At 39.2% G+C, this 143,124-nt stretch overlaps 3 protein-coding genes across 8 annotated transcripts; 2 read left to right on the top strand and 1 right to left on the bottom strand.

Annotated features, from left to right (window-relative positions):
* Positions 1-13,189: 13,189 nt before the first annotated feature.
* Positions 13,190-50,898, top strand: CCDC80 (coiled-coil domain containing 80). The gene is made up of 8 exons (XM_041771732.1): positions 13,190-14,044; positions 14,494-16,289; positions 24,335-24,491; positions 37,223-37,359; positions 39,832-39,980; positions 46,659-46,762; positions 49,281-49,361; positions 50,395-50,898. The coding sequence occupies exons 2-8, from the start codon at positions 14,505-14,507 to the stop codon at positions 50,739-50,741; spliced, it is 2,760 nt and encodes a 919-aa protein (XP_041627666.1). The 5' UTR covers positions 13,190-14,044; positions 14,494-14,504; the 3' UTR covers positions 50,742-50,898.
* Positions 50,899-52,294: 1,396 nt separating this feature from the next.
* SLC35A5 (solute carrier family 35 member A5) lies at positions 52,295-82,039 on the bottom strand. Of its 6 annotated transcripts, XR_005990332.1 has the most exons (9): positions 81,901-82,039; positions 80,719-80,927; positions 76,447-76,545; positions 75,036-75,169; positions 72,328-72,395; positions 64,415-65,195; positions 62,661-62,962; positions 55,467-55,573; positions 52,295-53,483 (listed from the first exon to the last, which is right to left on the bottom strand). XR_005990332.1 is itself a non-coding variant. In XM_041771758.1 (7 exons), exons 2-7 carry the CDS (start codon positions 80,912-80,914, stop codon positions 62,894-62,896), a joined length of 1,344 nt encoding a protein of 447 aa, XP_041627692.1. In that variant the 5' UTR covers positions 80,915-80,927; positions 81,901-82,039; the 3' UTR covers positions 61,503-62,893. The 6 variants fall into 6 exon arrangements, 4 of the variants coding, with proteins under 4 accessions (XP_041627692.1, XP_041627678.1, XP_041627697.1 ...); XR_005990333.1 differs by having other exon boundaries at positions 52,295-55,573; XM_041771758.1 differs by lacking the exons at positions 52,295-53,483; positions 55,467-55,573 and having other exon boundaries at positions 61,503-62,962; positions 75,036-75,166.
* Positions 82,040-82,558: 519 nt separating this feature from the next.
* On the top strand, positions 82,559-109,770 carry ATG3 (autophagy related 3). The gene is made up of 12 exons (XM_041771784.1): positions 82,559-82,690; positions 86,429-86,470; positions 90,345-90,394; positions 93,311-93,381; positions 94,678-94,785; positions 98,562-98,611; positions 100,851-100,932; positions 104,747-104,781; positions 105,024-105,179; positions 105,969-106,096; positions 107,640-107,708; positions 109,535-109,770. Exons 1-12 carry the CDS (start codon positions 82,619-82,621, stop codon positions 109,614-109,616), a joined length of 945 nt encoding a protein of 314 aa, XP_041627718.1. The 5' UTR covers positions 82,559-82,618; the 3' UTR covers positions 109,617-109,770.
* The last annotated feature ends 33,354 nt before the right edge of the window (positions 109,771-143,124 follow it).

Below are 143,124 nucleotides of genomic sequence, written 5' to 3' on the forward strand. Positions count from 1 at the left end.
GCAAGTAAAAGAGGAGCTGGACACGGTTCTGCTTGCCCCTGCTGGGGGAAGGTAGGACAACTGGGCACTGCCAGCTACAATTCCTGGTAGAAAGTACTAAAAAGTGTTTTGAGAGAGGAAGGGGGGAAATAGATATTTGGAGGCAGCAGAGACAGGCTTGATTGAGAAGCTCAAGAAGACTTTATGGAGCAGGTGTATTGAACTGGCCTTGACAGGGAGCATTTGGACTTGAAGTCAGAAAACCGAATAAGCAAAAGCACAGGAGTGAGAGACAAGGGGAAACAAACAGTTGTGGTGCATTTTGGCAGTGATTGAAGGAAGTGTTAATGGTAGTAGTTGGCAACTAAGAGTTTTGACAAGTAGTTTGAGATCAGGTCATAAAGGACCCTGAATGCCAAGCTATGGAGTATGACCTGTGTTTTTGACAGCTACAAGCCATGGAAGGAATTTGAGTAAGACAGTAAGATGACTGGAGCTGTGAGTCAAGAAGAGTAATCATCCTGTATCAGTGTGTCAAAAGGAGTGTTATGACTTTCAATATAATTTTGCTGAAGCCCCTGGAGAGGGACATTTTGAAGTCTTATGTTTTGTCTTCTTGAAATCCAGGGTCTTGAAGACATCAGAATCAGAGTGGTCTAGGGAACTTGAAATATTCTTGTACCTGTCTCTACTGAGACGCATAGAAAATAAACTACTTTCTCCAAATAATATGGAACTCATAATGTAGGTGTGAGCTCCATATTATTTGCGGTTGCAAATAATTTGTGGTTGCAAAAAAATTTGTGCTTTGCAACCACATCTCTCATTTGCCTTAGCATGGGTCATGTTACCTCATCTCATAGAAATAGACAAGAGAGACACCAGGAGGTAAAAACAATCGCTCTAAAAACTAAGCTGCTATGACTCACCATTCTAAAAGGTACACACCAGACCCTGTTTCACACACACTCAGGGCTGTGACTTTAGCACTCAGTAATGGCTGATCAGAGCAGCTTAATGAAATATCCTTGCTTCTGGAATTCCCATGGGCTGCAGCACAGAACAAGCTGACCCTGACCCCCTCCCTCCACACCCAAGAGCCTCTCAGAGCCAAAACAGCTGTGGGAGATGAGTGGCAGCTAGTCAGCCAATCAACAAACAGCTGATGGATGACATGTTCCATATGTGACTCTACAGAGGAGGGAGCCAAGTTGCCCTACCCAGCTGGGTTCAGAACCTCTCGACTGAAAGAGAATAACAGATGTTCATTTAAAAAGTCCAACTACAAACCCTAAACATGATTTTACTGCACAAATACATGCCAGTGAATATTTGGAGAATAAGAACATTTTTTTTTTTTTGCCAGCCCTCACAGGGCGTTTGGAAGACAGACACGGAGAAAGGTCTACATATTTCTAATCTTTATCACATTTCCATGATGAACTCCAGAGAGTGTGAGACACTGTCTTGGTATGTCCTACAGAGCTCTCAAGGCTTGCACTGGGTTTGTTTAGAGCTGGGGCAAACATGGGACTGGCCTTCTTATTCCCAAGGCAAGGAGAATAATTAAGTAGGAGCAAGATAGGTAGCTGAAGGCTTTGTACCATTACTTCATATATAAGTTTTCACATTAAATTAGCACATTTGGCATGAGTTTACCAACATAGAGGAAAACGACACTAAGCCATTGACATAAGCTTTTAAAGAATTCAAAGTCTAAGATTTAAAATTCCCTTAATCCAAATAAGCAACTGGCAACTAGGGTCGGGCTTCGTGATGTACAGATTATGTAATGAAGAGAGGCAGCCAGAGGTTAAGCCCTTTTCCCAATGATGAGCAAGGAAGTGGAAATTTCCTACCATTGAGAAGATCACCTGAAGGCCTGTTCTTCAAAAGCTTCACCTTGCTGCCTTGGCCCGAAGACCAAAGTGTTTATGGCCAGTGTGTGAAGTTGAGCTCTGTAAAGGACAAAGAAGATGCCAGAAATGTCTTGAAAGGTTGTTTGGGCTGGTCTTTGGACTCTAGTCTATTTGTGGCTCTGTCTTGTCGAAACTGCCTCCAACGTCTTTCTAGCTCAATTACAAGAAGGTCTGAGCTTCCACCTCCATATCAGGATTTCCTGACCTCTCAGATCTTTCTTTGATCTCAGATCTTTCTTTCATTACTCTATAAGGAGGAAAGGAGAAAATTGGTTTAAATGAACTAGAGGTTCTGGGTATCCAGGCCAACCTTTCCTGGTACTTCACTTGGGGATAGAGTTAAATTTACTTTAAGAAACCAGGTGATACCTGTGAGGATTGTGAGAGTAGAAATGGACTCCAATAGGCACTCAGATTGTTGTGCTGGATCCCAAAACACTAGAGGTAGGTCAAGAGACCAAGGTAGGATTCATGGAGCAGAGGTCACAGGCAGAGCTGGGATAGACCTAGCATGGGAGTAAAGCCCTAGTCTCAGAATGCTGAATCACCTAAAAATACACCCATAGTCACCTACAATTGCACTCAGTGACTGAGATCCCAGGGCATGCTTCCTGTCTTGTGTAAACTGTTTTTGGTACAATTGATTAGTGGAATTATTTTAGATTTCTAAAGGAGCTTCTGACACAATGGGCATAGACTTTTTCCTTTTAAGTTGACAACATATGTCTGCTATTTCTACTGTGGACTTGTATAGGGCGGGAAAGTTCAAATAATTTCTTAAAAATTATTAATACAATGCCTCTCATTATATAGGTGTATTTCCAAATTGCTTTAAGGAGCTTCCTTGGAAAATACAAGAAGTCCTTACTGTTTAACAAAAATGTAACCCTGAGAGAAGACCACTGAAATCAATCCATCTCAACAAGTACTAAATGAAATAGCCAATAGTTCAAAGCTTGTTTGCAACTTTATCTTGAAGTTTGAGAGAAAAATATACAGTTTATTTTAGGTGTAGCATATTGAGTTGTAATTGCAAATGTGTGCCCTATTCTTAGGATGATGAAGGAATGACTCAGCCCTTGCTTTGGGGCAGAGTAAAATTTTCCCAACCAAACTGCATAATGTGACTTGGTATCCATCACTTCACAGTGGACTTTTATAGCATAGTCCCAATGAGGATCACATTTTTAAGCTTATTCAATGGCTTTTCAATGGCTCTTCACTGGTCTTTCTGAAAGACCCATTTCCAAATAATTTTCATGTGAAGTACCAATCATTTTTTTTATCCTTGTTGATTTTGTTTTCTGCCAGTTTTCTGAGTGTGACTTTAGCAGTTCTTCACTATTTCTTGTTAGATAAAGATGCCAATTGATGGGGACCGTTGTGACATGGAGAACAACACTTGGGAACTAACTTTGTAAGTAGATAGTCCACTACTTTTGCATTATTATGACACTAGCTTCTTCTCTACCTTGTGTCTTTAGATAACAATTATGATGACAGGTATTTCATTAATTTTTATTTTCCTCTGGGACGCCTTGGTGGCTCAGTGGTTGAGCGTCTGCCTTCGGCCCAGGGTGTGATCCTGGAGTCTCGGGATTGAGTCCCATATCGGGCTCCCTGCATGGAGCCTGCTTCTCCCTCAGCCTGTGTCTCTGCCTCCTTCTCTCTCTGTGTCTCTCATGAATAAATAAATAAAAATCTTTAAAAAAATAAATTTTTTTTCTCAAAAGCAAGCCAAGGAAATGACTTCAATTCATACACAGTAATCATAGTAACCATAGACTCCCAGAATCTTCAAGGCAAAATATTCACCTGGGGTAGCCACTCTTCCAAATGTATAAATTCTCTGCAAAGGAACCCCTATTTTAACACTTTGTTCAACAAGGAGCTTACTACCTCCCCAGGCATCTCTTTCCATGTTTGAACAGCTCTGGTATTGATACCATTTTCCTTATAGTAAGCTGAAATCTTATCTAGTATTTGGGCGTATGTAGTACAGCTGTCAGGATGCTGGAAAAACACAGTGGGGAAAAGTGAGGGAAAAAATTAACTGAGTTATTTTTGCCATGGAGACAAATTAAGTTTGAGTAATTGGGTGAACATTTAACTGGCTCTCCTGCAGTTGAAAACACAGAAAAGCAATTGTTCTTTTAAGCAACTGTCAGACTGTCATGCTCTGAATATCCACAGAATAAATAGCTTGGAATTTCTAAGTACTTCAATAAACTGGGTGTATATTAAACATTTAAACAATAAAATATTTATTTAAAAAAACTCTTAAAAATAACCTCTGGATTTAAAATCTTTTTTTTTTTTTGCTATATGTCCATCTATATTCACTTACTGAATCAGAAATCTTGATAATTTAGACATACTAGCTCACCATGAACAGGTGTACATGTGTCATGTCTAATGCCCATCTATTTTGAGACACTTACATTTAAAATAATTTAAAGTTATAATATTTTTAAAATCAAATAAATTATTTTATTTCCAAAAATAAAATTAAAGGCATAATTTTCCTTTTTTTAAAAAAATATTTTATTTCTTTATTCATGAGAGACACACAGAGAGAGGCAGAGACATGGGCAGAAGGAGGAGCAGGCTCTCTGTGAGGATTCTGATGCAGGAATCAATCCCAGGACCCCAGGACCATGACTCGAGCCAAAGGCAGATGCTCAACCAGGTGCCCTAAAGGCATCATTTTCTTTCCTGCCTTTTTTCTTTTCTTAAATTATAGACAGGTTAATTTAGGTGCAACATGGTAAAAAAAAATTATTTCCATCTTATTCCAAGTTTACAGTCAGGAAATTTTTTTAAAAGATTTTATTTATTTATTCATAAGAGACACACAGAGAGAGAAAGGCAGAGACATAGGCAGAGAGAGAAGCAGGCTCCATGCAGGGAACCCAATGTGGGACTCGATCCTGGAACCCCAGGATCACACCCTGAGCCAAAAGCAGATGCTTAACCGGTGAGTCACCCAGGTGTCCCAGGAAAACTTTTTTATGATTAAGTTATTAAAACCCCTAGTTAATGGAATCACTGCTCGATTTCCAATGCAATTGCACTGCTTTTTAATTGAAGACAGAGTCTCTAGGGCTCCGCTTTCCCTTCATTCATGAGGATGTTTACAATTCAGTGTACCTTTTAAGATATGACTGGGGAGTTTCACAGGTCCCTGAATTTTGTGCAGCTCACATTCAAACCATCCAGTGATATTCTTCTGAAGACCGTGGCCCTGAAGGTCATGCATTCCTCTTGCTTCTCTAGGGCACCTTCACACTCATCTGTTGGTTAAAGTTCAAAATCTTTGCAGGAGGAAATCCCAGGGTCCCAAGCTCCACTCAGGCATTATACTGCCAGTCTATAATCACGACTGCTTTCAGCTTGATCTGACTTTACACCATCAGGTTTCCGTGGTTACTGCTAGATTCAGTGCCTATTGACAGTGGCGATGGTTGCACAACAATGTGAATGCATTTAATGGTGCTCAACTGAACACTTAAAAATCATTAAATTGAAAAAAATCATTAAAATGGTAAATGTTATGTTATCTATATTTTACCACAATGACCAAACAACAAAAAGATTGAGAACTTCTGGGGCAAATCAACCCAGAAATTTGCCTTTCTTCAAGATACTTCATTTGTGTGAACCAACAAATTTCTTGTTGTTTACAGCAGTTAGCTATGGATTTCTGGTTATTTGAACCATGAAGCACTCTGATAAAATCATTGTTAGAGAAAGATTAACCCTATTATTTATATTAAAAATAACCATTCACATTTTAATAGATGAAGGAACTGAGAGGTTCAGGGAGGTTGACAGCTTGCCCAAGTCACACAATTAGTGAGCAGGGAACCTTGGATTCCAATCTAAGGCTTGTTTGGCTGTAAATTTTGTACAGCCTTCTCTTAGGCAAAACAAATCTATGAATATATGAAATCCCCAACCGTGGGAACTGGGAACTATTCCCCAACCAGGAACAGGAATTTCTTTTTTTTCAATCTAAGTTGTTTCTTTTGTTTTTGATGCAGTTACTTACCAACATTTATTTGCACTGACTGAATTTCCTGATAGTTAATGCCACACTTCTGTCAAAATCCACCATTGAAAATTATTTGTAAAGGGACCACATATTTTTTTTCCATATTTAACTTTTAAATAAAAGTAACATTTAAAGCTTTAGAATGTTACCTGTTAACCTATTCAGAATGAATTTTGCTTTGAACTTTTTAAACTCACTTTGAAGACCGCATTGTATTTGATCTTTATTCTGGAATTTTTGCAACAGACTTTGGTTAAAAATATTTAAGTTATAACAATATAGTTTTTTTTAAAGATTTTATTTATTTATTCATGAGACACACACACAGAGAGAGAGAGAGAGAGAGAGAGAGAGAGAGAGAGAGGAGAGAGGCAGAGACACAGGCAGAGGGAGAAGCAGGCTCCATGCAGGGAGCCTGATGTGGGTCTCCAGGATCAGGCTCTGGGCTGAAGGCAGTGCTAAACCGCTGAGCCACCTGGCCTGCCCTAACAATATAGGTTTTAAACAGAAATTCCTGAGATGTGGTTACAAACTAATATGACTTTTTAGAAAACAGTGGAATCCAAATTCATATCACTGACTTCAGAGCAAACATCTTGGGAAACTGTACATAGTAATATTTCAATTGTTCATTCACAGAAACACATAAGAAGTACTTATGCTATGTCAGACACTCAGAGAGTTTTTGAAATTCCTTTTTTTGTATTTCTTCTAAAGCCAGTTAATGACCCATGCAAATTCCTTTTTTTGTATTTCTTCTAAAGCCAGTTAATGACCAAGCCAGCTTGTTTATTTATTTATTTATTTATTTATTTATTTATTTATTTATTTGATGTTATTTATTTACATGAGAGAGTGAATGCACAGAAGGAGATGGAGAGGGAAAAGCAGATTCCCTGCTGAGGAGAGAATCTGACATGCGGCTTGATTCCAGGACCACGAGATCATGACCTGAGCTGAAGGCAGATGCTTAACTGACTGAGCCACCCAGGTGCCCAGAAAACTTACTGCTTCATAATCATCTATTATGTTGACCCCAACCAGAAATATACAATGTGATCATCTATTTTGTCCAATAGACATGGCTTCTAGAGACTTCAGACTATGACTAAAACTCAACGCCAACTTCAGAGGTTGAAGAATTAACAAAGTGGAAAATATGATAAAGATTCCTTTACATGTAGCGGACAACTGCTCTGGTAAGGCTTGCACTTGGTAATATCTAATCACCCAATCTGAAACAGTACTTTTCTTCCTTCATTTGCTATTACTTTTCCCTACAGTGTTTTTCTCTTCAGTGCTTATCTCTCCCTAATAGAATGTGAGTTGCCTGAGAGTAGAGACTTGTCTGTTGCTGTATTCCTAATCCTGGAATAATGCCCAACACATAAAAGGTGCCGCATCAATAGTTTTTGAATGAATGAATGAATGAATGAATGAAGAAAAATGAAGATGTATATTACTTCACATAAATGTTTTGCTTTAATTTCACAATTCCATAATTCAATGCAAGAATAAGGTCTCATTTTGATGATGTACAGTGCCACGTGTTGTGTCACTACTATTATTATTCAATAAATAGGGACAGAGGGATTCTTTGGTTCATTAGCAGTGTAGATTCTCTTCTTCTGTTCTTTCTTACTTTAAGGTGATAAGTCATAGTTGGGTTGCCTTCTGGAATAGTGCTGTCTCTCTTTTTAACTGTATTAGAGAGGACAGACTTACCATTTTTGTACCATAACTATATGCAGGGTGCTAAGAAGAGTGCAAAATAAGTGTAGGGTTACTCCATGTTTTCAGAAGCTTAAAGCTGTGCTTGGAAGAACAAGAGCCCATATTTGAAGCACAAAACAATTAGAAGAGTGATGTTGTCCTACAGGATATCTTCGCAGAGAAAGGAGAATGATTTGTGTTAGGGCTTCTCAGAAAACTGTGTGGAGAAGAGAATACTGGGCCTGGACATTGAGAAATGAGCTGAATGTGGACACGTGCGTTTAGGACCTGTTGAGAAAGGTCAGAAGCAACATGTGATTCAAGCTGTGGGGCACCGGAAAACAGCACGTGCTCTCACCCTCCTCTCACCGCATCAGCTGGTTCTCTTCCATGTCCTCGGCTCCTCATCTTTTAAATATTGTGTGTCAGGCCACAGGACTCTTCCTCTCCACGTGTACTCACTCCTTGAATGACTTCTTCCAGCCTCATGCTTTAAGCAGCCTCCCAAATTTACAATTCCAGCCCCAGTCCTCCTTGACGTCCAGACTCACATACCAATTGCCAGCTGGACCTCTGTACCAGAGTGTCTAATAGGATTTTCAAACGTAACATTTGATTGTTTCTTCCCCAAACTACTCCCATAAGTCTGTCTTAAAAATACATACCGAAGAGGATGACTTTTCTGTACCCATACTCCTGCAGCAGCCTAATTTAAGTGACCACACTTGCTCTAGTGTGCTTAAGCGTCACTTGCTCTAGTACAATGTCTCCCTAACTGGTCTCCCTGCTGCCATTCTCTATTCACGGTGTAGCACCCATAGTAATCACTTCAAATTATGTATCAGTTCTGGCCACATCCTTGCTTAAAATCCTTGAAACACTGCTCTTCTGCAACACACTTGGGTAACAGAGTTTGCCTCAGTGACTGTGTACCTGCTATTCCCTCTGCTTAGAATGTTCTTCTGCTCCCCCAATACTTGGATGTCTAGCTCCAGTAGCTTCACTTACAGCCATTATCCTTGACCCCTACATAAAATGGCCCACCCTCCCTTCAGCAGTTTTTAATCCCTTCTCTTTAAAAAAACCCTTCCAAAAAAAAAAAAAAAAAAAACCCTTCCAACCACTTATCTGAGTATAGGTATATGTATATATTTTTGTATTCTTATTTCCTGTTTCCTACCACTGGAATAGAGTTTCCATGAGGTCAGGGAGTGTTTGTTCATTGCTATATCCCTTGTGACCAGAGCAATGCCTGGCACTGAATAAATATCTGTTGAATGAATAAATTGCCGTCCTGTTGGTTATCCCCTCCTTATGTAAGGTGGTATCCTGAGTGGTGTGATCAAAATCCAGAGTGCAGGCTCAATACAGAGAAACAGCAAGTGAAAGATGGGGCAACCCTAGAAGAGCAAGTGCAGCAGACAGAACCAAGATGGGGACCAGGAAAATGAAGATGGAAGGACTGTCAGGTAATCCAGTGCCACCCAGTTTATCTCTGGACTCTTGCAGACTCTAGTGGACTCTAGAGCCTATGAAACATACCAAGCAAGATTTTTCAGTGCCACATAGTAACCCCTCTTTCTGGGGAAAGCCTGATCCAGGAATCTAAGGAGCAAACTCTCCAACAGGAATGGACTCTATGCATATTGGCTGCAGCCATAGTCAGCACTGAACTTTTTTTACAAGAAAGTTGTCAGTACTGCTGTGGAAATATAATTGATAATTGTTTATCTTCTCCAATGGGCTGTGAACTTCTAAGGGGAAGAGACTTCCTAGTTCTGTACCGTTCCTGATACAAAGTTTGCACTATTGGCAAACATTCCAGAGAATGGCTGAAAGAAGGGGGAACAAATGGTTCAGTGATCTCTTCTTGGCTATACCCACAGGTGTGAAGAACAGCATACTTAGAGTTTACCTCTTTAAACTAGACTGATAGAAATCTTTTTTTTTTTTTTAAGATTTTATTTATTTATTCATGAGAGAGAGAGGCAGAGTGGGAAGCAGGCTCCAGGCAGGGAGCCCGATGTGGGACTCGATCCTGGGACTCCAGGATCACGCCCTGGGCCAAAGGCAGGCACTAAACCACTGAGCCACCCAGGGATCCCTGATAGAAATCTTTTGCATGCATTGAATGGCCAATAGTTAAGACTTTGAACATGGTACTATCTATCCCTTCCCAACACAGAACTAATGCTCCGAGCAGCAAACTGATATGCCCACAAATTTACATCTATTGCACAGACAGAATGCCAACCTATGTAGATCTAAACTTCAAATTATTGACCTTAAAGATTTACAATAAGGTATTAGGTTATTCACATAATTTCTTAATCTCTGCTAGGGCAAGATCTTTCAATTTGTTCTAAGTTAGGAGTTCAAAATTCTCTTCATTAAATAACTTTCCTCTTGGAATAAAAGGGGGCCCTTTATGGCTCCCTCAACAAGCTCTAAAGTAAAATAAATGAATAAAAAAGAATATTAATGGCTATTTCCCAATAGCTTTGGCCATTATCCTTTCAAGTATTCCTTACTTTTATTTATTTTTAAAAATAGACCTATTTATCAACTGTGGATTGAACACATGACCCTGTTGACTTTCCAGAAACAACCTCAGATTGTTTTTTCTTGGGGATTAGCCTTTCTCAGAGCCTCTCTGGGTTGGCAGTTCCCTGAATTAACACATTGCTGGCTTTCTCCTGGACCCTGTTGTTTATTTCTTTCATTATCTTACCCTGTGAATACTGAGAAAGAGGAGAATTCTTTTTCATTCTGAGGGACATACATGTGGTCTTCATTCTTAAGAAGGAACGTTTGATTAAGGTCTGCAAATGAAAAGGAAAAGCACAAAGCAGTATCTTCAATGTGCAATTTGATGTCTCTGCCACAAAGGTGTGATGAAATGGCTCTGTTATTTTCCAGAGTCTTCATCCCAGGGTGCTGAGCCTTAGGCCAGTGTGTGACTGACCAGTTAGCACACCTCCTTCTGGATGCGTCTTTACATTTATTCCAATCATCAAATAATTACTCCTACCTTCATGTCGCTAAAGCCATTCTGTTTCACACACTCATTTCCTTTCCTTCCTCCAAATTACTGTGTAACCGGTGTCAGGCAGTTTCAACACAGTGAAATTCCCAAACTAGCATTTCTCAAATCTACTTTCAAATTTGATTCCTTTTACCTTTGTCTGACTCAACAGCCATCTCTTTGAAATCTCTTTTCTCAGCTAATGGGTTAATGTTTCTTTTTTAGGTTGAAGAAAAAAATGGAAAGATCTAAGTGGGAGGTTTTTTTTTTTTTTTTTTTTAATACAGAGTTCTTAAAAGTCTTGGACTAGAGCTTGAGAATCTTTAGAAACCACATATCATGATAGGATTCTCCAGAAAGGAGTGGATGCTAACCTGCTTCCTAATTACTTTTATTAAGTATGTGCTCCCTGGACTTCTGAGGTCTCAGGGAAGACTTTAGGTATTGAGGTGGAAAAATCCTGAACAGGCAGAGAAACCCCACATTGCCAGTCTGCCTGTGAGGGGGATGGGGACCTCTGGGGAGACGTGGAAGTGGTCTAGTCAGTCCCCTCCCACCTGTGTGTTTAGCGCGCCATCTAGTGAAGCTCGCAGAAGGGGAGAAAGCCTGAGGGCCGCAGGAAGACACACTCAGCTCAAGGTTGGGCTGTCTTCCCCTCTGGGTCAAATCCTTTGGCAGAACTGGCTGTGTTTCAACTCTGCTGGTGCACAGGTGATGAATGTTGTACGCATCGTTAGAAAGTTGGTGAAAGTCATGGGATACTTAAGAAGAAGGATAAAAGATATTAAGGACTTATTAAGAAAGGCAAAAAGTACTGCTATACAGTCATCCCAGAAAGTAGCACTCGAAAATTATAAGTACTCTGGCTAAGCAAACAAATAATACTTCTGTATGAATATGAGAAACACAAAAAAGGAATTGAAGGAAGAGAAAAAAAGAGAAGGCATGGGGAGAGAGGCATAATGCTTTCTAGGGTTCAAATTTCAGAGCTACCATTTGCCATTTGTGTGATGGTAGGCAATTTACTTAAACTTACTAAGCTTCACTACATTCATCTGTAAGGTGGGCATCATCCCACCTATCTTGTAGGGATGCTGTGAGGGATAGATAAAGGAAGGTATGAAAGCACCAAGCCCAGAGACCCAGGTGAAAATGCTCCACAAATGGTAGTGCTACTAATGGGGAAAAGACAGAAGGAAAAGAGAAGAAAAGAGGTCTCAGCAAAGGATAGTGTGGAACACAGTATGATCTGAGAGAGGAAATAACATCTGGGACTGTCCAACTTTGCAGAAGGCATTGATTTGGTCAGCTTAACAGGTGAGTCCCATGAAAGGGGATGTCTTCTCTGACTCCAGGGGACAGAAGGCCTCCGTCTGAGGTCCACCTTTGTTACTGCTCACAAGGGTCAGAAAGGGCTCCACAGGAGAGCCCTTCTTGTCACATCTCGTCTCGGTCTTCCAGCTGTGAGCCGAGAAGACTACGCTCAACCCCCCACAGGTCTTTAGCTCAGTGCTGGGAGCTTATGTGAAGGAAAGGTGAATGTGACCAGTCAGAGATGGGGCCGATCAAGGGGTAGCAATTAGGAATCAGTATTTAGCCGGTAAGGGTAGCCACTTACATGGCCTAGCTTGAAGGAGCCTTCTGAGAATCCTGGGTCGCCACTGTCTGTGGCAGTTAATACCAACTGAATGATGCTCTTTCAGAGACTGGAAGAGGTATCTGTGTGCCCTGAGAATACTGAGATCATCACCAGATGAGAGATCAGATCTCTCATCACCAAAAGCTGAATGCCCTTGGCAGAGCCAGGAGGTGGATACACAGAGCTGCCTCAGTCTCTCCTTTGGAACCCGATATGGTGACTTCAAAGGATGGCTTAAAATCCTCCAGACTCCTGAAACCTCTGGAGAGCACAATCAATCCTGTGCTACAGTCCCACAGCAGCCCCCCTCCCCAGTCCCGTCCTCCGAGGAAGCTCCTAGCCTAGCATCTCTAGCCAGAGCCCAGAACTGGAGATCATAATGCCCTTCCCTTGATGTAATGCCAACCACAAGCTCAGGGGAACAGCAGCCATTGCCTGCCATTTCTAACCTTTTCCCAGCTTCCTTCCATTCCAAGGAGAAAACGAGGAACAAGAACTCAGTAATATGATCCCCAATTAACATAAAATAAAAACAACCCAGTCATGTTTTCCATGGGCTTTTCCAACCTCAAACTAAACACATAAAAGGAGGAGAAAGAGATAAAAATATACACATGGAACTATAAATATATACGCTGTCCGCGGATGTACAGCCAAGCACCCTGACCCAAATGAGTATCTGTCTCTAGGAAAACCGAGCAGCCAGATGCAGAAATCTGAGAATTTTCCCTTTCCAAAGTGCAGTGTGATTCCAGACAGGAAGGGAAAGTATCCTGATTCCTTGGCACGGAAGGGGTTAAGTCCTCAGCCATCCTATCCTAAAGTGATTTATGATGATGTGTAGCGTTTCAAAACTTTCCCCCACCCCAAAGCACAGCCCTCTCCTTCCCCACCGAGTCCACTCTCAACGTGCTGAAGTGGGAAGGAGGTGGTGTTTTGCTGATCTGTTAAATTCTTAGCGAAGTTTCCTTGATTTCCAGCGGCTGCTGTTGTTGGGAGTTTGGTTTGGATCAAAACTGAGGTTGTCCTGGCATTTCTGGGACCGAGTCCAGGCAAGAGGAAGAAGAAAAAGAAGGAGAAGGAAAAGAAGAGGAAAGAAAGAAAGAAAGAAAGAAAAAAAAAAAGGTGGAGAGACGTAAAGGAGGGGACAAGCGCAGGAAAAGAAAAAAAAGTCCTTTTTCAACATCACATTCCTGTGTTTTCCCTCAGCCTGGAAAACATATTAATCCCAGTGCTTTCACGCTCGGAAACAAAGGGACTCAGCCAGACTGTGGGGGAAAGGGTGATAAGAAGGATCCTGGAACTCTAAAGAGAGAAAGAGCAAGATTGAGGAGTAGCTGGGACTCCACTCTCAGGGGCGCCCTGTGTCGCCGGCACAGGGGACTGGCACACACAGCCACTCGGGACGAGCAGAAACTACAGACAAATGGAGATGCAAAGCCTCACAAGGACAGCTCCTTTCCCCTCATCCTACTTGTCCAGAAGGTGAAAAGGCAGCCAGGGGAGAGAGGAAAGCAGCTCGGCCCGGGTCAGGACAGGCTGTGGGCCGGTGGCGCCTTTGGGAGCCGGAGCTGCCCGCACCCCCCTTTGTGCTGCTGAGCCGGCTGCGGAGAAGGAGGCTGGGGAGGAAGAGGACCTCATGTAGGAGACTGTCCTGGGACCACGCCTGGGATTGCCTTTTAAACCCTCCGCATTCCATCTCCATGAGCCACAACGTAAGTGTGTAATCCTTTCTGTCCTTGGTGTGCTTGCTTGCTTCTCTGTCGCTCATCCGAAGGCGCGAACTAGGAGTGTTGTCATATATGGTTCGTGTGCCCAGTGTGCCTCTGCCCTGGAGCATCCGAGCGCCGCGGAGCAGGGCAGCGCTGCCCCGACCCCGGCCCTGCCCGCGGGCCTTCCTGCTTCCTGCAACTGTCCCTGCTGAGCGCTGACAGATTACCTGGGTTTGAAAGCAACAGGATGCCACCCTTCTTGCCAGCGCCTGACCTCCCTGCCTCTCCTCTCACCGCCCCTTCCCCCCACCCCCCACCCCTTGGCCAAGACAGAGAAAGAGAAAATGCCCAGTTCTGTTTGCAATTAAATGATTTTTTCTTTTTCTTCTCTCTCTCTCTTCTCTCCATTCTCCCTCTTCCTCTCCGCCCTCCGACCCTGCTGCCTTTCAAAGCGGACTGCACAATGACATGGACAACGGCACTCAGCTTTGCCATGCTGGTGGCGGTGTGGCTGGTGTGCGGCTCCGAACCCCACCTCCCTGCCGCGAAGAGGGGGAGCCACGGGGGGCGGAGAGCACCCCTGGTGTCCCCAGCCCCCAGAAGGCCGGCGCGGCTTCTGAGGCACGCGGGGAGGTCCCGGGGGATCGGGAGAGGCGCCCTGGAGGAGCCGAGCCTCCCGCCTCCCCTAAGGAGGACGGGTGTGCCGGTGCCCAGGGCGGCGCCCCCCGCGCCCCCCGCGCCCCCCGCGCCCCCCGCGAGGCCTAAGCAGAGACCAGGGGCCCCCAGGTCCCCCCGGGACATGATCCGAGACGAGGGGACCTCGGCTCGCTCGAGGCCCTCGCGATGGCCCGCGGGGTCCGGCTCGCCCAACGTCCTGGCCAGCTTCGCGGGCAAGAGCCGGGTGTGGGTCATCTCGGCCCCTCACGCCTCCGAGGGCTACTACCGGCTCATGATGAGCCTGCTGAAGGACGACGTGTACTGCGAGCTGGCGGAGAGGCACATCCAGCAGATCGTGCTGTTCCACCGCGCGGGCGACGAGGCGGGCAAGGTGCGCAGGATCGGCAGCGACGGCCGCGTGCGGGAGCAGCGCCTGGAGCCGGGCCTCGTGCCCAGGCTGATGAGCTTCCTGCAGCTGGAGCACGGCAAGTTCGGCATGGTGCTGCTGCGCAAGACGCTGCAGGTGGAGGAGCGCTACCCGTACCCCGTCCGGCTGGAGGCCCTGTACGAGCTCATCGACCAGGGCCCCGTCCGCAGGCTGGAGAAGATCCGGCAGAAGGGCTTCGTGCAGAAATGCAAGGCCTCCGGGGTCGAGGGCCAGGTGCTGCAGGAGGACGGGAGCGACGGCGGCGGCGGCGGCGAGCAGGGCCGCGGCAGGCCCAGCGCGCCCAGAAGGGCGGCCACCGCGCCCCCCGCCCCCGCCCCGGCCCCGACCCCGACCCCCGCCCCCGCCCCCAGGGCCGCCCCCCCGCCCCCCGCCGCAGCCCCCGGCCGCCCGGCGAGCCCCACGGCCCCGCCCGCCACGCAGAGGCCCGCGACCCCCAGGGCGCCCCCGGCCTCCGCCGCCCCCCACGGCCTCTCCCCGCAGCCGCGCAGGGAGAGGCCGCAGGGCGCCCGCAGGCCCGGCAAGGCGGGCGGCTTGGAGAGCCCGGCCGCGCCCCCCCCCACGGCGCCCGGGCAGGGGCAGGGGCAGGGCCAGGGCCAGGGGCAGGGGCAGGGGCAGGGCCAGGGGCAGGGCCAGGCCGCGCGCGCCCGGGACAACCGCACCGACCGGCGGGAGCACGGCCCCCGGGGCCCCGAGGGCGGGCCCGCGCACCCCAAGCCCGCCAAGGGCAAGGCCGCCCCGAACAAAGGCCAGGACAGAACCGGGAGCAACGAGTTCGAGAGTAAGTATGACCCGGGCAGGCCCGGCGCCTCTCCGCGGGACCCCGAGCTGCGGGGGGGCGACGGCCCCGCTCCCAAGGCCAAGGCGAGGGAGGCCAAACAGCACGAGAAGCTCGAGAAGCTCGAGAAGCCCGAGAAGGAGAAGAGGAAGAAGCTGAAAAGCCAGAAGGCAGACAAGCTGCTCAAGGCCAAGAAGGATAAGGCCGAGAAAAAGAGCCGGCAGGAGAAGGAGAAGAGCAAGAAGAAAAAGGCAGGTAAAACGGAGCAGGAGGGCTACCTGACGCCCACGGCGCAGCACGTGGCTCAGAGTCCCGGGAAGTCGGTGACCCGCCTGCTGGGGTCCTTTGAAGGCAAACGGAGGCTGCTCGTAAGTAATCTTCTCCCCAGCTTTGTTCTGTGGGCTGCGCAGGGCAGGGTCGTAGGGGTGCTTTATTTATTTATTTATTTATTTATTTATTTATTTTTAAATTTTTTTTCTAAAGTCATGTTGCTGGATGGCAGACTGTGGCTGAACCTGTGCCATGTCAGGGAGATCAGGAGGCTTGTCTTGAAAGGGCTGCCAGGCCAGAAGCTCCTCTTGGTTTGGTGCTCTGTGGCCCCAAGGTTGCAGACTCAGTGGCCACGGGCCCTTAGACCTAAGCGTAAGGAAGCACCTCTGCTGGGGTTCTTCCAAACCCGTCCTTACCCGTCTCCCATCCTGAGCTCTCTCTTCCGATGGAGAGTTCTTTTTTTCCTTTATTTTATTATATTTATTTATTTATGCATGAGAGATAGAGAGAGAGAGGGAGAGAGGCAGAGACACAGGCAGAGGGAGAAGCAGGCTCCGTGCAGGGAGCCCCACGTGGGACTCGATCCGGGGTCTCCAGGATCAGGCCCTGGGCTGAAGGCGGTGCTAAACCGCTGAGCCACCCGGGCTGCCCCCCAACCGGGAGTTCTGAGTATAGCTCCCTTTTACCAAATTCAAAGAATAAAAGAAGAACAAAGGAGTTCCTAAAAGGGCAAGCGTTGACTATGGTCACAACTTGGGAAAAGGATTTATCTTCGTGAGCTTAGGAACTAGAAGCATGCGCATGGGGAACTGGTCAAGTTTTTTTCCTTTTTCTCCTGGTTAGGTCTATATGAGAGTGGAAGCCTCAAAGAGGAAAGTAAGGCAGCTTGGGTGGAGAGTGGGCATGTATGACTGGGAGCCGGGAAGGGCCCTTGTCTGTGTGACCCTCCCAGATACTTTAAAACCAGCCGGTTGAAGTCTTCTCCCCTCCAAGACTGCCTCTCCCATCACTGTCCAAGTAAGAGGCCAAAAAGACAGAATGGGGAACTGGGTTAATTGTTCCAATCTCCAGTACGCTAGAGACAGAGGTCAGTTTGTCCTGTGTCTCTGTCCACTGAGTGTGTGCGTGTGTGTGTGCGTGCGTGTGCACGTGCGTGCTTGCATGCAGGTGAAAGGAGATAAGCAAGTCGTGCTTTCACTTTGCCTTTCAGTGTTCCTGAAGCCACTGATACTGAGCAAGCCATAGGTCCATCTCAAGAGCTCTCTCTCTTTGGGTCATTACTTGCCTCCATCCAAAGAATGATAAAAGAATCTAGTCAAGCCCTGGGAAGCCTTTGGAAAGAAATCAATCCCATCCTAAATGTAAGGGCAGTTCTCATCAGCCACGTGAGAGTGGCTCCTTCTCCTCTCCATGTCTCCTTGTCCCCTCTTTTAGTGCCCTTCCGAGATCTTTACCCCTTCTTAATGCTGTCATTTTACTTACTCCACGCTGTCAAGGGGGAGAAGGTGCAGTACAATCATTGCAGAGAAAAGGATCAGTAAATTAATGTCACGCAGTGTGGGGTCAGGAACGATTTTTTTCCGATCCGTGGGCGGGAAGGAGACATCTCATGCCACTGAGGACAGCATTTGTCCTACTAAAGGCACAAGGTGACCGCAGCCTGCATTATCCCCATCCAAAGAAATAGGCACTCTTCTCTCAAGGCATCTCTCAAAGGGGCTTTTACTTTTTCCAGTCTGGTCTAAATTTGGATTAATGATCTGAGCAGAAAGGCGCTGGTGTCCATTGATCGTTAGTGGTCTCAAAAAATTTAAATTTGCATTTGAAATGTTACTCAGAGCAGAATCCCTGGTGGTGTTTATCATGGGTGGGGTACGTCCCAAAATTCTCTTAACAGGTCCACGATGATGTACCTATGTATTAGAACAAAACTCAAGTTTTCATTGATTACACAGGTTTGGGTGTGTGTCTGCTGTTACGTTATTTTTTTTTTGTATATTTTACCCATTTTTAAACAGAGCTTTAAAGTATATAACGTAACTAGCAGAGGATAGGCTGTATGCTAGAGCAGTTTAACAGCTACTTGGTTATTTTCAGAGTACATAAATTTAAATGAGACTATTTTAGTCAGAGCCAAAGGAATCATTCATTTCAGAGGAACATTCTATCCGGTACTTAAATGTTTGTTACAGAACCCCAGGGAGCCAACTGCTCTCTTTGTGGTGTGGGCAAACCTTACTAGTGTGCTCCTCCTGAGGACCTAGGACTTTGTCCAGGAGGCTAAAGCACATCACCCAAGCCTGGCCATTCAGGCAACGGGGCAGGTGAAGTGTTCCTCTGGGCAGCTTTTAAGCAGGGGGAAAATAATCATGGGTAAAATATCAGGATTGTAATTGTGCACCCATCTGGCAAATACTTCCATTGCCCCGGGTTTGTGAGTCAAAAGAAAGAGGTTTTCATACTCTATCCCCGATATTAGTCATGCCTTTCTTTTCTCCCCTTTTGCTCTACTCCCTTAGTCAGGGATTTGAAAGCCCAGCTGGGTATTTTCTGCTTTAAGCAGTAACCCTGATCATAAATTTCTAGCAAATGAAATTCAAGCGACAGCCTCTGCTGATGTCATGTGAGGCAAAACAGAACCCAGCTGGGATTGCTCATTGCCATGAGCAAAGAGTGTTGCTCTTTGGGGCTGGCAAGAGAACCGGGTTTGTTATGAGGAAGAAAGTACCAATAGGAGGCAGTTCAGTCTTACCATCCCACATGTGCCCAGCTGATGATCATATCAGAAATGTGTTTTCTGGAAAGCTTATATCTAAAATGCGAATGGATTAGAAAAGACAAGATGAAATTAAAAAAAAAAATGATACGATCTCAAAAGACGGAGAGAAAAGAAATCTATTTCACCAGGCAGAGAAGAGACTTGGGTTTCTGGGTGAAAATGCTGGTTGGTGCCATGTATCTTTTTTCCACTCATTTTCCCCGTGAAACATGCTGATGTTATTCAGGAAGTTTGGTGATTCAATTAATATTCACTAAGGCTTAGCACTCTCCGAGCCGTAAAAATACCCTGACAACATGTACCTCCAACTGGCTTCGGCCTACTCCGTGTGCTCAAACCGAAATGAGGTTAGATGCCAAGAAATCATGCAGGACTTTTAGCTCATCTTCCCAGTTTTTCAGTAACCTGATGCCCAAACTACAATATATCATACACCCCTACTAGGGCTTTACATTTATTTATATCATTCTTTGGATGTGAAAATATCATGTAGCTGCTCCATACCCCCTTTTTAGAGAAACAATGGCCACAGTGGTGAACAGCATCGAGGGGCCTTTCAAGGAGCTGCAGGTAGAACCAGGTGTTCTATTCTGAGGCCAGAGGTCAGTCCTTCAAACCCTCTGCCTCTCAGTCTATAAATCAGAAAAGGGCACATCCCGCGAGGTGCTTTGCCGAAGCTGTGAGGTTTAACTGTCACAACAACCCTATGAGGAAGGACTTATTAACTCCACTGTACAATCAAGAAAAAAAGCTTTGAGAGTTTGAGAAGTTTCCCAAGGTGTGCAGCTAATACCTGGCAAAGTCAGAATTAGAACTCAGGTCTGTTTAATTTTAAATTTCATACTCCAGCCACTCTCCTCATTCTGCCTTCCTATGGGTGTGAGCCTCCATGGTCATATGCCATAAAGTGGAGAGGAAACTGAGATACTATCCTGTTAGTTAATCAATGCAAATGTTTTAGAATTCACTTTTAACCTTAAATTACTCAGATAAATGGTAAGGTCTATCAATTGTCAACATTTTGTGCTAAGCAACAGTGTAGAGGCTCTGTCCTTAATATACCCAGCTGTTTCTCTTCACCTGAGCTCTCTGGCTTGCCTGGGGGTCAGTCGAGAATGACAGAATGAATCCCAGTTAACCTGACCCCTCAGACTGGTTGGTGCCAGTTCGAGCACACGGTACGGATATAGAAGAGGCATTTATCACTAAAACAGTGGACTATGTGGAGTAGAGCTGAAAAGCCATCAGCTTGTGCCCTGAGATGTACCCACTTGTCATGAGCAAGAGGCCTCATAATGCAGAATTACAGACTCCATTTCAACTTTAAGCACACTGGAGACTGAATCTCCTGTAATTCACTTGGGTTCATACATTTAAACTTACCTCAGAAATTTGGGTACTGGGAGAATAATCGACTTATTTGGTTTAATTTTAGAAAGGGTATTAAGCTCTGCTTTACTAAGGCGTATACTAGCTTGAATGATACTTTCAGAGTCCTGTAAAGATCTGGTGCTTTGAGCCTAACACAGTGCTTAGAATAAGCTGAGACCTAAAATACCTTCCCTCTCACATCTTCCCATTCTGGTTTGCTCCTTTCACTTATGCAGACTGGCTTCATTATATTCTGAAGCTCCTTGTGCCAATGCACCAGTTGGAACAGAAACATAAAAAAGAACCACAACGCAGTTCTGAATTCATGATACATGCCCTGATTTATCACCACCAAACTGGAAAGAGGCCAAGTGTCAGACAATAATGTTTAGTGAGAAGTGCGAGGATGCCCTTTTTACGAAGAGGGGACTGGACACGGTTACCATGTCAAACACCATTTGAAAGACTGCCAGACTCAACAATGAATGGGACGGAGGTGTCAGTACACAAGGAAAGAGTGGCTGAAATATGTTCCCTTGGTCAGCCTCTTCTACTGTCCCTGAGGCAAGCTAGAGAGTAGACTAAATGCAAAAGAGGGGTGGGTCCTTTAGCAGCTGGTTTGCAGGCGGCATCTGGCATCTAGACATTTCTAAGCAGGGGACCACCCCTCCTCTCCTCTGTCTGGAGTGATCTATGGAACCTGAGGAACAGAGGCCAGCATTTGAACAGCAATTGAAAGGAGCAAGTGGCCATTGTGGGCTAGGAAAGATGTGAAGGAGGATGCTGCATTTGAAGACTGCCTGTGTGCCATTAAGGTGGAGGGGAGGGGAGAGCATCCTGGGTGGAAAGATGTGAAGGAGGATGCTGCATTTGAAGACTGCCTGTGTGCCATTAAGGTGGAGGGGAGGGGAGAGCATCCTGGGTGGAAAGATGTGAAGGAGGATGCTGCATTTGAAGACTGCCTGTGTGCCATTAAGGTGGAGGGGAGGGGAGAGCATCCTGGGTGGAAGAGGTAGGCGCCAAGGCAGAGGAAGGAATGAGAGTCAGCTCCTCAGAGGCAACACACACCTAGGGTGCTTGTGTGCACACAGCCTATATATATTTCTCTTTCTTTCTTTCTTTCTTTCTTTCTTTCTTTCTTTCTTTCTTTCTTTCTTTCTTTCTTCTCTTTCTTCTCTTCTCTTTCTTCTCTTTCTTCTCTTTCTTCTTGATTCTCACTACTATTATCAGGGAAGTTGTTTCACCCTAAAGATGCAAAGGCCAAGCTTCATAAGGCTAAGTGGCCTGGTGGAGGCTAAAGGTAGCCAGCGTTGAACAAGGAACAAGTGCAGACCCTCCCACCCTACAGTCACCCTTTCTTTGTGCCACTCTGCCCAGATTCCTTTCATTTCATAACTGAGACCAATCTGGCCATGGAGTGAAGAGGTCACGTAAGGGAGGAAACAGGAGGAAAGGTTAGCAAGAGGGAGCCTGGGGCCAGGTTGTGGAGGGAGGAAATGAGTCATGCAAAATAAATGTCACCTCATGGGTAGGTTAAGGCATCCCTCAGCACAGGTCCTGAGGTGAAAATAAACATCAGGGCTATTTATTTATTTATTTATTTATTTATTTATTTATTCCCACTGGGTACCCAGTGGCCTCAGGCTACTGTGTTCAGAGGTTCTAAGAGAAGCTGCCAGGCCGGGTCGGGGGAAGGTCCTGTATTATTCTATGCTGTCTGAAATTCCCAGTTGTGCACAAGAGGGAGAAGCAGACCAGAGGGAGCTTTGAGGACTCTTGTAATCCTGTCCTATCATGATCTGGCCACGGGCTGTAAAGGTCCATGGCAAAGTATGACAAGAATGAAATGGAATCTATGTATGGCTTTGAAGTTACAAAGGCAGGTGATTATCAGTCATCTAGCACGTGGGCAGCTGTGCCCTACAGACTCCTCTAAATATATTCTAAATACAGGTATATCCTTCGCTTAGAGAATCGAGTCCAAAATCATTACTAGTAAATCTTACCTTTGTTTCTATTTTGTGTTTTCACTTAAACATTCATTTATTTCAAAATAGCGTGTTTGTGAGCAAAGAAAGGCCAGAAGGAAAAACCTAAAACCAACGGAAAAGAAAGTTCTAAGATATGGGCCACCATCAAAACCTGGAAAAATATGTTCAAATGTCATAAAACCAATTAAACTGACAAAGAAAGCAAAAATACCATCACCGTATCTTTTTATAGCCACTTCAAATCTCTCTTAAGGCTAAGTATGAATCAGTGAATAAATTTAACGAAATATTATTTTTCCTCTTGGGAAATTACATTTCTAAAATAAGCATGTTCTACCCACCTTGGTCCTCTGAACTGGCATGTAAACACAAACTCAAAAATAAACAAAATCATGGCTACTTAAATAAATAACAACCTGAGGGGAAAAAATAACTTCATCCCAGAAGAATCTTTGTTAACGTTCCATTCAAAAGTTATTGAACGCATGATTTCCACGAGGGGTAGTATTTTGTCAAGCACACGGAATTTTTAAAAGAGAAAGCCTGCAGGCAACAATAAACACATCTCTGACAGAGAAGGATAAATAGCAGTGTCAAGCTGGGGGCAGATTTACTAACCATTTTGATAAAGTCTTTGGAAGAGGTTAACAACATGGCACCTCCACCCCCACCCCCCGAAAAATGCCAAGCTAATAGCCATAAACTTCAGAAATATTTTGTAAGGTTTGATGGGTAAGTAGAAAAGTGGCTGATAAATTTGAATGTGGTCAGGTTTGAGAAAGTGTATAGAGGCTGGTCTCGAAGCCAAGTGATGAGTTAGCAGACAGTGAATCGACAGTGTTCATGTAGACAACAGCCTAGTGAACTCTTTGGAGTCAGAGAGCTCAACAAAGCTCTGGTCATCATCTCTGGTCATCATCAGAATGAAATTTCACGTCCTTCCATCTCCAGGGCGAAGAGCACCATGCCCGCTCACTCGTGGCGTGTGGTACATAGTTATGGTTTCTGCCCATGAAAAACCTGGTAAAATTGGAGAAGGCTCATTAAAAGTCTACAAAAATAATCAAGGAAGTAGAAAAGCTTTTATATCCAGTTAGATGGAAACATTGAGACATTCTTAGGGCATTCAACAGGAGCCATAAAAATGGAGGGTATCCTCCTTTTATCCAAAATTACAAAATATGCTTTCCCAGATGGCTCTGGTGACTGCAGCATCTCTTTCTTTTGCTCTGTCTTTCCTCTTTTTTCCCCGAGAAGTCAGGGGTTCAAAGTGAGCATGAAAGACACACAGGGGCTAGTTGATAAATGCCAGGTCTGAATTATATATAGAAGGCTGAACTGAAAGAGTAAAATCCATCCTGTTGGGGGTCTCCAGCATCACAGAGGTCTGCCACAAGCTCTGTACAGGCCCAGTGTGACAAAACATAGGCCATAAAGCCATCCCCAAAATTTTCTGCAAGGTTGCCTAGAAAACACTCTTAAGTCGTTGAATGTTCCATAGTGCCCTAGGCCTGGCTAGGAAGCTCTGTCAACCCTGTGGGACATGAAACAAAAGAGTAGTAACCATTGAATTCACAAATGTCTGAGCATCCAGTTAGGGTAATAAAGACCAAAGGAAGGTAGGGGGGTTAGCACTTATGGAACAATGATTACATGTCAAGTACTCTGTAATGTTCACAACAGCTTTGCAAAATAAGTATTCCTGTGCCAAGTTCACAAATGAAAAACTAGGATGGCTGAAGACTAGCAATAAAGATAACTAGTGGGAATAGATAACTCTAAGGTATCTGGAGCCATTTAAAAAAAAAAAAAAAGAAGGGGACCTTTCCACATGGCCTGTCTTGGCCCTCATTATGCTAACTGCCCAGGAGAGCACCTTGGTTTAGTTGACTTTAGTGTCAGTCACTACCCAGCCCTCTATTCCAAATCATCCCTTTGGATTTTGCCTCTGCGGGCAACTATCATTGTGAACTAATGTTTGCTTGCCTCCACCCACCTCTAGCTGATCACGGCCCTGAAGGCTGAGAACAACATGTATGTGCAGCAGAGAGATGAGTATCTGGAAAGTTTCTGCAAGATGGCCACCAGGAAAATCTCCGTGATCACCATCTTCGGCCCTTTCAACAACAGCACCATGAAAATCGACCACTTCCAGCTAGGTTCTCTTAAATATTTTAATTGCATTATTGTTTTTCTCCTATTTAAGGTAGGGCAAGCTTTATGGGAGAGGTCAGCGGGGAATTAAGAGGAAAATTCAGATATTCAGAGGGTTCTTTCCTTGTGGTAACAAAGGTCAGTTTACCTCCTATTTATGTAACTATTCTGGATGGTTTTGGTGTAAGATTTTTGGCACTTTAAAATGAAAAAACACGCAAGCCTTCTATGATCTGAAAGTCAATAAGGTGGAGAAAAACCAGAGAAGCAATACAGTTGGTGGGAGAGCCGGTAGGGTATGTAGACAGTTTCTTCTGGATGCGGAATCTTCTGGCGTGTGAATAATACCATCTGATCTTCCTGCTGCCTTCATGCTGCAGGTGACTCACTCACAGATGGGGACCTGCCAGACCCTTGGAAGCACTTGACTCTGGCAAGCCTGGGGAGGGCTGAGAAAGGCTATTTAGCTAAATGAAAAGTCACTGAAAATATGGACTGTCCTGCACCCAAGTCTTTTGGAGAGCCAAAGAATTTGGCTCAATGTAGAGTTTTCACAATTTTTCATATTAATGGTGCGTGTGAGGCTCATGAGGCGTACAGCTCAGCACTGGGCAGCTAACTCCTTGCAGTTCTCATGGGAATGTTGCAAGACTTACTGTGAGTAGTTTGATCGCAGAGTCAGAAGCCCCAGATCTGACCCACCCAATTTCTTTTACAATCATTACATCTCTGGGGCTTTATGTTTAAAAACAAACAAACAAACAAACAAAAAAACCCCCAAAAAACACAACTTTTTCCCTTCATGCATTCTCTACTTTTTAAACTTTTTATTTTAACTACAACGAAAGTCCTTCATACTTTACCAGTTGCATATCCTGCATATTTTTCATAAAGTACATCTCCTCTGAAAGAATATAAAACATATTTTCCCTATTAGTTAACATTTAACTTCAATATATATGACACATTATCTCACAGATTTTTCTGTCATGTGATCTTGATGTAATAGAATGCGTAGCAGTCATAATTATGCCATGACAATGCCAGTTTGATTTGAATATTGTCTGGCTTCTAAATCATATTTAAAAATTTTTTTTATATATATTTTAAAAATTGTACCTAAGGGGCGTCTGGGTGGCTCAGATGGCTAAGCATCTGACTCTTGGTCTCAGCTCTGGTCTTATTCTCAGGGACATGAGTTCAGGCCTCATGTTGGGCTCCACACTGGGCATGGAGCCTACTTAAAAAAACTGTGGGGGCAGCCCCGGTGGCGCAGCGGTTTAGCACCGCCTGCAGCCCAGGGCATGATCCTGGAGTCCCGGGATCGAGTCCCACATCAGGCTCCCGGCATGGGCCTGCTTCTCCCTCCTCCTGTGCCTCTGCCTCTCTCTCTCTCTCTCTTTCTCTGCATCTCTATGAATAAATAAATAAATAAAATCTTAAAAAAAATAAAAAAAATTGTGGTTAAAACACATGATCCAACCTTTTCTTTCTTCCTTCCTTCCTTCCTTCCTTCCTTCCTTCCTTCCTTCCTTCTTTCTTTCTTTCTTTCTTTCTTTCTTCTTTCTTTCTTTTTTTTTTTTTAAGAGGGAGAGAGACAGGGAGAGATAGGGAGGGGCAGAGGGAGAGGGAGAGAGAGAGAGAGAGAGAGAGAGAGAGAGAGAGAAAAGCCTAAGTATGCTCCATGCCCAGTACAGAGCCTGACACGGGGCTGGATCTCACAGCCTGGAGATCATGACCTGAGCTGAAATCAAGAGCTGGATGCCCAACCAACTGAGCCACCGAGGTGCCCTGAGCCTGACCTTCTTAACTGATTTTTAAGTGTACGATACAGTACTGGTAATGATAGGCACAATATTGAACAGCAGGTCTCTAGGTACATTACTACTCCGGGTCAGATTCAGATATGAAGTTTCAGTTATGCATTCTCTATTTTTATTAGCTCCCTTTCCCCTGAGTTAGCTCCAAAGGAAAATAAATACCATTCTTTCCAATGCCCCATCATAAAACACTGCAAATCAGTGATTGGTTTGTGGACATTAATCCCTGTGCTGCATGTATGTTTGGGAGGCGAAGCAACAACAACAATGAAGCCCTTAACCATGACAACAATAATCATGCAAACAGAAGACACAAAAGAAGTTCTAAAGTCAAACAGACTTTAGAAACAAACAGTTCAAATCCACAGTCTCCACTTACTTGTTGTGTGACTTTGGGCAAGTTGCTTCCTAAGCCTCAGCCTAGAAGATAATTACATATATTTCATGGGCTACGGTAGGGATTTCATAAGATAACACCTATGAATATCTGTCATATAAAAAATACTATTGTGTGGTCATCATCATCATCATCACCATTTTTTCTGGCAGGCTTCCGGGGATCAGTGAGCTATCACAGGGACTAGAACACCTATAGTTAAAAAGTACTTGCAGTTGCTTTCTGCTAATTACAGAATGTTAACGGGGAACCCCCACAACTGCCCTTCCAGGTGACAAGGTACATTACTACTCCGGGTCATAAAACCAAAGCCCAAAAAAGACTAATACTACAAAGACACGTATTTAGTGTTTAACTGAGACTCAACCATTTGCTTCTGGATTTTCAAATAACAGCAAGAGCCAGTGAGCTTAATTGCAATCCAGATGACTAGAGAGGAAGTAGGTTTCCAATCCAGTGCAGAAACTGGTGCTGGCTGGCGATGAAAGGCCTCTTCCGCCAGGCGTTCCCGGTGTCAAATGTGTTGCCCACCAACCCTTACGCAAAGAATCCTCATTCCTTATTTCAGAGAAGTTTGGAAAAATCATTATATGTTCTACTTCAGCCTCTATGTGGTCCCAACTGTTATAAGCATCTGGTGCTGCCTTGGCAAATTTTTAGCATTAAACCTGCTGTTTTTTAGACATCTGGATTGAATATGAGCTGTAGAGGCACTGAGGGGATTTTTCCTGCCCTATTGGAAGTCAGGTATTGTGCGTTGGGTGTTTGCCTCTCCCTGGATGGCAGCTCGGACATGATCTGAGGGGACTTCTATTTTGTTCCTCATTTAATTCCTGGAAGGCCTTTCTTTCCTTGTGTTATGTCCCAGCTTACCCTCCTTATGGGAAAGGCCGTAGTACTTTCAGCCAAGACTGGGAGCCAGCCATGGGAAAACAGGAATTGGCGTGCAGTGCGGACTCAGTGAACCAAACTCTAGCCTTGACCGATTTTCAGCTGGAAATCTATCAGATGGCCTTACTTTCGTTAAAAATAAATCAAGCACTCTCTACTCTTCCAGACTTTTACTGGGCCTTAAAAACAGAAACCCACATCCAACTACACTGTGGGCTGTACTCACCAGCTGGTCCGTCCTGCTCAATGTATTTGAACTATAGTTGATGGGCTTACGAATACCAGGAAATTTACCTTAAGATTTCGGTCATTAGCTTAATGAAAGTCACTCATGCCTGAGCAAATTGCAACCCAGAATAAGCCCATCTGGTTTTGCCATCCAAGATACGATTATATGTGTGAATTTAGAAAGACACAGCACATAACAGCATTCCCGATTGTTAGTGGTATTTAAAATATCAATTGGATAGAAAAAAAATGGTGTGTAGGTAAAGAAGATGGATTATAGACAAAGTGTGCCAGGTAGGACAAAGTAGTTGGCTAAGGGCACTTTACTGCAAAATCAAAAGAGAAATGAGGGGAAAGCATTGTGAGCATGTTTCTCTCTTAGCAAAACAGAGGGATAAAAAATATTGGACACAGATAGTCAATCATCAGCTTTTAAGGGCTAGAATATACAGGACATTTTTATGGGGCAAACGGAAGTCCTTTGATAGCTTCCTTTAAAGGAAGAAGAGTTTGAGAGTAATTGATGAAAAAAGGAGGTGGAAAGTTGATGGGGATGTGGCTAGACTGTAACAACAGGAGAGAAAGTGATTCCATAGTCATATGAATAAGGAATTCATGAGTAAATTTCTAAAATACCTTTTATAGGTGAGAACGATAGACTCCATTTCACCTTAATATTCTCTTTCTGTCTTTGATCTTGTTGAAGAGAATTGTTCTTTATGGACAAGCCTCACTGGCTCCATAACAATGCAGAAATGTCACTTTCCCTCAGGAGCACTGGAAAATTTGACCCTTTGCCCCAGCTCCTCCTTTTATCAGTGGTGACAATGTCTGGCAGCTGCCTTCTCTGGACTCTGAGCCCTTGTGCTGGGAGGGGAGGCTGGGTGAGTGATCAGATTTCCAGACACTTGCTGGGTGTCCCTCTCTGTTTATTCAGTCTCTGATTATCAATCACTGTGGCCCTGGAGGCTGGGGAGCCTGCCCCCAACTTGTTCAGTCATCCCATTTCACTGCCCTCCTGCCTATCAAGAGTATCAGTGTCAAGATCAACCTCTGATGATCGAGGAATGTGGAAAGCACCTAATAAGTCAACCATACAAAACAAGTGCTTGAAGAATGTGGTGGAGGGAGATAGGCTCTTCCAGTTGAGTGCAGTCATTAGAGAAGATATAAGTGTCAGAAAATTTTGAAAAGTGGGTTGATTTATTGGAGGGGCCTTGAAAATGGAGAATTTTTTTGATAGTGATGACTCTATCAAAGTACTTTTTGTTTTTATTTTATTTCTTAAAGAGATGATGCATTTTTTTTGTATCCCAAAGTCAAAACTGCATAGAGAGGTACAAATAGACAAGCATTACGCCCATTCCTGACCCCTATGCCCTATTAATCTCTGCCCCATAGGTAGTTTATGATTCCTTATTGATAAACTTAGTGCTTCTTTATGCAAATATAAATACATATAAGCAGCTATATCCCCCCTTTTAGTACAAAATATAGTATTTATAATACTATGAACTTTGCTTTTTTTTTTTTTTACCTAAAAAACATTTCCTGAAGACCTTTCCTTATGAACGTATAGGAATTGTCAGATTCTACAACAGTTTATTTAAGCAGTCCTCTTGTTAATGGACACTCAGATTGTTTTCTATATTTTATAATAAGCAATTTCACAGTTATTTACTGGGCCAAATGAAAAATGTATTTAGTTTTGTTAGATATCACCAGATTTCTCTCCACACAAGTTGTATCATACTGCCATCCCACCAGCAGTGTCTAAGAGTGTTTCCCCAAACCTCTCCAGCAGAGTGTATAACCAAACTTGTGAATGTTTTTAGCCAATGCGATATTTGAAAAATGATATCTTAGTGCAGTATGTTGTTGGGCTGTATTTTTCTTTTTATGAGTATGATTGAACATCTTTTTACATGTTTAGGAGAAATTTATATTTTATTTTTAGTGTCCTTTGCCTATTTTTCTACTGGCTTGCTCTTTAAAAAAAAAAAAAAAAGATTATTTACTTGAAAGAGCATGAGTAGGAGGGGCGGAGGGAGAGAAAGAATCTCAAGCCGACTCCATGTCTAGTGAGGAACTCGATGCAGATCTCGATCTCACAACCTGAGATCATGACCTGAGCCAAACCAAGAGTTGGATGCTTAACCAACTGTGCCACCCAGGCACCCCAGGATTGTTCTTTTTAATCCCAATTTATAGGTACTCTTTATAAATTAGAATGAAAGTTCAGATTCTGGCCCTCTTCCCCATTCCAAGTTACTGAGCCACTTTGGGGATAAGGTCCAGGAATTTATATTTTTAAAACGTTGCTCAAGTGGTTCTGATTTGCAGCTAGGTTAAGTGTAGAACAGAGGGAAAAAGAGGTTGGCACCAGATTTTAGAGGATTTCAAATACCAGGCCAGAGAATTCAAACTTTATTTGGTAAATCATGTAAAGTCACTAAAGATTTCTAAATATATTTTTCAAATACATTTTTAAAAAATTTTAAGTTTTGGTAGAGTGAGTCTGTGGGACAGACAAGAACCTGGCAGGAGACTTTGTTCATAGATGAGTCAAGTTGCTCTTTCTAAGATCAAGTGAAAGCAGCTACTTTGTGATCAGGAATGGCCAGGCTAGTCCCATCTAGAGATTTAATCCAGACACTCATCTCACAAAGGGCTGGTAGGCAGGCAACCAACCCACTCAAATAGTAAAAGAGGAGCAGGGGAATCAACTACGAAGTCATTTAAATTGATCTGTTTCCAATCAAAAGAAAGTAAATCCCATCATTGGAGGTCAGGGTTATCCTAATTGAGATTAGTCTACTACAGACGCCTCAGCAATCCCAGAAATATTCTTCAGATCAAAGCAATTCAGCTTCTCCTGGAGTCTTTGCTTTCAGATTTATCCACAGCTTTGACCTGTGCTGAATTCTTGAATAGGATAGTTCTATTTTAAATACCATATAAACACATTTTATCTGTGTTGTATGTGACCCCCGGACAGGGTTTATTAAGTTATGGTGGTAAATGGGCATCACAGTGAATGACACCCAAAATACCATAATGCCACAGGAAAATAGAATATATTGCTCATGGGCCCCAGACAGGAAATGGCAGCATGCCTCCCGGGGCCACAAGAGGCCAAGGTTGGGTCAGAAAGCAGAAGGAAGAGCAGAGGGGAGAGCCTAGGTCGCTGCCTTTACTGGGGTTTCCAAGAAAAAGACAAGAGGGGACAGGATGAACAGTTTCTGATTGGCTAGTTTGAGTGATTTCAGCAGGCTTTGGGTTATAGGGGTGGACTCTAGTTGCTTGGTACCTGACCTGAGGATAATTAAAGCAGAGGAATACTGTTTCCTGGGGTGCATGCGCCAGATTGAGGAGGTAGGGCATTCAGTTGAATGGCTTACATCTCAGAGAACTACTATCGGCTGGACCTTTTGCTGTCTCTAAGAATTGAGTAGTCTTGGGAAGAGCAGTCTCTCTCCAGTCAGAAAGGGTTTTTAAGATCTCAAAAGATCATAATATATAGAAAATAAAAAAATATGATTGATACAATTATAAGACTTCATAAGTGAAAACCCAAATTGAGAAAATAAATCTATATGATGAGTTTTTTCAAATTACACTTAGACTGGCTGTGTTGTTGTAGGCTCATCAGATAAAGAAAGTGTAAGGGTTTGATGATGATTCTTTATAGAAACCCAGAATTTCTCATCTTATTTACTCTATCCTTCACTACTATCTTTTTATTTTTATTTTTATTTATTTATTTTTTTTGTACATAACATCTTTCTTAGGGGAGAGATTTATGATTACCAAATCTGTCCCTAGTGTTTATGTGTGCCAGGCTACAGGGATTTAGAAGATGATCAGACACCTGTCCCTATTGATGAATTGCTCATATCTGGTGGGAAGATAGATGTGTAAACAACTGGTGGAAATGTAGGCGATAAGCATTATTGCAGAAGTGTGTGTGTAAAAGTGTTGTGAGTGCCCAGATGAGATAAAGACAGGTTGACAGGTAGTTAGTTCCCATATGGACAAGGGTAGGGGTAGCATTCCAGAAAGAGAAAGCATATTTCTAGAAACTGAAAATAGAGGCTGGAGCACAATATCTGGAAGAGTTAAGGGATCAGCTAACTAAGATGGACTGAGTCCAGGACAGAAATGGCCTTGGTTGCTCTGCCCAGGATTTGGATTTTATGCTGTCCTTGTTCTCTGTTCTTAGACAGCATAACAGTCACCTAGAAAACCTGCTAAAACGCAGATTCCTGGGATGCCTGGGTGACACAGTTTGTTAAGCTTCCGACTCTCATTTTCAACTGGAGTTGTGTGCTCAGCGTCATGATCTCAGGTTTGTGAGACTGAGCCCTGAGTCAGGATCTTTGCTCAGTGTGGAATCTGCTTGACATTTTCCTTCTCCTGCTGCACCTCCTGCTCATTCTCTCTCTCTCTTTCCCTAAAATAAGTAAATAAATCTTTAAAAGAAATGTAGATTCCTGGGCCTCACCACTAGCAACTCTGACCTGGTCTGGATCCAAGGATTGTGATTTTAGCAAGTGTCCTAGGTGATTTTCATGAAGGTAGACAGCGGATTGTGCTTTGAAAAATCGCTAGAGGAGGTAAGAAACTCCTGAAGCAGTGGGAGACATGGTTCAGGGACACTGATGGAATGCCTAAAAGTCAGGTAGGACAGGGTGGGAGGGGTAAATATACCATGGATATCACAGAGAAGAAGCCATCATTGATGGAAGCTTCCAACATAATGCCTGGCACATAGTTGATGATTACTAAGTTGTGGCTGAAGCTGAATTTTTCTGCAGTGTCATTGCTGTCTGTAGTCAGACATGGAAGAACAGATACACGCACGAACCTACTATTACCTGAAATTGGCCACTGGCTTTTGGAATTGAGGTCCTTCAAGGTTGGAACCCCTGGCTAATGCCCCCACTTGCAGAACAGGTCCTTGCCAGTATGTAACAGAGTTCACACCCCCTTCTGTCCCTCCTCAGTCATTTTAGGTCAGGGACAAGCTGTGTGGAATAGCCAAATCCCACCAGATGGGTCTGGATCTGTGAATCTGTTTGCTGTATCAAGACCATGTGGACTGTTTATAGGATGTGTCCAAAAGAATGTTTGCTCCTAAGCCTTACGAATGAGGAGTAGAGCTTTGGCAAAACTTGGATAAATGTAACAAGAACCTGCCAGATTTATGCTGCATTTCCAGACTGAGGAGAACCTCGTGTTCACCCGGTCCTATCTCAGCCCTGACTGAGACAGAATGCAGAGCATAACAGAAACCTGGAACAGGGGTAGGCAGCCGGAGGTGGGAGTTGATCTAGCACATACCTCACTCGGAATTGGACCAGAGGGGAACTGCTGTCTTGCAGTAGAGTTGTGCCCATCCTAGAGCCACCGTTGATCAGTGCTTCCATTGTTTTTGTAGGGCAGATTCTCTTCCTCGACACAAATGTTCATTTGGGATGTAAATATCCTATAATCTGGGGGTGTAAAATGTTTTATTTTTAATGCCAGGGCAAAATGTTTCAGAAAATATTTCAGTTGAAAGGTGAAACCAGACCATGAAATTGGTTTCTTGACATACCCCGTTAGAACAAAGTTTGGCTTAAATCTTGGTCCTAGGTCCTCTCTGTCCTTGAATGGGTCATATTTTGGTAAGCTAGAGAGAACACTGGAGAAGAGCGAGGTCATATTAAATCTGAGGCTTAACCCTCACTCTGTTACCAGCTAGTAATGTTTTTTTTTTTTTTTTTTTTTTTTTTTTTTTTTTTTTTTTTTTTTTTTTTTTTTTTTTTTTTTTTTTTTTTTTTTTAAGCTGAGTATTTTTTTTTTTTTATTGGTGTTTAATTTACCAACATACAGAAAAACACCCAGTGCTCATCCCGTCAAGTGTCCACCTCAGTGCCCGTCACCCATTCCCCTCCAACACCCGCCCTCCTCCCCTTCCACCACCCCTAGTTCGTTTCCCAGAGTTAGGAGTCTTTATGTTCTGTCTCCCTTCCTGATATTTCCCAACATTTCTTTTCCCTTCCTTTATATTCCCTTTCACTATTATTCATATTCCCCAAATGAATGAGAACATACACTGTTTGTCCTTCTCCGATTGACTTATTTCACTCAGCATAATACCCTCCAGTTCCATCCACGTTGAAGCAAATGGTGGGTATTTGTCGTTTCTAATTGCTGAGTAATATTCCATTGTATACATAAACCACATCTTCTTTATCCATTCATCTTTCGATGGACACCGAGGCTCCTTCCACAGTTTGGCTATTGTGGCCATTGCTGATAGAAACATCGGGGTGCAGGTGTCCTCAAAGAGTTAAAAATAGACCTGCCCTACGACCCAGCAATTGCACTGTTGGGGATTTACCCCAAAGAACCAGCTAGTAATGTGAACTTGAGCAAGTTGCTTCCTTCGTGGGCTCTATGATAGGTTTATCCTTTGGGAAAAAGACTCTAGACCCTGAGATTTGCATGCGTGACGTTAATTGGGAAGTATTCTCAGGAACAATGCTTGTGAGAGGTAGGGATACGAGAGAACAGAGAGGGAATTTTAATTGTAATGCAAGCGACCCTTCAGCGTGGCTCACTAGGAGGCAAGGCGGGGTGGGGGGGCATCTTTTAGATCTACGGCCTCCCTACCTCATCAACCATTGAATGTGGGCTGTCCCCTAGTAAAAGTGTGACTTGGGGGAAAGGCAGCTCTTTTCTAGGGAGAGTGATTTTCAGAGAGGGAGTCAGCTGCTAACCGGCACAGTGACCTTGCTTCTGAAGGTAGAATCTGGACGGCGCGCCACAGTGTCTGCTTCAGTTCCTGTTTCATATGTTTCCTTTATTATTGTTTCTCAATAGCATGACTGGGTTGTGCCAGATAATGTCTGTATCACTTCTCTTGCCCTAATAAGGCTTTGTAATGAAGACTTGCACACTTCAGTGGCATATAATTATTAAACGGTCAGTCACGGGTCTGTAGGGTTCGGCTCATCTGGACTAGGCTTGGTGAGTCTTGGTAAGGCTGGTCCATGTATTTGCTGTCAGCTACTGGTTGGCTGGGTGGTCCTGCTGATCTTAGTTGGGCTTGAACACTTTAGGGGTCAACTGGTGTTGGCTGATCTGGAGTAGCCCTGTCCAGGCTGAGGCCAGGGTTACTTGGTGTAAGTTTTCCTTCAGAAGGCTGGTATGGATGTTTTTCTCATGGCCAAAGTAGAGGCAGGAGCAATCCCAAATGCACAGGCCCAATTCTAGCCTCTGTCTATGTCACTCATGCCAACATCAGCTAGCATTGGCCAAAGCAAGTTGTGGAGATGGGCTCAGAATCAAGAGGCAGGACAGTTTACCTCATTCACCTTGACAAGGAGCTGCAGTTACTGAGCAAAGGGTATAGGTATAGAGAGGGGTGATGAATTGGGGCCATCTTTGAAATCTACTACAATCTCCAGCTTCCTTCCATCTCAGCCATTCAGTGGTTTTTGTAACTTTCTCTGTTAGGTAGATATAATGGTCTCATTTTGATTCTAATTAGAAACTTCAACTCTATCCAAGTTACTGATCTTTGAATCCAGGGCCCAGCATAGACTAAGCACTGGCAACAAAATATTTGTTGAATGAACAAAAGTAAAAATGACTGTATGTTAGGGATTAAAAATAGTAATCCCTAGGGTCAAGATAAAATCTGGTTTGTAAAGTGTTAGGATATTTAGCTGCTATAAATATTTTAAATTAATTTTTAATGATTTACATTATTATTATTATTATTAATTGTAAAGTATGTTCCTTGTTAAATTTTAAATATGTGTGGAATAAACAGTGAAAATTTCCACCTCACTTTTTCCTTTCCCTAGAGGCAGCCGTTGTTACCAGTTCTATGTCCTTCTGGACATTTTCCAATGTCTCTTCCTAGGCAGATGTGTTTTCTTTTGTTTGATATCGTTTTAACCAAGAATAACGCCTACTATCCATTTTCTTCAGCAACTTGCTCTTTTTTGCTCAATGAGACATATTAAACAAAAACCAACATGAATCTGAAAATTCTTTTAAATTACTTTGTAATTAATTAATGGCAGCAAAAATATAAAAAATGGCAATAAAAATAGGTCATATTTTATATGAACTTCATATGGATGAAGCATATCATTTTTCATTTTGCAGACAGTGCTTGGTCCTCACATAACTATCTATCAGCTCCCATGCCTTTGAATCGCCTCCACAAAGAGCTGTCACAGTTTGGGGGAGGAATACAGATTCTTTCTCCTCGAGTTCTGATCTCCTTTGGGGGAAATCAAGTTCCTTGTTTGTATACTTTCAGTGATCCTAATCAAATAAACCAAAGGAATAGTTAAATTGTAATCATCCTCTTTTTATGAATAAAAGGAAAATGGTCTATGATGCTCAAGCTCTGTAACCTCCGTATCTACAAAACTGTGAAACTGTGGTTGTTTCTACTGTGGTATTACTCACTGAATAGCAATGTTGATAGTAAGTGATAGACTCTTTTCACTAATAAATCTACTATCAATTATTTGCTGATATTAATTTTTTTACATTTGTTATACAGGGGATTATTTCGCAGAGGAAAATTTTAGTAAGGTTGAGGGAAACACTGTGACCTGTCAGGAAAGAAAGTAGCATTTTCATCTCAGAAATGTTAAAAGTATTTCCAGGGACATAGAGTTGCCATGTTCATACTTCCCATCAACCTGGGGACATCTTCAAGAACATTTCAAATTGTAATAATTTATTCTTAGGTCATGGTTTTAAAAAATACATAATAGTTAAAAACCTCTGTCCGTTTAGTAACATTTGGCTTGAAATTGTATTCACTTACAAAATTTGTATTATGAAGAGCCCTACATTTTTGGAGCTAAAGCGAACCTGTGGCCAGGTTTGAACATAGGTTTATTTTTCTCTATAGCAATGACATAGTTCACTCAGTCCCAAAGTGATTCTAAAATAAAAGTGAAGAAGAGATACAGATTTTAGACTCAACTAAATAAATAACTAGAACTAAGATAAATTTAAAAACTCCTTATTGAGGTGGGGTGATGACTCATCCCCAGGGTAAAATTGGCAGTCTTCTTCCAGGGATGACTCAGCTGCCTTCACTCTCACTTTGCTCCTTCTGATTCACTACCACCAGGGTAGGCAGAGATGGGGCTTGATCATCTGTAAAAGACGGACTTTCAAAATTAACTTATTCATTTATTTCTATATTTACTTATTCACTTGTAAAACTTTTGTTTAAACAGAATGTTGGTTAATGTGTGCATTTAATGAAAGCTCTTCTAATTCACTCAGGATGGAGACCCAGAGCCTTCACTCATTCACTTCCCACTTATTTCTGTCTTGTCACACTCATATTTATTCACATTTCATTTGCCTTAAGATAATGAAAAACCCATGCGAGTGGTGGATGATGAGGATTTGGTAGACCAGCATCTCATTGGTGAGCTGAGGAAAGAGTATGGAATGACCTACAATGACTTCTTCATGGTGCTCACAGATGTGGACCTGAGAGTCAAGGTACAAGTTTTCTGTTTGAGATGATACATTTCTACTCCTTAGAATAGCAACTCTGGGGATTTTTTTTTTTTTTTTTTTTTTTTTTTTTTTTTTTTTTTATGAAGAAGCATCTAGAAGACCATGTCTAGTGCCCAGGGCAGCCAGTCCTGGTGCTAGGGAGGGAAGATGCCTGCTGCTCGTGGGTTGGGAGCTCAGGTTCACCTGCTCCACCATCACTAGCGCTTTGTTCTGACTTAGTTAATAATTCCGCTCATGAACGACAGGCACGGAGAGCTGCAGACTGCTGTACCGCAGACTCCAGGCTTCCCAACTTCTGACTCAGAGGCTTTGTGAGGCCCTGCCTATGGTTCCCCCACCAACATCGGCTTCCGCGTACTGGGGGCTGCTCTTGAAAGGCTGCTTTAGCATTCCCTCCCAGGCTGGGCCCTTAGGGACCCAGCAGGCTCCTTCCCACCCTGTTCTGCTGGATGAAAGAGAACTTCGCCTTAGCCCAGGAGCCAAGGAATTGCTCCTATGATCCTCTTTAGAAAAGGAAAGAAAGGTCTTAGAGCAGAGGAGGCCTCAGACATGCTGGTGGAGGTGCGTTCGAACAGGCTTATTGCGGCCTGGAACCTCCTTAGGCTTCAGCAGAGTGAAAGAGAGCAAGAGAAAACAGGAGCTTTCTCAGGAGGAAGGAACCCAGAGGAAGAGCCGACTGTCAATGAACTGATTAAATATATGAATAAACACAAATTACTTTATACGTGGGAAGGCTTTGGAATGGGTCCGATATTCCATGTTGCCCCACAGAATGTGTACCTAGAAATGAAGTCTATGGAAAGAGCTGGGTTGGATGATCTCCTGTGGCCCAACTGTTTGACTCAGACTAAATTCAGTGCCATGCAGTCATCAGACATCAGACACCGGTTGAATAGCTATGATGTACCAGGCCCAAGGGATAAAAGGTGAAGAGTATTTGGCTTCTTCCTTCAGGAAAGCCAGATTTAACATAGACCTACTCTTTTGGAAGGCCCTGGAAGTTTATCTCCTGATCCAACATGGACAAGACAGTAGGGTTTTCTACCTACTTTCCTCCCATGCTTAGGGAAAGAAGTTCTGAACCATAAAAAACTGTGCCGTGTAGTAACACTAATAATAATTATCATAATAATAACAAAATATCTAATTTTATGAAGTGCTTTCCTCATGCTAGGCACTCACCTCAACCCTTTACAATCCATGACTCAAACCTTTGAGATAAATAACAAGTATTATCTATATTTCACAGAAGAACAAAGAGAGTCCCAAGTTCACCCAGTTAGCATTGCACTCCATACCCATACAGGTGGGCTCCAGATTGGATGTCTTAACTCTTCTGGTACACACTAGCATATCATGCTTACCCAGAAATCGTCAGGGAAAAGGTCACCTGGGCTAACAGAACAGCTGATCCAACCTGCAGTATTCTTCTGGATCTGAAGAGAGGTCCTTTTATTAACTCCTTCCTTACTTGTGTTGCCTCACCTCTAATGTGAGGGGCTGGATTAGATGGGCCTGAAGGTCTCTACCAGCTTTCACATTCTGGTTTACTGAACTCCCACTGGGTGCATAGCTCCAAGCCACGTCCAGACTTCTCTCTAGTTTACGCTGCCTGTGCTCAGCCGGCTGTCAAACCCATCTTAGGTTGCTGTTGTAAGACCAGACGGCTATGACCCAGGAAACTGAATTGGATTATCTTTAAGTTAGATTCCAACTTTTTTCTGAGACTACATATAGAAACATGACCTAATTTTAAGTGACGCTTGCTCAATAAAACAGACTCCATGAATTACAAAGAGTTTACGTAGATTCCTGATGACCACAGGACAGTTCCCCTTCTGGTGGAAAAAAATTTTTTTTTTAAGATTTTATTTATTCATGAGAGACACAAAGAGAGAGGCAGAGAGACATAGGCAAAGGGAGAAACAGGCTTCCTTTAGGGAGCGCAATGCGGCACTCGATCCCAGGACCCTGGGATCGTGACCTGAGCCAAACACAGATGCTCAACCACTGAGCCAACCAGGCACCCCTTCTGGTGGAAAATTACCCTTATTGTTGAGGTCAGATACTTTCACAGCTTATTCCATTTCTGTGTTGGTTATAGCATTTCTTACCTTCTCCCCAGTTGTGTAGTGAAAAGAAACAGTTTAGTCCCAGAGAGAGGGAAGCGAACCTAAGATAGTGTGATGAGGAAGGCACAGACCCTTTCCAATAAAAAAAAATATGCAGTTAAGAAATGCTCATAAAAGGTTAGGGACAGTTGTTTCATGGATTCTAAACCTCAAAAACTCAGCAGAGATACTTTTGCAGATGAGAATTTATAAATCAATGAACCCTCCAGGTTCTTATTTCCTCCCTGTTCTCCTGAATTCTCCTGGGTCCTCTTAGCCTCTGAACAGAGGGAAGAAATACCCTAATGCATTATATACATACTTTCTATTCTTTCTTAAACAGCAATACTATGAGGTACCTATCTCGATGAAGTCTGTGTTTGATTTGATCGATACATTCCAGTCCCGAATCAAAGACATGGAAAAGCAGAAGAAGGAAGGCATTGTATGCAAGGAAGACAAGAAGCAGTCATTGGAGAACTTCTTATCCAGGTACCCCACCCTTGGAGTCCCCGAGGAGGCAGGTGGGAATGTGTTGTGGGTAAGCTAAAGAAGAGGCCAAGAAAACACAAAGTAGATCTGTGTGCAGACCTTCCCTGATGTAAGGTCTGTCTGCTTCATAGCCCTCTGGCCACTGGGCTTAGTCTTTTCCTGTTGAAAGGATTTGGTCACAAGTTTGGGGTCATCTCCAAGCTTGAATGTTGATTTGGTGGCTTTGGATAGATATTTTCTCTCTTTTCTGCTCCTTTTGGGCCCAGAATAAAGAATTCTGACCTGTGAGGGTTCATTTATTCCGTAGGTGAATTTAGAGGGCTTTGTATACAGCATTTTTTTAAAAAAATTTTATTTATTTATGATAGTCACACAGGGAGAGAGAGAGAGGCAGAGACACAGGCAGAGGGAGAAGCAGGCTCCATGCACCGGAAGCCCGATGAGGGATTCGATCCCAGGTCTCCAGGATCGCGCCCTGGGCCAAAGGCAGGTGCCAAACCGCTGCGCTACCCAGGGATCCCTGTATACAGCATTTTTATTTTACATATTTATTTATTAGGCCCCTCTGGTTCCAAGCAGGATTTGGAACACTCTGCGTGATTTTCTGCTTCCTTCTAACTCTGCAGAAGACAACAAAAAGCCCTCTGGGACTTCAAAAGGATAAATCCTCTTGACCCAGCTCCCTGATTCCCTGGGGAATAGGGTTTATTGAAAACTGTTGTAGGAAAACTTCAGTAAATGCACAGAGAAGATTGTTTTTTAAAAAAATTGCTCCATGTTATCCCTTCTCTGTCCCTTCCCCGATGTTGGATGAAAATTGTACAGGGCCTTTGGGGCCCTGAGAGGTGCAAAGCTGCAGAAGTTCCACCCACAACAAATAAATACGGAGAGATCTCAGCATAACATCTCCCCTTCTCACCCCTGACACTAGCAGTACTGTGTGGCCAAGAGGCTTCAGAAACAGAGCAAGCATTTACTTGGGGCTCATTAACTTGGAGGCTGTTAACTTCCTTACTTGTGTCTATAAAGCATCGTCTCCATATGTGAGTTGGAGAATCAAGAAATTCTATGCGTAGTAAGTAGATAGATCATTTGAATTCCTCTAGATTCAGGATGCTTGGGTCTCTTAAAAGAGAACCTCATGATGTGTATGTAACAGGTATAGGACTTGTTCATCCAAGTTTTGGGTCTGCAATTTACTAGCTATGTTGATTTCTCTATGTTTCTCAATTAACCTGCCTTAAAAATCTCACCCATAAGTGAGAATCTCCCTGCATTAGCAAGTAGCGCTGACCCCATCCCAGGGTTGCTGAGATCACTTTTTTTTTTTTTTTTTTGAGAGAGAGAGTGCACACGAGGGCAGGGCAGGGGGCTTGGAGGTGGGAGTGGGCAGAAGGAAAGGGAGAGAGAGAATCTTAAGCAGCTCCATGCCCAGCACAGAGCCAAATAGGGGGCTCCATCTCATGACCCTGAGATCACGATCTGAGCCAAAATCAAGAGTCAGACACCTAGCTGAGCCATCCTGGTACCCCAAGGGATCATTTTTTTGCATGCTCACCTTTAAGCCAAGCACCTCATTTTCCTTCCAGAGTTTAATCTTTACAACAACCTAGGATCTGAAAACTGTAACTACTGTTGTGTTGTAAATGGGACAGGCGAGGCTAATGGAGATCAAGTAACTAACTTTCTGTTATCACTGAACTAGTGTCAACTGTAAGACTCAGTGGCCCCAGGAAAATCTGGGTCCCAAAGTCTGCATTCTTATCTAATACTCCTTTTGAAAATATAATGTGAATTATTTTTAGTCTTGGGCCCAGAAGGCCACAATTTGAAGCAAAGGGAGATATCCCTAAAACCACAGGATTTCAGAGCTGAAAGGAACCTGAGGTTCTTCCTTCATTCAGATTTTCAGTGCAGCAGAAGCATCTGGAATGGAGATGGAAGGGACATGCCTTTATAAAGACTTGAGTCTCAACTCAGCCTTCAGACCACTCTCTTGGCTGAGAAAGGGCTCTAACACACCACTGGGCCAGTGGCTCTTTGTCTAATCTTGGGGGCACTGAAAAATCAACTTCTGATCTAAGCTCAATGACTTAGAAGATTGATGATAAAACTTGTTGCCCTTGAGGTATTTTTCATCCTTTTCCTTTCTTCTCCGGCTCTCCCTCGCCCTCCTCCTTCCCTTTCTTCTCTCCCTTCCTCCCTCCCTTCCTTTCCTTCCTTGTTTCTTTTTTACTTACTTACCTTCCCCTCCTTCCTCCCTCTCTCCCTTCCTTTTGGCAGATAAGATTCTTTAGAAGTTCACTTTTTTAAAAAAAAAAATTTATTTGAGAGAAAGAGTGTGAAATAGAAAGAGAGAGCGAGCATCAAGTAGGGGGGAGGAGGGGATCCCTGGGTGGCTCAGCAGTTTAGCACCTGCCTTCGGCCCAGGGTGTGATCCTGAAGTCCCTGGATCCAGTCCCACATCAGGCTCCCTGCATAGAGCCTGCTTCTCCTTCTGCCTGTATCTCTGCCTCTCTCTCTCTCATGAATAAATAAATAAAATCTTAAAAAAAAAAAAAATAGGGGGGAGGAGAGCAGTGGGAGAGGGAGAAGCAGACTCCCTGCTGAGCAGGGAGCACCAGGTTGCGACCTGAGCCAGAGGTAGACACTTAAGGGACTGAGCCGCTCCTAGCAGTTCACTTTTGATTTTCACAATTAGTGTTAAATATATATCCAAGTTATAGATTTAAGACAATAGCTCTCTCTTAAATTTTTAAGGTTGGCTTTTAAATTTTATTATTCTATTTATAACCTAACACATTTAAGCTATCACTTTTAAGGGGCTTTGAATAAGGTTTGATCTTGCTTACAAACTCAATAATTGAACAATCTTATTATTTCAAACATCTATTTTACGTTTAATATATATTTTTGAATTGTTCAAAAAAATGAACAAAACCTTGCTGAGTTATTAAATGATCCATTGATCTCATAAATACAGTGAATCTGAAGTTTTCTCAGATGTCGCAATAACTGCACTCGACTTAAAACCACACATGTAAGCCAATTACTCAATTATACATTCTAATTTAAAGTTCCAAAAAAAAAACAAAAAACAAAAATAATAAAGTTCCAAGGTTGCCTTTTTATTAAGCTAAATTTTCTTAAGTTTCACAAGAACATAAATGATACATCTATCTATATCTATATCTATATCATGAAGACCAGGATCCTTCTTAGAAATACTATTATCATTATGATTCTTTGAAAACTTTTTCTTCTTAGTTCTAAATCTTCCAGGACTAAAGCATATCTGCAGAACCAATCTCGTAAACTCAGGCTGCCCATCCTTGACAGCAGACAGTTAACCACCCAGTTCATTGTTATTTATAGCCAAGGATTTCAGCCCTGAGACCTGCAGCTACAGACATTCTAAGAGATTTTTCTTACCATCCCCAGGCAGGCTTCTTACAGTTACCATGTCATGGGTTTCAAAACTTGACAGAGAAGGCTTGACATTACCTCAATGTTAATCACACACAAAGCTCGCAGGGCTCATTCTGGTTGATTATTGATCCTAATGGCATATCTTTGATTTTTAAGACCTGTATGCACATTTTTCATTTAAAGTCTTTTGTACTGGATAGGGCACTATGATACGTAAGTGTGTTTTCCTTCTGACGTCAGAGCCTTATGGGCTTTAATATTCAGTACTATTTCAGGAACAGGTATTTGTTGTGGATGCTCAGAATGGACATAATTATAATTTGGATGTCCTATAGCTCTGTATGATTTATCGTCACAACTCTTGGAATCACTTTGCTAGTAATTATCATTGACCTTAAAAGTTAAAGTGGAATCCCGTATTACCTAAAGGCATGAGTAAGACAACCCTGAGTTTGACTCCTGATTTCTCCACTTATTAGCTGTGTGACCTTGGGCTGATTATTTAACTTCTCCGGGTTTTAGTTTTCTCATTTGCAAAATGCAGATAATAAGTATAACTATTCTTAAGATTGGTGAAAGGTAAATTCAATACTAAAGGTAATGATGGTGCACAGCCTGGTACAAAGTAAGTAAGCAATGAATGCTGGCTATTAGTAGTACTGGGACCAGTCATTCAGCTCCTAGTTCGAGAACTTTGTCATGAAAGGAGAAGTAGGAGGAGATTTAGTAAACACATCAGGATTGAAACCCAGGCAAAGAGAACTGAAAACAAAATTTTTTTTTTTAAATAGCAGTTCTGTAAATAAATAAGTATCCAAATGGAAATTTTCCTTCAAATTTGCTGAGTTGTTGGTGAGTCTATACAGCCTGGTTTCAGCTGACCAGACTCTGAAGCCAGTCTGGTCTGTAGTGACACTCATCTGGTTCAGGCTATAATTACGTTCCTCTGAGACAGAAGCCCCAAAGAGTGGGCAAATGCACACTAATCTGGGAATGCCAGCTGAGAGAAGCAAACACACACACAGCTCATAGAATTTTTATTTACTGATAAGTTAAAGTAACAGGAGAACACGGTCTGAAATAAGGATCTGGGCCGCATTGACATGTCTTGTTACATCCTATGGAAGTGATTTCCTTCAGTGTCATGAGCTGGAGCCTTATACTTTAATGTGAAGGTCCATGGGAGAAAGAATCATTACTTAGGGGAAACGACTTTCGCCTGGTTGTGTCTGCGACGGGGAGTCTCAGATCCTGTCCCTGTCCAATCAGGACAGCGTTCAGTGGTGCACACAGGTAAACAAGTCAAAATATACCTCACCCGAAATAGCTCCTTCGAGGATACCCTACGGCTCTGTGTGAGGCCAGGAAGGCTGGCCTGGTTTGGATGCTGGCTGGGGGGCCAGTGCTGGGCTGGCATGCCTCCTAAGGAAGCAGGGAGGGCACAGGAGACCGTGTTTGTGATCCAACAGCAGTCACTGTTCCCTTTCCCAGGAGATCTCAGACGGTCTCAGACACTGCTCTCCCCTCCTCCATGCCAAATACATTCATCTCCCTATCCTCAGTGGAGATTTTAGTTTTTCTTTCCCTTTGAAGAGAGACAAGCAGAGGAAGCAAATGTAATGTCACAGCAAGCAGTGCTTGGTGAGCCTTGCTACAGGCATCCATTCAGGGGTTATATTTCATCAGACTATCATTTACTCTCATTCACCCAAACCACTATTCCCTCAAGAGGCCATTTTCTTTGGGCTTGAAAACTCTCGTGTTCACTGTGAGGGAGGAACAGGGAGAGAAGTTACGAATAAAATCAACTGGCTTCCAGCTTAGTGAGTGTAGTAACACTCCACAGTTGTCTGCAGAACGCAGAAAGCAAAACCCCACCTCTATCGAACGTGGAATTGGAGAAAACTCTATACCGTTAGCCCTTGGATGCATACCCTCTCTCCTTCATATGTCCCGAGGGACCCTGACTGTGTCAGCCACGCCACAGGATCTCTGAGGGTGATAGACCAGGGAAACCATTGACCTGGGAGTCAGGGAAACCTGTTGTTTTGGTACCACCTCTTAGATTTACTAGTTAGGCCAATTACCTCTCTTCTCTAAGCCCCCCTTTGCCATCTGTAAAATGAAGACAAAAGGCTGCACCTTCATTGACCTCTAATGTTGTCAGTGTAGACAAACTCAGCTATGAAATGATACATGAATGTAAGGATTGAGTCACTTACCATATGGCATTATGATAGACAAATGTCCAATGTCTATTAATAGACAAAGTTCTAGATCTAGAAGCCCACCGAACAAGCCACCATCTATATCCATGCTATCCCATGGACGACTTACACTGATGGGTGTATTTTAATTCTTAGTGTTATTATCTCTTTAAAGTAGATGCTCTTTTTGGTTCTAGAGATAAGGAAAAATTGAGAGTTGGATGAATTTAGTGACATGCTCAAGGAGCCCAAGAAGTTAGCAGTGACAAACACGAACTCAGGTTACAAGACAAAAGCTCTTTCTACTCCCCTACAGTGCTGGAGCAGAAACAATTTTACCATATATGCTAAATTCCTGGGCTCTGGGTGTAGTCCCATCCCACTTCACAAGAAGACTCTATAATGTTGGTTTTTCCTAATGACAGTAGGCTACATTTTAGAACTTCCATTTGCCTCTGGAAGAACCACTGGCTCTGGAGAAAAATATCCAGGGCTTTGTTTTTCCAAGAATCCTCCTTGACCCTTTGAACCACTTCCCCATTTTCCTTCTTCATATCACTGTCACTCTGTCACTGTCACCCACTTAAAATTTCACCTGTTTTCTTTTTCTACTCTGTTTCCTGTCCATACATTCAATTCTCAATCCTCTCCATGCCCTAGCAAAGTCTACTAGCACTTGAGTTTTCTTCAGTTACCTTCCTCTTTCCTATTTCTATGGCTACAATAGACCTTGCCATTTTGGCCAGTCTTCATTGCATCTGAGAGCTTCGTGTCTCCCCAAGTGACTTCATCAGGCGTGGTGGCCAGACTCATGCCTGATGTTTCATGCAAATGCCACAGTAGGCAGACCGTGAAGTTATAACAGAAAAGCTCAAGAAATGTGGAAATGCAATTTAATGGTTTTGAGGAGTTATGAGGTATTTCTAAGGGCCAGTGTTTTTTAGTCTGGGCACAGGAACACCCGACAGCCAAAGTTACTGTGCCTTCTTACACTAAGCCTCTATTGTTTGAAGCAGTAATCACGGCCTCCTGCTCGTTCCAGGTTCCGATGGAGGAGGCGGTTGCTGGTGATCTCTGCCCCTAATGATGAAGACTGGGCCTATTCACAGCAGCTCTCAGCCCTCAGTGGCCAGGCCTGCAATTTTGGTGAGTGGGAAGCCTCGTCATCACTGTTTTCCCATACCGCTCTCTTCCTGGTCAACTCTAAAATGGAACATAGAAGCTTAGATCATCCAAATATTCCTCAGTCCAGACTGGAGATTCCCAGACACTTACTCAGTTGTATTGAGTATAAAGTTGCTTTTAGACTGGAGCCTTAGTGAACTGGAGGGTTTTTTTGTTTTTCTTTTTTTTGTGTTTTTTTCTCAATATTCCCCCCTCTTGGGTTCTTCACCGAAATGTTTGAAAATACCTACTGCTTTACTTTCAGTGATCTGTATTATATGCCTTATTGTTTGTTTGCTTTTTTAAAAATTTGTCTCAACACCATAAAACTCGGGTATCATCATTTACTTAGGTAATACTTAGGTCCAAACACTAGGTACTTCTCAGTAGATTAAATGTCATTGGTAAAACAGGAATGGCTTTGAGAATTAATATATTAATGGAAGCACGCTATACTATATTGCCACTCCCTTAAAAAGGATTTTGATCATTGGGCTCCAAATACAGCAAGACCTGTTAAACAGAATCTTATTTTTAGGACAAATAGGTCAAAGAGAAACATAGTTTATTATTTATTTTCTTGTAGTGAACGGCTCAGTGTTTTGAAGACTAATATTTTCTTTACCTAAATTATTAGTGGCCTTAAGTATCACTTTGAAGATTATTTATTTATTTGGGAGAGAGAGCATATGAGAGAGAAAGAGAGAGAGAGAGAGCACGAGCGCATGAGCAGAGCGAGAAGCAGACTCACCCCTGAGCAGGAAGCTGATCCCGGATTATGACCCCAGCTGAAGACAGACACTCAACCAACTGAGCTACCCAGGTTCTCAAATAAGTATGGACACACAAAAAGGAAAACGCATAGTACATAGGACTTACTACTAAATTCAATGGTGAACCAAGGAGGTAAGGGCAATTTCAAAAGTGGAATTCCATTCCCAACTGGAATACAGAGGAGTCAGCATTATTTTGATACTTCTGTTAGGAAGAAGAATCATTTATGAGATAAAACTGTGCTTGATTGATAAAAAGATGAGGTTATAAGTTTTGTAAAGTATTAACAGAGCCTGGGTCCTTACTATGACCCAATATCTGTAAATTTTAAATACATTTCAGTTTGAAGATGTGAAATAGTAACTCCAAAGCAGGCAGAAAACAAGCTCATAAAAGTAAGAACAACTAGAAAATTCATGAATTTTTTATTAAAGTTAATAAAAGTTAATCATTTAAGACTGTATATCAACATATAAGATTTTTTGTATCTTTAAGTATATTTTAAATTATTTATAGCCATCAGTGTTGCTAGGAAAGGCAGAAATTCTTAGAGCAGTTAATGGGCCTTCACAATAAGAATGTAAATAAAATCATGGCTTGTTAATTTTCCACAGACACCTTTGGAACAGTTATTAAGTGGTGTTTCATTTCATCTCTGCACACAGAGCACAAATCACATTAGTGCAAGCAAATCCTTTTGTAATATACAGGAAATGTAAACAAGTCATATTTTCCAGGAATGATTAAATTCATGATCTTTCCTCTTGAAAACATGACTCAACAACATGTAGAACAGAATGCTTCACTTCTCTGGGAAAAAAGCAAAGACCACAAACTTTTTCTTTTCTTTCTTTCTTTTTTTTTTTTTTGAATAGCCTTTTGCTTGGATTTTAGCTCCTCCTTAAGACAGCCCCTGCCATGGCAACTTTCAGTTCTCCTCCGAACAATAAGCACCATCAATATTCGTATTATTGGTCCCAAGTTATGACCCTGACTAGGTTGGCATTTTGTCTAATGCCATGAGGTCTTGATATGATGAACTGACAGCTCCTTCATCCTCCCAATTTTTTTCTCCGGAATCCCTTCATGTGCAATTCATCCTCAAAAGAATTCCAACAAGCTACCAAGGCATGACCTTCTCTCCTTTCCTGAAACTTTAGCTGAGGGTGGGAAGCACACAGTGCTTGCTTAAGTGCTTCTCCTTTGAATCCTCTGAATAAGTGGTAAGAACCTGCTCTTTAAGCTGACAAACTTTTGTGCAAGAAAGCCAGAACTATTCCTTTAGCCATCACAGTAGATGGGTTCTGCTGTCTTTTCTCTGAGAGACAGTTGAATTATCTGTGTAAGCTGTTATAACCTCAGGCATGACTCTTTTTCAGCACACTAATCAGCTCAGATCATTCCAGATATTTTAATGTTCCTATGGCTTCAATTTTGTTTTGTTTTCTTTAATAGAACCACAGTTTAAGAGCAAATTCTTCTATTTCCATCTTCAAACAAAAGAAAATTCACATCTGACCCTGTTGTTAATTCTAAATCTGCAAATGGTCTTTTTCAAGGTTTTAAAAGTATTTAATTACTCTTTTTTATGGAAAGAAATGGATTATTTTACCTAACCAGGTTATGTTCTATAATCTTTTTAATGTAGTGATTTCTAACTGTCAGATGTCGGCCTCTGGAGGTAAAAGAGGACTTACTGATTCTATGGCTTCCTTTTTTCTTTCAGGTCTGCGCCACATAACCATTCTGAAGCTTTTAGGGGTTGGAGAGGAAGTTGGGGGAGTGTTAGAACTGTTCCCAATTAATGGTAAAGTGCTATTATTTTAAAATAGTATGAACTACTGGTTAAGTTCAATTAAATTATATTAAACTGCATGCAAGCAGTGGGTGTTACCTGTAAGATGAACACAGTTCACTCAGTCCACCCCCCCTTGTGTGTGTGCGTGTGTGTGTGTGTAAACAAGCAGGAAATAAAGTACAATCACTAATATTGTTTGTAATATAAAATCATTCATAAGTGACAGTAAAAATACCTATTTCCTTAAGTAGAATAATGCTTTTTGTCTGCATAGGACTTTATAATTTACATAGATAATTTTTATCTATACCATTTCATTTAATTCCCAGAATAATTTTATGAAGCACATGGGTCATATCTTACTGATTCCCTTTCAATACATGAGGATAAATGCTGAAAGGCTCAGAGAAGCTGAAAGAAAATGAGTAGTGACTCAAGTTTTCAGAAAGCAAACAGTCCTTCCTTCCAAGATCGAGATGTTCACAAGAGATAATGTGCATAAACTCGCTGGCACAGAAAGTGTCAGCACCTTCCCCCTTCCTCTTCTTCTTTTTGCTGACCATAGTAGTTTAAATACATTTATCCACATCTTCATGATTGGTATTTCACCCCTTGACAGTGAAATAAGCTTTTTGTTATAATAAAAAGTATCAAAAGGAAAGCCATATTTGCAAAGAAGTAGCTAAGCTAATTGGAACTAAACTTAGAAATATAAACAATATAATCTTTGTTTGTGACAAACTTGAAACAAGTTGATCTTGCCAGAACTGAATTAAAGGACTGGTTTTATATTTCATAACATTCCCTATAGAAGAGACATCCTGTCACCTAACGTTTGACGCTAATAATGTTGCAGAACATGTGGGACATTTAATTTGTAGTGGAAAAACTCAGCAACCTTCTTTAATTGGATTTTGAACCAAAGGGAACAGACTCATGGGTCCTCCTCTCTCTATTCTCAGAGTGACTTGTTCTCATTTTGATGGTTGCTTGAGGGCTGACTCTTCAATCCACTAACAACAACTTTACTAACCCTTTCTAGGGAGTTCTGTTGTGGAGCGAGAAGACATACCAGCCCATTTGGTGAAAGATATCCGGAACTATTTTCAAGTGAGCCCAGAGTACTTCTCCATGCTTCTAGTTGGAAAAGATGGAAATGTCAAATCCTGGTATCCTTCCCCAATGTGGTCCATGGTGATTGTGTATGACTTAATTGATTCGATGCAACTCCGGAGACAGGAAATGGCCATTCAGCAATCACTGGGGATGCGCTGCCCAGAAGACGAGTACGCAGGCTACGGTTACCATAGCTACCACCAAGGATACCAGGATGGTTACCAGGATGACTACCGTCATCATGAGAGTTACCACCATGGATACCCTTACTGAACAGAAATACGTAACCTTAGCCCCAGCCAATTTCTCCTGCAGCTGTTAAAGCCACAAGTGGCCGGCTACGTAAAGAAGTTTTTCCACACTGTCTACATTCCTTGCCTTTTTCTTTCCGTGTTCTTCCAAAATTAAATAAATAGCAAACTTTTGCCTACTCGTGAGTTGTTATTGAAGCCTAAGTCATAAAGGTATTTAAAAGAATTGTTCATTTCTCTTATTGGAGGGGATCTGGTGCAGAATGGATATTTTCTTCTTACATGATAGACATTATTTGGAATACAAAATTCTATGTAAAAATATTAATACCTCTCATTTAGTTTTTAAAAGTATTCATTGGTAAGTAAAACCATGATTGTTAAAGAAAATTAAAGATCACAGCACAGATGTTTTCAGGAAATGTCTGAACACATGTAACAGAGGAAACAGCTTCTTAACACTTTTGGAAATGTCAACCTAAAAATGAGTGAGATGCCTCTGCTTTATATTGTGAGTTTCTTTCATAAAGCTTGATACCATGGGAGTCTAATGATATTGGCCACCAAAGCCAGGAAAAGCACCAAACCCAGCTTTGCTATCATAGCCATTTCCTGCCCTGTTTCTCTTATCTTATTGTCTTTTCAGAGATAGATCAGGAGGCCAGGAAGAGGAAGACCTAAGTCTGGCACTGCAGCCAGAGGTGATACTTCCAAGAGTTTTAGCAGGTGCCATGGAATTCCTGCCATGGAAAACCTTAACCCCCTCACACTTGACCCCTCTATACTTACTTGTTCATGGACCTGTTACCATACTGGCATCTTATATAAGAAAATTACAAAGAAGGAGATTACATCCAAGGGTTCTTTTTGTTTTCCGAGGTAAGTGTTACTAAGTTATAAGGGATAGAAGTGTAGCTAGAGGGCAAAATACAATCTTTATCTTTGTAAAAGAGCATTTATTTTTTAGATATGGCAATTCAAACTAAATATGCTCCCTCCTTCCCTTTCTCTTTCCCTTCCTTCTTTCCTACTTTTCTTTTTTTCAACAAATAAATACCAAGTAATGTTACCAACTAATATCTGTGAACTTGTCCTGAGGTAGTTAGTCTGATTCCCAGGCATGTAGCATCCTAACGGTGCCAGCCTCTATCTATAATGAGGATGTTTATTTTTTTGTCCTTCTTATTGATAACTAATTCTCCAAATCATCTTGGTATTGGTTATTAACTCTAAGGAGCACAGATATGAATAACTGCGTTTAAGCCACCTTTGAATATTAGCTATTAATTTATCTGTGCCTATTTGCACAATCCATCTTATATTATCTGGACTTTGTTATACATAATTATATGGTAAAAGTGGAATTTGTAGCTCAATAAACTTGAGAAATCACTTGTTTTTCCCTTTATTCTCCATGAAGACCATTCATTCTTCCTGATTAGGGAGCTGAAGTCCATATAGTTCAAGTGACTTTATTTTTTTTTTAAAGATTTATTTATTTATTTATTTATTTATTTATTTATTTATTTATTTATCTATTTATTTATGATAGAAATAGAGAGAGGCAGAGACACAGGCAGAGGAACAAGCAGGCTCCATGCCGGAAGCCTGACACGGGACTTGATCCTGGGACTCCAGGATCGCACCCTAGGCCAAAGGCAGGCGCTAAACCGCTGAGCCACCCAGGGATCCCCAGTTTAAGTGACTTTAAAACTTAGTTCTCCTATGTAAATTATGCTTCCACGCCCTTCCCCTCCCATGGTGAATGAAGAGCTTTCTTCCTCTTTCTTTTTAGAACAGTCTACACCAGCTGCTCAAACTGTGCAGGTAGGAGGACCAGGATGATGTACTTGCTCTTAAATATTTGCCAAGGTGATGCATAGCTTAAAATTGCCAATAAAAAATGGATTTATTTACCATTGCTTCTGAAATTATATAGGGGCAATTTTTAAGTACGAGGTCTAAATAGTCTCAATTTCAGGAAATACAATAATGAAGGAGTTTCATCTCCCAAGGAAACCAATTGGATAATCATAGACAATTTACTTACAGAATAATATTAGCAAAGTTCTAGTTTCGGCAACCAAAGACAGACAATACTTTTTCATAATCTGAGATTACTTTTCACTGGCACTGAAATAGCAATGTGTCTGAACTCTCTTTCCTTTCATGGCCAAGAAGCCATGAATCATCATTTGGGTGCTGTAGAATAAGCCACAGCTCAGCAAAGGGACTGAGACACATGCAGAGGAAAACACTGTTGGGAAATGTCCTTGATTTCTATAATCTGGAAAAGCACAAAGTACATTTCAGTAAATGGGAGGATAAGAGAGTTAGATCACCTGAATCTCTGTCTTCTGGGAGTACAGATCAGATCATTTGAAATCTGTTTTTTTTTTTTTTTTTTTTTTAATGAAAGTGTTTCCTTCCAAACAGCAGCAACAAAGAAGATAAAGTTTTTGAGAATTATTATGGAATTAAAATATTTAGATTAAAAAGTACCCAGTAGAGTGAGGAGAAATCTGGAAGACTCTCCAGGAGGAGGACAAAGTTGCTGATTGTCACAATTCACTTTCGTGAATTTCCAGGAATTGTTTTTCACTGCAGAAATCGCAGGGCTCTGAGGTGAATATTCGGCAGAGAGATCCTTCCCCAGATACAGAGGCAGGCAGTCCACACACGTGGAATCGGTAGAATCCAGCTGGTCTCATTTTCTGGAGTATAGTTAACATTGAAGTTCACATACCTTCTCAACTTGTAGAACCTTGGTGATAAAAAAAACAACTCAAGACCAGGGTGAATGATGGCTTTATGGCCCCTAATTGATGATCTCAGTATTCAATAACATAAGGAAATTCCAGAAAAAGAAAAACCTCTTGAAAAGAATCTCTGTTTTTCTGCCACTACTAACTCCCCTTTCCCTGTAGGATTGTTTTCCTTTCCTCCATTCTCCTTGGCTGCTCTGTACAATGGTTTGGGGTGTGCAGATAGTGGGGTGTGGTTGATGAGTACTCTTAACTTCATGACAAAATAAAGCACAGTTAAATGCTAACTATTTCTTTTCAGTTCTCTCATAGTTGGTGCAAATCTCCCAATGCCAAACTTTTCTTAGTTTTGGACATGTTATTAAGAAACAAGTTTAGGGCAGTGAGAGGCAAAGGGCCAGCTGTCACAGAAGTCAAGAATGTCATAAAATGGCCACCAGACTTGGGAAAATGGTTGGTCCTCACTCTGCCACAGACTGATCTGTGTGACCTGAAGCAAGTCACTTTACTTTTGGGACTCAGTTCCTGATCTACAAAATGAGAGAGTAGTAATAGATATCTAAGTTATCATCTAACTCCATGGTGTTTATGAATCTTTCTTGGCCTTTAGGAGCAGGATCCTAAACTCAGAGGTTTCCTATGGCAGAGCTAATGTTAAATTCTTAGAGAACCCAAACTTCATAGTTCAAATTCCACTTTTAGATGTTTATGGGAATAGGGCAATATATTGAGTAACCTCTTTCCAGCATGGTGCATTGGGGCAGCTGGACCCAACAGGTTCATCACCTCTAAACACAGGAAACCTCATCATCTCCATACAGCCAGAATGGAACTTCCAAGGACATTCAAGCTGTCAAGGACTGAGCATCCTGAACATTGATGGAGTCCCTCCAACAAGGCATATGCTTGTTCTCTGACACAATTTCCTAATGTGGCGACCACATGCATTACCTCTCTGATATCTCGAAGTTGAACAAACTGGGCTATCCTTGAACAGACTGCAGAGACCTTAAATATTAGCACTTTCCTTCTAGAAAGCAAAAGAGTGACCTTCACTCCTCCAGTCTATCGGTTGATACATGTGGCAAAGATGTTGGGTGAAGGAATGGGATGATTTTAAGTAGCTAAAACTGACCCTGGGCAAAATTTTCTTTGGCTTTCCACCTCCTCCATAAGAATCTTTTTCCTATCACTTGGCCCTTTTCCAGGCCACTTTCCCATGATCCATTCCAGCTCAGGCTACAACCGGTAGGCTATAGGTACCACCCTTTCTAAGAAATCTAAAAGTGCAAAAGGAAATCCTTGAAGCAGAGAGGTAGGGAACAAACCACTTCTGGAAGACTGCCAATCTTTGGAAGCAAGGCTTGCTTCCCTTCCCAAAATGTTAGAGAAAGAATTAATTCCTCCTGTAGACTTCACCATCATTCGTTTCCTTCAGTCCTCTTTTCTATCTTTAGCTTATTTCCTTGTGATAAACACTCCTTAGAGAGTCAAAGTAGGGCAGGGTAGGCAGAGGCCCCCAAATTTGGCAAGTCCTGATCCACAATAGCTGTATGCAAAGAACCATCTGGTCATTCTGGTTCTTAATCCAAGACACTAGCTTGTAGATTAGACTCAAGTTATATGATCATTCAAACATTAATTGTATTTATACTATTTCCTGGGTAGTCTGCTAGAAAATACGAGTATAGAACAGAAAAAAAAAAAAAAAAATCCCTGCACAGAAGCTCGCAGACCAGTAGAGAACAGTCATACACTCAGTTATTTATAAAATGCTGTGTATGGATAATCAATATTGGGTCCTCATGGGGGGTGGGAAGGTTAAGGGCACAGAGGGGAACAAGGAAAGATGAGTGGTGATAATCCTTCAGTCTTTTGGAATCTAGAATTATAAACTGTTCTTCCTGTCAAGCTCCACATGATGTGAGCAAGTGCCTCATATTGTCTCCATTGTCACCATGATCATGTCTTTGGATACTCACAATGCAAGCACCATTTCTTCTGGGAACTTCCCTCTCCCAGATTTAAGAAGTTGTCTACGTATCCACGGGAATATGGTGGCATTAATTCATTTGTAAACACCCTTTCCCTGAAATAAACCAAAATGGACAAAAATTAGTGAGCATATAGAAGAAAACTTCATCAAGATTGAAACTAGGGGTGATCCCTGGGTGGCTCAGCGGTTTGGCACCTGCCTTCGGCCCAGGGTGTGATCCTGGAGTCCTGGGATTGAGTCCCACATCAGGTTTCCTGAATGGAGCCTGCTTCTTGCTCTGCCTATGTCTCTGCCTCTCTCTCTGTTTCTCATGAATAAATAAAAGTCTTAAAAAAAAATTGAAACTAGGGAATGGCTTTAATCCTACAGCATAAACTTTGAGTAAACTATCTCCAACTTGGGGACACTTGGCAGGAGGAAAGATAAGTAATACATTTGTAGTCCATTGCCCATATCAGGGTCAGCTTAGAGGTCAAAGATAGTGACATGGCTGTGTCCTTATGTTCCCCCTTCTGACTCACCTAGCTTTCTAATTGGAGGAAGGAGGTTTGGAGGTGGGGGTGTCTATATGGAGGATAGAGTTGGTTTACAGCTAGGCTTGGAAATGCTTTATCTTTATCTCTGGGGAGATAAAGATGTCTTATTTTTGACTCTTGGCCAAGATTACAGCAGTGGGATTTATGAAGTGCTGTTTAAAGTCTGGAATTACTCTGGTGATCCCTAGGGTCAGTTTCTTCAATGATGGTTTCCAAATGGCCTAAAGATTAAATAAACCCAGCTGATTACATGGCCAGCAAGGCATAAAAATCCTGGAAAATTCTGCTTTGAGCTCCCCCAGAGTCAAGATTCCCCACACAGATCTTTCAGGCAAGAGACAATGGAGATGGTGTGGTCTGTATGAACAGAGGAGAACCCTGTAGAGCTTAGTCATGAGCTCTCTCTCTCTCGGACCTCCAATGTCTATGTTCCCCTTTTCTTGCTGCACTGTATCCATTGCCTCTAAATAAAAGTGAGTATACTCTGTGGAGTCTGATGAGTTCTTTCAAATATAAGAACTTGGGATATCTTTGCAGGGTGGTGTGTGTATGTATATACATATGTATGTGTGTGTTCACATATGTATTTATGTATTTGTATACATAAACATATACATATACATATACATTGTATATGTGTATATATATATATAATTTGCAAAGTATAAAATACATTTTATATAGCATATTAGATGTATATAATGTATTAAATATAATAATATATAAAATATTATGATATAGAAATATTCAATATAAAAAATCTAGCAGTAAATTTTACATCAGTAGAGAAAGTTCACGTGCTACTTTCAGAGCACTTCCTTTAACCTGACTTCTTACCAAAGCAGGGCGCTCCATCTAAAACAGAGGAATAAACTAAAACTCAAGTGACACCCCCTCCTCACAGATGGGAGACAGTTTTCCCCCATCTTTATGGGGCTGGCCCTCAAAGCAGAAGTTTCAATCAATATAGAAAAAAAGCATCATTTGCAAAGTTTCCTCATTGCAACTTCTATGGTCCCTGCTTCCCAGTATCCAGGTAAAGAGCCACTAGGTTAAGGAGATTCTACTTATACCATTTTGTGGCACATATTTGGCCCCCTTGGAGTATTAAACTTTGTTTAAAGATGAGTACACAGAAACCTTAAAGAAATGACCCATATAATAGCCATTCAATCACTGTTCTAGGCTTAAAAGACAGCTCCCCCCCCACACACAAAACAGCTCATATATAAAAGGAAAAAAGATACACATACACACATCAATACACAACAAAATAGCAGGGAAACATTTAACGTCTTGTAAAACTAAATGGTAAAAAAAGAGATTTCTGATAGTAAAAAAGGGTGACCAAGAAATATTTTCCAGACAAGCCGTTATTTATGTTCAGTGACTACAGACAGTAATAAAAAGAAATGTAAAATCTGCTTGAGCAATGCGACTAGAAAAAGTGCTGTTAGTAAATAATTGCTAGATGCTTAAAAAAAAAAAAAGAAAAAACAAACCCAAATCTCAGGGAGTGTATCAGCCAAAAGCCCTTTCAGAAGAGAAAAAATCTATTTCACGGCAGCTTCCAGTTGAGAGACAAATTAGCATTAAGAAGTTATGAATGAGGAAATTATGTTATGAACAAATTAAGTTTAATTAGCTGTGATAATTAGAATTAGTATTAATTCTTGAAAGAAAAGGTATATAACAAGGAACAAAAACTGAATGAACTTCCAAATTTCACCATGTCTATGGCAGCATTAATTCCAAAAGGTATCAATCACTATTTTATGTCCTCACTAAGAGAGGACACTCTCAATTAAACACATTATTTTTTGTGACTTAGAATTTTTACTTTATATTTCTTTAAAGAACTCTTAAAGACATACCTACCATTTCTGGTTACACAAAAAGGGAAACTGGAAGTTAAATAAATTAATTAAGCTATTTCTAAAACACCTTTCCATTTTGAGCCAAAAATCTTTTGAATAACATTCTGGCGCAGAGCTGCAGATGTCTGAGGTTTCCAGAATTCTCTGTGCCCTTGAGAGAACTGATCATGATGTAGCATTTCTTAAGTTTCTCTGTCTCCAGGGTTTTTAAAAACTTTCAAGCTATTGACACCCAATTTGTAAAATGTAATGCTGGCATGTTCCTGATCTTACTGGGAGGTCTCATTGCAAGATTTTCAGGCAACAACAGGACTCTTATGCTCTCCTCAAATGGTTTGGGTTTTTTGAGGGGGGCAGGGAGGAGGGTGCAGAGGAAGAGAGAGAATCTTAAATGGGCTCCGCACCCAGCACAGACCCTACATGGGGCTCGCTCTCACAACCCTGAGAGTATGACCTGAGCTGAAATCAAGAGTTGAGGCTTAACCAACTGAGCCACCCAGGCACCCCTCTCCTCAAATGGTTTTTAAGTGGTTCGTTGACTGAAACGTTGTCTAGTCACACCAAATGCCTATATGTGCAAGCAAAGACAACTTCATTATTATACCACAAAGCAGCAGTCATTTTAACCTGCCATTGCTTAAGGTATTCCAGTTTCAGAAATGGTAATGTGAAAACATAGGAGTCTTAGAGAAGACAAGATGCAGTATAGCAAACCTGGATAAAATCCTCAAGCTTATTAGAAGAAAACTGAGAGTTGGGAGGAAATAGCCTAAGTTCCTCATCTCAGTGAAAGGAGTTGATGACTATATTTTAATTTTTCAAATTGCTAAGTTTATAAATAAGGTTCTAAATTTGCTTTTTTAAATGTAAAAGTAATTACTAGTGATGAAATGGATTAGAAAGAGAAGTAGAATAAATGTCAAATACTACAAGAAACTCTCAGACTGGCTCAAAATAACAAACCAATACCAACTTTCTCAAAAAAAGTTATTGTGTACTAAAGGACCAGCCAAACTACACTTAGTAATTCAATAAAAATATGCAAACAACCACAGAAAGAATACAGATCTCATTTCTAACTAAATGTACGAAACCAGAAATTAATGAAAGTATGAATAGAAACCTCAACCCCACAATTCTTGACTCAAAACAGACTAGTTTGAAAATAATAATACCATATTTTAAGGTCTGTGGGGGTTGGCCTAATATGCATTTATGACAGGAAATGTTTCTACTAGTTATAAAAATGCTCATTAACAAACAAGAAAGGAAATAAATGCATTTCAAGTACATAAGATGGAAAAAGAACATAAAACAAATCTTAGAAAAATGGAACACAAACTTCAATAAAATAAAAATTAGAAACTGCTTGTTAACTTATTTTAAGAAAATACAGAAGCCATTCACACACAAAATTAAGAATATAGAACTATAGTTACAGAAAATTAAAAGAATTACAAGACTGATTCAAAAATTCCTATGCAAATAAATTTGAAAATCTGGATGATCTTTTAGCAAAATATAAGTGACAAAGTAGACCCAGAAGAGGACAAAGGATAAATAGAAAATGTTGGGGGGGGGGGGGTGAGTACTCAAAAAATGCCAAGCTGAGGCAATTCTATTGGTGACTTCTTTTCAAAACTTTAGGGAACACATAAAGCTGACGTTTTAAAAATCTTTCCAGGGCACCGAGGCCAATGGGAGTTGGCAGCTTGACCCACACCACATCCGTATGGGATTGTCAGGGACATGGGTTGATAAATCCCGGCAGGATTAAATGCATTACTGGCAATGTCAGCAGGTTTTTATCTTGGCAGAGACAGGATGGTGCTTGAAGCAAGTAAAATAGCAAAAGAGGGCAAATGTTCTGCAGGTTAAAGGGATTTATTGTGATTTTATTCGAGCAAAACAACCCCTTCTCACTAAACTCATATTTGAATTGGAAGTTGACTATATTTTAGCTTTTATAGCTACGTTCCTATTTTAATTTGCAAATTTGTTTTGGTTTTCATATGAGCAAAAAAGTTTATACTTCATATTATGTTTGTATGAATTTATATAACAGCAAAGAAGAAAAAGGTCAAAGTTGAGATCTGTGAGAAAAAAAAAATTCTCTTAAAAGAGGAATATATATTACTCAATTTCAGAAAGTCAGCTCTAAGTGTCAGAGAAGGAGAACCACTGTCTTTCCTTTGAGTTTGGCTTTCTCTGCCTCTTCACACTGGAGTGGCAAGAGTTGGTGGGGAAAATCAAGATTTACATATAAGGGAGAAGAGCCAAGGAGGAACCTGGGCTGTCTTGGGTCAAGCCTGTTAGGTCTGTTCAGAAAATTGAAGGGATTCCCTGCAGCTCCAGTCTAGTCCAACTCATATGCAATGGGATTTCCACATGGGGATTGAGGCAAGCCTTAAGAGTTGTAAACAAAATAATCTGGCCCCGAGTCTCCTCTGCATGTGGACTCTATGCAGCAGGACACAGCTGGCCAAGGATCTGGGATCCTGGGTCTAGGCCATCTTTCCCTCTACAAGCAGCATCCACATCCTGCTTCCGCTCAGGATTAGGCACATTGCTGGACCTAAGTTTGGTCCTGGGGCCAGTGAAAGAGCTGGAAGCAGGTCACTGCAGGCCATACCTGTGGCCCAATCAAAGGCTATTTGGAAGCTGTGAAGCAAACAGATTTAGCACATCAGTTATAGAAGTTTTAGATGCTTAACAGAGCATCTAAAAATAAGAAGGGCCTTCAGAAATCACTTAGGCCAACTTCTATACCAATGAAGGAATCTCTTCTAAACCATTCTGATGGTACAGTCTCTCCCTGAAAACTTTAGTAATTGAGAATTCATTACTACTCTCTACCACTCTGCAGGAGGACCTTTTCTACTGTTGAAAAGAATCATTTGTCAGGAGGGTCTCACTTACAAGGAAAGAGTAACCATCACCCTAAAATTTTCACTACACTTTGGTTCTTTGGATAGAAAAAACTACTTTTTCCACATGACAATTGTTCTTCTCCCCAGGTTATACACTGTCTCCAAGAGCACCTGAGGTGATAAGCTATGGTTTCAGGACCTCTGACCTTCCAGTTAGTTATTCTCCTTTTAAAGCACTAGTGCCCGCAAAGTACTGCAGCACACCCACATCAGAACTTTACACTTTACTTCTTTTTCTTTATCCTATTAAGTGGTCAATTAACACAAGTAAACCTATAATTACAGATTAAGTCATTGTAAATAAGAAAATCAAGCTCCACGAAGTAGTAAAATCCATTTTATGTAATGTATTTAATGTAGGCAATACCTTTGCCAATAATATTGTAATTTTTTCTGTTCCATAAGATAGATTATTTTACATTTTTCCTAAAAGTGAGGTCTTTCTATACCTGATTTCCTTACCTTTAATGTGAATTGCCATATTGTAATCTCCCTCTTTCACAACATGGAGGGCTATACCTATGATAAGGTGAACAGTTTCTCTACTCTCAGAAGTCAAGATCTACTGAAAAATACAATTTCAAAAGTTGCTTGGATTTCTTGCTTCGCTCCATTTTTTTAAATGAAAATGAAAAAGAACTCTGTATCCCACCTCACATGACAGTGATAACTCAAGATAAAGGTTTAATAATTATTTTATTTATAAATTTCCACCAACTTTTGCCTGTCATATTATTCCAGGTATCACAGATGGATTATTTACAGTATTATCACATGTTCATCTGCATGAAAATCAGGGAAAAGAAGAGATATACAGAGTACATGAAGATGACATCTTATAGTTCACATTTACAGTGTAGTGCTTTGTAAACATACAGGCTTCTAAACTAGGCCTGTCCTATCATAATCCAGCTGCATGACCTTGGGTAAGTCACTTCTGTTTTCTCACTTTTAAATTATCTATCACCTGACTTCTCTACTTCATACTTAATTGGCAGCATGCAAAAATACCTCAAAAAATATCATGCATTGAAGCGTCAATATAATTACTGTACTTTATGTTTCCTCATTTTAGAGTAAGAGTACCCATATTTCTATGAAAGGCATTTGTTTGCAAAGTGATCCTTTTAAGAGAACTCTTAGGCATTAATTTTACTGACAGTCTTAAGCCAATGCCTCAATTCTTAGTAACAGGGTATGATAGTGAGATACACAACAATCTTAAGTTCTAGTTAGTAACTAATACAATGAAATGACTCAATAGATCCCTAAAATACTCCAAAAGTAATGAGGTAAAACCCAGGAGAAAAAAAGTCCATCGTGGCTTACTTAAATGATTTAAAATCCAAGTGAGAATCGTGGTAATTGGGAACCAACTTTTACCTAAATTGAAGCTTATTTGTGCAGAAAAACATCAAAAGATAATCAGTGAAAATCATATTCTCTATGAATAATTTCTGAAAATTAAAATTCTAACACTTTTGTTTCTGAAAAATTGCTTCTTTGTCAAAACATCTGGCACAGACTACACTGCCCTCAAATCAATGCTGTAGCCAGATGGTAAAGTCCTTCTGTCAAATTTTTTAGAAAGAGTCACATTGCTTTTTAACTGTAAAGTGAGTATCTCTAGGGTTTCAAAATTCAAGGTACAACCTGGAGGATATTTATGATACGTAAGGGAAGACTTTAGCATGCAGAATGGAACTACATAATTATGAATATCTGGCAAACCGATTGCTATTTGTGTATTTATAGGGTAGAGTCAACATGATTATTATGAGTTTTTGGAACCCTGGAGGAGAAGGGAAATAATGTGGGAAGTGTCTTGTCGACTTACCAAGTACCATTAATGCAGTCTCCAGACTATTACTCCCATCAGTTCCTTAGAACATTTTAGCCTTTGGGGACTCTAAGCCTTGGATGGAACTATTCAGGGAGTGGTTAGATATATGCAAACAGTTATTATGCTTGAGAAATGTTCTTGTTTATCAAAGTGAAAAGATAAACATCACACATGCTGAAAATGTGAAAATAAGGGTTTCTGAGAGTTGTCAATCATTTCGGTACCAATTAAAAAGTATCTTCATCTGATTCAACGTCACTTTTCGGTTTGGTAAGTCTCTCCAATTCTTCTCCATCCTAAAAGAAAGATGAAATCAGTAATTACAACAAACCTAGAAATGTATAATTTTTAATGATTATTAAGGAGAAACACTGACAAATTTATTTCACTAAACTACAACTATAATCTAGTCAAATGAAATTAAATAACTACTGATGTTCTTAGAAAGTGAATTTTAGACACATAATGAGATCACAAAAAAATCGATATACATCTCAGTACTTGAATTCCAAAGTTAACAGGAATGCAGTAAGGAGCACCCTCTGCTGGTCTTAAAGGGAAATAACTAGTGGTTTGAGAAAGTATAAACTAGGTCATTACCTAAATCTGTATATATATTTTTTTACCTGAAAAGTAGGGCAAGCAGTGTTATCAGACCACTGGAAAAGAATACAGGACTTTTGAAACTATACTCTGGCCAAGATCAGGGTATTTGGGACTCACCCTTTTAATAATTTTTTCATCTTAAGAATCTGCTGTATCACCACTTCAGAGATATCACTGATGGAAAGCTCTACTACGAATAGGCAAGAGATTTTCCCAAAGAGAAATGTTCATTTTGCTAAGTACTTAATATTCTGTATGTTCATGAAAATTGTAAATTTAAAGCTAGTTAGAGGGACACCTGGGTGGCTCAGCAGTTGAATGCCTGCCTTCGGCCCAGGTCGTGATCCTGGAGTCCCAGGATCTAGTCCCGTAATCGGGCTCCCTGCATGGAGCCTGCTTCTCCCTCTGCCTGTGTCTCTGCCTTTCTCTGTGTCTCTCATGAATAAATAAATAAAATCTTTAAGAAAAAGAAAAGAATTATAAGGAACTTGCAAAATAATACTTATCCAGGGTCACTGCATAAGTATTTTTCTAGGAAGTATTTTTCTCTTACTCATGAAGACCCTTTTCAAAAATCACCTTCTTAATGAGGTAAGACCTAGCCTTCTGGCACACTGGGGTTTCAACTCAGGGAAAATCAAGGAGCCAGGCCTTCCATTTATATTTAACAAGACTTACTAATATCAAAGATCAACTTTTCTTATGAATGAGGTATATTTCCCTGACGATGGTGGAGTGGAAAGAGCAAGGCACTAGAGATCAGACCTCATAGATTTAGTATCTTTTACATCCTTTCTATAACCCATGTAGACTGAGTCTGTTTATTTATTTACCAAACCAGAAAGACTGGCCAGGGTAACCTGTGGGATATCTCCCAGCTCTGTAGCTCTATAATATTCTAAGATACAACTAACACAGAAGGTCCTTGAAACTGTGATTTATATTTTTTCTCCACCCCTAACAGCATTATCACAAGCCCTTGAACATGTAAAGCCCAGTGAATGTTAGTTGAATAATTTTTAAAAGTCACAGAAATCCAATGCATCCTTTGATAAAATAAGCACTGACCGATTTCTCTTCTTGTGTAACCATGTGTCAAATATAGGAAGAATAGGCAAAAGGCAGCAGCCTCCCAAACTTACCCCAGAGGAGCGCTCCCAAAGACTGCCGCCTAGATCTCGGACTCTTTCTTGCCTAGGTGCATATTCCAGACCTTGAGGCTTGCTGGCTTTGTAAATAAATATGGAGAGAAGAACTGAGGGAGCTTCTAAGAAAAATTCTAGGGAGGGCCTGAAGTCAAAGACCAGCACAGACACTGTTGTGATGATGACAGTGGTGACCTGGGCCATCAAGACATGGAACATGTTATCCAGGAACTTCAGGATAAAAGCCACGGAGAGGCCCTGGAATGCAGTCACAAAAATAAGAGCAACTGAAAACACATTGTGGCCATAGAAAACCCCGCAGTTCTTAATCTGATTACGGTTACTGCCCTGAAGGCCCAGCGTCAGTCCATTAAAAAGGATGCCAAAGAAATAGAGTTTGCTGTTCTGTATGAAGATGCTTTCGGTGAGCTGGTTCCCTTCCTTCAGTATCTTTTCATTATAGATGTTGGCCATTGAAGAAATAAAACACTGGACGATGATCAGCACATGGCCCAAGCCGAGACGGATGTGGCTAAAAACCATGGCTGTGGCGTTCCACTTAGCTTCAGGAAAAGTCCATGCCTTTTCCGTGCAGTTGTCTTTTCTGGGACACTCACTTCTGAAAAGAAGGCAGGAATTGGATGGGCTGAAGAAGGCATCGTGATGAAATCCATGCCCTGCCAGGTTATGCTGGGACGTTTCGGTCCCAGCAGTGAGAGCCACAATGGACAGGAACAGAATCAGGAGGGAAGCCCATTGTATCCAACTTAGATGCCTCCTGTTCAAAGAGGAAGAACAAGATTTTACTACTATTTCCCTCCCTCCCTTCGCCCTGTCGACTGTTTCTACTGAAAATTCAGACACTTCAAGTACTTGGTTGAATAAACTAGACTGTTTTTGCTCCCCTTCCTGATCCAAGTTCAAAGGAAACCTGTTGGTGTCTCTGCTTCTTAAGCTTGGTATTTTTTATTTACCCCTGTAATAATTGCCCTTTAATACCATTCAGTCATTTCACCTCATTTTAAGTTTCCTTTTAACTTTAGATTTAACTAAGTCTCCTTTTTGCCTCCAGAGCTGATCTTAGATCTTCGTGACAATAACTTTTTGTCTTGCTATGAGGTAAGTTATGGTAGAGATTCTCAATCCGATTTCCACGAACATGAATTCGGAGCTTTAGAAATCCGCGAATCCTTGCAGTGAGTGCCAATTCTTCTATACAGGGGATTTCCCAGCCCCACCCCCATCAATCCCATAGACTCTTCAAAGCTCTGTCAAATTTCAAAGGTGTTTGTGACCCAAAAACTATTTAAGGAGGGAGCCTGCTCTTAGATCCATGGCCTAATCATAAAGCATTTTATAGCAAACTACTGGTTGGGACAGCATGGAAAAAAATATTTTTAGTGTTTCAGTTTACAAAATCTTAACAATGCTTTATCTCTTTACTTATTTTGCCTAAACACAAACCACAAACTTGTGTGATATAGAAGACAAACATATTGTCAATCTGTTCTGTGGATTCATTCAGTTCAAAAGACATTTAAATAAGCAACTACTATGTGCCAGGTTACTATGTGCCTGGGGAGATAAGACTTGATCTCCATCCTGAAGGAATTTACACTTTAATAAGGGAAAAGCCATGAAACTAAATAATGCAAACATAATGTGACAAGTGATACATAGAACCATTGGGTCACAATAAGGAAGGAACCCTTGAGTCCATAAATGGAGTTGGGCATTGTTTCAAAGAAAAAAAAAATGACCCTTGAAGTGAAACATAAAAAATAAACTGGAATCTGCCATGTGAAAAGGTAGTTGGTGATATATCCAGCCAGAGGGAAGTCTATACAAAGACAACAAATGTACAATGTTGACTAAGGATAGCGGAGTAGCTGACACAGGTTGGGGTAGATAGGGGGAAAAAAATTTTCAAGTTTAAAGATGAATTAGTCAGATGAAGAGGGAACACACACAGAGAGAACATAAGTAAAGGAAGAAGTGTAAAGCACCAGGTAAGAAATGGAAGTTTTAAGACTTTTGGAGCATTTACTGGATACCTTCTATGGGTCGGGCAATTTCTTTTCTAAGAAAGAAAACAGAGCTCTGAGAGGTTAACAGACTTCCCTTTCTTAAGGTCATGTATTTATGAAAAAGCAAGGAGGGGATCTGAACCATGGTGTGCATGTCTTCTTTTTGGACCAATGCACCTCTAAGGCATAATGTTTAAGGAGAATGAGTTCCCAAGGAGCATATATACAGGAAGAGGTATCTGATATCACTAATGCTTTCACAGAGCGTCATGGATTGAAACTGATAAATGCACACAAACCTAGACAGCAGCACGCACATGCACCCTATCATGCCTTCTCATGTATGCACTTTCTAACAACCAGACCTAGCATTTAGTTATGAGGCTACTATGCCAGGAGGTCAGAAACTATGTACTAATTACATAAATTTCTACAGGTGTAGCTGGTATGCAGTAAGTGGTAGAAAACAAATTGACTGGAAATAGAAAAGAGACATGAAAAGTATATGCTGGGCAGCCCGGGTGGCTCAGCGGTTTAGCGCCACCTTCAGGCCAGGACCTGATCCTGGAGTCCCGGGATCGAGTCTCGTGTTGGGCTCCCTGCATGGAGCCTGCCTCTCCCTCTGCCTGTGTCTCTGCCACTCTCTCTCTCTCTCTGTCTCTCTGTCTCATAAATAAACAAACAAACAAATAATTTTTAAAAAAGAAAAGTATATGCCCAATTTACAAAAACCATTATATAACCAATTATTGGATATTAAGACAAATAAAGTAATAATATAACTATAATTCCTTCAGAAGTTTTCCATTCTGAGAGCTATAGATTTTCCACTAATGCTGACATTGAGAAAAAAGAATCGAATTAAAGTCTTAAACAAGTTAATCAGTACTACTGTAAACATTGTTCATTTAAGATAATGATCCAGAAGAAGGTAAAAATTATTAAGAGTTAGGCTGAAAATGGTAGATTTTCAGCAAAGAAAATAAAGCTTAATAAATTATCCCATAAAGTCAGCTGATAGGTGCTTTTATAAATGACAATTCATGAAAGAATTTGCTTCTCACAGTTTAGTGGATACAACTGGTAGAAACTCACCTGATTTCTCCACTGCCCCAATAAATAATTTGTAAACCATTTGGATTTTTTTTAGTATAAATGTTCAATTTAATTTCAGTATAATAAAGACAAAAAAAAAAAAAGCAACTAACTTGTCACCCTGCAAAGTAACTTTAACATAAAAGGTTTAAACTTATTTTGTCAACATTTTCTTCATTGTATATAGCTTTAAAAAAATATCAGAAATTTGTGAGATATAGATTTACAAACAAGGCAAGAACATATACTCTCACATTCCTGGTGAGTTAATTCTGCCTTAAAGGGGCTCAAGTTATTAGTAATAAGATAGAAATTACAAGAAATCCTTTGACAGAGGTAAGAAACGATTTTAGCTGGAAATCATGTTGGTCTCATTTCTTCTCCTAGATAAGCAAATCATATGTTTAAATATTTACTAGAGCCAAATCTATCTCAAAAGTTTGGGATATTAATTTTTCTTTGTTAATATTAAATGAGAAATTAACACTTAGAATAAAACTTTTTCGGGACACCTGAGTGGCTCAGTGGTTGAACGTCTGCCTCTGGCTCAGGACGTGATCCCGGGATGTGGGATCCAGTCCCACATTGGGCTCCTTGCAGGGAACCTGCTTCTCCCTCTGCCTGTGTCTCTGCCTCTTTGTGTGTCTCTCATGAATAAACACATAAAATCTTAAAAAAAAAAAAAAACTTTTTCGATGAATAAAGGATAGTAATATCCACCTTTGAAACTGAGTGCTTACAGCTAGAAGGCTATTCTATCTGAGGGCTTCTGCTCCCAAATGAACTGCTTGCTCACAAAGAGTCTCTGTTCCTGTGTTTTTGCCAGGTGACCTCATTATTGTAATTAGATATTTTAATGATTACATAAATGATAAATTATGAGCAAAAGAAAAGGACTGCTGTTTTTATGAAAAGTTGCTTTGGGAAGACTATTTAAAGGCAAATTACTCCCAAGATAACCTGCCATCAAACTGGGTACAGATGAGCTAATTTTAAGATGAGGAAATAAATAATAAAAATCTACAATAATCTACGTTAAAAATATTTTTTTAAGAACTTGCTCTACTTTAAAGAAACTAAAACCAGAAAGCATGGATGATGTATAATGAATGCAGCTTCAAGAAAGATGCCAAAAAACTCCAATTAGCAAATCTCACACATTCTCAAAGGCCTGAGCCCTTCAAAAGAATGAACGGACATTTACATTTTAAGCTGTTTAAAGTATCTTGTTGTTGTTTTAGTGATTGATCACTTTGAGTTTTCCTAGTAACTGACAATTAATTTCAAATTCTGTCAGATAAGAGCATCTCTACCATATTTGGTGATAGTAAAACAGGACAGAACATGAAAATAATGAAGTGGAAAGACTCACAGGACTTTAAAAAACAAAACAAAACTGTACATATTTCTTAGTAGCACAGAGTGACCAGAATTATCAAGTGAATGATTTTGGAGCAATGCTCGTCTCAGTGAGTGGCACTTTTATTTTTCTGCTGATTTGGAGAGTAACTAAACGTTATCATAACTTCTAAGACACACCATCATGTATCAAAATGTTTTTCATTTTTTCCCAAACAGCTTCCTTTTGAAGATACCAGAGAAATTTATACATATTTTTTAGATGAAGGTGTTTGTTGTCTTTTGCCCCCAGATCTCAATGTTCAGGTTGATACTACTATTTCCTAAAGTCTAATTAAACAAAATAATACAACTTTGCCATGCCTTAAGAGCAAACCAGTAAGACTCCGAGGCAAAATGCCTGTCACTGTGGACCAGTGGCTACACTTAAAAAACAAAATCTACACATTCATATGGGGTTTCTCTAGAACATCCATTAAGACATTTGATTGATGTATTTCTTTGTACCACACTTCCAAATTTTTCCAAATTATTCTTGCATTAGTCACTGGACTTTTTTCCTAGACTGTGTAGACTTACACTCTTTATCTATAGGAGAAAGGTATTTGATGGCTCTGCTAAAGTCAAGTGTAAGACAAAAGCTTTAATATTCTAAATGTAGGTGGGAGGAGTGGGTAACAGGGTGATGGGCATTAAGGAGGGCACATAATGTAATGAGTACTGGGTGTTATATACAATTAAGGAATCACTGAATCTACCTCTGAAACTAATAATATACCATATGTTAATTGAATTAAATTTAAAAAATGTAAAATGAGTTATTTATGGCAAAAAACATTAAGAATATGCGGTAAGACTCAAGCTGCTACTCCTGAGTCAAAATTTTATTGCTAAGGGTAAAAGTGGTTCACAAAGGGCAGACTGAATAAGGAAAGCCAAACAAACAACATTTAAAATGTCTTAATAGATAATACAGTACTTGGAAGACATTCTCATAAAAAGACAGTATTGGATTTATTATATTCTGTTAGCACTATTAAAAGTAGCTTCCGTGGTGATTTGTGAATCAGTCAAATTAAAATTCCCTGTAGGAGCTAAGTTAGTGCCTGTAAAAATAATAAAAATGGAGTGATTTTATTGTCTGTTTAATTAACTTCAAAGGATTCAAAACAGACATTTACAACAAAGCAAACACAGGTCTAGAATTTACTGCTCTGAATATTAAAAGTAAAAATATGTAAAAAAGCTTTTTGGAACTTTAGTTCCTAACAAGGTTATTATTAAAACCAGCAACAATACAATTAATTTTATTACAATTAATAGTATTAAAAGCAAACATTTACAGTTTACAGTAAAACCAGATTTGGATTTGGTTACACTACAAATTAACTTTCTTAATACAAACAGTTAAATGCTTAATGCTTTAGCAGGACCATCTCTGCCATGTGCTAGTTCTCTGCCCTGAAAGGGGCAGTTGACTTTGAACTTGTCCCTCTGCCTCAAACCCTGCCACCCCACATGCTCCCTCCCCTGTCATCAAAGCCACCTAAATGCTGCAAAATGCCTGGTGGCTCTGTGCACAGACTCAGATTGGGATGAATCTACTGATGAACAGGGACAAGAACTCCTGCCTCCTACGGTTATTGTGGGGTTAAGTCTAGATAGGAGAAAGGCCCTTGGTTCAGCCCTTGGCCCTGAGGAGTCCTTACTGTGTTATCTATCTTCTCACTGTTCAGCTGAAAGCCTGCCTCCCTGGTGCCTACAAACGAACGGGCCAGCCCTGGATAAAGCCTTTCTGGGAGGCCCCCTATCTGACCTCTGAGCCTCAGCTCATGCTCTGCAGTATATTAAAGAAATAAATAAAAATATTATATACAATTAAGGCCACAGCTAGAACTATAGGCCAATTCCAAACCTGGAAATGCATACTTTGCATATTTTTGCTTTGGTAAATTTAATTTTAAATAGCTGTACCTTTGACATAATAATAACGTATTATATAAATATAATACCATGTGTACCCATAAACCGTCATTTCACTGGGAAAAAAATTTTTACTTAGAAAAGCCCAACATGTGTTTGAGACCCCTTTATGAGACTCTCTTATTAAATAATGAACTTTTTATTATGTGGCAGAGCCAATTTTTTTCTCCATGGACATGTGTCTCTAATTTTATGAGAGGAATCAATATAAAGATATTACTGTTTAATTTCTCAGAAGTCAATTTTTTATCCTATAAGATGACTTTTATGTTGATTTTAAAGACTTCCAAAAATTTTTTGAATAGCATTTTGGAATAGTTGAATTATTGTCACAATTCATAAATAAAATCAAGAACCTGATGCAAAGCAAACTTCAGTGCACTCTAACATTTAACCTGGATGAAATATAACTTTCATTTTTACCCCCATCTCTCATGTCAACAGTTAAATTGAAGACTTCCTCAGGGTAAAAAAGTCTTTCAAGAACTCCATATAATTAAGGTACTGAATTCATCATGGATTCAACAAATATTTACTGAGTATCTATGTACTAAGCCAGTCACCCTTTTGTACACATAAATTATGAAAGCACATATTATGACATGGCATATTGAGAAATAAGAAATTAAAAGGGAAAGTGAACACAAAATTAAAAAAAAAAACAATCACAACAAATATAACAAGAAGTTAATTTTATTTTTATCATCAGCATCAAGTAACAAAATAAACTGGAGTCAAGTACCCAGATCCCATTCTACCTTAGAACATTTTGGCCTTTGTGTGGCAGCAGAGCCTATTTACCTAAAAATGTTTATTTTACTCAAAGGTCTTCTTGGAGAAAGGAAACACTGGTGACAATATTTTTAAAAGTTAAGAAAAATCTATCATTCTTATTAATTGTAATTTTGACTAGATTCCTCATGAAAATCCTCTGCCAATCAGAGCTCAAATTATGCACTTTGAACATAATTATTAACTATTTGAGATGAGTATAGTTAATAGCTAATAGTTAATAGAGAATAGTTAATAGAGAATGTGCCACTCTTTATCATCTCCAAACTACAAATGACAAATGTATTAACAATATTTAGGACCTTCTTGGTTCCCTACCAAAGTATAGAGATTCTGGGAGGAAAAAAAGCTCACGAATTCTTTGTGGAAAATTTGGCACTAAAAATTAAAATAAGCCAATTACCTTTTGTCTTGTTTTGTTTTCTTTTAAATGGTAAGAAAAAAACTTCATACATCTAGTTGCAAAGATTTAGACGGGCCAGCACTGGAGTTGCTTTCTAGACGGGTTAAACAATTTTGTCCAAAACACAAAGCCAGTTAGGAATAAAATCCAGGCCCTGGGACTTGGGAGGGTTCAGTGCTCTGGGTATATCATCTGAAATAAGGCTGCGCTGTTTTAAAGTATGATATATGCTTTCAGAGCAAGTTACTTACTTCAGCACTATCCTGAATAGAAGAGCTGTTGTTATAATGCTAAAATTTGAGAAGATAACAGCCATGGCCTAGAAAGAAGAAGAAGATAGAGTTACAATCCAAACAAAGTAGTGACCTCAGAAATCTCCCAGTTTGCTGGTTTACCTGACAAAAAAAGCTTTTTGGTCAAGAACCTGAGAGGTTACCAGGGCAGCTATTTCACTAGAGGATTAAATTCCATTTTTATTGGGTGTTAAATTTATGCAGATATGACCAAATTATTATACAGGCTTTAAAAACATTTTAAAATTGTTTAATAATCTGTGCAGATCTGGAAATGCTTAGAAATTCGAAATGTCCAGGTCTAGAAATAACAGCTACCTTGTTTATGAAGCATCTTTTTCAAGCTCCTTAAGTGCTACTTTTCACACTGTTTCCAAAGGTACAGGGAAGGCAAGTACTATTAGACCCATTTATACATTAAGAAAATTGAGGTACAGATTTTTAAACATCTTTACTATTGCAGGAATTTAATCAGTTCTCCTGGGTGAACTGCAGTGACTTTGTACCAGTGATTCAATACCAGACTCCTATTGGATAGTCCTTTTATTCATATTCATGTTGTTTAAATATGAATTCATATTCATGCCAGTCATATTGGCATGAATATTCATATTTTATTCATATTGTTCTAAATACTTAGAAATGTGTTAGCCAGATTTTATAAAGGACTCTTTTTGTGCATTCAGTCATATTTCACATATGAGAATATTAGCCTGAACATGTATATATTTTGGCTGGTAAAGTATGAAATTTCATCATTGCTCCCCATGATTGGATCTGACAACCTTAACAATTTTTAAAAACAAATCCTACTTATTGACTTCACTTTACTTTTTTCCTTGCTGTCAGTTTAAATCGACTAAACTCCAAAGAGTATTTTTCAATAGTATTATATAAGCAGCAAACATGGCTAATGTGCCGGTGAATTAAAGAAATAAGAATAAACCCAATAAAAGCCAGCAAAAATTCCAAGAACACAACATTGTTGTTTTCCCACTGAATTTTTTATGGGAAGCACTATTTTAAAGATTTCTCAATGTCCTCCGGAGATGAACGTTTATAAACCCCTGGGTAAGGGGAAGATGAAGAGCTGATTGGGAAAGTAAGTGGCTGGAAGAGGGAGGAGGCAGTGGCTCTGATCAGTCACAATAATGGTGCACACATACCTAACACCAAGCAGCCTGGCTGACCCATGAATTCTAAAACTGCTTTCCAAGCAACAGCACAGAATAAACAAAGCACCAGAGCTCTTTGCCCCAAAACTTCCATGCGTTATCTATTTAATTCTTTCCAACTAGACTTGCGTTATCTATTTAATTCTTTCCAACTAGACTTGGGCATGGCAATACACAGAATATACCATGTGATTGATTTTGTAATATCTGTGGTTGTGCATAATGGGGAAGGAAGAGCAAGGAAATAAGATGGAAGAAGAGGGAAGCTGCAATTTGCTTTCATATTGGTGATGTGGGAAAGGGATATAAATATAGAGGTAATCTAAATAAAATACAACAGACATGTGCTCATTGATGTGAATTATCATGTTGTTGGGTACAGGAATTCTCAGATCTGAAAAACAAAGTGGAAGTAAGAACTTACGAGAGAACACATTCTTATGTTCAAAGCACTTACTAATAATAACATGGATCACAGAGCTGAAAGGAACTTCAGGTGATCACAGGGCCCAGGTTCCTGCCTTGTGTTGGTATGGTAACGTTATCCTATTTTACAGACAGACTATTGACACTTACAGTAGCTGGGGGTTGCCTGGTTACACACCTTCCTAATTGTGCAAAAGAATCAAATTCCTGTTTTCTACTTAGTGCTCTACTGGTTCCTCTTTCTTGTCCCACTCCCAAGCGGATCTGGCTATATCTAAGAGGCTTCACATAGAGAACTAGTGCCAATGAAAATCCTATTTATCATCAAAACGTCTAAATCTATTCTTTAAAGAAATTTAAAACACATTTTGGCAACAATGGCAACAGGAATTTTCATTTTATAAAACATTAGGGGGAAAACACACGGTAGTACTGAAAAAAGGAAGACCAAATTTTAATTCTGATTACTAATGATTTCTCAATTGGCATGGAGGATGCCAAGAGAGATAAGAAACATCCCTAGTATTATCAGTTATAGACAGCATTTAAAGCTGGGAGAATGTATTTTCTACCCCTAAAGACCTTGCTGCTTAAATGACAGGACAAACAGGAAAAAAGTCATGCAAACAGAATGCATATATCGCATGAAAGTAGATATAGGAAATAGTAGTACACGGAGTATACGATTTTCTGAGTTCGTCGTGGACACCTGTTTGGAAGTCCTGAATGCTGAAGTTAACAGAGGTTGGTGACCACAGGACGGCTAGGAAACAGGCAGACTGACTAAGGTTAAACAACGAGAGATGACTTCACACTTATTGCCAGGGGGCAAGTCCTGCAAAACAGTCAGCACAGCTTTCTTCAGCAACATTAAACAGCGAGAAAATGCGACAAGCAGAGTGGTAATTCAGTATTCAAATGATTCCGATGATTCTAGTCAAACCTCAGGAAGACCACTGAGGGCAAAGAGAAACTAACACTGACAATGAAACTGATAAAAAAGATTAGTTCTGGGATTCATTTCTCTACGTTTTCCCAAAGCTGTTTTCTATCATAATTACTTACAGGCTGAAGGTAGGAAATTACATAGAAGACAATCAAATTATCCAGGAAATAAAGAAAGGCAGGAATGGACCACTTCATGAAATTACAGAATTCCTTCCAGGAAGCACATCTCAAGTTTCTACTTTGATGATCTTCTAAAGAAAGACAGACAATAAACAAAGGATCTTGATGAGAATGCCCATATTTTTAGACGAAGTAAGTTGTATTTGATTACTGATATAATTCTTTGAAAGAGGCTTAATGAATTTGCTTTTATCAGTGACTATTAGCCTCAAGAAATCAAAGGCAATATAAGATTTCATTATGGTCTCTCTTCAACCTACCACCATGCTCAACTGATAATCAGCAACACCCTCAGGAATACCTAATTCCCGTTAACTTGAAACATCACTTAAAACATCTCAGGATACTTACAGTTTCCCTTACTACTATGAGAGCCTAAAGCCAAGGGAGAGAGAGCAAGAAGCTAGAATATAGAGAAAAAAAAATTCCCAGCATAAATCCAGAGGGGACCGGGAAAAGAAGCTACCAGGTAAAAATTTACATATATGGGAGTAAAGAAAATTAAATTTTACTAATCCCAGTATGAGTTATGATCCCATCTCTAGATTTCCAAAAACTTAGGAAAAGGTATTGAAACAAGAAAATGTAAAAGAACATGCAAAAATAGAAAACAATTTAAGTATAAGCTCTGCCAATAATGCATAAATTTCATGAGATTAAGAAATGTATTCCACCAAATAGAAACTTTTAAGAATAAAAAGAAATCTTCCTGGAAAATACCTTTAATACTCTAAATTCTACTTTACCATACATGTGAAGGCAGATCAAAGAATGGAGAGCTAAGGCTTAATGATTGGGGAATCAAGGTGGAGAATATATAGTACATGTGAGGAGCCACAAACGGCCAGATGCTTTAGATGTGAGGAAAGGATGGGTATCCTTGCTTGATAACTGATGAAACTGTAACTCAGAGAAGTCAATATAATCTCCCCCAGAATATTGTGTCTCTGCCTCTAACCCACTATACTACCTCCCCTGTAGGAAATGAGGACTGTTTTTACCATACGCTACGTATTAAATCAGACAGCAGTGATTTAGAAAATCCTAAATTTGAATAAAAACTAACTAGCTATGTGACCCAGCAAAGGAAGTAGAGCAATGGCCAAGACACTAGGAAAACAGGAGTTGGAGTCCTGGCCCTGCCCCCTCCTACCCACCACTGCATAACATTTTCTCTTTGATCCTGCTTCTCCACTTGCAAAACATGGGTAATCATACCTACGTTTGTATCTTAGCGTCCTCATATACAAAATTAGTGAGCTAGACTAACATCGAACGTTTCTTTTAGTTCTAAAATGTTTTGACTCTCTCATTTTTAACAAGTATAGAGTACCACTTCAAGACTCACCTTTCTTTACAACCCAGAATGACACAAGCACACAGAAAACTAGCTTCACCAATTCTGAGCACACATTCACGGTAGTTGGAAGATAATCATACTTGTTTTCTGAAAAATAACAGAAATTTTTTTAACTATAAATTTTTATATATAAAACTATATATATAAGTTAATTATAAATTCTATATAATGCTTATATGCAGTTGATATTTTATAGCTGTTTTAAAACTTTATCCAGTTGGCTTGTTTTCTCGGATTTTTTTAATCAATTCACCTAATGTATTCACTATCCCCACCGCATTCACTGTTTTATTATTCTTGAGTTTGATAAACAGGCTTCTAATGTTTTCATCCAAGTTGCTGATAAATATGGGGAAGAGGCCAAGGCCTCTTTGGGGTATGGCATTAGAGACGGACTTTTAAACTGACCATTAATTAGCACTCAGGGACTGACTCATCAAAAGCTATGAATTTATCTGGCTGAATTAGGACCCAGGCCTGGTTCCTCTTGTGTGATTTGTCTGTCTTGCTAGAATCAAGGTACACTGTTTCGCATCCTGGCATGTACAGAAAACAGCATTTGTTTGGCACTCTGGGATAAACAGCACATTGGCATAAAAGAAGGAATTTATTAGAGGCAAGAGGCAACTGCCCAGGGCTCTGGCTACCTCTAGGGCTGAGAGGAAATATTTGACATATCCAAACCCACTGACAAGTTGGGAAGATAGTTCTTAACTTACAAGTCAATTTAATTAGGAAATGAGGTGAGGTCAGTATGCCTTGGTCTTAGTTATCACCTCTGTCTATTCCAAATGCTGACAAACAACTTGCTGTATGACTTTGCTACAGACAAACATAAATGTTATTAGGTCCTATTTTAAGGAATGCATTTCCCCCGCTTTTGAAACATTTGCTTGTTTCCCTTGGTCATGATATGAAAAACTAAAACTGGCCAAGTACAGGGGAAAAATGCCAGTTCAACATTCTTTCTATCCAGAAGACTTTTTTTCTTTTTTTCTGTGGTTTCCCTTGACCTTCTCAACCTAAGCATAGTCAATTCTTTGTTCATCTCGGATCTTGTTGCACTACCTATAAACCTTCATAACAGTACTCATCATGCTGTATTATAGTTACTTCTTCTGTGTATATCATACCCTTAGAACGTAAGCTCCTTATGAGAACAGGCCCACGTTAGTCATCTTCATATAACTGGCAGGTAACAGTATTCTACGTTTAATAAATGTTCACTTGAATTTAATACTTGCCTGTTATATTTTCTCCATTATTTGAAGCCTAGATAAAGCATCTCCTGTTCCCTGCTCTGAGCTTAAAGCGAGGCTGAAATCATACTCTGCTATCTGCCAATAATACTTTGCACTGATCTCTATGAAATACACAAGAGCAAACATGCATACAAGAATGAGGGGGGCTTCAGGTTACAACTCTCAAACTCTTGCCACTGCTCGAGAACTCACTTTGGCTTTTATTCATTTATTTTTAAATTCTATTTCTGTCATGGTAGATCCCAAACTATGACTCAGCATCACGTCAGACTTCCTTCCACATACCTTCTGCCCTCACTCGTATACCTTATTTACATCGCATCCATCCGTATCCATCTGTTTAGTCCAAAGAGGGGCCATGATCCCCCTATGACCCATTCTTCCCTTTAAAACTTTCCTTTCTCTTCAGGAACTTTGCTCCAATAAATACTTCCTCTGGATTCTATTAATTGGTTTCCTCCCCTTGGCCCGTAAGTATGCTCAAACTGTCCCATCCAAAAATAAAATTTAAGACCCTACCCCTGCCCTAGCAACCATACTTTCTTTTTCTTCCTAAAATAGAATCAACATTCATTATCTCCATTTTACCCACTTTCCATTCAGGGCTAATTCCCAAGCAATCTGGTTTCTGATCCCAACACTTTATACAAACTTCCTAGTCTCTGAGATTATTAAACATCTTCTAATTACTAATTCCAAAGGGCATGTTTTAATCCCTATCTTATTTGATGGTGCAATTTCCTTTGCTTCCAAACTCATTTCCTTCCCTTCATGAGCATTTAGTTTTCTTATTTCTCTAATGATTCTTTCTTAACATCTAAGTGTCGGTATGGCTCTTAAATGTTGGCATTCCTTGGAGTTCTATCCTTGGCTCTTATTTTCTTATTCTGTGTGTTCTGCTCCTATGGTTTTAAATGTCAATTTAATATTAATGTCTCCAAATCTGTATCCTGGAACATTTAATGCTCACTAAACATATCCACACAAATAACTACCTCCTATTTATAAATTTAATTGGTATTTCCTTCACATATGTGATTTGCTAGACAGCGTAGAATATTGCAATGAACAAGGACATAGCTCCCGGCCTCATGGAAGGTACCTAACTAAAATTCTGTAATCTTTCTGAATTCTGTCCAACCTGCTTTTTCCTCCTAGTAGCTTCCATCTTAGCTAAGAACACCATCAATCAATTTACTTAAGATCCTAAATCAGAAACTTTTGAACTATCCAATATATCACATCCTTTAATCTCCACATTCAATACATTCTCTGAGTCCTGTCTTTTCTATGTTTAGAGTATTTCTTGAATCTATCCTCTCTCATCTCTATCCCTACCTCCAAAGCCTTGGTTAGTCTTCATCTGTGGCTTGAATTTGCAATAATCCCGACTGGCTAATTTGCCTCCAGTCTCTTCTGAGTCCACACTCTAACCAGCTATCGTAACAGTCTCTCTCACTTTGTTTACAATCCTTCAAGCATGCCCTATCCCCTAGACTCTAAGGCCTAGAGAATAAAGTCAAAGTCCCAGCTCCTTAGCACATGAAGTCCTTAGGTATCTGATCATGACTTTCCCCTCTGGTCAAAGACTTCTTGCCTTTTTCCTCCAAGTCCTTAAACTTTCTGCTCAGTAATTCTAAAGTAGACGTTCTTACAATTCATCCTTTTTTCTTTACGTATCCATTCATTTCTATGGATTGTTGCTTCTGTTTTGAATACCCCTGCCTACCTGTCCTCTTGTGGATCAACATCGCCCTATCAGGGAAGTGTTCCCGGATCCCTTTGCACTCCACATCATCGTCTCCCAGACGGAATATATCACTTCCTCATCTAACCTATCTGCATCTTTGGTATAGAACTGCGTTTATTCTACTGTATTTTTAGGATGTTTCACACGTGTGGCTTTCCTAATTAACTGAGTTCTTGAGAACAATGTCTAAGTCTTACACACTTTGAACACTGCTACTAATACTTGGCCTTGTGCCCAAGAGATAAATGTTAACTGAAGTAAAGACTTATATACACATCTGTCTCCCGAAGCAGACCATTAAGGGTCATGGTATGATGACTTTATGTGTCCTCAATAACTAGTAAGAGGTTCTCAATACAGCTTTGTAGAATTAAACTTTATCTAAATACTAAATTCCTACGTAAAACAAACAAACAAACAAACACAACACCAGAAGGGGTGCCCAGGTGGCTCAGCTGGTTAAGTGTCTGACTCTTGATTTCAGTTCAGGTCATGATCTCAGGATCATGAGATCAAGCCCTGCATTAGGCTCTGCACCAAACATGGAGCCTGGTTAAGATTCTCTCGCTCCAAAAAAAAAAAAAAAAAAAGGCAGCCCGGGTGGCTCAGCGGTTTAGTGCCGCCTTCAGCCCAGGGCGTGATCCTAGAGACCCAGGGCCGAGTCCCATGTCAGGTTCCCTGCATGGAGCCTGCTTCTCCCTCTGCCTGTGTTTCTGCCTCTCTCTCTGTCTCTCTCCTGAATAAATAAAATCTTTAAAAAAAAAAAAAATCTCTCTCCCTCTGCCCCTCCCCCACACTGTGCACAAGTAAGCTCTCTCTTAAAAAAAAAATACCTCTTCGGCTAATAATTTCAAAGCTAATAATCTCTACTGCCACACTGATGTAGTAATTAAGACAACACTTCACAAATGCCAAGTGACCACGTATCTATTTCAAAGTAATTTATAATTACACATACTGTACAGACCCAAAGATACCTATTGACTAATGCAATAGTCAGATGTTGAGACCTGTTCTCTAAAGGGTTTGATGCTGTACCTGACTAACCCAAATTTCACTCAGTTTCAAAAATTTTTCTTGCAGAGGAATGAAGTGTTACAGAATCAAATTTAAACATGCCTTATCGTTTACATGAAGCAGCGTACCTGAAAGGGTATTATCTCTATTTTACATGCAAGGAGACCAAAGACAGGAGGCAGAATGTGTGATTAGATGGAAGTGCTTCATATATTCCAAGTCTTAACTTACCTTCATTGGCCGAATATTTTACCAGTAGGATTCGACTTGAACTTAAGGCAATGAACACGGTGCCTAGCAGGAATGTATACATTGTTGACCAGGAGCAGAACACAGGGCGGCCACAGCACTTGCTTTCCATAGCAGTGTTTTTTAATTGCCTTAGAAAGAACATCTTGGTGAGCAATGCTCCAGGCAGATAAAGCATAGCACAAATATCACTGACAAGTGAAGAATGGAAAAGATATTTTGTAGATGTCTGGCTACAGTTCTATCAAAACCAAGAAAATTGGGCAGCCCGGGGGGGGGGGGGGGGGGGCTCAGCAGTCTAGCACCGCCTTTGGCCCAGGGCCTGATCCTGGGGACCCGGGATCGAGTCCCATGTCGGGCTCCCTGCGTGGAGCCTGCTTCTCCCTCTGCCTGTGTCTCTGCCTCTCCCTCTCTCTCATGATTAAATAAATAAAATATTAAAAAAAAAAAAGAAAGAAAATTGAGAACAAGACAAACTATGGGGAAGGGGGGTGGGGAGGGAATGAAAAAGAGTCACAACTGGATAGGAGGGGCAACCTGAGAGACAGAAAGAAAAGGCAGTGCCAGATTTTAAAGTGCTGCCCAAAGTAGCAGGTGAGCAAGCGACACTCTGGGACCGCGCAATTCTGCAGAGAGTGGCCTCAACTTCCACCCCTATTAGCAACTTTGCTGCGGAGGAAGAGATTTTCAGATTTCTGTCCCTCTCCTCGGCGGCAGCTCTTCCCTAGAAAGATGGGCGGGGGGTGGGGGGGAAGAGCTGGCTGGGAAAGATTTCGTGAACAATAATAACCAGCCAAATGGAAGTATTTGGAACAAGTCAGAGCTGAGAATCTGTACTCGTGCTGAAAGCAAAAAGAGAACTCAGGAATCAAGGGGCTGGAAGATCGTCTTTTGATAAGTTGAGGAAACTAAGCTGTGGGCTGGGTCACTTGCCCAGGGCCTCCCAGAGCAGGGATGATGCCCTGGGCCTGGGAGACCGGGGAGGGAGGGACAGCCCACCTGCGCTCCAGCGTGGAGCCCTAAGAGGCGCCTCCCTAACCTGGGAGGCAGGATTCCCTCCGGGGGGGGGGGGGGGGGCTGGTCGCACATGCGCAGTGGCGATCTCGAGCGGCGCGCGCTCCCCTCCCACGCACGCGCACTTCTCTGCCAGCCGGGTGAGGTTACCTCCGTCCGTCCGTCGGGCTTCTGGTAGAGGAGCGCACGTCCTAGAGCCGAGGTAGTGGCCATGCAGCTCCGCAGAGGCGGCAGAGGCTGTTAAGGTCCATAACTGCGGAAGCCATGGGGAGGAAGGAAAGGCGAAAAAGCCTCGGCCCGCGACCCTCCTATTCCGGAACGAAAAGCATAATAACGTCCGGACTGGGAGAGAGCGGCCCCGGCACACAGTGCGCACGCGCGCCCGGCGTTCCGCTTCCGGGAGGAGGGGCAGGAGCGTCCTGAGCCCGCCCCAGCGCGCCCTTTCTCGCGTCACGTGCCGGGGAGTCCTGGGTCACGTGAGGCCCAGGTGGCGGCGGAGCTACGGCGAGAGAGAGAGAGACGGGGAAGCCGGAAGGGGCGCGAGTGCCGCCGAGGGGAGCCGACAGCTCCTGAGAGGCGACGGGTGTGCGTGCGCCCGCCGCCCTCCCCCGCCGCCCGCCGCCCGCCGCCCGCCGCCCACCGCCCTCCCTCGCGGCCCGCGCCGCCGCGCCTGCCTGGGTGGCCGGCAGCGCGCGCCCTGCCCTCGCGGTCGGCGCCGGCCGCCCCTCCCCCTCGTCCCGTCCGCGCCGTCGCGTCCAGTCCCGTCCCCTCCCGTCCCCTCGGGCGCCGCGGGCCGGGGGCCGATGCGCGGCGGCTGCGGCGGCTGCGGCGGCTGCGGCGGGGAGTTCCCGTGAGTCCCGGCCCCAGGATGCAGAATGTGATTAACACGGTGAAGGGAAAGGCGCTGGAAGTGGCTGAGTACCTGACCCCGGTCCTCAAGGTAAGCCGGGCCGGGCTTGCCGGGGGCGGCCAGGTACCCGCTGCCGTCCGCGGGGACGGGGGACGCCGCGGTCCCGGCGGGGGAAAGTGCCGGCGGGCGGTAAGGGGGGGGCGCGGCAGGGGGTGCAGCCCCGCCGGGGGCCCCCAGCTGCTCTCCGGGGCTCTCGGGCCCTGGGGGTCAGCGTGGGGCGCCGCGGGGTCTGCTGCCCCCCCCCCGGACCCGGCGCGTCCGGTGCGTCCATCCCGAGGGGGCCGGCAGCGGGTACATCCCACCCGGGAAGCTCCGACCGTGACGTCCGAAGTCTGTCCTACTCTTTAACGAGGGCTCTGCTCATCTTTCAGAACACGGAATCCGTATTGGGTACCAAAATGACACATGTCACTGTTTTCTTTCATACTTGCTGGGAAAGCCCTCTTAGCATAAGGAGTTTGAAATACGAAGTGGTGACTGAGGTCCCGAGGTCCTCCCTCTGTTAGGATTTCAGAGGAACGAGGTGAATTGCAGCATTATCGCTGTCGGTATCCTTGATCCCAAATAACAGGGGGGAAGCGGTTTTTAAAAATAGCCGAGAAACTGTAAAGCCTGGACTTCGTTGATGATAAGGAGCAAGCAGCCGGCCCTCTGAGATATATTTACTTTTTTTTTTTTTTTTTTGGTCTTGTCAATAATACAGCGTCCTTAAAGTGGAAGTTGTTACAGATTAGCTGTGTGACAGCAGTGACTTTATGTTTGAGAGAGAAATTTCCAGAAGTGCATTCGAGTTTTTAGAAGTGTTTAAAGTTTGTGTCATTGTGATTTTTTTTTTTTTCCTTTCTGGTAAGTGTGCAATGAGAGGAAATGAGTAGGGAGTTCTTGCTCAAGTGCTTTTATTTTATTTTATTTTTTTTAAGCGTTCAGTCAAAATTTTGCAAATTTTCTTTTTAAAGGTTTTATTTAGTCGTCAGAGACACACGCAGAGAGAGCAGAGACACAGGCAGAGGGAGAAGCAGGCTCCATGCAGGGAGCCCGATGTGGGACTCGATCCTGGGTCTCCAGGACCGGGCCCTGGGCCGAAGGCAGGCGCTAAACCGCTGAGCCCCCCCCGGGCGTCCCAAAATTTTACAAATTTTACTGTGAAGATGAAATATCCTTGGATATGGTTGGTTCCCTCCTCAAATCTTTGTTCCGGTATGCTAAGAACAGTGGAGAGTTGTACTTTGCTCTCTTTCCATGAAGAAGGGAAGTGTTGGTCCTGTATTTTATAGATATATATATATTTAAAGACTTATTTATCTAATTATTTATGATATATATATATAGAGAGAGACCCAGGCAGAGGGAGAAGCAGGCTCCATGCCGGGAGCCCGACGCGGGACTCGATCCCCGGTCTCCAGGATCACGCCCTGGGCCAAAGGCAGGCGCCAAACCGCTGAGCCACCCAGGGATCCCCTTTCTTATATTACTGAGACTGATTTTAAAGTGATAACTTTTGGGCCAAGTTAAAAAAGGAAAGAAAACTATGAGAATTCAAACTCTTGCTATGCTTATATATATATATTTTTTACCGTGAAATGTCTCGTAATTAAAATTAGTCAGCTTAGAAGATGAATTTGACGTTTGAATCAAATGATTCTTTTGCATATCATGGCATCTTTCAGAAACCTGTCTACCTATATCCGACATTTAAATAATGCACAATTACTAAACTTTTTAGAGAGGAAAATGAAAGAAAAAAAAATCCCAAATTAAATATTAAACTGCTTGCCGCATTGTTAGCCATTCGTGTTTTATTGAACTTAAAATAGAATTGTGTTTTGAGGAATCATTTTATTTATTCTCTAAACTGAAAAGTCAAGTGTTAGCTTGTCAGTATGTACTTGTCAGTCTGTATTTTTAGTAATAAGGAAAGCAAAATTATTGACCTTCCCCTTGCCTGTCCCTGTTTAAGAGAGAATCCTTATAGAGGCAAGGAGGAAAGAAAAACTAAATCCCTTGGAAAGAAACAATGACTTAACCTAGCAGGTAGAAATTAAGAAAAGTCATGGTGCAGTAAAAGCCAGTCTACAGTGATCTTCAGGCCTCTGCTTGATTGGTAGAGAGGCGCTTATTTCCACTACTACTTTTTCCTTGCTCACTTTTGCTGCAGCCAGTCTGAGCTCTTTGTTACTACATTAATGCTCTCTTACCTTGTTTTTTTGTATTTGCTGCTTCATCTGCCTAAAATACTCTTTTACAGCATTCTGGGTTGTTCATTTTTTTAAGGTGTCTGCTCAGTAGTCACCTATCAGTGAAGCCTTTGTTTTCTTACCATTCTATTATGTTTATTTATTTAAAGTGTTTTGTTTTGTTTTTTAATTTTAGAGCAAGGGAAGGGGGGGGAGTAGAGGAAGAGGGAGAGAGAAACTCAAGCAAACTCCACACCCAGCATGGAGCCCAACACGGTGCCTGATTTCATGATCCTGAGATCAGACCTTAGCTGAAACCAAGAGTTGGATGGTGAACCAATTATTGCCATGTAGGCATCCCCCTTTTTTTTTTTTTTTAAAGATACTTATTTTAGAGAGAGAGTGTGTGTGTATGCAAGTGTGGGTAGGGTCAGAAGGAGAGGGAGAGAGAGAGAGACTCCTCACGCTGACTCCCCTCTGAGCTTGGAGCCTGCTGTGATGTGGGGACTCCATCCCAGGACCCTGAGATCATGACCTGAGCAGAAGCAAGAGCTGGCCACCTAACCAACTGAGCCACCTAGGCACCCTACCATCTTATTTTAAATCTCTCTCCCCACCCCTGACCAGTTTCCTAGCTGCCTCATTTTTCCTGGTGGTTTTCTTTCTTTCTTTCTTTTTTTTTTTTTTAAAGATTTATTTATCCATGATAAACAGAGAGAGAGAGAGAGGCAGAGATACAGGCAGAGGGAGAAGCAGGCTCCATGCTGGGAGCCCGATGCGGGACTCGATCCCGGGACTCCAGGATCACACCGTGGGCCAAAGGCAGGCGCCAAACCGCTGAGCCACCCAGGGATCCCCTTCTGGTGGTTTTCATTACCATTTGGCTTTTCTCCCTCCGCTAGACTTTAAACGTCCTTGTCCTTGTGAAGACAAGGATGAGTTTGGTCTATTTTATGTACTTCTATATCCCCATTACTTGAAATAGTGCCTGGCACATAGGGGTTATTCAGTAGATACTCATTGAATGAATAATGTTCATAAATGAATCCTTTCATTTTTGTAATCTGTACTACAGAATCTTACATTTAACTTAAAATTTAGCAACATTTGGAAAATAGCATCTTTGCTTTAGAGAGGAGAATATTATATCAATATCTTGAAGATAATGGAAAAGATTAAATGATTTATGACTTCTAGGCTTGGTTTCTAATATTCAATTGAAATGAGATGTTGGAGATGTTGGCTTAATAGTAAGCTAGCTAAACATTTTTAAGACATTTTTACTGTTCCGTAAAATAAAGATATTTGGTCATTTCACAAAATCATTGTAAGGCTTAATGTTGTATAAACCTTTGGATGTTTTTCCAAAGAGCTTTGCTCTGTTATAGCACTGAGCTAATTGTATTGTAATTATTTTCATGTCAGTTTCCTTCATTAGACTTTTGTATATTCCTTGGGGTCAGGTATCAGTGATGGGTTCTTTTTTGTATGTGCTCTGTTGCTTGGAAGGGTGCTAGGTGAATACTTGCCCACAAACATTTTTAGTTTGAAAGTGAAAGAGTATATAATATGTTATTCTTTTTGCTCTTTTTAGGAATCAAAATTTAAGGAAACAGGTGTTATCACCCCAGAAGAGGTGAGTGTTAAAAATATTCTGAAACTGTTATATTTTATAATTATATTTAACTGGGTGGGGGTTTTTTGCTTTAAGAAATGTTTAAGAGATGTTTAAGAAAACAAATTTCAATCTTGATTTGAATAAAATTAAATTCTTTTGACTTTATTAGCACTTTTATAGGGATTTCTACTTCCTCTTAAGACCTGTAACTTCCCTCTCAGTTTGCCACTTCTCATATTTCTCTGTAGTTCCTCTTTATTTAGAAATGGAGGTGGGAGAGGGAATGGAAAAGATTCCTATGGTCATTTATCCTTCACTCATATTTGTATTATATTGAAGTTATATGATGGGCTTTGTGGTGTTGGCTGTTGTCTTGCCTCTGTCTACATCAAACATGAGTTTTCATGGCTTTTCATTTGGAAACTGGCTCACTGCTTGGATATTAAGTTTCTTTCAGTATTTAGCTTAAATATTTTATTGCTAGATACTGTATGCTGATTTTTTTTTTTCACAATTCTTTCACTTTTTCTACTAACCAAGTAATGTTGAATCTACTTACTGCTGAAACTGAGGTCTATTTTATAGGTTAGTTGTGTTTTATTGAACTTTTAACCTAGAATTATGTTTTGAGGAATCATTTTACTTGTTCACCGAATGTATAGAATAAAAGCATTCTCTTAGGTAGTTTGTTTTGTTATCCTTACAGAAATGCTGTTGTAGAAATTCTTTCACATTCTAGTTGTATGAATAGTTATGGTTGCATCAGACTTATTTTTTAGTCTTAATAAATAGCAAAGAATTATTTAAGCTCACCTTTAACTTTCATTAAAAATACCACTTATTAGGGCAGCCCCAGTGGCCAAGCGATCTAGTGCCGCCTTCAGCCCATGGTGTGATCCTGGAGATCCAGGATCGAGTCCCATGTCAGGCTCCCTGCATGGAGCCTGCTCCTCTCTCTGCCTCTCTCTCTCTGTCATGAATAAATAAATAAAATCTTTAAAAAAAAAAACAATACCACTCATTGGTGATAGAACTTTACTTACTCTTTTGAAAGAAACATTTTGAGTTGGGCATATTTTATGATCTGGCTTTTGCTGTAAATTTTAAGACCTCAAGCCTAAGAATTAACTGATCTTTCAGTTTTCAATTGTAATGGAATATCTTAAGTCCCAAATCTTTGTGAGTTCTGAGAATGGTGCTGAATTGATCTTTTATCTAAAATTATCTCTATTTTTAGTGAACACATGGTAGTATAAAAAGAACCTAGGAGATCTCCCTTTTAGACCCATTTCTCTTAGTCTTCTGACTTGGGCAAATTGATTAAGCTATGACACAGGCCTCATGTTTCCTTGTCTGTAAAATGAGGGATTTTGGCTAGACATTATCTGAAAGACCTATTCTACCTTAGGCACCATGAGTTTAATACCTTGAATGCCACATAAAACTAAGTTTTGATATTGTTAACTTTCTTGCCAAAGGTATAATTTAGACTTGGCTCTTAAAACTCTGAAATTCAGGAGCAGGGATAAAAGTATGCTATTCTTCTTGCGCTCTTTGGTTTTATCTATAGGAGGATGACTAATTGGTAAATAGATAGTTGGAGTTAGAGATACAAGTCTGTGGTCATTGGATAGACTTAAGCTAATTTTTAAACCAGCTACTAACCATAGAATGAATAACACTTAGCTGTATCATTAAGCGGTTTATGAGTTTCTTCCTTTTTAAAAAAATGCAAGGCTACACTAACTCAGCCGGGTACCAACCACATAATGCTGGATTGAGGTAAAGTACAGTTGCAGGACTGAGTTAGATTAGAATGAATATAGAGGAGGAAAACAACATAATTGCTTTAGGATAAATGATATACTGAGTTTGTTTACTCTCACTGTTTTTGGGCTTCTGGCTGTTACCCTCCAGCTCTCTCCTCGTTTTCATTGAGAGGTGTTGGAAGTACTGTGTTTAAAAAGAGGAGTAGGCATTATCTAAGAGAGTATTGCCTAACTAAAAATTTATATCTATATATATATATGACTTGATTAAGTGTAGAGTATTAGTAGTAAAATAGCTTGAAGGATAAAGTTGCTGACCAAAATCTTAATAACTGCTTCCATCTTGGAGTTATTCTGCATTGTCATCAGGAGAAAGCTACTGCAAGCAATACTGAGAATTGAGAAAATTGAGTCTGCCTTAAATTTTGTTTCATTTGAGCATATGAAGCCTGCAATAATGGTCATTACTAGTGAGGGCAAATGTACACGTGTGCTAATTATCTGTGCAATTCTATGTTCTTTTGTAGGTTTTTTTACCTTCTAGTGTTTTGTTATTTTTAAAAATTTTTTTATTTATTTGAGTAATGTCTACACCTAATGTAGGGCTGAAACTCAAAACCCCAAGAAAAGAGTTAGATATCCTACTGACTAAGCTACCTAGGTGCCCTTGTTATTTTTTTTTAATAAATGCTACTGGAGGCGCCAGGGAATAAAATGTTAGTCTTGTGACAAAGCAATATCATTAAAGAATTTTTAAATTTTTAACTCTTTGTTTTGCTTGCATTTTGTTGAATTAATACCTTTTTGGTGATGATAAATTAATTCTGGTAGCCACAGAGTCAAAGGTAGCATTTGGTAGCAGTGACCTAAAGTGATTAAAATGTGGGGAGACAGTATTGTTTTCATTTGTTTTTGTTTTTTCCTAACTAGTTTAAATAATAAAATTCTTTGAAATAAAAGAACAGAAACATTTGAAAAGTTGCTGTTGGGAATATGCTAAATTTTATCTTGTTAATGTACATTCTTGAAAGAACCTGCTCTTAGAAAACTTATTTTATAAAATTTTGCTATCTTAAATGAAAGTAGAGTATTATATGTAGACATTCTTCACTCAAACATTGGAGTTTTTTTTGTTTTTGTTTTTGTTTTTTTTGCTGTGTAGTAAACCATGAATGATACGTGAATTTAAGTTAGAGCTATTGTGAAATAGAATTGGGAAAGTATGTGTGTATATTGCCTGAGTTGGGACACTGCAGTTATGCTTAATGAGACCTTAAAGAAAGGTCTCATTTTCTTTAATTTTCTACTCTCAAGAATAAACAAGGATTTTTGTTATACTTACAGTAAGATCAGTTCATGCTCATATATAATAGACATTCTCAAAAGTTTGAACTTTCTTCCTGAGTCTGTTTTTGATTTCTGAAGAAAAACAAAAACTTGTGAAATGTTCAACTCAAAATTTCTCAACAATGAGAAAGTCTAAGGTGTTAAAGGATTCGATTTCTTAACTGTGTTGGTACTTTCTGAGTCAATCCAAAAGTTTCTAAATATTTCCCCACTGTTTCGCATTGCCTTTCTCACTCTTGTTAATGTGAAAAAGCTTTCAAAATGGGCCTTTACCTAAATTTAAAAAGAAACGTACCCTGTGATGTCAAACTATTGTTACATCATAGGCTTGTATCTATTTAGTAATTTTTCTCAAAGAACTTCATTGAGTTTTCAACCAGTAGCAGGAATATCTCTTCATCTTAATTATCCACAAAATGGATTCAGCATTTTAAATCCTTCAGCATTTTAAATCCTGCAGCGTTACCTTTATTCATTTAATGATACTGTATCCTTTTGGCATTATTTAATCCAATGAAAAAAATTTAATTTAAAATACATAGCATTCAGTGTTTTTTTCTTCAGAATTTAAGTTTTATGGATATAAAAATTTTTGCAGTTTTAATAATAATCAAAAATCATCGGAGTGGTAGAGATTTGATGCTGTTTGCATTTATATGATTATTGGCTGTCAAGATTACACAGGATGATCACTTTGGCATTTTACCATCTTATATTCAGTGATGTTCAATTTTTCTTTTTCCTTTTTCTTTATATTCCTTTTAAATCCTAAATAGTTTGTGGCAGCTGGAGATCACTTAGTCCACCACTGTCCAACATGGCAATGGTAAGTAAGAAATAGAAATTAGTACAAGAAATAGAAATTAGTACAAGGTATAACTTTATAATCCTGGCAGTTTGCAAAATGGATTAGGGTATGAATTTTAGAATGACCAGCTTAACTCTCTTCTAGTAGCTTTTTCTGTTCAGCAGTGTGCCGATGATATTTAAAGTAAAATAAAGGCTGACAAATTGGTGTTATACCTATTTTATTTTGCTTTGTTAGAAAAAAGATAGACTTTTTTGAGATCTATGCCTTTACTTCCTTTATAGTGTCTAGACAGATCTGATCTTGTGGTGGATCTTTAAAAAACAGTGTTCAAGAGTTTAATAAATTTGACTAGCTCATTTTTTTTCAAATTAAAATGTTTACTGAATATTTTTATAACAATGCAGACATTTTGCAGAGTCTTAGGTTTTTTAATCGTAATACCTTTAAAAAAAAAAAAAAGATTTTATTTATTTATTAGAGCACAAGCAGCGGGGAGGAGGGGCAAAGAGAGAGAGAGAAGTGGACTTTTTGCTGTGCGGGGAGCCCAGTGCAGTACAGGACCCAATCCCAGGATGTTGGGATCATGACCTGAGTTGGAGGCAGATACTTAACCGACTGAGGCCCCCAGGTGCCCCTAATCATAAGACCTTCTATTAAGGTTAAAAGTATGCTCCCATTTTAGGAATTAGCTGAAAAGTTAAGAGGAACATTCATGATATTCATTAAGGTCTTAACTGGAAATCTGCTAGTAATAGACTTTTTACATTTTTTTCATTAACTTTTTTTTTTTAACTTTTTTTCATTATAAAAGTAATTTAAGCAACTTAGCAGATCTCATAACCTATTTTAAATATTCTGAATAATAACAAAATGTTTTAAAACATAGGCTGTTTCATTACATTCAAGTACTTATATAGGGCAAAACCCCTTGACTGTAGCTGAAAAAGTGTAGCTCTCCCAGTACTGGCAGAGCTATTTTAATTAGGCTAGAATTGTTTGGGAATTATCTTGTTTGGATATAGGTGGTACAACTTGTTACATTCTTTTTTTCTTTTTTCTTTAAATTCTCTTAATGACACTTTTTCAGTTGTGGTTGACAGGTACAGTTTTGATTTGGGAGCAGGGGCTCTAAAATTAATAGAACTGATAATGTCTTCCTTTGTTTCTAAAGAGCTTAGATACTTAAAACTATTTTAAGCCAAAATTGGCACTCTCTTTTATCTGTGGCCTGTTCTCTTCTTTTTATATTTGACTCATACCCAGAATAGTTTTACTGCTTTTTATCAATTGCTTTTTATCTTTCAGAACACTGTTCCTTAATGTACCAAAAAAGGCCAAAATGTCAGGTTTATTTAATTTCATCCTTTGTCTTCCTTATGTGTATTTCTGTTTCATATTTAAAATTGAGTTAATAGCAGCTCTCTGATTTAGTAAGAATGATTGATTTTTTTGGATTATAAATTGTTAAAATTCTACTTAGCTTGGTTCTAGTCTATAATCTTTGTGTATTTCAAGTCAGATAGGTATATACAATTTAAAATAATATCCATTTTATAAAAGGAACCAATTTAGGATTTTCTTCAATATAATAGATGTACATTTTCTTTGGGTTTCTTTGTCATAGTCCTTAGTTGTCTAATTCAGACATACGGTTTATAGTATGGTTATAGGGATATGCGTATATGGACAGGATCTTTTTTTTAGCAGGTAGTTTATAGTTTCACTTTATGAATTGTGACAGTTGAAATAATTTTATTGTAACAGAGCTCAGCTATACCCTACTCCAGTGTCCACACTTCTGGCTGAACACTGGGGCCAAAGGAACAATTCATTTTAAACCAGTGCTAGAAACAGATTATTTCCCCATTATAGTTTCATGTCTACAAGTGCCATCATGACCTTATTGTATATTCATCATTCAGAACTTCAGGCATTGCCATGTCATTGTTGAATTTGACAATTGAGAATGGTCTAAAGAAGCCGAGAAGGCTATTAAAAGATAGGTCATTTCCTGGTTTTATTTTATGCTCGTATCTAAGGTTTAAAATTTAGACTGAAGCTTTGATAAAGCAGTAGACTCAAAACTTTTGTTCAAATGTTTGTGACTGACAACACATGCCATTCTAGCTCTGCCAATTCCATTAGGTGACCCACAAAAGAATCTGTGAGCAAATTCTTAGTAAGGTAGTCCATACTAGCAATGAAAAATCAGAAATGGTATAGCTGGCTCTGATCCACAGAGGAAGCAATGTTTAAGCAGGAGCCCTGGATTCCTTTGCTCTTCTGTGTTCTGGTTTTCTGACCAGAATATGAGCAATCTGACTTCTTTAAGCTAAAACGGGGAGATTAATATTACTTACCTCTTAGGGTTCTGGGGAGTAAATAAAAATAATGCATGTTAGAGTTCTAAGTCTATTTTCAGTCATTATTTTTAATATTATTATCTTTTGTGATTCAGAGCATCTTTTTTCTCTTAGTTCCAATTTTACTCAAGTGGCAAGAACAGGGATCTTGCCAACCACCTACTTTGTTATATAATGTCCTACAGTTATTTTTCTGCCTCTTCTTCTTGAAGATGAGCAGTACTTTAGAATTAAAAGTCTGAGATTATACTCCCTAAGGAACAACATTTTCTTTTTGTTTAGAGGCAAGCATAATAGTTGCTTAATAGTTCTATATTATTCTTTTTTGGTCTGCTATTTAATCTAAATTCTCTTAAGTCTGTCTGTGTCTCTTAGTACATTTCACTTATAATGCTATGCTCTTCCATGCCCTAGCATGCATCACTTAATGGTATCCTTCCGAAACTAGTCCTAAAACAGTTTCTTAGTGTGGATTGTGTAGTTTTGATATTTGCATGTGATATCTTCTGTTCTGTCTTTGCCTTTTAAAATATTTGTTGTATTTTGGTGCTTTTTGTTCTTTTTAAAGGGCTACAGGGGAAGAATTGAAAGTGAAGGCATATCTACCAACAGGCAAACAATTTTTGGTCACCAAAAATGGTAAGAATTATGTTGCATATGTTAATAAATTTTACACAAAGAGTTATGTTAAAAAACAAACAAAAATCCTTAGCATTTACTGATCTTAATTTATGTTTGAAGCCATACGTAAACAGCTTCTCTCAGAAATTTGGAAATTTGATGGAACTCTGGGTTTCCCATTGCTAGAGCATTTTTTTCCTTATTTCATTTTTACCTCCTTCCTTTTTGTTGCTTCTTTTTGCCAAAAAGATCTAGTTTTAAGATGTAGAGGGAAAGGGCCCAAGCAAATTTGGAATTTTAAATGCCTTTTTTTAAAGTTGACTTCATAATCAAAAACGTTTTAGCTATTTGATTTTGATCTTCTTTAGACTTAAACATTTGTCATGAAAAATGAAATTGAACTACCTTTGACATCTAAAAGCTCCAAGCTGAAGATTTATTATCCATTGTATCTTGAAAGATTGCCTTTAGAAACAAAAAATGTTTTTGAAACTGGTGGTGTCTCATTTATGAAGTTAATTTGAAAACAGCATCAGAAGGTTGTTATATTCCCCATCTAATCACATAATAGTACAGTGGTTTTTATTTTGATTTATCTATAACAGGGAAAATACGTATAACATACCAGTTTTTTTTCTTTCCTACAGCATATGCTTTATTATAATTGATCAGTTATAGCCTCGTTTTTTAAAAAAATCAAGAGGTAACAGCTATTTCTTGACTCTACATCATCATATTTTTACCTTATAATTGTTCAGTTTTAGGCTTATGTGAATAATACCTGTTAATTGACACATACACTATGAAAAGCTTAATTCCAATATTGTATAAGATAATGAAATGTAATAGTTTAGTGAATTTTACACTGGCTTATCCATTATGAATATCTGGAACTTAAGAATTATGAAGTACATATTAAAGGTTAATAAAGCAAACTGAAGGTCACCTCTACCACCCCTGAGAATGACAGGTGGTGCCTTCCTGTTTTGAGAGTAAGGCTATTAATATAAAGGATTATTATTCATTAGCCTGAAGTTGAGCAGTTTCATCTCTGGCTCTAGCCTGCTGTTCTTCACAGACCATCAGGGTAAAAAGTACATAGAAAATTTCCAGTAGAGCCTTTCTACTTGTATTTTGACAAGGCTATTTAGGGAGAGATAAATGTGGTCATGAATGTGTCTGTAGGCTGAAGGTAAACTCTTTAATCATTTTTATTAGATTACAATATTTCCTTAAAATGGAATAAACTCTTTTTCCTGATCTATAGGAAGCAGATTATGTACTAGTAACTGTATTTGCCATTTTTTTTAATAGTGCCATGCTACAAGCGGTGCAAACAGATGGAATATTCAGATGAATTAGAAGCTATCATTGAAGAAGATGATGGTGATGGAGGATGGGTAGATACTTACCATAATGCAGGTAAGAGAAGAATGGAATACCATATATTAGTTTAAATTGTTTTAAATTCTTACAGTCTTTTTTTACAGTGTTGATTTAAAAACACCAACAAGAGCAAATATAAGGCACAGTTGTCCCAATAGACTTTTACCTGAAAAGAAGCAGTGAGACAAAATTGGAAAAAAAGAAAAAATGCCCTTAGAGTATACCAGATTTCTATAGTACTGCTACTTCAGCAGCCATTTGAAAATATCCATATCATATTATTTTAAAGAAACAAAGATGATTAGAATTACTGAGTGTGCATACTGCTTTGCTTTAGAATTCCTTATTTATCTGTCATTCCATTACTGAATGATGAGCTTTGGGACAGGAACTATAGTTACATTTATTTTACTCAGAGACCTGGCATTTGAAAGTACTTAATAATTATTTGTTGAATGACTAAGAGTATTATAAGGACCACACTACATGAAAGTAGAGATTCATTGTTGAATCCTCAATATCTATGATAGTATCTGATACAGCAATTGTTCAGTAAATCTAAAGGAATTCTAAAGGAATTGACTAAATTCAAGCCTTTCATAAGTGTATGTTTGCAGAAGTTGTTTCTAAGTCTGAATATGATTTTTTATTTCTAGTTGTAAAAACGTTTTGCCACTACATTTATATGTAATGCAGATTAGTATATACTGCTATAGCTATACTAACTTAAGAAGAGCAGCCTACTCTAATCTACATTGACATGATTATATAAATATAGTTATATGATAAACAGTTCTATAAATTATTAGTTAACAGTTAACTATTAGTTCATTAATAGTTAATTTACATAGTTATATAAATACTATTTATGGCTTAGCTTTAATGAAGAAAATGTGTTCTGAGTTTAACTCTAGGATACTAAAAAATAAATTTTCTCCCTCTAATCCTAGAAAGTAGCAGGTGTATCAAAAGTAGTATTAGAGCAAGGTTTCTCAGCCTTAGCACTACTGACATTTTGGGCTGCATGATTCCTTGCTATAGCATTTCCTGTACGTTGCAGAATGTTTACAGCATCTCTGCCCACTAGATGCCAGTAGTATGAACTTAATTGTGATAACTCAAAATGCCTCCAGGCAGTGCCAAATATTCCATGAAAAGCAAAATTGCTGCCACCATTTGAGACCCACTGTAGTAGTTGGAGGGCTAAGTAATCTGCACAGGAAAAAGTATCTTGTTAGGTCAGTTTCCCCCTCTAGTTTTAGAAAGGGACACTGCTATGCGTTTATGATGATAAAGGCATAGATTCAGGACTTGGGTTTCTTGATTTGAAACTTTTTTGTTTCTTTTTTTTTTTTTTTTTTTTTTTTTTTTTAATTTTTTAATTTATTTATGATAGTCACAGAGAGAGAGAGAGGCAGAGACACAGGCAGAGGGAGAAGCAGGCTCCATGCACTGGGAGCCCGATGTGGGATTCGATCCCGGGTCTCCAGGATCGCGCCCTGGGCCAAAGGCAGGCGCCAAACCGCTGCGCCACCCAGGGATCCCCAACTTTTTTGTTTCTTGATGAGGTTGAGTGTTAACATTAAGGCCTTGAGAAAATAGTGGATTGAACAACTTTTTAAAATAATTTAAAAAATCATGCTATTTCCCCACTGAGAGTGCTGGATTTCTTTATTTTTGATCTTTCCAAAATTGTTCAGGTACTCTGCTTTAGTTTTCCTGTGGTGGAAGATGTGGGCAGCACATCTATAAGAAAGTGTTGACTAACTAGAGCCATTAGTTATAACACTGTATTTTTGATGTCAAGTAAATGACTTATTCTGTTTTCTGGTTGTATTCTCTTTCATAATCACTAGGTCAAAATCTAGGTGCATATTTACAGAGGCTTTCATTGCAGAAATAATAATAATTAGGTGTCAGTATGATTGGATTAATAAAAACCTATTACAAAAATTCAACAACTGAAAAAATGTTTGCCCTGCTAGAGAGAATTTTAGTTTAAACTGTATCGTGATTTGCTTAAAACACAGCATCCAACTGATGCAGAAGGTCATGTGCCTGGTTCCTTACTCACCTCAGTTCTCTTTGCTTCATCTTTGCTCCTCATAGGTTTCCTTTATTTCTCTTAGCCCTTGTATTACTCATGGTTCTCCAGAGAAACAGAAACAATAGAATCTAGTATATAGATATAGATATAAGTATAGATAGATTTATTTTGAGGAATTGGCTTACATGATTGTGGGAGCTAGAATGACTGCATTTTATAGCACAAACTGGCCGGCAGGCTAAAGACCTAGGTAAAGGTTGATTGTGTCAGCTCGAGTCTGAAGACAGTTTGAAAGCAGAATTCTTTCTCTTTCCTGAGCACCTCAGTTTTTTCTCATAAGGCCTTCAACTGATTGGATGAGGTCCACCCACATTATAGAGAGTAATCTACTCAGCCTGTGGATTTAAATGTTAAAATCTAAAAAAACCCCACAACAACAACAACTAAGAAATACACTCATAGCTACATCTAGACTGATATTTGACCAAGAACCTGGATATGATAACCTAGCCAAACTGACATAAAAATAACCATTGCAGGTCTTGAGAATGTTACCCTTATTAGAGTCATTTGAGTTTTTTGGGTTTTTGTTTTTGTTTTTTGGCCTGTATGTCCTATTTTTAGAAAAGTGTAGTTTAGTGGGATACTATTATTATATTTGGACAGATTGAAGGTGTTTATTTTATTTGTATCTATGTATTTGATTCAGTGAATCGTTTTGTAATACCAATTCAATGTGTTAAGATTTTTTTATTATGGTATAATTTTATAATATGAAATTTTGTGAAATAATATCTGTTATGTAGTAATTGGAAAACCTATGAAGTAAAAGCTTTATGCTAGAGCTGTGGATTGTGACATTTTCTATTAGTAAAAGTGAGTTATTCTTTGGTGTGAAGATGTCGAACAGATCAAGGATTTAGAAGATTAACAGAGGGGCAAAGCTTATTTTGTATATATAGGGTTTTTTTTTCTTTAGTGTATTTCTTCTTTGTTGAACTATGGAATTAAAAACAGTGACACGTATTTTGAATTAGAAATACTGTTTAACTGACTTGTGCTGCCATCTGCTTACTGCCATCTTCATTGAGACAAGTGATTCAAGGTAGTTGCTTAATGGGTGCAGTGGACAAAACATTGAACTAAAAGCACATGTGGATTTGAATCCCAATTTCTTCACTCTGAGACTCAAGCAAGTTATTTCATCTCTGGAGACTTCATTTCTTTTTCTGGACAAATGATTACCTAACTCAAAAGATAGCGTTTGTAAGGATGAAATAAGCTATGGAAACAGTAAGATAGAAAACCCCATATAAATGTGGTATGGTATTTACTACTTCTGCATGTCCTGGATTTCTGAAACAAATAACATTAATGGCCTTCTTGAGAAAATTCTAGTGCAGTTTTGAATAAAATCAGTATGTGTCCTATAGTCTCTTAATGTGTTTACTCTGAGAATAAATATGTATTGGATAAAAATCCACACCAGGGAAGGTAAATGAAGAATAGTAGATGAATGATAGAGTAGAATAATTCATGGTAAAATATCACATTGGTATTTTTTTAATTTTTTTTTTAATTTGAGAAGTGCTTTTAGTGTAAATTTTCCTATTAGAGTTCATTTGTAAAAATGCTGCTAACATTGCCTCCTCATTTCAAAGAAGTGAGAATTTAGGTAATTTGCAGTGTTTATTATATTTGTTTGAATCTGTAAATAGAAGATGTTTACAATTTAATTTTAGTTATTTTTTTGAATTTTAAACAGGTATTACAGGAATAACTGAAGCAGTTAAGGAGATTACATTGGAAAGCAAGGTACTAGTTAATTAGGTCATTTGTAAATTCAATGACATAGTTATTTGTATATATATATTCTTACTTAAACTGATTAGTTTTCAAGCTTTTTGAAATTCCAGTTATTTTTTTCTCCTCTCAGTTTTCCATGTCAACATATCAAAACTACTACTTCCCAATGCTTATTTTCCTTAGTCTGTTGTATGGTTACAAAAATTTTGAGATTAAAGCTGGAAAAAAACTAATTTTCACCAATTGGGAAGGCTATAGGCTACTTTAAAATAAATAACTTTTTATCTTTTGGTGTAAGTACCAAATATTCTGTAAATGGAGGTTTGGGGGGAGGTTTATGTACTTGCTGGTTAGTAGATACTAATGATACATTATTTAAATTTTATAGTTCCTTAGTTTACAGCTATTTTGAGTAGAAATTTTGGTTTTTGAAAATTTAAAGGTAAACTTCAGTTTAACATCATCCAAAATGTGATATATTTTGACTGAGTGGAAGCTGAATCAGTTAGGTTTTATTGTATGGTTTATTGTGGGGAGTTGGGTAAAAATCTATAACTGGAATTTTTCTGCTTGAAAATTTCAATTCAAACTATCATATCAGCTTTTCATTTCTAAAAAAAGATGATTGCAGTTATTTTCATATTATTATGTTTGCTTGAAATGATATGAAAAAATACAAAATACCTTTTCCCATATCTTTTCTTAATTATTTTGTTAACAGATCTCTTAGAGGATAGACTCTTTGGACAGAATAATTGAGTTTCTTTTGTCCTTATGAAATATTTTCTACAAGAGTTACTAGTTTAAGATACACTTTTTTGTATCATTTTGTCATTTGGATCTTTTGGGATTTGTAACTGGCTTTTAACAGGAAGTGTTAGAAACTGAAGCAAGTTTTTGCGTCTTTTTTTTTTTTTTTTTTTTTTTGTCCCCCAATGTATAATTTTTTGCTTGCTAGGAATTAAGGTTCAGTTGCTTGGCCCGAAAATTCATCCATTTGAAATTATACTTTTTGGAGAGTTTGAACAACTGAAGAAAAATTACCAAAATGGCTTTGCTACTTTAGGAAATCTTACTTATTACTCTGGCCATAATTATATATGCTTCAGACTTTGAAAATGAAAAGTGGCAGAGTACTATGGATACATTTTTGATAGGTTTATAGTAATTCTTTCAATAATTTTTTTTTTAAATGCAGTACTGGTTAATATGGTTCTTGGTATCCCACTTAACATCCTTATACTAAGGGATGAATACTCAGAATAATGTACAACTTGAATGTCTTTCTTGTTATTTCCTATTAATATAGAATTGACACTATTTTTTATAATTTAATGCTTCCAGTACTTGTCCAGACCCAAGTATTAATCTTTCTTGTTGATTTCTACTGTATTCTGTTTCAAGTATGATCACCATAACAACAAAATGATTAAAATTTCCCTTAATGATCAGTTTGTTACATATTGGCTCATCTAATAATTATCGACATACTATCTTTTTCTATGGTTTCACATTTTGGGTGTGGTAATGATACATAGAATTTTTAAGTTTCTAGTGGTAAATAAAATCTTTTGTAAGTAAAATTATAAATTAGGTGAAACTAGATGTCCAGTTTTTTTTTTTTTTACTTTTCATTGACTTCAGATTTTTAGAATATTGATTTTGTGAAATGATAATTATATATTAGACTTGTCTTTGGTTAGTATTATTATTTCATTTCAGTGCAAATATAGTTTAAAAACTGTACTAAAAACTTACATTTTATAATAACTGTAAAGTCCGATAATTTTGCTTAATTCAGTCTAAGGTATTATTAACAAATTAGAATATAATAGTGTTTGGTTTGTAATAATAAGCTTAACTTACAAATGTACTATGATTTATAAATACATATCTTTTTTCTCCTTTAAGTTATGTGTGCAAATTATAGCTCTAAATCAATTTCTTAATATTAACGATTAGTTAAATACTATTTTTTTGGAAGTGCAAAAAACATTAATTGTAAGCTTTGATGGTACTTGGTTCTTCTCAGATACTTTTTATATTTTTCAGTCATAGCACTTGCACATCACTTTTTACCATTTGGTTATGGGTTTGTTATCTCCATTGGAGTAGGAAGGAGTTTCTTGAGGATAAGAACTATCTTTAGCACTCTTATTTTCACAGTGGTTTGCACTGTGCTGACACATGAGTACTCAGTGTTTGAACTAATTGACATATTTAAGTGACTTTAAATATAATTTCAAAGGACAGTATAAAACTTCAAGATTGCTCAGCAGTATGTGAGGAGGAAGAAGAAGAAGATGAAGGAGAAGCTGCAGATATGGAAGGTATTTGTGTTCTAGATTTTCTTTAATCATACTAGAATGTTGATTTTGGAATATTCGTATTTGAAGTAGATAAGAATTGTACTCCATTGAGTTCTAGATTTTAACATTTAACAGCCTAAAGAGGATTTTGTTTAGTTTAAATTTAGTTAGTGCAGAGCTTACCTTGGTCTTGAACTATTGTTGTATTTTACCTAGAGCATAGCCTTGATGTCTAGTGGGATACATTTTAGTCATAAATCTTTAATGGTAGGTACAGTTCTAAGACACAGATTCTTAAGCTAATTCTTTTTTTTTTTTAAGATTTTATTTATTTATTCATGAGAGACACACACACACACACACGGAGATAGGCAGAGACACAGGCAGAGGGAGAAGCAGGCTCCATGCAGGGAGCCTGACGTGGGACTCGATCCCTGGTCTCCAGGATCAGGCCCTGAGCTGAAGGCAGCACTAAACCTTAGCTGAGCCACTTGGGCTGTCCTCATAAGCTAATTCTTTAAAACTATTTCAGAGCAGAACAGAGCTTGCCCATGTACTGTATATTTTCTTTTTTTTTCTGACGAAATATATAGAATTTATGGTGAGACTGAAATGCTCTATAGCATGCAGAAGTGGAAGATGGTGCCAAGTGGAGTTGAAGCATTATAAGAGCAAGTGGTTTGCTAATGAGGAGGTGACAGCCAAATTGTCAGAGTAGCCTTGACTCAAAGTACCTTTTTTTTTTCTTTTTTCTTTTTGAGAGAGAGAGAGTACAAGTGAGGAAGAGATGCAGAGGGAAAGGGAGAAGCAAGACTCTCTGCTGAGCAGAGAGCCCACCCAGCTTGGGGCTCAATCCCAGGACCCTGGCTGGGTTCATCACCAGAGTCGAAGGCAGATGCTTAACCAACTGAGTCACCTAGGGCTCCCCTCAAAGTACTTTTCAGTTTTGTTTCCTAAATTACTTTTGAGTCCTCCTGAAACCTAGCTGTATATCTGTTCCTGAATCCTAGTAAGAGTTTATTTTTATAGTAAACTCCCATCCTTTGAAGAAACCAGAATGAGTTACTGGTAACCAAAATTGCTCACAGCAACCTTATATACCGTCGCTGTAATTGATTTCATATTTAAATCTCCAGTCCAGATCTCCTGAACTTCACATGTACTTGTTTAGTTTCATTTGCACCTGAATGTGTCATAATTGTCAGCACCACCTCCTTGCACAAATACTTTCTACATTCCATCTGTCTGAATGGTGTACAGTTACCCGAGCTGGGGCGGAGGGTAGGAAGAGTACTGTGAGTAAGGCACTGCTTTTAGAGTACAAGCTGTGGGACTGCCTTAAATATCTGACAGCTTTTTAGTGTGTTTGTTACATTTCCCTTGGCTAGAGCTAAAGAAAAAAAATGCTTTATTTGGAATTTTGCTTAAAAAACTGTCGATGATATAGCAGGTAATATAACAGCAATTAATATTACAGGCAATTTTCACTCCTTATTCAACAAGTATTGGGCAGTATAGTATCTGTTTGTCACGTACTCTCCTTGGTGCTAGAGATGAAGCAGTAGACATATTCTAGTTATAGGAGAGGAAAAAAGAACAATAGGTAAGCAATATATATGCTGTTTAAGATGGAGATAAGTATCAAGGAGAAAAATCAAGGGATGGGGATGGGACAGGGAGTCTTGGGGAGCAATGAGTATTATTATTTTTTTTTTAATTTTTTTTTTTTTTTTTTTATGGTAGTCACACAGAGAGAGAGGGAGAGAGGCAGAGACACAGGCAGAGGGAGAAGCAGGCTCCATGCACCGGGAGCCCGACGTGGGACTCGATCCCAGGTCTCCAGGATCGCGCCCTGGGGGCCAATGGCAGGCGCTAAACCGCTGCGCCACCCAGGGATCCCAATGAGTATTATTTTAAGTACGTTTGTCGAGAAAAACCCAATTGAGAACATGAGTTTTCAGTAAAGCCTGGCAGGAAGTGTGTGAGCAAGCTATTTGGATATCTAAGGAAGAGTGCAAAGGCCCCTGAGGTAGGAGCTTGTGTAGCTTGTATAAAATACTGAGCAGGGGTGCCTGCCTGGCTCAGTCGGTAGAGCATGTGACTCTTGATTTCAGGGTCATGAGTTCAGGCCCCACATTGGGTGTAGATCTTACTTAAAAAAAAAAAAAAATACCTGTGTTCAGAGAGGAGTAAGGGCAGAGTCAGAGAAGTAAGGCTTGGAGTCAGTGAGATAACCTTGGGACCAGATCATGTAAGGACCTGGCTTGCCTCAGTGAAATGAGAAGCCATTGGAGGGTCTTTCTAAGTAGAAAAGCAACCTAGAATAAGATTTAACATTTTAACAGAATCACTGTGTGATTGCTCTATTTAGAACAGAATGAAGAGGTTTAGGGACAACAGTTTGGAGGCTCTTTTGATGATCTGATTTAGGCAAGATAGCAGCTTGGTATCAATAAGCAACATTAAAAAGTGATGAGAAACAGAATTGTGGACATATTTTGAGGGTAGGGTCAAAACAATTTGCTGCTGAGGTGGAGTGGCATGGGAGAGACAGAGTAGTCAGGTGTGATTCCAAAGATTTTTGACCTAAGTATCTGGAAAGGTGTCTTCAACTGAGATGAGGAAAATGATAGGACCAAATAGCTTTGGAGGAGGAGTTTGGGAGGTCAGTTTTGGATGTGTGCTGTTGTTGATGTACATTAGCTATTCCGTTGGACCCATAAATAGACAAATATCCAGGTTTGTAGCCAGGGATAAATTTGGGAATCATTAGCATTTAAAGCCATTGAGACTAGATGAAATCATCAAAGGAGTAGTGTGGATAGAAAAAAGACAAAAAGGGATCCCTGGGTGGCGCAGTGGTTTGGCGCCTGCTTTTGGCCCAGGGTGCGATCCTGGAGACCTGGGATCGAATCCCATATCGGGCTCCCGGTGCGTGGAGCCTGCTTCTCCCTCTGTCTGTGTCTCTGCCTCTCTCTCTCTCTCTGTCTGACTATCATGAATAAATAAACAAAATTTAAAAAAAAAAAAACAAAACAAAAGGTCCAAAAACTGAGCCCTTGGTTACTGTTGAGTTTTAAAAATGAAAGATGAAGAACCAAGCATAGAAAATAGTAAAGGAGAAGCCAGTGAGGTGAGAGACAAAGCCAGGAAAATAATAGTATTTTAACAGTCAAGAAAAGTGTTCCAAGAAGGTGGGACTAAATTATCCAGATGGCTCTGTGAGAGATCAGTGAAGATGAAAACTGGGAATTTACCCTTGGATTCAGCAAAGTAGAAGCCACTGATGATTTCAATGAGCACATTTTATGCAGTTCTATAAACAGCCTTGTGTATGTGATGGAGTCACTGAGGTTCTACAGTATCATTATGCTGTTTGGAATTGCTTAAAAGCCTGTAGCTTGGACCAGGCCCTGGCATCCTAACTTTCTCTGGCTCTGTCAGGTAGAAAATCTGCTGTTCCTTTGGAAGTATAAAATTAGCTCCTTCGGGATCCCTGGTTGGCACAGTGGTTTAGCGCCTGCCTTTGGCCCAGGGCGCGATCCTGGAGACCTGAGATCGAATCCCACATCGGGCATGGAGCCTGCTTCTCCCTCTGCCTATGTCTCTGCCTCTCTCTCTCTCTCTCTCTCTCTCTCTCTGTGACTATCATAAATAAATTTAAAAAAATTTTAAAAAGAATTAAAAAAAATTAGCTCCTTCATACCTATTCAGTATCTTCAGTTAAAAAACAAAAGCAAAAACCCAGGTTTTAAATGATACTCTGAAGTAATATATAGTTTGGTTTAGGAAATTTTCTTGAACTTGATTAATCTTTTGTTGCTTTTTATAACAGAATATGAAGAAAGTGGATTGTTGGAAACAGATGAGGTTTGTAAATTGAGTTTTTAGTTAACTTTTACTGAATAAACTTGGAGATTAATATTTCTAATAGTATTTGATCTTTCCATAAACTTTTTAGTTATATGTTTGCATTGGTTATATAGCATATAATGTTTTAGCTTAAGTTCTGTTTGTTTTTCGAAAAAAAAAATACGGGATGGGAAAAATACTTTCTAAGTTGTCACATTCATTCTGATTTTAATGAGGGTAAATTTCTCTCCATATTCCAGGCTACCTTAGACACACGGAAAATAGTAGAAGCTTGTAAAGCTAAAACTGATGCTGGAGGTGAAGATGCTATTTTGCAAACGAGAACTTATGACCTTTATATCACTTATGATAAATATTACCAGACACCACGACTATGGTTGTTTGGCTATGATGAGGTAAAAACAAAATATATTTTAATGTAAATATCTTGAGTTGTTGGATTTAATTCCTTTGTGGGTATATATTATGGGCATATATTATGGCCTTTTATTTAAATTTTGGAAATCATTTGTTTTACAATTTCATGATTAATATTGAACTACTTATTTTGAAGAAATTATTAATTATTCAGTGTGACAATAACACTACTAAGAATCAAACAAATAACCTGTTACATATTTATTACTTGGTCCCTGAGGTTATTCCTTCAAAATATAAGGGAAATTGAACTCTGTTATATTAAATTTATTGGGCATTAACATTTGTTGAATGTATAACAGAAAGATCATGTTGGCATGTGTGTTTTTTTAAGACAATACCTTTTTTTTTTTTACTCATTTACTTAGTAGAATTAAAGGATAACTGAAATAAAACTGTTTTAACCTGTCAATCTTATGACTAAAAGTGGGAAGTAAAAAGGTATAAAATAAAATAGACCCAAAAGATGAGTTATAAAGTTATAAAATGTTTTGATAGCCATGAACTTGCTTTTTTGTGGGATCTTTACTACATTAGGTGGTGGCTGAAGTCACATAGCCTTGGTGTTCAGATTCTTCCCTCCCTCCTCCTTTTCTTAGTTATAAGTGTATTGTAAACTCTCCCCCAAATAGTCTAGTAATTCTAAATAGTTTGGAATTCTATATTGCAAGTGACACGGAAGATGGGGATAAATATATTTTAAACAGAAGTTTAGGCCTAAAAGGTTTTAGACAGTGATTTTAAAACATTTTTTGTTGTTGTTTCAGCAAAGGCAGCCTTTAACAGTTGAACACATGTATGAAGACATCAGTCAAGATCATGTGAAGAAAACAGTAACCATTGAAAATCACCCTCATCTCCCACCGCCTCCTATGTGTTCAGTTCACCCATGCAGGTGCGTGTGTGTGTGTGTGTGTGTGTGTGTGTGTGTGTGTTGTGTGCTTCATGGATTTATTACTTGGGAATCTGTAAACAAAGTGCAGATTTGTGACAGAAACATTATAATAAGCAAGTACGTACTGTTCTCTTTTGTCTTCCTTAGAAATGTTCTTGTGCTTAAATATAAAAGAAACAGGAAAAAGTCCATTTATTTTAAGTTTAATTCATTAAGAATATATTTTGCTCTTTGTGTGTTCGGTTATAGCATAGATCTTTGTGATTTTACTATTTTTAGCTCCAAGAATCGTTTAGAAAATGCTTCTTAAATAAAAAAAAGTACCCCTCATTTAGACATGGTTTGCCCTACTGTGATGTATCTATGAATGTGGGGTATAAAGTGATCCTTGTGTTTTTCTAGGTGACTTATTCATCTCCTTTTATTGGTTAGTGAAGGGAGACTTATGCAGAGTTCTCTTTTCCTTTACTCTTAAGAGATGTTCAGCCCAACTAAATCAAGTGCATTTTATGATTTGGGGTTTTCTTCATATCATTGTGTTTTTCAAGGCCAAATGAGTGAAGCTGAGTCCATATGCATGATTTGTCAGTTATTTCTAATGAGTAGCCTTCACAAACCATTGAGAAATTCTGGTAACAATATTTTTGAGATGAAAACTTTGGTATTCCGCTAATTAGATGCAACATTCTAGTTTTAAAAAGTTGTTTAATATTTTCTCATTTTTGCAGGATCTTGATTCTCAGATTTTATTACATAGAAAGCCTAGTTCATTTTTCCAGTTTATTTATCAAGAGTTGCTAATGTTGCTAAGTGAAAAGTAATTCAAGAGTCATTAGTTTGAGTTTTAAATTATCTAAAAGGTTTTCATTTTATTCTGTTGGCCTCTGTGATGGTTTGAGGTTTTAGGACAGTGCTTGTCAAACTGGGGCATGTCTCAATTCTAAATAGAATAAATAAACTCTAAATAGAAGCAGATGAATTTTATAGTATGCATTAGGACAAAGAAAAAATATATAAACTTCTTGACTCTAACCAGATTAGTTTTTTTAAAATTCAGTTTTAGCTTATTCTCTGCCAAGTATTTGAACAGTCAGAATCAGCATTAGAAATATCTATTTTTTGGATTAGCTGTTACCATGTAGCTTTTTTGAATTTGCTTGGTCTGGTTCTTGTTTGTTTGTTAGAGCCTACAACCCTTGCTCTGCAGTTATGCTTTGGCATGATTTCCCTTTCTCTGGCTTTCTACTGTACTACTCCACCCCCAAGTCCTTCTACCCCTGTTATAGGAACACTAACAAGTGGTATTGTGTTTGTGACTACCGTAGCTTTTAAAATTTAACCTGTGCTCCAGTAAAACAGTGTATATGATTCTCAACAATCTGACTTGGTGGGGAGTAGAGAGGAGAATATTTTATAATATAACTATTATGTTAAAATTAATTCATTGACCCTAATAAGATTTCTTCAGAAGCAAAAACTTGGCTTTTCCTATTTTGATCTAATTATCTATGTTAATAAGATTTATTTGTTCTTTTGCTTTTAGGCATGCTGAGGTGATGAAGAAAATCATTGAGACTGTTGCAGAAGGAGGGGGAGAACTTGGTGTTCATATGTATCCTTACCTGTATATGTCGTTAGGGGCATATTTGCTCTTAGGATTTTTTTTTTCCTCTTTGGGAAATGTTGGTACAATGTTAATGCCCCAGTACCTGTAACTTGTTTTAGCCCCTCCCTTATGTGGAAGTCTTAGTAGGAGTCTTTATTTGGAAAATGTTATATTGTGATAGTTCTGCTTTGTTCAGTTGGATAGCACACGTCCTTGTGTGCACCAGTCAGCTCTGCCTTGTTACAGAGACTCAGATAAATATGTCTTTTCTGGCAACAGCTTGCCAGTTGATTTCGTTTGTCTAAAAGGCAATGGCTAAGAGTATGTGAATATAAAACCATTGCTCTTGATGGAAAAGAAACTCAATGGGCTTAATTTATTGATGAAAGAAGGGTAACCTACTAATTTAGAAGATATCACATGAGTATCTTTTCCCTAAGTATATTTCCAGTTTAACTGTTATAAAAACTGTGCGTCCTATCAAGTAAAAGTAAAATTACCTCCTATCATTCTTTTTTTTTTTTTATAATTTTTTTTTAAATTTTACTTATGATAGGCACACAGAGAGAGAGAGAGAGAGAGAGAGGCAGAGACACAGGCAGAGGGAGAAGCAGGCTCCATGCACTGGGAGCCCGACGTGGGACTCGATCCCAGGTCTCCAGGATCACGCCCTGGGCCAAAGGCAGGCGCTAAACCGCTATGCCACCCAGGGATCCCACCTCCTATCATTCTAAAGTCTCTGAAGCAAAGAATTCAGACTAACAAATCGGTTAATTAAAAAGTAAAGCGCACAACGCATTTTTTATTTTCTTAAAATGTAGTATTTTTATATTTCTCCAGATGAAAGCAGGAGATTTTATATCTTCCTGTGGTTTTCTTACTTAGTTCTCTGTGATTGACAAGAGAAGTTAAGTAAACTGCTAGATCCTGAAATACATGTACTCATAGCATGGATTCATCCGAAGCAACCAAAGTCAATGATTTAGATGCAAATAGTTTGAATTTATTTGGTGATAGATTGATGTTACACTTGGTGCTTCATGCCAATCGGCGTTCATTGTAGACTGTGAAGGGTCACCCCTTCTTGCAGTTACAAATAACCTAAGAATTGCTAATAAAGTGTATCCCTCAGAGGAACACTGGTCTTATTTGACATTGAAAGAAACCAATAACTTTTGGTCCAAACTAGATTTACTCCTGAAACCTTATTACACATAATTTGAGCATTCATTGCTGTTGTAGGCTAGGTAGTAACTTAGAAGATTCTGTGTTTAATAATTGATTCATCAATTCCTTCAATTAAAATTGAGTTTTTAATATTTCCAAGTACAGTGGAACATAGAAAAAAAATCATGATCTTATTAGACAGTCCAATATAGTAGATTCTATGGCAAGTACAGATACTAACTTAGAATCAGTCTTCGTGGAAGGTTTCCACTTTATTTTTTTCTCTTTTCTCGAGTGCGTTTATATTCTTTATCCTTATTTTCTAACATACCCTAGCAAACTAATAGACAATAAGGAACCATTCCCTACTCATTTAAACATGAACAACCTTGTCCTTATTTTTATATCAAAATAATTGGGCTCCTGTGAACTCTTACTTCCAGGAAGTTTCCATCCAAATATTAAATGGGACTAGATCGAGCAGTCCTGAGCCTCATATTGAGGAGACACAAATTTGCATGGGTGAAATTTTTAATATAATTGATTTAAGATTTTGTCTTACGTGTTTTTTTCTGAGAAATCATTGCTTAATAAGGATAATTACAATGTTAGCTGAAATCATAGTACCATTTACCAATCTGTTTTCCTTAGCTAAAGACCTTTAGGTATCTTCTAATTTTCTTGAAGTTTGTACAAGCTGTCATTCCAACAATAGAATATGACTACACAAGACACTTCACAATGTAACGAAGAGAGCATAGAATCTATCCTAATTATTGTTTCTGATTTTTAAAGAATTAACCCATAGATGTGACCATTGACCATATTCACCGATATGTACAATTTCTCTAATAAAGGGACTTATATGTTTATGCATCAAATAAAAAAAGTTCCACTACCAGCCTTATTTGTTTAATAAAAATGAGTGTAAAGAGACTGTTTTTCTTGCTTCTTATCAAAAGATGATAGTATTTTCTTTGAGGATTCTGGAAATGAAGAATTATCTCCTACAATATGGTAAGAGTATTTTTGGTTCATCCTAATGAGGAAGGCATTAAATGTGTTGTAATAGTGTGAACTAGGACTAAAAAATACTGCAGGCTAGACATACCTTCCCTTTCTCTTCCTCTGTTCTTTTTGTTTTCCTTCTCCTCCCCTCTTCCCAAGTTTCTTATCTACTAATGGCTAATATTTATGAAGCACTTGCTGTGTGGCAGGAAACATGCTAATGCTTTGTTTCCTGATTGTTTTAATAAACTGATACCAAAATTATTTCATACTAAGGATTCAGGAATAGATTGCATGGTACAATATTAGCCTTTAAAGGGATCTCTTTGTTGTATGACATCAGTGTGTAGATCTGGGTGTAGGAGCTCAGAAAGATCAAATTTATTCTACTGTGGGACAGCCAAGGGGTAGGACCAGAATGCCCATTAGGACATTCTCTTTGTATTTTGCATCTTGTCCCTGTTATTTCCATTCTGCACATAATGCAGTGGCTAACCCTGCCTCTAAGGAGTCTGAGTTGTTTTTCCTCTCCTCATCATTCAAGAATACTCTACTTACTTTGTTTTGTTTTAAGATTTTCTTTATTGGGATCCCTGGGTGGCTCAGCGGTTTGGTGCCTGTCTTCAGCCCAGGTGTGATCCTGGAGACCTGGGATCGAGTCCCATGTTGGGCTCCCTGCATGGAGCCTGCTTCTCCCTCTTAAGATTTTATTTATTGATTCATGAGAGACACAGAGAGAGAGAAAGGCAGAGACACGGGCAGAGGGAGAAGCAGGCTCCATGCAGGAGCCCAACGTGGGACTCCAGGATCACGCCCTGAGCTGAAGGCAGACGCTCAACTGCTGAGCCACCCAGGCGTCCCACTCTCCTTCCTTTGAGTGCCTGTTTACTTTTTTCCTTTGTCCAACTGTGGTTCAATTTTTGTATTGCAAGGAAATCTCCATAATAAAGATAGTGACTTGGTAAAGGTAAGGTGCTATCTCTGATATGGTGTAATATGGAGATAAAACATTTGCATCATCCTCTAAAATACTTCAGGTATCCTGCTTGCTCATAAAGCCAGCAAGCTCTTTTCCTTTCTTAATTTAATCTTCCAAACTGGTTTTACTGAAATACTCTGTTCTTGAATACTTTTAGTCTAACTGATATCCATTATTAGATATTATCACATTATTCACATTTTTGCCCAATTAAGTCTTATCAAAAGTACAGATAACCTCAAATCTTTTTTAGTCAGTAGTCCTGTTTATCTCAGTCATCATTGGGTGGCATAAATAATTTCGTTGGTCAAACCTTTTTAGTTTCAGACCTTTTTTTTAATTGAGATCTTTATAAGGATCCTTAATAAAACAAAAATGGATCTGTTAATGATATATGTTTCTGTAAGTTCATAGGAGTTTTATGACTGGGTTGTTTTGATGTATTGAAAATCATTATGAAAGACAAGCGTTTGCAGTGTACTTTTTATATTATGCTTCATGTTATTTTTAAATAACTGATTTGCATAAATAGTAGCCTATGGAAATAGTTTTTTTTAATTTTTTATTTTGAAATAATTTTGTATTTATGGAAGTATCACAAATCCTGTATACCCTTCACCTGGCTTCCTCCAATGTTAATATCTTACATAACTATGATACGTTTATCAAAACTAAGAAACTAATATACACTGTTAACTAAACTGCGGATTTTATTCAGATTTGCCAGATTTTCCACTTAGTGTCTTTTTTCTGTTCTGGAATCTAATCCAGGATTTGAAATTAGTTGTCATGTCTTGGTCTCTTCTAATCTGTAACAGTTTCTGTCTTTGTCTTTCATGACCTTGATACTTTTGAAGAGTAAGGGTCAGAAATTTTATACAGTGTCCTTCAATTTGGATTTATCTGATGTTTTCTCATGCTTAGACTGAGGTTAAAAATTTTGGGAAAGAATACCACAGAGCTGGTGTTCCCTTCTCCTTGCATTATGTTAGGAAGCAGTTGGTTAAGGTGATGTCTGCTAGGTTTCTTAGTTTCAAATTCCAATTGTTTACTATTGATATTAGGACTACAACTGGCTTTTTTATAATGATGTTTCAGCATCTTTACCAAATTCAGTTTTAATTCCTGTTGTTTATTGCCAAGTCCTAGATTTTCTACATAGATAATTATATCATCTTTAAGCATAGTTTTACTTCTTTCAATCTATGTATCTTTCATTTTTCTTATCATTGAACTGGAGAGGACTTCCAATATAATATTGATTACCTGTTCCTGATCTTTGGGAGAAAGCACTCAGTTTCTCACCATTAAGTAAGATATTAGCTGTAGCTTTTGTATATGCCCTTATTAAGTTAAAGAATCTCCCTTCTACCTCTGGTTTGCTGAGTTTTTATTATAAATGTTCGATTTAGTCAAATTTATCTTCTGTATCTATGAAACAATTTTTTGTATTATGTCTCTAATACAGATTACATTGATTATTAAGACAACCTTGAATTCCTCAGATGAACTACATATTATTTTTATAGACTACTTGATTCAATTTGCTGAAATTTTATTGAATTTTACATCTGTGTTCATGAGGGGTATTGCCAGTGGCTTTTTTCTCATGTCTTTGATTTTGGTTTTACAGTAATGTTAGCCTCATACTATGAGTTGAGAAGTGTTCCTTGTCTGTTTTCTTGAAGATACTGTATAGAATTAGAATTTTCCTGTGGAGCCAACTGGGCCTTGAGAGTTTTTGGAAAGTTTCAAATGCAAATTCAATTTCTTTGTGATATATTTATTCTTGAGTTTGGTAATTCGTATCCTTTTTTTTTTTTTTTTTAAAGATTTATTTATTCAGAGAGAACGAGAGAGAGGCAGAGACACAGGCAGAGGGAGAAGCAGGCTCCATGCAGAGGGAGAAGCAGGCTCCGTGCAGGAGGCCTGACATGGGACTCGATCCCGGGTCCTCAGGATCACACCGCGGGCCGCAGACGGCGCTAAACCGCTGCGCCACCGGGGCTGCCCGGTAATTCGCATCCTTAAAGGAATTTTGTATAGTAGAGACAGAGGGAAAAGATCTTTGTGAAGTTTCTGCCCCTCATGCATAGCCGCTGTTCCCCTACCCTACGTCTGTACCACAGTGGATACTTCTTAGGGCTCTTTCTGATCTTTTCTGTGAGTGCCAGGTAGAGTTCACGGACTCCCCAATGTGGATTTCCCCAGTATCTCTGACCCCAAGGATTCATAGTACTCTGCCATTCTGGAGCCTGCCTTCACCTGTTTGCAGCTCTACCAACTGTACATATCTCAGGTGGGCTTGTGTTACCTCTCCTTTATCCTGTAGGAAAGATTTTTGGATCAGTTGTTTCTTTGCAACCTTGGGTCTCCTTTGGATTCACATAAAGTCTTAAATTTGAAGCTAGTTTTGTTCTTTTTTTGCTCCAAGGTTGGAAGAAATACATTTTCCAGGTCTCTATATCTTGAGGCAAAAGTGGTTTTGGGGGGGTTTTTTTCCAACTGTTTTTTAAAACACCAGTTTCAGGATATACTTCGTTAAACCAAATGGTGGAAGAATGTTTATTCTGACTCCTGCACGTGAATGCTTTAACCTGGAAATACAGGATAGTGTGATGATGACTTGAGAGCTCCTGAAGCACTTGGCAAAACTCAGTTGTCTAAAGAATGCATAATTTATTTTGTAGGATTTGGACTTCTATTTGAAGTAAGGAGAGACAACCAAGCTACTTAAGCCTGGATTTTCCCAAAATATTAGGTAAATAAGAATTAGAGGCTTGTTAGAAGGAATTCTTTAAAAGCACATGAGCTCTAGTAAGTTGATTCATAGGTAAAGCATATTACTTGTTAAGCTACAGGATGGAAAATACTTTGTCTTTATAATTTCAACTCTTTGTACTTCCAAACAAAAATGTGAAGGAACATATTCTTGCATTGAAAAATTATATATGCCTGAATTGTGGTAAACCTGCTCTGATGAAAATACAGAAGTAGGCCAAAAACACCTGTAAAGGATAAAATTAAAAACTTTCTAGAAGAAAATGTAGGAAATATCTTGCAGCCTAGGATGTAGAAGTTTTAAATACCAGTCCTTCCCCCTACCCAGCATGAACCATAATGCAGAATATAGATTAATTCTGCTATGTCAAAATTAACGGATTTATTTTCAAAAGACAATATAGACAAATTTAATAGACAAATGGTAGTTTGGAAGAGGATATTTATAAAATCTAAAACTGATAGGGGACTCATCTTTTTAGACTATGCAGGGAAATCCTGCAAATCAACAACAGAACAATCATGGTGTCAGTTAATCTTTTGTGTAACAAATTACCCCAAAATATAGTGGCTTAAGACAATAATATGCACTTACTGTCTCGCACAGTCTATAGGTTAGGAATTTGGGAGTGACTTGTTTCTGGGTCAGCATCTCATGATGTTGCAGCCAGCATGTTGGCAATGGTTGGAGATCCTTGAATGCTTGACTGGTTCTGGAAGATGCATTTGTAAGACGACACTCTCTTGCCAGTTGACCAGCAAGTTGGTGCTGGCTACTGGCTATTTCTCATCTTGTGGACCTTTCCATGAGGTTCCTTGAGTGTCGTCAGGATATGACAGCTGGTTTCTCCTAGAGCATGTCATCTAAGAAAATGAAGCAGAAACCACAGTATCTTTTATGACCTAGTCTGAGAATTTACACACTATAATTACCCGAGTGTCCAATTGATTAAACAGGTCAGTTCTATCCAGTATGGAAGGAAACTACACAAAGATGTGAATGCCATGAGGCAAGGATCATTGTGGGCTATCTTATGACTCAGTCTACAGCCAGGAATTAAATTTTTTTTTCTCCTATAAAAAGGAGAAAACCACAAAGAAAAACCACAAAGCTAAGAAGTGTGTTAAGATACGCAAACTTAACCAGAAAGACGTTAAGATGCTTTATACCTATTCAGTTGGCAAACATTTGGTTGGATAATGGCAGGCATTCAAAGACGTGCAAAGGTAGTGGAACCAGCCCTGTGCCCTGCTGGAGTGTAGATTGGTATAGCCATTTTAGGGAAGAATCTGGTAGTACATAATCAAGTTAAGAATGTCTTGCTTCGGAGTGTATAGTCAAAGGAATGGATGCAGAAGACGCTATAAGGATGTATTAGACAAACTCAGTTTTCCACCTGTGTTTCTCATGTAGAACACTTCTAGTCACCAAATGTGTAGTTTTTCTCCCACACCAAGCAATTTTCTATAACACCAGTTGGATGTCCTGCAATTTAACTCCATTCTTAGTGCCTGGAGATAGACCAGACTCAAGGGCTCAGTCTCACAAAACTGCCCACCCAATAGCACATCCCAATAGCAAGCAATAGGTCCCATAATAGGTTACAAATTATGTCTGACTTAGTTTACAAATTAAGGGTTCCCACAATGTCTCCTCAGATTTGATCAATCTGCTAGAGTGGCTCATAGAACTCAGAGAAATATTTTTTGTCAACTGGTTTATTAAAGGATATGATAAAAGATACAAGTGAACAGCCAGATGAAGAGATTCATAGGACAAGATCTGAGAGGGTCCTGAGTATAGGAGCTTTTGTCCTTGTGGAGTTGGGGTGCCTCACTCTCCCAGTGTGAAGATGTTTGGCCAACTGGAATGTGTCTGAATCCTATACTACTGAGATTTTATGAAGACCTGCTCGCATAGGCATGATCAATCATTAACTCTATTTCTATTCCCTCTCCCCTCTCTGGAATATGAGGAGTGAGAATGAAAATTTCATACTTTGAATCATGCTTGGTCTTTCTGGTGATCAGCAGCCAACCAAGAACCCATCCAGAGTCACCTCAATAGAACAAAAGATACTCTTAGTGTTCTTATCACTTCGGAATTTCTAAGAGTTTTAGGAGCCCTGTGTCAAAAACTGAGAGCAAGGACCAATCTATATAATGTATTTTTTTACAGGGGACAGTTAGGAGGTTGCCATTGCTATATTGAGGAGTTGGAAGCAGTCTGGCCATCTTCATTGGTAGGGTCACAAGGTCCTATGCAGCACTTAGAAACGCTGGATAAACATGACAACATGGTTAGATTTTAAATGCAGTTCTGAATAAAAAAGGTCTCAATTATTTCTTTTGTAATCTCTGCTGTTGTCCATTTTTATTTGGCTATCTGTTAGACCTTACAAACTTAATATGTTAAAACCTGAACTCCCAGTTTTATAAAATCCGCTGCCAAACACCCAACTACCACAACTGAGCTGCTGACAATAAAAATCTATTATCTTCTTCCAATGTTCCAGCTCAGTTAATGTCATTACTACCAATCTGGTTGCTGAGATGAAAAATCCTAGGAATATCTTTGCTTCCTCTTTATGTCCACCCCTACGCTACTAACGCATACCATGCATGTCTCAGTAACAAGTCTTGTCCTGATTCCACAGTACATCCTGGTGTTTGGGATTCTGTCCATGATTCTAATGCAGGAGATTCATGGATCACACTTTGAGAAGCCCTCAGAAATACTGTCTTGCTCTTGAGTAAACTTTTTCCTTTTGGACTAATTCTGAGGCATAAGGGAAAAATTAGAAGATATTTGGGCTTTTTAGAATAAAAGTCATTTTCTTGATTTTATTGTTAATCAGTGGATCACCAGGTCTCAAATGATAATACCTTTCCAGGTTTATCTCCAATACACCTCATAGCATGAAAATTTATATTTAGTGAACAGGAGATTGCTAAGAACTGGGCTCTAGAGTTAGTATTTAATTCCCAATTCCCTTACTTTAGTTGTATAAACTTAGTCGGTTTGCTTGCCTTTGAACCTCCAGGCTCCTTACCTACAAAATGAGAATAGCATTTTCTAGCCATAGAGTTATTCAGAAGATTGAACCCGATAAAGCACTTAACACAGAGCTTGACCTAGAGTGCTGCTCGCTCTGATGAGTATGATGGTAATGATCACTGTTTCTACCACTAGAAGTTTTGAGGTTACAGGTATTACATACATCCAGCAGAGGGCAGTAGAATAGCACAAGATTTAGGTAATTAAGCCTACTGGCAATGTCAGTTATTAAAACTCCCTTCTCCCTTTTTCTCCTGATATTTTTTTATTGTAATGGAGGAAAGAAATGAATGATTTTGGTGAACCTCCTCTATTTTCTCATCCCTCTATTTATTAAAGAACAGCAAGACATCCAGTTTATTTTGGTGATAACCGCTTATCAGCCATGTGGTTTGCAAATATTTTTGGTTTTGTTTTTGTAGTTTTTTTGCCGTTTCAATCTCCTAACACTTTTCCTGTCCTTCATATATACTTTCTAAAATGAGGGAAATGGACTAAATTTTTTTTGTAATATCAAGGTATATAATTGATCAAATAATGATGTATTTAAAGTGAACAGGGGCAGCCCGGGTGGCTCAGCGGTTTAGCGCCGCCTTTGGCCTAGGGCCTGATCCTGGAGACCCGGATCGAGTCCCACGTCGGGCTCCCTACATGGAGCCTGATTCTCCCTCTGCCTGTGCCTCTGCCTCTGTGTGTGTGTGTGTGTGTGTGTGTGTGTGTGTGTGTGTCTCATAAATAGATAAAAAAAATTTTTTTAAGTGAACAAAGTGGGGGGGCCTGGGTGTCTTAGTTGAGCATCTGTCTGACTCTTGATTTTAGCTCAGATCATGATATCTGGAGGTGGTGGGGTTAGGTTGCATTGTGCTCTGCACTTGCATGAATCTCTTGGGATTCTCTTTCCTCTCCCCCTGCTCATGTGCTGGCTCATGTGTGCTCTCTCTCAAAAAAGAAATAGGGGGACCTAGTTGGCTTAGTTGGTTAGGCGTCTCCCTTGGGCTCAGGTCATGATCTCAGGGTCCCAGGATGGAGCCCCACATCGGACTCCGTACTCCGCGGGGAACCTGCTTCTCCCTCTCCCTGCCACTCCCTCTGCTTGTCCTGTATGTCAAAAACTTTTTTTGAGAGTGCACAAAGTGATGATTTGATACGTGAATAAACTGTAAAAGGATTCTCACAATTAACACATCTATCACCTCACATATTTCCCTTTGTGGGAGGTGGTGAAAATACTTAAAATCTACTCTCTTACTTAAATTTCAATTATGCAATAAAGTATCAGCTACTATAGTCACCATACAATACATTAGATTTTGATACCTTATTCATCTTATAATTGAAAGTTAATACATCTTTTCACTAACCTCTTCCTATTTCTCCTGACCACTGGCAACCACCATTCTACTCTCTGGTTCTATGAGTTTATTTCTTTCTTTTTTTAAATATTCCACATATAAGTGATAATGTATGGTATTTGTCTTCTATCTGGCTTATTTTGCTTTGTAAAATGCCCTCCAGAGTTATCAATGTTGTTTCAAATGACAAGATTTCCTTCTTTTTAAAGGCTGAATAATATTCCTGTGTGTGTGTGTGTGTGTGTGTGTGTGTGTGTGTAAAACACATATTTTTCTTTATGCATTCATCCTTCAAAGGACAAGTTGTTTCAGTATCTTGGCTATCATAAATAATGCTGCAGTGACCATGAGAGTAGTTATCTCCTCAAGATAAGGATTTCATTTCCTTTAGAATGTGGGTACAGATCTTTTACCCCCTTAGTTAAATTTATTCCTAAATATGTTACTGCACTAGATGCTATTATAAGTGGGATTGTTTTATTAATTTTTTTTTTAGATAGTACACTATTAGTGTATAGAAGCACAACTAGTTTTTGTGTATTGATTTTGTATCTAGAAACTTTACTAAATTTTTTTATTCGTCTAGTAGTTTTTTGGCAGTCTTGGGTTTTCTATATATAATATCCTATCATCTGCAGACAGAAGTAATTTACTTCTTCCTTTGCTATTTCCATGCTTTTTTTCTTTTTCTTGCCCAATTACTTAGTAGGCCAGGACTTCCACTAGTATGTTGAATAGAAGTGGCAAGAGTGGGAATTCTTGACTTGTTCCTGCTCTTAGAGGAAACACTTTCAGCTGTTTACCATAAAGTGTGCTTTTAGCTGTGAGTTTGTCATAGATGACCTTTATTATGTTGAGATGCAGTCCATTTACACCCAATTTGTTGAGAATTTTTATCACGAAAGAATGTTGAATCTTCTCCAATACTTCACGCTTTGGGATGTTCATATTATTTGTATCCTTAATTTTGTTAATGGTTTGTAACATGTGTTAATTTGCATATGTTAAAGCTTCAGGAATAAATCTCACTTGATCATGGTGTATGATTCCTTTAATATACTATTAAATTTGTTTTGTTAACATTTTATTGAGGTTTTTGCATTTATGTTAATCAGAGATGTTGATTAAAAATTACAGACTATTAGTGTAAAAATTTTCTAATTTTCTTAATTTTGTAATTAAGAATTTTCTTAATTTTCTTCTAGTGTCTTTGTCTGGCTTTGATACCAGGATATTGTTGGTCTTAGAAAATGAATTTGGAAGTGTTCTCTCTTTATTTTTTGGAAGAATGTGAGAAAGATTGGTATTGTTTTTTCTTTGAATGTTTGGTAGAATTTATCAGTGAACCCAGATACTCCTGGGCTTTTTTTTGTTGGGTGATGTTTGGTTAGTTTATCTAATTTGTTGACACATGATTGTTCATAGTAGCCTCTAGTATTTCTGTGTTATCAGTTGTATTATCTCCTTTCATTTGTTGATTTTGAGTCATCCTTGTTTTTTCTTAGTGTAGCTAAAGATTTTTCTTTATTGTTTACCCTCTTAGTTTCATTGATCTTTATAAAAATTGTATTTCTAGTCTCTGTTTCATTTTTTTTTTCTGCTCTGACCATTGTTTTGCCTTCCTTCTGCCAACACTGAACCAATTTGTTCTTTTTCTAGTTGTTCGAGGTGTAAAGTTATTGTGTCTTTATTATCTTCCTTCATTTTTAATGCAGCCATTTATCACTATCAATGTCCTTCTTATTACTGCTCTTCTTCCATTTTGCTATGTCTTGTTTTCATTTTTTGTCTTGAGATGTTTTTAAATTTTCTTCTAATTTCCTTTTTGACTTAATAGTTGTTCAAGAGTTGTTTAATTTTCATATGTTTGTGAATATTCCAGTTTTCTTGCTGTTATTGGCCTAGTCTCATTCCATCATCTGATGCATACATGAGAGAGATTAGGGAAAGGCATTAAATTAGTCTGTTTGGACTGCCATAACAAAATACCACAGACGGTGTGGCTTAAGCAACAAAATTAAGTTTCTCACAGTTCATGATCAAGATATTGGAAAATTCAGTTTCTGATGAGGAGTCTTTTCTTGGTTTACAGATAGCTGTCTTCTCTCTGTGTCTTCATATAGCCTTTCCTTTGTGGTGTGCAGAGAAAGTGAGAGAGATTGAGAAATGCCTTCCTCTTCTTTAAAGATATCAGCCCTATCAGATTAAGGCCTCATTGTTGCTATTCTTAACCTTCATTACCTCCATATAGGTCCTGTCTCCAAATACAGTCTATTGGGAGTTAAGACTTTAACTTAAGAATTTGGGGAGGGGGACACAGTTCAGTCCAAAGAGGCATTTTTTTTAGAGATGTGAATCACAATTCCTTTAGGAAATGACAGGAAACAGGTAATTTCTTCACGGAATAAGTGCTAGGGGGACACTGAAAAAGAAGTGTCAACCTGGGGTGTGGAAGGCATTTGAAGGATATAAGATATTCACATTCATTCATTTATGTATTTGGGAAAGAGTTTTGGGGCATCTACTGTATGCCCAGCACTATGTTTGGCATTACCACAAAAGAACAGGATATGATAAATGCCACCGACCATTGCAAGTTGACTGGGGCATGTGGAAATGCGCACATTGTAGCCTAGAATCCTGAACTGGTTAATCATGGATCCTGTTTTGTAACATGGGGCCTGTGGTTCAGTGAAGGTTTTTGTTTTAGATTTCCTGTGGTTTTGATGTGCTGTGATTAGAAACAAATAGAGATTAGCTCAGAGTAGTTTTGCAGAAAATCTGGCTCCCTGGAGTCCTTCTTCCTGACCAGCCTTCCAGCCTCAAACACAGCAATATACTTCAAAACATAAGGAGGAGGAAAGGCTCCCAGGAGAAGAAAATAGCTCTTTCCCACTTAGGCGTGGAAGTGAATATGGGCAGAATGATAATGTAGGCCATCTCAGTGTCAACTAACACTCAAAACACCCTACAATCTAGACTTTGTAGGGATAATTTAGTCATTTTACTTTACAAACAAGGGAATGTAAGACCAGAGGTTAAGAGGCTTGCCTATAGTCACAGTGCTAACAACAGAACTGGAAATAGCATCCTGTCTTGGTGTCAGTTCCTCTTAGCACTACTCGGAGATGTCAGTATTTATATTTACCATGATGTAAGACAGAAATTGAAAGTAAGCTTTCAGAAAATTTCAAAGATTGACCTTGCCAAAACATCTAAGCTCTTGATCTTGTTTTTTTTAGTGAACAATTCATATTGATTTTACAGAATTACTGATTCTGAAACATTGGAAAGAAAAACTGGTCTTTCAACATGGGTTGTGAAGTACTGCTGTGCAGTGTGCCATCCCTCAAATAGTGGCTGGTAGGAAGGGCAGATTGATACTGTCTACACTGTGGGGCAGCCTGAGTCCTGGGAGACTGGCATACGCCAGAGAATTTGCACCAGGTCTCTGCCCTACTCTCCATTGATTCCTCCTGCCCTCACCAAATGTCAGTGTCTCCCAAGGGCCTGTCACTGATTCCATTTTTTTCTTCCTCCGCGCTCCCCTTGAGTTCTCATTTACTCCTCCTAAGTTGCATTATGGGCCTATCTCACAAAACTGCTTCCTGCCCAACCCCTCAATTCCAGTTTCTCATTTCAAATGTCCTGCTCCTCCTAGTCAACATACTTTAAGTTTAGGAAGCACAAAAGTCTCTCCTCTCCAATCATAGCTCTCTCCAATCATGTAGATTCAGTTATCCTTACCTGCTTTGGGTTTCTCAGTTCTTTATCTAATCATTCATCAAAAATCTACTTTGAGTTTTCATTCAAAATATTTCCGGCACCTACTTCTTCCTTTCCATCCCCACTGTCACCATGGCAGCTCAGTTCTTTAATGACTGCAATGGCCTCTTCACTGGTCTCTCTGCTTCTGCATGCCTTTTCTTTGAACATATCCTTCATGTACCGTAAAATGCTTTTTCGTTCGTAGGACTTTATCCCATTTAGAAACTTTCAGTGACTCTCTTTTATAAGATAAATTCCAAACCTTCACACTGATGACAAAGGCCCATCCAGTTGCCTGGTCCCAATCCATCTGCAGCCTGTCTCTCACTCCTCCAGCACATACCTTCCTCTCCAGACAACTGAAATTTCCTATTGTGTTATAAGACAGTGCCCCTACTTTCCTATGCTGTGTTTCCATTGCAGCTGTTTCCCCAGGCTAGCACAATCTTCCTCTCATCTCTGCCCACCAGTGCAACTCATCCTCTAAAGACCAGCTCAGAACCTACTCTTCTCTCTCATCATTGTCAGAAGTGATATTTCTGCATACTAACAAAATTTTGATTGTGTCTCCATCGTAGCACTTATTTCCTGCTATTTTGCATCATACTTATTTGTATACATGTAAAATCTTTCCCAGATTATCTGCTTCAGGGGGACAGAGTTCTCCTATTTTATGCATGTAACTGGTATGTTGAATAAACAGTCACATAGATTATAACCAACACATCACTTTATTTTTATCCTTCACCATTCCTTTAAACTTTATTTAGTGGCAATCAGCCTGCCCTGGCTCTGGATAAAGGTTTTGGCAGGCGCATGGCTGTTCTGATCTTTCTTGAAAAATAGACTATCCTAGAATCATGTTTGTAAACACAGTCATCATCAGTATCACTGTGCTCAATCCGCTGTAGAAGACAAAACCCTCAAACTAGCATGAAGTTTTCTCTCCTGGTCTTACTAGAATGGGCACCCCACTTTCTATTCTCTCCCTGCTCCCTTTTTTCTTCACACTTGAGATATTTTAATAAATTGCAGTTATCTATTTAAATGCTCAGTTGTTGGAGCACCTGGGCTCAGTCTCTTAACTATCTGCCTTTGGCTCAGGCATGATGTCCAGGCCCTGGGATTGAGCCCTGCATCCAGCTCTCTGCTCAGCAGGGAGTCTGCTTCTCTCTCTCTCTCTCTCTCTCTCTCTCCATCTCCCCCTCCCTCCCTCTGCCTCTCTCCACCATTCATTCTTTCTCTCAAATAAAATCTTAAAAAAAAAAAAAATTGCTCAATTGTCCCACCTTTGTCCATTAAGAACCTCTTCAAGTTTGCTCCAAATCCTTCTGATATAACCTAGTAATCTTTCATAGCTTTTTTGCTCTCTTTCTGAAAATACGTTCTACGTTTTTGTGTTTATTAACACGTTTACGTTTCCTGTCCCAGGCCCTGAATTGACTGTTTCTCCTACAGGCCCTAGTTTTTGATTGTTGTTTTTGTTTGCTTTGTTTTAAGTGGGAAATGGTATGTCAAGACCACAATTCTGGTATTAGAAATGCTCATTGCTACAGGATTTGTCACAGTTTTTAGACCCCTTGGGTGGATAAAACTTGGAAAGATCTCCTTCTTTCGTTCTCTCCCTTCTGTTATTTCTTCTTCTCCTCATCCCTTCCCTCTTTTCTTTCCTTTTTTTTTTTTTGTATCCAACTATCTCCTAGCTCTATGCTTATATATTTACATATTTTAGGATAAAATTATTTAATACGTCCATCCAAAATTTAGGAATACTAAAGAGTCTTTGACCTCCACATTACATTTGTATCTCCCTTCTTTCACAGAGACTCATGGTTCTCAGAGACAAAGGAATTGGTAGAATTAGGTTATCCTATAAATACATACTTACTTTATCCCACATTATACAAATCATAGTCTTTGATGACAATGTTTTGTTTATTTCAGGAAAACTTTATATTTTTAAGTATTTTTCTCTTGTTTTGTTTTTTTCTTCACCAAGGATTTATATTAATCCTATATTAGATCTTTTTCTGTTTGGGTTTTTTTTAATTTTAATTTTAATTTTTAATTTTATTTTAATTCCGGTGTAGTTAACATACAATGTTGTATTAGTTTCAGATGTACAATACAGTGATTCAACAATTCTATACATTATTCAGTGCTCACCATGATAAATGTACTCTAAATGTCCTTTACCTATTGCACCCATCCCCCACCCACCCCTCTGATAACCATCAATTTGTTCTTCTCTATAATTAAGAGTCTGTTTTTTGTTTGTCTCTTTTTTTCCTTTGGTTTCTTTTGTTTCTTAAATTCTACATATGAAGGAAACCATATGGTATTTGTCTTTCTCTGGCTGAGTTATTTTGCTTTGCATTATACTCTCTAGATCCATCCAGGTTGTTGCAATGGCAAGATTTCATTCATGGCTGAATAACACTTTGTGATATATATATATATATATCACAGCCTCCTTATCCATTCATCTACCGATAGACACAGGCTGCTTCCATAATTTGGCTATTGTAAATAATGTTACAATAAACATAGAGGTGCATGTATCATTTTGATTAGTGTTCCCATCTTCTTCGGGTAAATACCCAGTTAGTGTGATTACTAGATCATATGGTAGTTCTATTTTTAAATTTTTGAGGAACCTCCATACTGTCTTCCTCAGTTGCCACACCGGTTTGTGTTTCTACCAGCAGTGCACAAGGGTTCCTTTATCTCCACATCCTTGCCAACACTTATGATTTCTTGTGGTTTTGACTTTAGCCATTCTGACAGATGTGAGATGGTATCCCATCATGGTTTTGATGTATATTTCCTTAATGATTAGTGATGTTGAGCATCTTTTCATGTGTCTGTTGGCCATCTGTATGTCCTCTTCAGAGAAATGTTTATTCATGTCTTCTGCCCATTTTTACACTTGATCTTAGCCAAAAGGCCAAGAAGTGATTGCCCATTTTTAATTGGTTATTTATTTATTTATTTATTTATTTATTTATTTATTTATTTATTTTGGTGTTAGGTTGTATCAGTTCTTTATATGTTTTGGATACTAACCCTTTATCAGATATGTCATTTACAAATATCTTCTCCCATTCAGTAGGTTGTCTCTAGTTTTGCTGATTGGTTTCTTTGCTGTGCAGAAGCTTTTAATTTTGATGTAGTCCCAAAGTTTATTTTTGCCTTTGTTTCCATTGCCTCTGGAGACATATCTAGAAAAAAATTGATGGCAGATGTCAGAGAAATTACTGCCTGTGCTCTTCTCTAGGATTTTTTTTTAAACTTATGTATCCTGAATGGATGGTTGTTTTTTTTTTTTAAATCTTTATTTATTTATGATAGTCACAGAGAAAGAGAGAGAGAGAGAGAGAGAGAGGCAGAGACACAGGCAGAGGGAGAAGCAGGCTCCATGCACCGGGAGCCCGATGTGGGATTCGATCCCGGATCTCCAGGATCACACCCTGGGCCAAAGGCAGGCGCTAAACTGCTGCGCCACCCAGGGATCCCTTCTTTAGGATTTTTATTGTTTCAGATCTCATCTTTAAGTATGTTATCCATTTTGAGTTTATTTTTGTGTATGATCCAGTTTTGTGTAAAGTCCAGTTTCATTCTTTTGCATATTGTTGGCCAGTTTTCCCAACACCATTTGCTGAGGAGAGTCTTTTTTCCATTGCATAGTCTTGCCTCCTTAGTCAAAGATTAATTTTCCATATAATTGCGGGTTTGTCTCTGGATTTTCTATTCTGTTCTTTTGATTTATATGTCTATTTTTCTGCTAGTACCACACTGCTTTGATTACCACAGCTTTAAAAATGTGAAATCTGGAATCATAATACCACAGCTTTTTGTTTTTCAACATTGCTTTGGCTATTCAGGGTCTTTTATGGTTCCATATAAATTTTAGGATTGTTTGTTCTAGTTCTGTGAAAAATGCTGTTGGTATTTTAATAGGGATTATATTAAATCTGTAGATTATTTTGGGGAGTATGGACACTTTTAACAATATGTGTTCTTCCAAGCCATGAACATGGAACATCTTAATTTATCTCATCAATGTTTTTATAGTTTTCAGAGTACAGATATTTCACCTCCTTGCTGAAGTTTATTCCTAGGTATTTCATTATTTTTGGTGCAATTGGAAATGGAATTGCTTTCTTAATTTCTTTCTGCTGCTTCATTATTAGTGTATAGAAATGTAATGTATTTCTGTACATTGATTTTGTATCCTGAAAAATTACTGAATTCATTTATCAGTTCTAGTAGTCTTTTTGGTGGAGTCTTTAGGGTTTTCTATATATACTATCATGTCAAAGAGTGAAAGTTTTGCTTCTTCCTTACCAATTTGGATGAGTTTTATTTCTTTTTTTCTTGTCTGATTGGTGTGTGTAAGACTTGCAGTACTATGTTGAATAAAAGTGGTGAAAGTGGACATCCTTGTCTGTTCCTGACCTTAGGGGAACAGATCTGTTTTTCAGTATTGAGTATGATGTTAACTGTGGGTCTTTCATATATGGCCTTTATTATATTGAGCTATGCTCCCTCTAAATCTACTTTGTTGAGAGTTTTTATCATGAATGGATGTTGTACTTTGTCAAATGCTTTTAAACTGCATCTATTGAAGTGATCATATGGTTCTAATCCTTTCTTTTATTGATGTGATGTGTCACAGTGATTGATTAGCAAATACTGAACCACCCTTGTATTCCGGGAATAAACCCAATCTATGATTTTTCTTAAATGTATTGTTGGATTCAGTTTGCTAATATTTTATTGAGAATTTTTGCATGTTTGCTCATCAGACATATTGGCCTATAGTTCTCTTTTTTGTAGTGTCTTTATCTGGTTGTGGTATCAGGGTAATGCTGGCCTCATAAGATGAATTTAGGAGCTTTCCATCCTCTTCTAGTTTTTGGAATACTTTGAGAAGAATAGGTATTAACTTGTCTTTAAATATTTGATTGACTTCACCTGTGAAGCTGTCTAGTCATGGAGTTTTTTTTGTTGGGTGTTTTTATGATTGCTGGTTCAATTTCATTGCTGGTAATCAGTCTGTTCAAATTTTCCTTTTCTTTTCTCTTCTCTTCTCTTCTCTTCTCTTCTCTTCTCTTCTCTTCTCTTCTCTTTTCTTTTCTTTTCAGATTAGTTATTTGGGATGCCTGGGTGGCTCAGTGGTTGAGCATCAGCCTTTAGCTGAGGGCGTGATCCCGGAGTCCTGGGATCAAGTCCCAATTGGGCTCCCTACATGGAGCCTGCTTCTCTCTCCATCTATGTCTCTGCCTCTCTCTGTGTGTGTCTCCTGTGAATAAACAAATAAAATATTTTTTAAAAAAGATTATTTATTTGAGAGAGAGAAAGAGAGGGAGCACAAGCAGGAAAAGCAGAGGGAGAGAGAATCTCAAGCAGGCTCTGCAACAAGCATAGAGCCTGATGCAGGACTCAATCTCACAACCCTAAGATCACAATCTAAGCTGAAACCAAGTGAGACACTTAACCAACTGTGCCACCCAGGCAGCCCATGTTCTGTTTAAATTTTCTATTTCTTCATGATTCAGTTTTTGGAAGTTATATGTTTCTAGGAATTTATCCATCTCTGCTAGGTTGTCCACTTTGTTGACATGTAATTTTTCATAATATTTTCTTACAATCTTTTGTATTTCTGTGGTGTCAGTTGTTAGTTATCCTCTCTCATTTCTGATTTTATTTAAATCCCCTCCCCCCTCTTTATGAGTCTGGCTAATGTTTTATAAATTTTGTGGATCATTTCAAAGAACCAGCTCCTGGTTTCATTGATCTGTTGTTCTATTGTTCTTTTAGTTTCTCTTTTGTTTATTTCTGCTCTAATCCTTATTATTTTCTTCCTTCTACTGATTTGAAGTTTGGTTTATTCTTTTTCTAGCTCCTTTAGATGTAAGGTTAGGTTGTTTATTTGAGATTTTTCTTGCTTCTTGAAGTAGACCATATTGCTACAAACTTCCCTCTTAGAATCACTTGCTGCATCCCAGAGATGCATCATTGTGTTTTCATTTTCATTTGTCTCCCTGTATTTTTATTTCCTTTTTTATTTCTTGGTTGATCCATTCATTGTTTGGTAGCTATTATTTAACCTCTGTGTATTTGTGTTCTTTATAGATTTTTTTCTTGTGGTTGATTTCTAGTTTCTTAGTATGTGGTCAGAAAAGATATGTGGTATGACTTCCATCTTATTGAATTTGTTAAGATTTCTTTTATGGCTTAATATGTGATCTATTCTGGAGGATGTTCCATGTGTACCTGGAAAGAATGTGCATTCTGCTATTTTAGGATGGAATGCTCTGAATATATCTATTAAATTCTTCTGACCAATGTGTCATTCAAAGCCATTGTTTCCTTTTTGATTTTCTAATTGGATCACCTGTCCATTGATATAAGTGGGGTGTTAAAGTCCCCTGTATTATTATATTACTATCAATTACTTCTATTATATTTGTTATTAACGGTTTTGTGTATTTCGGTGCTCCCATATTGGTTACATAAATATTTATGATTATTATATCTTCTTAATGGATTGTCTCCCTTATGATTATATAGTGTCCTTCTTTGTCTCTTGCTATAGTCTTTGTTTAAAGTCTGTTTTGGGGCACCTGGGTGGCTCAGTTGGCTAAGTATCCAACTCTTGATCTCAGCTCAGGTCTTGAATTCAGGGTTGTGAATTCCAGCCAAGCATTAGAATCTAACTTAAAATAAATGAATGAATACTGAATGAATGAATGAATGAATAAGATAAATAAAATTTATTTTGTGTGATATAAGTTTTGCTACCTTGGCTTTCTTTTCACATTTATTTCCATGAGAAATATTTCTTTATCCCTTCACTTTCCTTTTTATTTTTTAAAAAGATTTTATTTATTTATTAATGAGAGACACACAGAGAGAGAGAGAGAGAGAGAGAGAGAGAGAGAGAGAGAGAGACATAGGCAGAGAGGCTAGGCTCCTGCAGGGAGCCTGATGCAGGACTTGATTACAGGATCCTGAGATCATGACCTGAGCCAAAGGCAGACCCAGATGTCCCATCACTTCACTTTCAATCCACAAGTCTTTAGGCCTGAAATGAGTCTTTTACATGCAGCCTATGGATGGATCTTGTTTTTTTACCCATTCCATCATCTTTTATCTTTCGATTGGAACACTTGGTCCTTTCACATTCAAAGTAATTATTGGTAGATGTGTATTTATTGCCATTTTGTTACTTGTTTTATGGTTGTATTTGTAGTTTTTCTCTGTTGCATGTTGGATCTTTTTTGCTTACTTGGCTACTTCCAATGTTGTTACTTTCTAACAAATCCTTTTTACCTATTGATTTCTTTTGAATTTAAAACTTGTCTCAGATTCCCCTTCTATGTCTTTAAAACATTCTGTTGTGCTAATTTATTCTTGTGTTCCTTCTTGTTCAGTCTTTGTTTTTGAAATAAGTTTTGTTATTTTATTTCTAATTCTATTTTGAATCATCACTTCATTTTGCGTTTTTCAGATCTAAATTATGTTGTTCTTTCATGTTTTGTGTTAATTTTTTTAGCTCTTTTTGAATCTCTTCTGTAAACATGTTTTTGTTATGCAATGCTTTCATTGTTTGTGAGGAAGTTACTCCTTTTTATTCTCTTTTCTTATAATAACTTTGTATGGAATTTGACCTCAATACTTTCCTGTTTCTTAATTAGTTTTTCCAAATTTTTAAAAGGAAGAATGATTCATTATAGCTTTTCTAACTTCAGAATGCTCTGTTTTCTTTCTCTTTTTTTTTTACAGAGTTCAAAAATATTGTGGTTTGCTTTTGAATTCTATTTCCCTTCCCCACCTTCATAGAAACATTTTTTTTCTCTTCATCTTTATCATCTCTGTCCTATTCTGCTCTGATGTCATTCCTAATAGCTACTACTCAGCATAGGACTCTGTTGTGGGAGGGATATGGGACTTTTGTTTTGAAAGTTCATGGGGTCTTGACTTCCCCAGCCCTCTATTAATGGGCTCCTAGGGTTTATCTGCTGATAGAGTGGGCACAGCCATCCCAGTTTCCACTGCTGTTTTCCGTTTGGCCTGCTATGTGCTCTAATGATTTAGTTCTGTTAGCTATTTGGGGGTTCTCTTATTCTCATATCTGAGAGATACGTATCCCTCTTATTCCTCTCGCACAGAGCTGATACCATGTAGATTTATGCCTGTTAGTAGTTTCTCTTCTCTGTGATCTGTAGGAAAGTGTTATCTGGTTTTTTTTTTTTTAAAGGTGGCTTACTTTTGAATTTTGTGTCTTTCCTCCACCTTTATGTGAATATTTTTTTACATATAAACATTACATAGGTGTCCTATGGTTTTTATCCTGTTATCCTGTTTTCCTCCATCCCTCCCTTACTTTCTTTCCTTCTTAAACCAAAACAAAAACTAATAAAAGGGTCATGCTTTCTGATTACTGACTTATATCGAAGAAGAATTGCAGCAGATGGTGTCTGAGCCTGCCTATATCCCTCACTCTCACTGCTTTGGTGAATACTGCTGAATTTCCAAGTGCTGACACCTATACTTCTTTGCTTACAGGCTCTCCCTGGTCATCAGAGCCTTCTCGTTTTACCTGAGCAGCAGGCTAGAAATGCCAACGCCCCTCTTAGGAACAGTCTTCAACTAATGACTGATGAGAGCAGATGTATATAGTAGAAAAATGGCCCACTCAAAGATGTCCACATTCTAATCCCCTAAATCTACGATTATGTTACTTTACCTGGCACAAGTTACTCTTCAGGTGTGACTAAGTTCATGTCTTTAGAAAGATTATCCTGGAATAACCACGTGGTCCCAGTCTTATGACATGAGTCCTTAAAACTGAAAGAAGGAGGTCACAGTCAGAGGGCAATTGAAGATGCTATGCTGCTGGCTTTAAAGATGAAGGAAAGGGATACCAGCCAAGGGATGCAGTTGGTGTCCAGAAGCTGAAAAGTTTCTCCTCTACAGCCTCCAGATGTAGCTACAACCCATTTTAGACTTCTGATCTTCAGAACTGTAAAATAATAAATTTATGTTATTTTAAGCCACCATGTTTGTTATAGGAGCAATAGGAAACTAATAAAATGGTTAAATGCCCCAGTTCCCTCAGTTCTTGAGGGGGATGACTAGGAGGCATCTGTTCAATATTGACTCTCAGGGTTCCCAGACTGAGGATTAAGTCTCTTATTAACAGCAGTAACTTGCTAGAAAACAAACTACATATAAACTTACTTTTCTTTCCTGTCTTCTTCACTCCCCTACTGTGTTGAAAACACCCCCAAATCAACTGTTTGTGCTTAAGTCCTCAAATTGGGATTTGCTTCAGGGGGAGCCCAATCTAAAACAACTTGAAATGGCTTTGATGAGAGACTGAAATAGGTACTTCAGGTTTGAATCAAAGGAGAGGAGAGTTTTATATTTACTATAAATTTTCATCATTTCCAAAATGCAGGAATACAGGAGATTTGGGAAGTGGGGTAGAAGCCTGAAACTCAGGTAGTCACAAAACATAGACTCTACCTTTGTGACAAAACCTTTTTTTTTTTGGACATGATAATTGCGTGGTTCTTTAGCACTTAGCATAAGACTCTGAATTTTGAGTCTCTGGAAATTACTTCTAGGGCCTCCACTGCCCCCCAGGGAATATGAATCTAAGGAGGAAGTTTGAGGCAGGTACTGCAGATTGGTTCATTCTGCACCAGAGTTTCTCAACCTTGGCACCATTGACATTTGGGACTGGATAATTCTTTGTTGTGAGTTCTGTCCTGTGTATTGTAGGATGTTGAGAAGCATCTCTAGCCTCTACCCACTAGATGCTACTATTACCCCCACCCCAGTTGTGACAACCAAAAATGTATCCAAACATTGTCAGATATCCCTAAGAGACAAAATTACTTCTTGGTGAGAAACATTTCTCTATATAAATCCAACTCCTTTGTTTCCTGCCTTCCAGTAGTCTGGAGGCAGGCAAGCTGAAGACCACATTCCCCAGACCCTCTTACAGTTAGGATTCTGGACCATGGAAGTGAATATCATGAGGCAGTGGCCACGTGACTTTTCTGAGAAGCACCAGCATGGGGGTATTTGTTTTTTGTTTTGTTTCTAGAAGAGTAATGGAGAAGATCTATTTTCTGGCTTCACAGACACTGACTACAGTGATAACAGTGTGATTTTGTCGTAACAACTCTATTTGATAACTAGATATGTTTTTGGTATTTCTTCTCACTATGTAGCACTTAAGTTAGTTTTCTGGCTTCAAGAAATTTGAAATGAATCCTTTCTTTATCAAACTAGCTAGAAACAATTCTAATATGTCAAATACAGTCATTTCTATCAGAATAGTGCACAGAGAGTGTCACAACCTAAACTGTAGCTTTGGCTACAAAAAGGAAGTAGGGTAAAAGATTCTAAGGATTTAGATTTTGTAGCTGGAAAACTTGTGAACCAAGTTATATGTGGAACAATCCTTGAATGGTAGAGCCCATGTTAGCTATACCTGTAACATTAACCAAAATGTTAGGAAAAAATCAAAATATTAGTATAAGTGTGCTGATTCCTGCTGCTTTCAGCAAAATCCTGCAAGACACAGATCAACTCAGGGTAGAGGTGGAAGGAAATGGCACTTGGCTAAGAAAGGCCATGAGCTTGTGGCCTGCAATCTAAATAGATAAACCTTAAATAATTTGGAATTTTCAGAATTAAACAAAAATTCACCTGTGGCTTTTACCCAAGGGAATTGAAAACTTATGTTCACACAAAAATCTGCACATAGATGTTTATAGCAGCTTAATTCATACTTGTGAAAACTTGGAAGTAGCCAAGATGCCCTTCAGTAGGTGAATGGATAAACAAATGGGTACATCCAGGCAATGGAATATTATTTGGCATTAAAAAGAAATAAGCTATCAAGTCATGGAGAAACATAGAAGAATCTTAAATGCAGATTATATTAAGTGAAAGAAGCCAACCCAGAAAGGCTACACACTGTATGATTCCAACTACATGACGTTATGGAAAAAGCAAAACTATGATGACAGTCGTTACAAGGGGGTAGAGAGGAGAGAGGCAGAGATAAATAGTCAGATCACAGTGATTTTTAGGGCAATGAAACTAGTCTCTACAATATTATAATATCATTATACGTGAGTCAAAATCCATCAAAAGTACAACATTGAATGAATCCTAGTGTTAATTATGGGCTTTGGTGATAATGATGTGTCAGAGTTGGTTCATCTATTATAACAAATGTACTGCTCTGGTACAGGATGTTAATGGTGGGGAAGGCTGTACTTGTGTGGGGGAAGGGAGTATGTGGGAACTTTCTGTACTTTCTACTCAAATGGAAAAAGGACCAGAGGCTATGATGCACTTCCAGATTCCCTTCAGAACTGAAGGGCTTACTTCTCCAGCCGCTGAGAGTGTTCCTAGCTGAGAGTCCTCAACTGTCAGTCTTGTCTTAGAACTTGCTAAAGAGAAGTATTTCACCAAAGAACCTTTTCTAGAGACAGCTTAAATCCAGTGATTGGTCAATACGGGGGTAAATTGACCGTATTCAGGGGCCGAATCAGTGTCAGACCTCCCTTGAGTGGCTGAAGACTTTGCTGAGACTGCATCACAGCCCGGGGGCTCCTTTCTCTTCTCTGGTTCTGCACTCACTGATCCCTGGAGCACTCTGTACTAAATTTCCTGTATCCTAAACTCTGCCTCAAAATCTGCCTCCCAGGAAACTTAATCTTTTTTTTTAAATTTTTTATTTATTTATTTATGATAGTCACAGAGAGAGAGAGAGAGAGAGAGAGAGAGAGAGAGGCAGAGACACAGGCGGAGGGAGAAGCAGGCTCCATGCACCGGGAGCCTGATGTGGGATTCGATCCCGGGTCTCCAGGATCGCGCCCTGGGCCAAAGGCAGGCGCCAAACCGCTGCGCCACCCAGGGATCCCCCAGGAAACTTAATCTTCAGAGACTAGGAAGAAACTGCAGAGGGCAGAGGCTGGGGCACCAGATGCACTAAACAAGGAACCTGCCACTGTTGTAACAGGGCACCTTCGCTCTTGGCCTTCATTTTCCTTATAAATTTTTCTGTGTGTGTGTCTTTTTTCTAAAAACTGAAAAGAAATCACATTGACACTTTTGCCCTTGGCTTAAAGTAGTCTCCTACATAATATGAAGCACTGATGCACCATGGCCTAGAAAAAAGATGCAGAAACATTATTTTTATCAAAATGGACCAAATATCCAATTAGAATTGATTACCATCATATAGTAATTTAAGCTATGAATACTATATTCTTTCTTATTTTGGAAGACTAGTTCTAAAAGTGGGGCTCCTTTATGTTTTATTATTACAAGTAACTCTTCACTCAACAATCAAAAATTGCATATGAAAATTTTTAAAAACACTGTCATAAGAATGTTGGACACATATAACTTGCCTTTCAGGTCATAAGTCATGGAACCATGAGAAGCTACATACAAATCTGATGGGGAGAATATGTGTCTTCCATATTTTGGCTTGGACAAGGTAGCAAGGTGAAATATTGGCCCTGTCCCTTTGGGAGAGAGGAGTGTGTTTTTCATGATTATTTAGGTGGCCAAAGTGGTGGATGTGGTACAGACAACTTCAGCCTGTCTTTCTCAGTAATGGAACCTGGAAATTTAGTTGGGCATTTTTTCCTGCCCAGATAGGTTTTATTTCTAAGTCTTCCTTGCAGGAAGATGCAGTCATATGCTTAAGTCAGGGTTAGTGTGTTGTAGGTGAAAGTTTGGCATCAGATTTCCAGAAAGGGTCTCACTCATCCCCACAGGTTGCCTCTTTTGACTTTCTGCCTCCCACTTTAAGCCTACAAATCAAATATGATGACTGGAGCTGAGACAATCCATCTTGGACAATGGACCCAGAAGACAGATGTCAGAGTTAAGAAATGAAGCAAAAAGACAGAAGGAGATATAGTTACTAATGAGTAAGATGCCAAGATGTTAGCCCCATCCTGCTTACCTCCAAACCTCTTTTGCATGTGAACCAAACAATCTTGTATTTTATTTAAGCTATCACAATTTTGGATTCCCCACTATATATGCTGAACTTAATTCAAACTGATACAGAATTCAAGTGATATAATCCTAAAATATCCTCTTGATCTGTTATTGGTTTTCCAAGAGAAAAAGAGGGATGTGCTGCCTGGGGTCCTCCATAGTTACTGGATATACTGAGATTCATAGGAGATAATTAGGCCCGAAAACATCATAGTTTCTTACAATTCAGCCACATAACACTATTTCTAAAAGAAATTCCATGAAGGTTCTATAGTGATGCAAATTTCTTCTTGTATTCACGTAGAATATTTTCTAGACAGTAAACATTTTGATATTTCCTGGGAATTTGCGTGATGGAGAGAAAAATGACATCACTCATTACTTACCTATTGCCACTGTAACAAATAACCACAAACTCGGTGGCTTAATAAAAGAACACAGATTTATTCTCTTACAGTTCCAGAGATCAGAAGTCCAAAATAAGTCTCCCAAGGTTAAAATCAAAATGTCCAGTAAAGCTGATTCTGATGGCTCCAGGGGGAGAATCTTTTACTGGTCTCTTCCAGCTTCTAGAGGCTGACATTTCTTGGCTTGTGGTCCCATCTTCTCAATCTCTGCTCCTGTCAACACATTGCCTTCTCCTCCATCTCTGACTCATATATCTTATAAGGATCGTTCTGATTACATCAGGCTCATGGGGATAACCCAGGATAATCTCTCCACCTAGAGATACTTAATCAAATCTGCAAAGTAACTTTCATCATATAAGGTAGCAGAGGGTCCAGGCTTCCAGGTTTTAGAATGTGAACACAGTTGGGCGGCTGTTATTCAACCTACCACATTCAACTAGACATCTTGATTTAGAAATCATCCAAGAAATATTTTTTCTAATTTAAAGGGAACAGAAATTGTTAGATACAGTTACTTTTTAAAATGCAAATTCTATAAATCAAAAGCCACTATTAAAATGTTAAAAGGCAAAAACAGACTATTTGCTGAAAATAGTGACAAGAGTTTGGTGACAAGAGTTTAACAATGTCAATATATACATTTTTGAAAAAGATTTTATTTATCTATTCATGAGAGACAGAGAGAGAGACAGAGACAGAGACAGAGGCAGAAGGAGAAGCAGGCTCCGCGTAGTAAGTCTGATGTGAGACTTGATCCTGGGTCTCCAGGATCAGGCCCTGGGCTGAAGGCAGCACTAAACCACTGAGTCACCTGGGCTGCCCAATATATACATTATTAAATTTTTAAAAAAATAGTAAGAAAGCCACTGACTCCAGTATCTTGGTAAGCAGCTAACTGCACATGAGTGGCAACTCACAAATGAGTTAAAACATACCAACATCTGTTCATCCTCATTAAACATAAAACACAGAATAAAGCAAATGTCATACTTTTAAAACTATGATGATCATAGCAAGACATTTCTAATGGTAAGGGTGCAGTTAAACAGATCTGGATAATCTCATAACTTGTCTCTAGGAAGGTACATTGGTCTTTGAAGTTGTGTTGCACTAAATATAAAAAGTACTAAAAATGTTTGTATCTTCATTCCAGTAATTACTCTTTAGGGATATCATCCAAGATGCAGCAGAGCAAACATGTTCATCTTTATGAGAAAAATTGGAAAAACCTAAATGTCCTATCATAGGAATATGGGTAAATAGTCCTATAATTATAAGTCCTATAATTATAAGAGTATATAAGAGTCCTATAAGTCCTATAATTATAAGATGGCATATTATGCAGCCATTTAAATATATGTTCTTGGAATGTATGTTCTTCTAAATCACTTGGACATGCCTATGGCAAGGTCAGGAGAGCAATCCTGCCAGGCAGCCGAGAAGACAGCTAATAATGCACATAAGGATCAAGAGAACATGCCTCCCTGGGCTTTCTGAGTTTCCTTTCAAATGATTATGTTGAACAATTTAGAATTATATTTGACCCTTGAACAGCATGGGCTTGAGTTGAGCAAGTCCACTTACATGTGGAGGTTTGTTTTTTTTTTTTTTCAATAAATATATTGGAAAATGCTTTGGAGATTTGTGACAATTTGAAAAAATTTTCAGATGAACTCCGTAGCCTAGAACTATTAAAAAAAACAAAAAAACAAAAAACAAAACAAAACAAAAAGAACAAGAAAAAGGCATTAGCTACTAGTCTAGTTTATTATTTACTACTATTAAATATGCATAAATATATAAACAAAGTTAAAATATATCAATACTCACAAATACTTAACAGGCTGGACATGGCACCATGCACAGCTGAGAGAAATGTAAACAAACGTAAAGACATAGTATCAAATCATAACTGAATAAAATATACTATAGTGCAGGTAATAATTTCCTAACCACCTCCTGTTGCTATTGCAGTGAACCGAAGTGTTGAGAGTATCCACTTAGAATTCCCTGTGAGGCTAATCATCTCTGTGTGAGCAGTTCCTCTCTCTCTCTTTCTCTCTAGTAGGTTGTATATTGCAATAAAAAGTGGTCTAGGCCACCTGGGTGGCTCAGTGGTTGGGCATCTGCCTTTGGCTCAGGTCGTGATCCCGGGGTCCTGGGATCGAGTCCTGCATCAGGCTCCCTGTGGGGAGGCTGCTACTCCCTCTGCCTATGTCTCTACCTCTCTCTGTGTATCTCTCATGAATAAATAAATAAAATCTTTTTTTTTAAAGTGAAAAAAACAAAAACAAAAAGAAAAAGAAAAGTGGTCTCTCCTGACTCTTGCTATTAATAAGTCTTGGGAGAGTCAAAAGTTACATTCAGATTTTTGACTGTGTGGGGGGGTCAAAACCCCTAAGCCCCATGTTGTTCAAGGGTCACCTATACAGTTATTTGGGCTTATCAACATGTACTAATCAATATTAAAGGGATAAACAACCAAAAGGTAGTCAGTTACTGTTGGCACAGCGCTACCAGATGTTAAAATATGAATACTGCACTTCTGGACCAGTTGGCAAATAGCAACTAGTTGCTGCCCTGAGCCCACAAGTACTCCCTGCTTCTTCCTTGACTTTCTGAGACCCTTTCTTGAGACCTCTCATTTTGGATCTTCTAATTATTGAGCAACTAAAATGACTGACACAGTGGGGCTTCCAGAAAGCTGTTCCAGCTCTGTAGCCCCCATGTGGTCTGACTGGTACCATACAGAATATTATGTGTGTGTGTGTGTGTGTGTGTGTGTGTGTGTGTGTGTGTTTCATTTCAGGGCAAACTTCTCCTGAATTTATTTCTTAGAACTTACTTCAAAATAAAGCTAACTCCATTGTGTTTTGCTTCAAATTACTGTTTACTTCATTTGCATGGCTTTTTCCCCTCAAAAAGCCATATAAATGAAGGGAAGACTCTACCACTAAGACAAATGTGAGTATGTGCAGTGCAAAAAAGCTTTTCACTGTTTTTGGTCCAATTCCCACAATGCTCTTACTTTCACTGTTAGAGTTAAATAAGGTGAATTTTCCACATTTTTGTCTCTTTTCTATGACTGTGTTTTTGCTATTTCCTCTGTCGATTTAGCTGATCTTTACAGTTTCTCCCAAATTGACTAACTTAATCCTGCTATTTTTACTAACTAGATTTCATGCCTTCCCACCTTTTATAGAATAGATCCCCTCACCTATGAAGAACACTACACGCTGAACAAGGGATAAAGGGAAGCAAAATAGGAAGCTGTATATTCCATATTGTCATAACCTATGCAAAATTAATGTATTAGACCAAGTTCTCCAAATGCAGGCTTCAAAACAGGATAGAAAATATAAGGATTAGGAGAGATGCCTGTGAGAAAAAATAGAGAGTTATGAGAGAAAAATGGGGTAGGGAGAAGACCACAAAGCAAGTTTGATCCCTAGTGATCGGTGGAAGCTTCCTAGACTACTGTGCACCCTAAGGAAGGTTTGCCAAGGCTATAAGGAAGTCCTTAAGCCGAAGTCTGTGATTAGAGGAGTCCTGCTTCTCAGCAGTGGACCTGCCCTGGAATATCCATTGTCTTCAGTCACTGGCTGAAAAGGATGGCTCCATGGCACAGATGGGTAATGGATTTTGGCATGCAGAACCTGGGGCTCCTGGCCCATTACACTACTTATAGTTGGAAATCTATAAGGTGTGCCACCCTTCTTTTCCAGATAGTACCCCAAATTCCTCCTGGAAGAACTAGTTAATGGTTTCAGACTCTAGTATTTTGCTGAGATCTGAAGCTGCAGGCACATCAAAGCATATACACATCCACAAAAGTAAAAGATAAAACAATTTGCAAAGCCATGATGCATCCACAAGTTGGTTTCATGAGGAAGCGATGAGATAAGCACACACAATAGCACAAAAATATAGTACAAATAAGCACTATAAGCACATACAAATGTATTACACACAGGTGCATAGAATATAAGAGAAGTCAACTTTCTCTCTCTGTCCAGTCTACAAAGATACCAATAAACAAGACATAGGAACACCATATTTTTCTGTCTGAGTGAGATAAAGAAAGGAAAATGCATTTGTCAGGATCCTAGCTCTGTGCCAGGCACTGTGGTAGGTGGTTTCATGCATGCTAACTTAAAATATATAATACTATTTAAATCCCTTATTGAATACTCATAACAACCTTTCAGGTAGTTGTTATTCAAAGAGGTAATAGATTCAGAGTTAAATAGCTTGTTTGAAGTCACACATCTAGTAAATGATAGGACCAGAACACATCCAAGTCTGCCAGGAGGGAAGAAAAAGGAGAAGTGCATTCTTGGACCTTCTCAGTACATACCTTTTATTTTCTTTTTTCCCCCAAAACATCTTTGGTCTTTTAAGTTCTGCAGCTAAGGGTATTTTATATGGTGTTTTGGGTCAACCCTATCAACCTCACAGTGCAGGACCAATCCTATCATCAAACGGATACTCTTAAGGAGCAAAGGGGAAAGGCTCAATATCATGTTGGCCTTTTTGCCTATCTTGGGGTGTGAGGAATGACTGAACCTTTCTGTATTCTAGTTTCAATGAGTGGCCCTTGCCTTGGTTACCTGTCCAACCCTCCTCTAGTCTTGCTGTGACAGTACCATTGCTTTGTCCCCTTCCAGTCTTTTGGATGCTTAGAGCGTTTTCCCAAAAGGGCCTGTCTTTACATCCCCTGCCCTTAGACTTCTAATTCTGTCTGCCCTTTACTTCTGAGGCTTTCCTGCATGGTTGATCCATCCTTGTAAATTCGGGGGGGAATTCAGACCATCTTTAATCTGCTACATTTCTTTGCTAATCAAAGCTTTGTTACGACATTTATTCAGAGTCTCAATCTCCATGCAGCAATAACTCACATTAGCAAATGAACATATTCAAATGGCTCCACCATTATTTTTTGGCTTATTAACATAGGGCATCCTGGTATCCATCTTGTCCAAATTAAAGCCCATCTTTGGTTCAGGAATAATTATAGATACAATTTACTGATCACTTTGCATACATTATCTCATTTCACCAACATAACAAGTAGATGTTAATATCATCAGTGTTCTACAGAACAGGAAATTGAGATGTGGAACAGATTTGGTTCTAAGCAGACATTAAGATAGATTAGCAATCAGCGCCTGTGAAAGTAAGGAGGGCAGAAGCAAGATTGAGCAAGAGGAAGAAGTCAAACTGTGATATAGGCCTGACATAACCTTGGCTGACAACCAGGAGCTTTGGGTCAACTATTGTCCATCAGCTTCCCAAGGGAGACCCGAATGGCCAGCATTTTATACATTTTCCTTGCTCCATCACTGGATGCAGGCTGTCATTGAAAAGTATGACCTTGGACAAGGTGAGTCTCAACTGGACAGTCGCTAAAGAAGTTTACACCTAGAAGCTATTTGCCGACTACATTCTCCATAGCCAAGAGCAAATCTATCCTTGAAGGGGTATCCAAGTGGTACGTCTCTGTGTCTACTACAGGCTCTAAGAACCCAGGAATTTATTAAAGATTCCACAGCTATTAAACAGTAAAGATTTGGTACCAAGTCTTTGGTGGCTCAAAATCCATGTCTCCCATCAATTCATGCTTGGTTTCCAAACATCCATTCAAATCAGCTATCAGAATCACTTTGGGAGATTTCTTTAAAATAGAGATATGTGCTCTCAATCCTGTGAGATTCTAATTCAATGGACGTAGTTGGGATCCGGCAATCCCATCCAGTGTAAAAGGTGTCCAGACTGATTCTAAAGTATGAGCATATTTGGAAATCATTGCTATTGCGATTGTGAGGAAAGGACACCAAAGAGATGATCGGAAAGGGTTTTAAATGCTGGACTACATTTGTGGCAGAAGCTTTGCAATGTTTTTGGGGTGCTAAAAATATTAAAGCCAAGATTCATCCCTCTGGGTTGATGTTGTCTAATGTCAGTGGTAAGCCCTCTTTAAGGTCCTGCATCTGTTTTGTGTTTATATTTCTCTGACCCCCTTGAAGTAAAAATATTGGAGAAAGTATAGTTGCTTCATGATTCATGAAAGCAACTGAAACGTAAGTTAACTGAATAATTTGCTCTGTATGTAGCTCCTAAGATGTTTAGAAATGAATGTTAAGAATCCAAATTCTTCTTTGCTTTTTGTCTTTCACAATAAAATTAGAGACAGATTCATGTTTTTAAAATTATTCTTAAGTGGGTGCCTGTGTGGCTCAGTCGCTTAAGCATCTGCCTTCCACTCAGGTCATGATCCCAGGGGCCTGGGATAGAGCACTGTGTTGGGCTCCCTGCCCAATGGAAAGTCTGGTTCTCCCTCTCTCTGCCCCTCTCCTTGCTTGGGTTTGTGTGTCTCTCACTCTCTTCCTCAAATAAATTTACAAACATCTTTTTTTTTTTAAAGGAAAAGTCATTTATTAAAAAATAAGAATAAAAGATAATAAAATCATTTCAATCACTTTTGAAAATGTAGTAAATCCTTTAAATTTGCACATTTACATAAAAAGTATAATTTTTTAATCGAACAGTACATGATTATAATGGGACAAGGGTCAGGATAGAAATGTAATTACTAAATGAGGTAGAAATTTAAAGCCACAATTAACTTGTAGTTAAGCTAACAAACTTTGGAGCCAGACTTCTTTCAATTTTTTTTTTTTTTTATTAGAATGAAGACAGGAGTCAGATTCTGAGGGAGGGTTCTATCTACAGTAGGCCTCTTAGGACTCCATTTATGGAAGGATAAAGAGCCAGTCATGCTGAAAAAAGGAACAAAATAGATATCTTAAAAAATACACTAGATGTGACATAAGGTTTTTTCCAAATTTTATTTCATTAGCAGGGGCTTTTTTTATATGAAAAAAAAATCTTTAGAATAGTACATCAAAAAGATTTTATGCTGAGATAAATAAAGTATATATGACTTGTCTCTGGTTTGGGACAATATCCTGAGATCCTTGCCTATGGTATGACTGTTGACTTCTGGGACCATTTTAAAGGGATAATGAGTCTTGCCTCAGCTGCCACAGGAAGTTTGCATTCCACCTTGAGCACGAGAAAGAAAGTTATGTAAATCCTGGATAAATATTTGACAGGATGTTTATTCAGTAAGTAATGGATGTTCTAGGATGGGTACAGTAGCTCTATGTTAAACTGTAGTGGCTGAAATACACACATATTTCAGTTCCAACACTAATGACAGATATGAGGAGATTACAGTACTGGTTCACTGAGCTTTTTAAAATCATTCATCTTGGTGCCCCTAACCACCACACAATGTCTGTTTGAATCAATAAATACAATGATAACTTTTTTAAACTTATGTACTTAAAAGCCATTGAAGTTTGGCCTTGGAAGAAAATCACCAGCCTCTGGGAGAAAGACTTACAAAATCAGCTTCTGCCAATGACCACAGATGTCACAAATCTAGATTTTTCATTTGTGGAATCTCATATGGGTGAATTTAATTAGCTCCTATAATTAGAAGCACAACTAATTATTATAAGTGGCCTTGGAGAAAACAGTCTCATCTTGACCCTGAGGTAGCTGATCTTGAACTTTTCCATTTCTTCCTTATATTGTTTCTCTTCTCTTCCTCCAGACAATAACCACATGAAGAATGTTGAAAATGAAAGTTTCCTTTAATTGATATTCAAGATGTCATTTAGCTCGGAACTTTATTATTTAGAGAGAACATGTAGCTAATATTACCTATGATCTTGTTCCATTGATATCTATCTACAGATTAAAGACACTTGTCCTTCCCTCATCTGTTGAGGAAGTGCTTCCTGTCACTCATATTCTCCATAACCTCAGATAAATCACTGGT

The sequence above is a fragment of the Vulpes lagopus genome, chromosome 1 (genome assembly GCF_018345385.1).
Source record: "Vulpes lagopus strain Blue_001 chromosome 1, ASM1834538v1, whole genome shotgun sequence".
Lineage (NCBI taxonomy): Eukaryota > Metazoa > Chordata > Mammalia > Carnivora > Canidae > Vulpes > Vulpes lagopus.

Bases quoted from the DNA above. Each gene is read 5' to 3' on its own strand.
- CCDC80 (XM_041771732.1), top strand. From the start codon at position 14,505: ATGACATGGACAACGGCACTCAGCTTTGCCATGCTGGTGGCGGTGTGG. The intron at 16,290-24,334 runs GTAAGTAATCTT...ACCCACCTCTAG, and splicing joins AAGGCAAACGGAGGCTGCTC to CTGATCACGGCCCTGAAGGC. The intron at 37,360-39,831 runs GTACAAGTTTTC...TTTCTTAAACAG, and splicing joins ATGTGGACCTGAGAGTCAAG to CAATACTATGAGGTACCTAT.
- SLC35A5 (XM_041771744.1), bottom strand. From the start codon at position 80,914: ATGCTTTATCTGCCTGGAGCATTGCTCACCAAGATGTTCTTTCTAAGG. The intron at 76,546-80,718 runs GTAAGTTAAGAC...GTTATTTTTCAG, and splicing joins AAAATATTCGGCCAATGAAG to AAAACAAGTATGATTATCTT. The intron at 65,196-72,327 runs GTAAGTAACTTG...CTCTTTGAACAG, and splicing joins CTATTCAGGATAGTGCTGAA to GAGGCATCTAAGTTGGATAC.
- ATG3 (XM_041771784.1), top strand. From the start codon at position 82,619: ATGCAGAATGTGATTAACACGGTGAAGGGAAAGGCGCTGGAAGTGGCT. The intron at 93,382-94,677 runs GTAAGAATTATG...TTTTTTTAATAG, and splicing joins ATTTTTGGTCACCAAAAATG to TGCCATGCTACAAGCGGTGC. The intron at 107,709-109,534 runs GTATCCTTACCT...AAAGACCTTTAG, and splicing joins GGAGAACTTGGTGTTCATAT to GTATCTTCTAATTTTCTTGA.